We start from the raw sequence: 144,179 nt of genomic DNA, 5'->3' as shown, positions 1-144,179 counted from the left end.
AACACACTGTGATTGAGTGAGGAGGAGATACTAGTATATCAAACACACTGTGATTGAGTGAGGAGGAGATACTAGTATATCAAACACACTGTGATTGAGTGAGGAGGAGATACTAGTATATCAAACACACTGTGATTGAGTGAGGAGGAGATACTAGTATATCAAACACACTGTGATTGAGTGAGGAGGAGATACTAGTATATCAAACACACTGTGATTGAGTGAGGAGGAGATACTAGTATATCAAACACACTGTGATTGAGTGAGGAGGAGATACTAGTATATCAAACACACTGTGATTGAGTGAGGAGGAGATACTAGTATATCAAACACACTGTGATTGAGTGAGGAGGAGATACTAGTATCCCAAACACACTGTGATTGAGTGAGGAGGAGATACTAGTATATCAAACACACTGTGATTGAGTGAGGAGGAGATACTAGTATATCAAACACACTGTGATTGAGTGAGGAGGAGATACTAGTATATCAAACACACTGTGATTGAGTGAGGAGGAGATACTAGTATATCAAACACACTGTGATTGAGTGAGGAGGAGATACTAGTATATCAAACACACTGTGATTGAGTGAGGAGGAGATACTAGTATATCAAACACACTGTGATTGAGTGAGGAGGAGATACTAGTATATCAAACACACTGTGATTGAGTGAGGAGGAGATACTAGTATATCAAACACACTGTGATTGAGTGAGGAGGAGATACTAGTATATCAAACACACTGTGATTGAGTGAGGAGGAGATACTAGTATCCCAAACACACTGTGATTGAGTGAGGAGGAGATACTAGTATATCAAACACACTGTGATTGAGTGAGGAGGAGATACTAGTATACCAAACACACTGTGATTGAGTGAGGAGGAGATACTAGTATTGAGTGAGGAGGAGATACTAATATCACACACTGTGATTGAGTGAGGAGGAGATACTAGTATCCCAAACACACTGTGATTGAGTGAGGAGGAGATACTAGTATATCAAACACACTGTGATTGAGTGAGGAGGAGATACTAGTATCCCAAACACACTGTTGAGTGAGGAGGAGATACTAGTATATCAAACACACTGTGATTGAGTGAGGAGGAGATACTAGTATATCAAACACACTGTGATTGAGTGAGGAGGAGATACTAGTATATCAAACACACTGTGATTGAGTGAGGAGGAGATACTAGTATATCAAACACACTGTGATTGAGTGAGGAGGAGATACTAGTATATCAAACACACTGTGATTGAGTGAGGAGGAGATACTAGTATATCAAACACACTGTGATTGAGTGAGGAGGAGATACTAGTATCCCAAACACACTGTGATTGAGTGAGGAGGAGATACTAGTATCCCAAACACACTGTGATTGAGTGAGGAGGAGATACTAGTATATCAAACACACTGTGATTGAGTGAGGAGGAGATACTAGTATATCAAACACACTGTGATTGAGTGAGGAGGAGATACTAGTATATCAAACACACTGTGATTGAGTGAGGAGGAGATACTAGTATATCAAACACACTGTGATTGAGTGAGGAGGAGATACTAGTATATCAAACACACTGTGATTGAGTGAGGAGGAGATACTAGTATATCAAACACACTGTGATTGAGTGAGGAGGAGATACTAGTATATCAAACACACTGTGATTGAGTGAGGAGGAGATACTAGTATATCAAACACACTGTGATTGAGTGAGGAGGAGATACTAGTATATCAAACACACTGTGATTGAGTGAGGAGGAGATACTAGTATCCCAAACACACTGTGATTGAGTGAGGAGGAGATACTAGTATATCAAACACACTGTGATTGAGTGAGGAGGAGATACTAGTATATCAAACACACTGTGATTGAGTGAGGAGGAGATACTAGTATATCAAACACACTGTGATTGAGTGAGGAGGAGATACTAGTATATCAAACACACTGTGATTGAGTGAGGAGGAGATACTAGTATATCAAACACACTGTGATTGAGTGAGGAGGAGATACTAGTATATCAAACACACTGTGATTGAGTGAGGAGGAGATACTAGTATCCCAAACACACTGTGATTGAGTGAGGAGGAGATACTAGTATATCAAACACACTGTGATTGAGTGAGGAGGAGATACTAGTATATCAAACACACTGTGATTGAGTGAGGAGGAGATACTAGTATATCAAACACACTGTGATTGAGTGAGGAGGAGATACTAGTATATCAAACACACTGTGATTGAGTGAGGAGGAGATACTAGTATCTCAAACACACTGTGATTGAGTGAGGAGGAGATACTAGTATATCAAACACACTGTGATTGAGTGAGGAGGAGATACTAGTATATCAAACACACTGTGATTGAGTGAGGAGGAGATACTAGTATATCAAACACACTGTGATTGAGTGAGGAGGAGATACTAGTATATCAAACACACTGTGATTGAGTGAGGAGGAGATACTAGTATATCAAACACACTGTGATTGAGTGAGGAGGAGATACTAGTATCCCAAACACACTGTGATTGAGTGAGGAGGAGATACTAGTATATCAAACACACTGTGATTGAGTGAGGAGGAGATACTAGTATCCCAAACACACTGTGATTGAGTGAGGAGGAGATACTAGTATATCAAACACACTGTGATTGAGTGAGGAGGAGATACTAGTATATCAAACACACTGTGATTGAGTGAGGAGGAGATACTAGTATATCAAACACACTGTGATTGAGTGAGGAGGAGATACTAGTATATCAAACACACTGTGATTGAGTGAGGAGGAGATACTAGTATATCAAACACACTGTGATTGAGTGAGGAGGAGATACTAGTATATCAAACACACTGTGATTGAGTGAGGAGGAGATACTAGTATATCAAACACGGTGATTGATACTAGTATATCAAACACACTGTGATTGAGTGAGGAGGAGATACTAGTATACCAAACACACTGTGATTGAGTGAGGAGGAGATACTAGTATATCAAACACACTGTGATTGAGTGAGGAGGAGATACTAGTATATCAAACACACTGTGATTGAGTGAGGAGGAGATACTAGTATATCAAACACACTGTGATTGAGTGAGGAGGAGATACTAGTATCCCAAACACACTGTGATTGAGTGAGGAGGAGATACTAGTATATCAAACACACTGTGATTGAGTGAGGAGGAGATACTAGTATATCAAACACACTGTGATTGAGTGAGGAGGAGATACTAGTATATCAAACACACTGTGATTGAGTGAGGAGGAGATACTAGTATATCAAACACACTGTGATTGAGTGAGGAGGAGATACTAGTATATCAAACACACTGTGATTGAGTGAGGAGGAGATACTAGTATCCCAAACACACTGTGATTGAGTGAGGAGGAGATACTAGTATATCAAACACACTGTGATTGAGTGAGGAGGAGATACTAGTATATCAAACACACTGTGATTGAGTGAGGAGGAGATACTAGTATATCAAACACACTGTGATTGAGTGAGGAGGAGATACTAGTATATCAAACACACTGTGATTGAGTGAGGAGGAGATACTAGTATATCAAACACACTGTGATTGAGTGAGGAGGAGATACTAGTATATCAAACACACTGTGATTGAGTGAGGAGGAGATACTAGTATATCAAACACACTGTGATTGAGTGAGGAGGAGATACTAGTATATCAAACACACTGTGATTGAGTGAGGAGGAGATACTAGTATATCAAACACACTGTGATTGAGTGAGGAGGAGATACTAGTATATCAAACACACTGTGATTGAGTGAGGAGGAGATACTAGTATATCAAACACACTGTGATTGAGTGAGGAGGAGATACTAGTATATCAAACACACTGTGATTGAGTGAGGAGGAGATACTAGTATACCAAACACACTGTGATTGAGTGAGGAGGAGATACTAGTATATCAAACACACTGTGATTGAGTGAGGAGGAGATACTAGTATCCCAAACACACTGTGATTGAGTGAGGAGGAGATACTAGTATATCAAACACACTGTGATTGAGTGAGGAGGAGATACTAGTATCCCAAACACACTGTGATTGAGTGAGGAGGAGATACTAGTATATCAAACACACTGTGATTGAGTGAGGAGGAGATACTAGTATCCCAAACACACTGTGATTGAGTGAGGAGGAGATACTAGTATACCAAACACACTGTGATTGAGTGAGGAGGAGATACTAGTATATCAAACACACTGTGATTGAGTGAGGAGGAGATACTAGTATATCAAACACACTGTGATTGAGTGAGGAGGAGATACTAGTATATCAAACACACTGTGATTGAGTGAGGAGGAGATACTAGTATACCAAACACACTGTGATTGAGTGAGGAGGAGATACTAGTATATCAAACACACTGTGATTGAGTGAGGAGGAGATACTAGTATATCAAACACACTGTGATTGAGTGAGGAGGAGATACTAGTATATCAAACACACTGTGATTGAGTGAGGAGGAGATACTAGTATATCAAACACACTGTGATTGAGTGAGGAGGAGATACTAGTATATCAAACACACTGTGATTGAGTGAGGAGGAGATACTAGTATATCAAACACACTGTGATTGAGTGAGGAGGAGATACTAGTATATCAAACACACTGTGATTGAGTGAGGAGGAGATACTAGTATATCAAACACACTGTGATTGAGTGAGGAGGAGATACTAGTATATCAAACACACTGTGATTGAGTGAGGAGGAGATACTAGTATATCAAACACACTGTGATTGAGTGAGGAGGAGATACTAGTATATCAAACACACTGTGATTGAGTGAGGAGGAGATACTAGTATATCAAACACACTGTGATTGAGTGAGGAGGAGATACTAGTATATCAAACACACTGTGATTGAGTGAGGAGGAGATACTAGTATCCCAAACACACTGTGATTGAGTGAGGAGGAGATACTAGTATATCAAACACACTGTGATTGAGTGAGGAGGAGATACTAGTATCCCAAACACACTGTGATTGAGTGAGGAGGAGATACTAGTATATCAAACACACTGTGATTGAGTGAGGAGGAGATACTAGTATCCCAAACACACTGTGATTGAGTGAGGAGGAGATACTAGTATCCCAAACACACTGTGATTGAGTGAGGAGGAGATACTAGTATACCAAACACACTGTGATTGAGTGAGGAGGAGATACTAGTATCCCAAACACACTGTGATTGAGTGAGGAGGAGATACTAGTATATCAAACACACTGTGATTGAGTGAGGAGGAGATACTAGTATATCAAACACACTGTGATTGAGTGAGGAGGAGATACTAGTATCTCAAACACACTGTGATTGAGTGAGGAGGAGATACTAGTATATCAAACACACTGTGATTGAGTGAGGAGGAGATACTAGTATCTCAAACACACTGTGATTGAGTGAGGAGGAGATACTAGTATATCAAACACACTGTGATTGAGTGAGGAGGAGATACTAGTATATCAAACACACTGTGATTGAGTGAGGAGGAGATACTAGTATATCAAACACACTGTGATTGAGTGAGGAGGAGATACTAGTATCCCAAACACACTGTGATTGAGTGAGGAGGAGATACTAGTATATCAAACACACTGTGATTGAGTGAGGAGGAGATACTAGTATATCAAACACACTGTGATTGAGTGAGGAGGAGATACTAGTATATCAAACACACTGTGATTGAGTGAGGAGGAGATACTAGTATATCAAACACACTGTGATTGAGTGAGGAGGAGATACTAGTATATCAAACACACTGTGATTGAGTGAGGAGGAGATACTAGTATCCCAAACACACTGTGATTGAGTGAGGAGGAGATACTAGTATATCAAACACACTGTGATTGAGTGAGGAGGAGATACTAGTATCCCAAACACACTGTGATTGAGTGAGGAGGAGATACTAGTATATCAAACACACTGTGATTGAGTGAGGAGGAGATACTAGTATATCAAACACACTGTGATTGAGTGAGGAGGAGATACTAGTATATCAAACACACTGTGATTGAGTGAGGAGGAGATACTAGTATATCAAACACACTGTGATTGAGTGAGGAGGAGATACTAGTATATCAAACACACTGTGATTGAGTGAGGAGGAGATACTAGTATATCAAACACACTGTGATTGAGTGAGGAGGAGATACTAGTATATCAAACACACTGTGATTGAGTGAGGAGGAGATACTAGTATATCAAACACACTGTGATTGAGTGAGGAGGAGATACTAGTATATCAAACACACTGTGATTGAGTGAGGAGGAGATACTAGTATCCCAAACACACTGTGATTGAGTGAGGAGGAGATACTAGTATATCAAACACACTGTGATTGAGTGAGGAGGAGATACTAGTATATCAAACACACTGTGATTGAGTGAGGAGGAGATACTAGTATACCAAACACACTGTGATTGAGTGAGGAGGAGATACTAGTATATCAAACACACTGTGATTGAGTGAGGAGGAGACACTAGTATATCAAACGCACTGTGATTGAGTGAGGAGGAGATACTAGTATATCAAACACACTGTGATTGAGTGAGGAGGAGATACTAGTATATCAAACACACTGTGATTGAGTGAGGAGGAGATACTAGTATATCAAACACACTGTGATTGAGTGAGGAGGAGATACTAGTATACCAAACACACTGTGATTGAGTGAGGAGGAGATACTAGTATACCAAACACACTGTGATTGAGTGAGGAGGAGATACTAGTATATCAAACACACTGTGATTGAGTGAGGAGGAGATACTAGTATCCCAAACACACTGTGATTGAGTGAGGAGGAGATACTAGTATAAACACACTCAAACACACTGTGATTGAGTGAGGAGGAGATACTAGTATATCAAACACACTGTGATTGAGTGAGGAGGAGATACTAGTATATCAAACACACTGTGATTGAGTGAGGAGGAGATACTAGTATATCAAACACGCTGTGATTGAGTGAGGAGGAGATACTAGTATATCAAACACACTGTGATTGAGTGAGGAGGAGATACTAGTATATCAAACACGCTGTGATTGAGTGAGGAGGAGATACTAGTATATCAAACACACTGTGATTGAGTGAGGAGGAGATACTAGTATATCAAACACACTGTGATTGAGTGAGGAGGAGATACTAGTATCCCAAACACACTGTGATTGAGTGAGGAGGAGATACTAGTATATCAAACACACTGTGATTGAGTGAGGAGGAGATACTAGTATATCAAACACACTGTGATTGAGTGAGGAGGAGATACTAGTATATCAAACACACTGTGATTGAGTGAGGAGGAGATACTAGTATCTCAAACACACTGTGATTGAGTGAGGAGGAGATACTAGTATATCAAACACACTGTGATTGAGTGAGGAGGAGATACTAGTATATCAAACACACTGTGATTGAGTGAGGAGGAGATACTAGTATATCAAACACACTGTGATTGAGTGAGGAGGAGATACTAGTATATCAAACACACTGTGATTGAGTGAGGAGGAGATACTAGTATATCAAACACACTGTGATTGAGTGAGGAGGAGATACTAGTATACCAAACACACTGTGATTGAGTGAGGAGGAGATACTAGTATATCAAACACACTGTGATTGAGTGAGGAGGAGATACTAGTATATCAAACACACTGTGATTGAGTGAGGAGGAGATACTAGTATATCAAACACACTGTGATTGAGTGAGGAGGAGATACTAGTATATCAAACACACTGTGATTGAGTGAGGAGGAGATACTAGTATATCAAACACACTGTGATTGAGTGAGGAGGAGATACTAGTATCCCAAACACACTGTGATTGAGTGAGGAGGAGATACTAGTATACCAAACACACTGTGATTGAGTGAGGAGGAGATACTAGTATATCAAACACACTGTGATTGAGTGAGGAGGAGATACTAGTATATCAAACACACTGTGATTGAGTGAGGAGGAGATACTAGTATACAAAACACACTGTGATTGAGTGAGGAGGAGATACTAGTATATCAAACACACTGTGATTGAGTGAGGAGGAGATACTAGTATATCAAACACACTGTGATTGAGTGAGGAGGAGATACTAGTATATCAAACACACTGTGATTGAGTGAGGAGGAGATACTAGTATCCCAAACACGCTGTGATTGAGTGAGGAGGAGATACTAGTATATCAAACACACTGTGATTGAGTGAGGAGGAGATACTAGTATCTCAAACACACTGTGATTGAGTGAGGAGGAGATACTAGTATATCAAACACACTGTGATTGAGTGAGGAGGAGATACTAGTATATCAAACACACTGTGATTGAGTGAGGAGGAGATACTAGTATATCAAACACACTGTGATTGAGTGAGGAGGAGATACTAGTATATCAAACACACTGTGATTGAGTGAGGAGGAGATACTAGTATATCAAACACACTGTGATTGAGTGAGGAGGAGATACTAGTATATCAAACACACTGTGATTGAGTGAGGAGGAGATACTAGTATATCAAACACACTGTGATTGAGTGAGGAGGAGATACTAGTATCTCAAACACACTGTGATTGAGTGAGGAGGAGATACTAGTATACCAAACACACTGTGATTGAGTGAGGAGGAGATACTAGTATATCAAACGCACTGTGATTGAGTGAGGAGGAGATACTAGTATAGCAAACACACTGTGATTGAGTGAGGAGGAAATACTAGTATCCCAAACACACTGTGATTGAGTGAGGAGGAGATACTAGTATATCAAACACACTGTGATTGAGTGAGGAGGAGATACTAGTATATCAAACACACTGTGATTGAGTGAGGAGGAGATACTAGTATCCCAAACACACTGTGATTGAGTGAGGAGGAGATACTAGTATATCAAACACACTGTGATTGAGTGAGGAGGAGATACTAGTATCTCAAACACACTGTGATTGAGTGAGGAGGAGATACTAGTATATCAAACACGCTGTGATTGAGTGAGGAGGAGATACTAGTATATCAAACACGCTGTGATTGAGTGAGGAGGAGATACTAGTATATCAAACACACTGTGATTGAGTGAGGAGGAGATACTAGTATATCAAACACACTGTGATTGAGTGAGGAGGAGATACTAGTATATCAAACACACTGTGATTGAGTGAGGAGGAGATACTAGTATATCAAACACACTGTGATTGAGTGAGGAGGAGATACTAGTATATCAAACACGCTGTGATTGAGTGAGGAGGAGATACTAGTATATCAAACACACTGTGATTGAGTGAGGAGGAGATACTAGTATATCAAACACACTGTGATTGAGTGAGGAGGAGATACTAGTATCTCAAACACACTGTGATTGAGTGAGGAGGAGATACTAGTATATCAAACACACTGTGATTGAGTGAGGAGGAGATACTAGTATATCAAACACACTGTGATTGAGTGAGGAGGAGATACTAGTATATCAAACACACTGTGATTGAGTGAGGAGGAGATACTAGTATATCAAACACACTGTGATTGAGTGAGGAGGAGATACTAGTATAGCAAACACACTGTGATTGAGTGAGGAGGAGATACTAGTATCCCAAACACACTGTGATTGAGTGAGGAGGAGATACTAGTATATCAAACACACTGTGATTGAGTGAGGAGGAGATACTAGTATACCAAACACACTGTGATTGAGTGAGGAGGAGATACTAGTATATCAAACACACTGTGATTGAGTGAGGAGGAGATACTAGTATATCAAACACACTGTGATTGAGTGAGGAGGAGATACTAGTATATCAAACGCACTGTGATTGAGTGAGGAGGAGATACTAGTATCCCAAACGCTCTGTGATTGAGTGAGGAGGAGATACTAGTATCCCAAACGCTCTGTGATTGAGTGAGGAGGAGATACTAGTATATCAAACACACTGTGATTGAGTGAGGAGGAGATACTAGTATATCAAACACACTGTGATTGAGTGAGGAGGAGATACTAGTATCCCAAACACACTGTGATTGAGTGAGGAGGAGATACTAGTATCCCAAACACACTGTGATTGAGTGAGGAGGAGATACTAGTATCTCAAACACACTGTGATTGAGTGAGGAGGAGATACTAGTATATCAAACACACTGTGATTGAGTGAGGAGGAGATACTAGTATCCCAAACACACTGTGATTGAGTGAGGAGGAGATACTAGTATATCAAACACACTGTGATTGAGTGAGGAGGAGATACTAGTATATCAAACACACTGTGATTGAGTGAGGAGGAGATACTAGTATATCAAACACACTGTGATTGAGTGAGGAGGAGATACTAGTATATCAAACACACTGTGATTGAGTGAGGAGGAGATACTAGTATATCAAACACGCTGTGATTGAGTGAGGAGGAGATACTAGTATATCAAACACGCTGTGATTGAGTGAGGAGGAGATACTAGTATATCAAACACGCTGTGATTGAGTGAGGAGGAGATACTAGTATATCAAACACGCTGTGATTGAGGGGGGGGGGGGTGAGGAGGAGATACTAGTATATCAAACACACTGTGATTGAGTGAGGAGGAGATACTAGTATACCAAACACACTGTGATTGAGTGAGGAGGAGATACTAGTATCCCAAACACACTGTGATTGAGTGAGGAGGAGATACTAGTATCCCAAACACGCTGTGATTGAGTGAGGAGGAGATACTAGTATATCAAACACGCTGTGATTGAGTGAGGAGGAGATACTAGTATATCAAACACACTGTGATTGAGTGAGGAGGAGATACTAGTATCCCAAACACACTGTGATTGAGTGAGGAGGAGATACTAGTATAGCAAACACACTGTGATTGAGTGAGGAGGAGATGCTAGTATATCAAACACGCTGTGATTGAGTGAGGAGGAGATACTAGTATATCAAACACACTGTGATTGAGTGAGGAGGAGATACTAGTATATCAAACACGCTGTGATTGAGTGAGGAGGAGATACTAGTATCCCAAACACACTGTGATTGAGTGAGGAGGAGATACTAGTATATCAAACACGCTGTGATTGAGTGAGGAGGAGATACTAGTATATCAAACACACTGTGATTGAGTGAGGAGGAGATACTAGTATATCAAACACACTGTGATTGAGTGAGGAGGAGATACTAGTATATCAAACACACTGTGATTGAGTGAGGAGGAGATACTAGTATATCAAACACACTGTGATTGAGTGAGGAGGAGATACTAGTATATCAAACACACTGTGATTGAGTGAGGAGGAGATACTAGTATATCAAACACACTGTGATTGAGTGAGGAGGAGATACTAGTATATCAAACACACTGTGATTGAGTGAGGAGGAGATACTAGTATATCAAACACACTGTGATTGAGTGAGGAGGAGATACTAGTATATCAAACACACTGTGATTGAGTGAGGAGGAGATACTAGTATATCAAACGCACTGTGATGGAGTGAGGAGGAGATACTAGTATATCAAACACACTGTGATTGAGTGAGGAGGAGATACTAGTATTCCAAACACACTGTGATTGAGTGAGGAGGAGATACTAGTATCCCAAACACACTGTGATTGAGTGAGGAGGAGATACTAGTATATCAAACACACTGTGATTGAGTGAGGAGGAGATACTAGTATCCCAAACACACTGTGATTGAGTGAGGAGGAGATACTAGTATATCAAACACACTGTGATTGAGTGAGGAGGAGATACTAGTATATCAAACACACTGTGATTGAGTGAGGAGGAGATACTAGTATATCAAACACACTGTGATTGAGTAAGGAGGAGATACTAGTATCCAAACACACTGTGATTGAGTGAGGAGGAGATACTAGTATATCAAACACACTGTGATTGAGTGAGGAGGAGATACTAGTATATCAAACACACTGTGATTGAGTGAGGAGGAGATACTAGTATATCAAACACACTGTGATTGAGTGAGGAGGAGATACTAGTATCCCAAACACACTGTGATTGAGTGAGGAGGAGATACTAGTATATCAAACACACTGTGATTGAGTGAGGAGGAGATACTAGTATATCAAACACACTGTGATTGAGTGAGGAGGAGATACTAGTATATCAAACACACTGTGATTGAGTGAGGAGGAGATACTAGTATATCAAACACACTGTGATTGAGTGAGGAGGAGATACTAGTATATCAAACACACTGTGATTGAGTGAGGAGGAGATACTAGTATATCAAACACACTGTGATTGAGTGAGGAGGAGATACTAGTATATCAAACACACTGTGATTGAGTGAGGAGGAGATACTAGTATATCAAACACACTGTGATTGAGTGAGGAGGAGATACTAGTATATCAAACACACTGTGATTGAGTGAGGAGGAGATACTAGTATATCAAACACACTGTGATTGAGTGAGGAGGAGATACTAGTATATCAAACACACTGTGATTGAGTGAGGAGGAGATACTAGTATATCAAACACACTGTGATTGAGTGAGGAGGAGATACTAGTATATCAAACACACTGTGATTGAGTGAGGAGGAGATACTAGTATATCAAACACACTGTGATTGAGTGAGGAGGAGATACTAGTATATCAAACACACTGTGATTGAGTGAGGAGGAGATACTAGTATATCAAACACACTGTGATTGAGTGAGGAGGAGATACTAGTATATCAAACACACTGTGATTGAGTGAGGAGGAGATACTAGTATATCAAACACACTGTGATTGAGTGAGGAGGAGATACTAGTATATCAAACACACTGTGATTGAGTGAGGAGGAGATACTAGTATATCAAACACACTGTGATTGAGTGAGGAGGAGATACTAGTATATCAAACACACTGTGATTGAGTGAGGAGGAGATACTAGTATATCAAACACACTGTGATTGAGTGAGGAGGAGATACTAGTATATCAAACACACTGTGATTGAGTGAGGAGGAGATACTAGTATATCAAACACACTGTGATTGAGTGAGGAGGAGATACTAGTATATCAAACACACTGTGATTGAGTGAGGAGGAGATACTAGTATATCAAACACACTGTGATTGAGTGAGGAGGAGATACTAGTATATCAAACACACTGTGATTGAGTGAGGAGGAGATACTAGTATATCAAACACACTGTGATTGAGTGAGGAGGAGATACTAGTATATCAAACACACTGTGATTGAGTGAGGAGGAGATACTAGTATATCAAACACACTGTGATTGAGTGAGGAGGAGATACTAGTATATCAAACACACTGTGATTGAGTGAGGAGGAGATACTAGTATATCAAACACACTGTGATTGAGTGAGGAGGAGATACTAGTATATCAAACACACTGTGATTGAGTGAGGAGGAGATACTAGTATATCAAACACACTGTGATTGAGTGAGGAGGAGATACTAGTATATCAAACACACTGTGATTGAGTGAGGAGGAGATACTAGTATATCAAACACACTGTGATTGAGTGAGGAGGAGATACTAGTATATCAAACACACTGTGATTGAGTGAGGAGGAGATACTAGTATCCCAAACACACTGTGATTGAGTGAGGAGGAGATACTAGTATATCAAACACACTGTGATTGAGTGAGGAGGAGATACTAGTATATCAAACACACTGTGATTGAGTGAGGAGGAGATACTAGTATATCAAACACACTGTGATTGAGTGAGGAGGAGATACTAGTATATCAAACACACTGTGATTGAGTGAGGAGGAGATACTAGTATATCAAACACACTGTGATTGAGTGAGGAGGAGATACTAGTATATCAAACACACTGTGATTGAGTGAGGAGGAGATACTAGTATATCAAACACACTGTGATTGAGTGAGGAGGAGATACTAGTATATCAAACACACTGTGATTGAGTGAGGAGGAGATACTAGTATATCAAACACACTGTGATTGAGTGAGGAGGAGATACTAGTATATCAAACACACTGTGATTGAGTGAGGAGGAGATACTAGTATATCAAACACACTGTGATTGAGTGAGGAGGAGATACTAGTATATCAAACACACTGTGATTGAGTGAGGAGGAGATACTAGTGACTGTGATTGAGTGAGGAGGAGATACTAGTATATCAAACACACTGTGATTGAGTGAGGAGGAGATACTAGTATATCAAACACACTGTGATTGAGTGAGGAGGAGATACTAGTATATCAAACACACTGTGATTGAGTGAGGAGGAGATACTAGTATATCAAACACACTGTGATTGAGTGAGGAGGAGATACTAGTATATCAAACACACTGTGATTGAGTGAGGAGGAGATACTAGTATATCAAACACACTGTGATTGAGTGAGGAGGAGATACTAGTATATCAAACACACTGTGATTGAGTGAGGAGGAGATACTAGTATATCAAACACACTGTGATTGAGTGAGGAGGAGATACTAGTATATCAAACACACTGTGATTGAGTGAGGAGGAGATACTAGTGAGGAGGAGATACTAGTATATCAAACACACTGTGATTGAGTGAGGAGGAGATACTAGTATATCAAACACACTGTGATTGAGTGAGGAGGAGATACTAGTATATCAAACACACTGTGATTGAGTGAGGAGGAGATACTAGTATATCAAACACACTGTGATTGAGTGAGGAGGAGATACTAGTATCCCAAACACACTGTGATTGAGTGAGGAGGAGATACTAGTATATCAAACACACTGTGATTGAGTGAGGAGGAGATACTAGTATATCAAACACACTGTGATTGAGTGAGGAGGAGATACTAGTATATCAAACACACTGTGATTGAGTGAGGAGGAGATACTAGTATATCAAACACACTGTGATTGAGTGAGGAGGAGATACTAGTATATCAAACACACTGTGATTGAGTGAGGAGGAGATACTAGTATATCAAACACACTGTGATTGAGTGAGGAGGAGATACTAGTATATCAAACACACTGTGATTGAGTGAGGAGGAGATACTAGTATATCAAACACACTGTGATTGAGTGAGGAGGAGATACTAGTATATCAAACACACTGTGATTGAGTGAGGAGGAGATACTAGTATATCAAACACACTGTGATTGAGTGAGGAGGAGATACTAGTATATCAAACACACTGTGATTGAGTGAGGAGGAGATACTAGTATATCAAACACACTGTGATTGAGTGAGGAGGAGATACTAGTATATCAAACACACTGTGATTGAGTGAGGAGGAGATACTAGTATATCAAACACACTGTGATTGAGTGAGGAGGAGATACTAGTATATCAAACACACTGTGATTGAGTGAGGAGGAGATACTAGTATATCAAACACACTGTGATTGAGTGAGGAGGAGATACTAGTATATCAAACACACTGTGATTGAGTGAGGAGGAGATACTAGTATATCAAACACACTGTGATTGAGTGAGGAGGAGATACTAGTATATCAAACACACTGTGATTGAGTGAGGAGGAGATACTAGTATATCAAACACACTGTGATTGAGTGAGGAGGAGATACTAGTATATCAAACACACTGTGATTGAGTGAGGAGGAGATACTAGTATATCAAACACACTGTGATTGAGTGAGGAGGAGATACTAGTATATCAAACACACTGTGATTGAGTGAGGAGGAGATACTAGTATATCAAACACACTGTGATTGAGTGAGGAGGAGATACTAGTATATCAAACACACTGTGATTGAGTGAGGAGGAGATACTAGTATATCAAACACACTGTGATTGAGTGAGGAGGAGATACTAGTATATCAAACACACTGTGATTGAGTGAGGAGGAGATACTAGTATATCAAACACACTGTGATTGAGTGAGGAGGAGATACTAGTATATCAAACACACTGTGATTGAGTGAGGAGGAGATACTAGTATATCAAACACACTGTGATTGAGTGAGGAGGAGATACTAGTATATCAAACACACTGTGATTGAGTGAGGAGGAGATACTAGTATATCAAACACACTGTGATTGAGTGAGGAGGAGATACTAGTATCCCAAACACACTGTGATTGAGTGAGGAGGAGATACTAGTATATCAAACACACTGTGATTGAGTGAGGAGGAGATACTAGTATATCAAACACACTGTGATTGAGTGAGGAGGAGATACTAGTATATCAAACACACTGTGATTGAGTGAGGAGGAGATACTAGTATATCAAACACACTGTGATTGAGTGAGGAGGAGATACTAGTATATCAAACACACTGTGATTGAGTGAGGAGGAGATACTAGTATATCAAACACACTGTGATTGAGTGAGGAGGAGATACTAGTATATCAAACACACTGTGATTGAGTGAGGAGGAGATACTAGTATATCAAACACACTGTGATTGAGTGAGGAGGAGATACTAGTATATCAAACACACTGTGATTGAGTGAGGAGGAGATACTAGTATATCAAACACACTGTGATTGAGTGAGGAGGAGATACTAGTATATCAAACACACTGTGATTGAGTGAGGAGGAGATACTAGTATATCAAACACACTGTGATTGAGTGAGGAGGAGATACTAGTATATCAAACACACTGTGATTGAGTGAGGAGGAGATACTAGTATATCAAACACACTGTGATTGAGTGAGGAGGAGATACTAGTATATCAAACACACTGTGATTGAGTGAGGAGGAGATACTAGTATATCAAACACACTGTGATTGAGTGAGGAGGAGATACTAGTATATCAAACACACTGTGATTGAGTGAGGAGGAGATACTAGTATATCAAACACACTGTGATTGAGTGAGGAGGAGATACTAGTATATCAAACACACTGTGATTGAGTGAGGAGGAGATACTAGTATATCAAACACACTGTGATTGAGTGAGGAGGAGATACTAGTATATCAAACACACTGTGATTGAGTGAGGAGGAGATACTAGTATATCAAACACACTGTGATTGAGTGAGGAGGAGATACTAGTATATCAAACACACTGTGATTGAGTGAGGAGGAGATACTAGTATATCAAACACACTGTGATTGAGTGAGGAGGAGATACTAGTATATCAAACACACTGTGATTGAGTGAGGAGGAGATACTAGTATATCAAACACACTGTGATTGAGTGAGGAGGAGATACTAGTATATCAAACACACTGTGATTGAGTGAGGAGGAGATACTAGTATATCAAACACACTGTGATTGAGTGAGGAGGAGATACTAGTATATCAAACACACTGTGATTGAGTGAGGAGGAGATACTAGTATGATTGAGTGAGTGAGGAGGAGATACTAGTATATCAAACACACTGTGATTGAGTGAGGAGGAGATACTAGTATATCAAACACACTGTGATTGAGTGAGGAGGAGATACTAGTATATCAAACACACTGTGATTGAGTGAGGAGGAGATACTAGTATATCAAACACACTGTGATTGAGTGAGGAGGAGATACTAGTATCCCAAACACACTGTGATTGAGTGAGGAGGAGATACTAGTATATCAAACACACTGTGATTGAGTGAGGAGGAGATACTAGTATATCAAACACACTGTGATTGAGTGAGGAGGAGATACTAGTATATCAAACACACTGTGATTGAGTGAGGAGGAGATACTAGTATATCAAACACACTGTGATTGAGTGAGGAGGAGATACTAGTATATCAAACACACTGTGATTGAGTGAGGAGGAGATACTAGTATATCAAACACACTGTGATTGAGTGAGGAGGAGATACTAGTATATCAAACACACTGTGATTGAGTGAGGAGGAGATACTAGTATATCAAACACACTGTGATTGAGTGAGGAGGAGATACTAGTATATCAAACACACTGTGATTGAGTGAGGAGGAGATACTAGTATATCAAACACACTGTGATTGAGTGAGGAGGAGATACTAGTATATCAAACACACTGTGATTGAGTGAGGAGGAGATACTAGTATCCCAAACACACTGTGATTGAGTGAGGAGGAGATACTAGTATATCAAACACACTGTGATTGAGTGAGGAGGAGATACTAGTATATCAAACACACTGTAGGAGATACTAGTATATCAAACACACTGTGATTGAGTGAGGAGGAGATACTAGTATATCAAACACACTGTGATTGAGTGAGGAGGAGATACTAGTATATCAAACACACTGTGATTGAGTGAGGAGGAGATACTAGTATCCCAAACACACTGTGATTGAGTGAGGAGGAGATACTAGTATATCAAACACACTGTGATTGAGTGAGGAGGAGATACTAGTATATCAAACACACTGTGATTGAGTGAGGAGGAGATACTAGTATATCAAACACACTGTGATTGAGTGAGGAGGAGATACTAGTATATCAAACACACTGTGATTGAGTGAGGAGGAGATACTAGTATATCAAACACACTGTGATTGAGTGAGGAGGAGATACTAGTATATCAAACACACTGTGATTGAGTGAGGAGGAGATACTAGTATATCAAACACACTGTGATTGAGTGAGGAGGAGATACTAGTATATCAAACACACTGTGATTGAGTGAGGAGGAGATACTAGTATATCAAACACACTGTGATTGAGTGAGGAGGAGATACTAGTATATCAAACACACTGTGATTGAGTGAGGAGGAGATACTAGTATATCAAACACACTGTGATTGAGTGAGGAGGAGATACTAGTATATCAAACACACTGTGATTGAGTGAGGAGGAGATACTAGTATATCAAACACACTGTGATTGAGTGAGGAGGAGATACTAGTATATCAAACACACTGTGATTGAGTGAGGAGGAGATACTAGTATATCAAACACACTGTGATTGAGTGAGGAGGAGATACTAGTATATCAAACACACTGTGATTGAGTGAGGAGGAGATACTAGTATATCAAACACACTGTGATTGAGTGAGGAGGAGATACTAGTATCCCAAACACACTGTGATTGAGTGAGGAGGAGATACTAGTATATCAAACACACTGTGATTGAGTGAGGAGGAGATACTAGTATATCAAACACACTGTGATTGAGTGAGGAGGAGATACTAGTATATCAAACACACTGTGATTGAGTGAGGAGGAGATACTAGTATATCAAACACACTGTGATTGAGTGAGGAGGAGATACTAGTATATCAAACACACTGTGATTGAGTGAGGAGGAGATACTAGTATATCAAACACACTGTGATTGAGTGAGGAGGAGATACTAGTATATCAAACACACTGTGATTGAGTGAGGAGGAGATACTAGTATATCAAACACACTGTGATTGAGTGAGGAGGAGATACTAGTATATCAAACACACTGTGATTGAGTGAGGAGGAGATACTAGTATATCAAACACACTGTGATTGAGTGAGGAGGAGATACTAGTATATCAAACACACTGTGATTGAGTGAGGAGGAGATACTAGTATCCCAAACACACTGTGATTGAGTGAGGAGGAGATACTAGTATATCAAACACACTGTGATTGAGTGAGGAGGAGATACTAGTATATCAAACACACTGTGATTGAGTGAGGAGGAGATACTAGTATATCAAACACACTGTGATTGAGTGAGGAGGAGATACTAGTATATCAAACACACTGTGATTGAGTGAGGAGGAGATACTAGTATATCAAACACACTGTGATTGAGTGAGGAGGAGATACTAGTATATCAAACACACTGTGATTGAGTGAGGAGGAGATACTAGTATATCAAACACACTGTGATTGAGTGAGGAGGAGATACTAGTATATCAAACACACTGTGATTGAGTGAGGAGGAGATACTAGTATCCCAAACACACTGTGATTGAGTGAGGAGGAGATACTAGTATATCAAACACACTGTGATTGAGTGAGGAGGAGATACTAGTATATCAAACACACTGTGATTGAGTGAGGAGGAGATACTAGTATATCAAACACACTGTGATTGAGTGAGGAGGAGATACTAGTATATCAAACACACTGTGATTGAGTGAGGAGGAGATACTAGTATATCAAACACACTGTGATTGAGTGAGGAGGAGATACTAGTATATCAAACACACTGTGATTGAGTGAGGAGGAGATACTAGTATATCAAACACACTGTGATTGAGTGAGGAGGAGATACTAGTATATCAAACACACTGTGATTGAGTGAGGAGGAGATACTAGTATATCAAACACACTGTGATTGAGTGAGGAGGAGATACTAGTATATCAAACACACTGTGATTGAGTGAGGAGGAGATACTAGTATATCAAACACACTGTGATTGAGTGAGGAGGAGATACTAGTATATCAAACACACTGTGATTGAGTGAGGAGGAGATACTAGTATATCAAACACACTGTGATTGAGTGAGGAGGAGATACTAGTATATCAAACACACTGTGATTGAGTGAGGAGGAGATACTAGTATATCAAACACACTGTGATTGAGTGAGGAGGAGATACTAGTATATCAAACACACTGTGATTGAGTGAGGAGGAGATACTAGTATATCAAACACACTGTGATTGAGTGAGGAGGAGATACTAGTATATCAAACACACTGTGATTGAGTGAGGGGAGATACTAGTATATCAAACACACTGTGATTGAGTGAGGAGGAGATACTAGTATATCAAACACACTGTGATTGAGTGAGGAGGAGATACTAGTATATCAAACACACTGTGATTGAGTGAGGAGGAGATACTAGTATATCAAACACACTGTGATTGAGTGAGGAGGAGATACTAGTATCCCAAACACACTGTGATTGAGTGAGGAGGAGATACTAGTATATCAAACACACTGAGTGAGGAGGAGATACTAGTATATCAAACACACTGTGATTGAGTGAGGAGGAGATACTAGTATATCAAACACACTGTGATTGAGTGAGGAGGAGATACTAGTATATCAAACACACTGTGATTGAGTGAGGAGGAGATACTAGTATATCAAACACACTGTGATTGAGTGAGGAGGAGATACTAGTATATCAAACACACTGTGATTGAGTGAGGAGGAGATACTAGTATATCAAACACACTGTGATTGAGTGAGGAGGAGATACTAGTATATCAAACACACTGTGATTGAGTGAGGAGGAGATACTAGTATATCAAACACACTGTGATTGAGTGAGGAGGAGATACTAGTATATCAAACACACTGTGATTGAGTGAGGAGGAGATACTAGTATATCAAACACACTGTGATTGAGTGAGGAGGAGATACTAGTATATCAAACACACTGTGATTGAGTGAGGAGGAGATACTAGTATATCAAACACACTGTGATTGAGTGAGGAGGAGATACTAGTATATCAAACACACTGTGATTGAGTGAGGAGGAGATACTAGTATATCAAACACACTGTGATTGAGTGAGGAGGAGATACTAGTATATCAAACACACTGTGATTGAGTGAGGAGGAGATACTAGTATATCAAACACACTGTGATTGAGTGAGGAGGAGATACTAGTATATCAAACACACTGTGATTGAGTGAGGAGGAGATACTAGTATATCAAACACACTGTGATTGAGTGAGGAGGAGATACTAGTATATCAAACACACTGTGATTGAGTGAGGAGGAGATACTAGTATATCAAACACACTGTGATTGAGTGAGGAGGAGATACTAGTATATCAAACACACTGTGATTGAGTGAGGAGGAGATACTAGTATATCAAACACACTGTGATTGAGTGAGGAGGAGATACTAGTATATCAAACACACTGTGATTGAGTGAGGAGGAGATACTAGTATATCAAACACACTGTGATTGAGTGAGGAGGAGATACTAGTATATCAAACACACTGTGATTGAGTGAGGAGGAGATACTAGTATATCAAACACACTGTGATTGAGTGAGGAGGAGATACTAGTATATCAAACACACTGTGATTGAGTGAGGAGGAGATACTAGTATATCAAACACACTGTGATTGAGTGAGGAGGAGATACTAGTATATCAAACACACTGTGATTGAGTGAGGAGGAGATACTAGTATATCAAACACACTGTGATTGAGTGAGGAGGAGATACTAGTATATCAAACACACTGTGATTGAGTGAGGAGGAGATACTAGTATATCAAACACACTGTGATTGAGTGAGGAGGAGATACTAGTATATCAAACAACTGTGATTGAGTGAGGAGGAGATACTAGTATATCAAACACACTGTGATTGAGTGAGGAGGAGATACTAGTATATCAAACACACTGTGATTGAGTGAGGAGGAGATACTAGTATATCAAACACACTGTGATTGAGTGAGGAGGAGATACTAGTATATCAAACACACTGTGATTGAGTGAGGAGGAGATACTAGTATATCAAACACACTGTGATTGAGTGAGGAGGAGATACTAGTATATCAAACACACTGTGATTGAGTGAGGAGGAGATACTAGTATATCAAACACACTGTGATTGAGTGAGGAGGAGATACTAGTATATCAAACACACTGTGATTGAGTGAGGAGGAGATACTAGTATATACTGTGATTGAGTGAGGAGGAGATACTAGTATATCAAACACACTGTGATTGAGTGAGGAGGAGATACTAGTATATCAAACACACTGTGATTGAGTGAGGAGGAGATACTAGTATATCAAACACACTGTGATTGAGTGAGGAGGAGATACTAGTATATCAAACACACTGTGATTGAGTGAGGAGGAGATACTAGTATATCAAACACACTGTGATTGAGTGAGGAGGAGATACTAGTATATCAAACACACTGTGATTGAGTGAGGAGGAGATACTAGTATATCAAACACACTGTGATTGAGTGAGGAGGAGATACTAGTATATCAAACACACTGTGATTGAGTGAGGAGGAGATACTAGTATATCAAACACACTGTGATTGAGTGAGGAGGAGATACTAGTATATCAAACACACTGTGATTGAGTGAGGAGGAGATACTAGTATATCAAACACACTGTGATTGAGTGAGGAGGAGATACTAGTATATCAAACACACTGTGATTGAGTGAGGAGGAGATACTAGTATATCAAACACACTGTGATTGAGTGAGGAGGAGATACTAGTATATCAAACACACTGTGATTGAGTGAGGAGGAGATACTAGTATATCAAACACACTGTGATTGAGTGAGGAGGAGATACTAGTATATCAAACACACTGTGATTGAGTGAGGAGGAGATACTAGTATATCAAACACACTGTGATTGAGTGAGGAGGAGATACTAGTATATCAAACACACTGTGATTGAGTGAGGAGGAGATACTAGTATATCAAACACACTGTGATTGAGTGAGGAGGAGATACTAGTATATCAAACACACTGTGATTGAGTGAGGAGGAGATACTAGTATATCAAACACACTGTGATTGAGTGAGGAGGAGATACTAGTATATCAAACACACTGTGATTGAGTGAGGAGGAGATACTAGTATATCAAACACACTGTGATTGAGTGAGGAGGAGATACTAGTATATCAAACACACTGTGATTGAGTGAGGAGGAGATACTAGTATATCAAACACACTGTGATTGAGTGAGGAGGAGATACTAGTATATCAAACACACTGTGATTGAGTGAGGAGGAGATACTAGTATATCAAACACACTGTGATTGAGTGAGGAGGAGATACTAGTATATCAAACACACTGTGATTGAGTGAGGAGGAGATACTAGTATATCAAACACACTGTGATTGAGTGAGGAGGAGATACTAGTATATCAAACACACTGTGATTGAGTGAGGAGGAGATACTAGTATATCAAACACACTGTGATTGAGTGAGGAGGAGATACTAGTATATCAAACACACTGTGATTGAGTGAGGAGGAGATACTAGTATATCAAACACACTGTGATTGAGTGAGGAGGAGATACTAGTATATCAAACACACTGTGATTGAGTGAGGAGGAGATACTAGTATATCAAACACACTGTGATTGAGTGAGGAGGAGATACTAGTATATCAAACACACTGTGATTGAGTGAGGAGGAGATACTAGTATCCCAAACACACTGTGATTGAGTGAGGAGGAGATACTAGTATATCAAACACACTGTGATTGAGTGAGGAGGAGATACTAGTATATCAAACACACTGTGATTGAGTGAGGAGGAGATACTAGTATATCAAACACACTGTGATTGAGTGAGGAGGAGATACTAGTATATCAAACACACTGTGATTGAGTGAGGAGGAGATACTAGTATATCAAACACAAACACACTGTGATTGAGTGAGGAGGAGATACTAGTATATCAAACACACTGTGATTGAGTGAGGAGGAGATACTAGTATATCAAACACACTGTGATTGAGTGAGGAGGAGATACTAGTATATCAAACACACTGTGATTGAGTGAGGAGGAGATACTAGTATATCAAACACACTGTGATTGAGTGAGGAGGAGATACTAGTATATCAAACACACTGTGATTGAGTGAGGAGGAGATACTAGTATATCAAACACACTGTGATTGAGTGAGGAGGAGATACTAGTATATCAAACACACTGTGATTGAGTGAGGAGGAGATACTAGTATATCAAACACACTGTGATTGAGTGAGGAGGAGATACTAGTATATCAAACACACTGTGATTGAGTGAGGAGGAGATACTAGTATATCAAACACACTGTGATTGAGTGAGGAGGAGATACTAGTATATCAAACACACTGTGATTGAGTGAGGAGGAGATACTAGTATATCAAACACACTGTGATTGAGTGAGGAGGAGATACTAGTATATCAAACACACTGTGATTGAGTGAGGAGGAGATACTAGTATATCAAACACACTGTGATTGAGTGAGGAGGAGATACTAGTATATCAAACACACTGTGATTGAGTGAGGAGGAGATACTAGTATATCAAACACACTGTGATTGAGTGAGGAGGAGATACTAGTATATCAAACACACTGTGATTGAGTGAGGAGGAGATACTAGTATATCAAACACACTGTGATTGAGTGAGGAGGAGATACTAGTATATCAAACACACTGTGATTGAGTGAGGAGGAGATACTAGTATCCCAAACACACTGTGATTGAGTGAGGAGGAGATACTAGTATATCAAACACACTGTGATTGAGTGAGGAGGAGATACTAGTATATCAAACACACTGTGATTGAGTGAGGAGGAGATACTAGTATATCAAACACACTGTGATTGAGTGAGGAGGAGATACTAGTATATCAAACACACTGTGATTGAGTGAGGAGGAGATACTAGTATATCAAACACACTGTGATTGAGTGAGGAGGAGATACTAGTATATCAAACACACTGTGATTGAGTGAGGAGGAGATACTAGTATATCAAACACACTGTGATTGAGTGAGGAGGAGATACTAGTATATCAAACACACTGTGATTGAGTGAGGAGGAGATACTAGTATATCAAACACACTGTGATTGAGTGAGGAGGAGATACTAGTATATCAAACACACTGTGATTGAGTGAGGAGGAGATACTAGTATATCAAACACACTGTGATTGAGTGAGGAGGAGATACTAGTATATCAAACACACTGTGATTGAGTGAGGAGGAGATACTAGTATATCAAACACACTGTGATTGAGTGAGGAGGAGATACTAGTATATCAAACACACTGTGATTGAGTGAGGAGGAGATACTAGTATATCAAACACACTGTGATTGAGTGAGGAGGAGATACTAGTATATCAAACACACTGTGATTGAGTGAGGAGGAGATACTAGTATCCCAAACACACTGTGATTGAGTGAGGAGGAGATACTAGTATATCAAACACACTGTGATTGAGTGAGGAGGAGATACTAGTATATCAAACACACTGTGATTGAGTGAGGAGGAGATACTAGTATATCAAACACACTGTGATTGAGTGAGGAGGAGATACTAGTATATCAAACACACTGTGATTGAGTGAGGAGGAGATACTAGTATATCAAACACACTGTGATTGAGTGAGGAGGAGATACTAGTATATCAAACACACTGTGATTGAGTGAGGAGGAGATACTAGTATCCCAAACACACTGTGATTGAGTGAGGAGGAGATACTAGTATCCCAAACACACTGTGATTGAGTGAGGAGGAGATACTAGTATATCAAACACACTGTGATTGAGTGAGGAGGAGATACTAGTATATCAAACACACTGTGATTGAGTGAGGAGGAGATACTAGTATATCAAACACACTGTGATTGAGTGAGGAGGAGATACTAGTATATCAAACACACTGTGATTGAGTGAGGAGGAGATACTAGTATATCAAACACACTGTGATTGAGTGAGGAGGAGATACTAGTATATCAAACACACTGTGATTGAGTGAGGAGGAGATACTAGTATATCAAACACACTGTGATTGAGTGAGGAGGAGATACTAGTATATCAAACACACTGTGATTGAGTGAGGAGGAGATACTAGTATATCAAACACACTGTGATTGAGTGAGGAGGAGATACTAGTATATCAAACACACTGTGATTGAGTGAGGAGGAGATACTAGTATATCAAACACACTGTGATTGAGTGAGGAGGAGATACTAGTATATCAAACACACTGTGATTGAGTGAGGAGGAGATACTAGTATATCAAACACACTGTGATTGAGTGAGGAGGAGATACTAGTATATCAAACACACTGTGATTGAGTGAGGAGGAGATACTAGTATCCCAAACACACTGTGATTGAGTGAGGAGGAGATACTAGTATATCAAACACACTGTGATTGAGTGAGGAGGAGATACTAGTATATCAAACACACTGTGATTGAGTGAGGAGGAGATACTAGTATATCAAACACACTGTGATTGAGTGAGGAGGAGATACTAGTATATCAAACACACTGTGATTGAGTGAGGAGGAGATACTAGTATATCAAACACACTGTGATTGAGTGAGGAGGAGATACTAGTATCCCAAACACACTGTGATTGAGTGAGGAGGAGATACTAGTATATCAAACACACTGTGATTGAGTGAGGAGGAGATACTAGTATATCAAACACACTGTGATTGAGTGAGGAGGAGATACTAGTATATCAAACACACTGTGATTGAGTGAGGAGGAGATATCTACTGTGATTATATCAAACACACTGTGATTGAGTGAGGAGGAGATACTAGTATATCAAACACACTGTGATTGAGTGAGGAGGAGATACTAGTATATCAAACACACTGTGATTGAGTGAGGAGGAGATACTAGTATATCAAACACACTGTGATTGAGTGAGGAGGAGATACTAGTATATCAAACACACTGTGATTGAGTGAGGAGGAGATACTAGTATATCAAACACACTGTGATTGAGTGAGGAGGAGATACTAGTATATCAAACACACTGTGATTGAGTGAGGAGGAGATACTAGTATATCAAACACACTGTGATTGAGTGAGGAGGAGATACTAGTATATCAAACACACTGTGATTGAGTGAGGAGGAGATACTAGTATATCAAACACACTGTGATTGAGTGAGGAGGAGATACTAGATCAAACACACTGTGATTGAGTGAGGAGGAGATACTAGTATATCAAACACACTGTGATTGAGTGAGGAGGAGATACTAGTATATCAAACACACTGTGATTGAGTGAGGAGGAGATACTAGTATATCAAACACACTGTGATTGAGTGAGGAGGAGATACTAGTATATCAAACACACTGTGATTGAGTGAGGAGGAGATACTAGTATCAAACACACTGTGATTGAGTGAGGAGGAGATACTAGTATATCAAACACACTGTGATTGAGTGAGGAGGAGATACTAGTATATCAAACACACTGTGATTGAGTGAGGAGGAGATACTAGTATATCAAACACACTGTGATTGAGTGAGGAGGAGATACTAGTATATCAAACACACTGTGATTGAGTGAGGAGGAGATACTAGTATATCAAACACACTGTGATTGAGTGAGGAGGAGATACTAGTATATCAAACACACTGTGATTGAGTGAGGAGGAGATACTAGTATATCAAACACACTGTGATTGAGTGAGGAGGAGATACTAGTATATCAAACAACTGTGATTGAGTGAGGAGGAGATACTAGTATATCAAACACACTGTGATTGAGTGAGGAGGAGATACTAGTATATCAAACACACTGTGATTGAGTGAGGAGGAGATACTAGTATATCAAACACACTGTGATTGAGTGAGGAGGAGATACTAGTATATCAAACACACTGTGATTGAGTGAGGAGGAGATACTAGTATATCAAACACACTGTGATTGAGTGAGGAGGAGATACTAGTATATCAAACACACTGTGATTGAGTGAGGAGGAGATACTAGTATATCAAACACACTGTGATTGAGTGAGGAGGAGATACTAGTATATCAAACACACTGTGATTGAGTGAGGAGGAGATACTAGTATATCAAACACACTGTGATTGAGTGAGGAGGAGATACTAGTATATCAAACACACTGTGATTGAGTGAGGAGGAGATACTAGTATATCAAACACACTGTGATTGAGTGAGGAGGAGATACTAGTATATCAAACACACTGTGATTGAGTGAGGAGGAGATACTAGTATATCAAACACACTGTGATTGAGTGAGGAGGAGATACTAGTATATCAAACACACTGTGATTGAGTGAGGAGGAGATACTAGTATCCCAAACACACTGTGATTGAGTGAGGAGGAGATACTAGTATCCCAAACACACTGTGATTGAGTGAGGAGGAGATACTAGTATATCAAACACACTGTGATTGAGTGAGGAGGAGATACTAGTATATCAAACACACTGTGATTGAGTGAGGAGGAGATACTAGTATATCAAACACACTGTGATTGAGTGAGGAGGAGATACTAGTATATCAAACACACTGTGATTGAGTGAGGAGGAGATACTAGTATATCAAACACACTGTGATTGAGTGAGGAGGAGATACTAGTATATCAAACACACTGTCATTGAGTGAGGAGGAGATACTAGTATATCAAACACACTGTGATTGAGTGAGGAGGAGATACTAGTATATCAAACACACTGTGATTGAGTGAGGAGGAGATACTAGTATATCAAACACACTGTGATTGAGTGAGGAGGAGATACTAGTATCCCAAGCACACTGTGATTGAGTGAGGAGGAGATTCTAGTATTTCATACACACTGTGATTGAGTGAGGATGAGATACTAGTATATTAAACACACTGTGATTGAGCGAGGAGGAGATACTAGTATATCAAACACACTGTGATTGAGTGAGGAGGAGATACTAGTATATCAAACACACTGTGATTGAGTGAGGAGGAGATACTAGTATATCAAACACACTGTGATTGAGTGAGGAGGAGATACTAGTATATCAAACACACTGTGATTGAGTGAGGAGGAGATACTAGTATATCAAACACACTGTGATTGAGTGAGGAGGAGATACTAGTATATCAAACACACTGTGATTGAGTGAGGAGGAGATACTAGTATATCAAACACACTGTGATTAAATGAGGAGGAGATACTAATATCCCAAACACACTGTATTTGAGTGAGGAGGAGATACTAGTATATCAAACGCACTGTGATTTAGTGAGGAGGAGATATTTGTATTCCAAGTCAACACTAGCAAAGAGGCAGGTCAGGCACTGCATGATTGACACCTGTTTTGTTTGCTGTAATTTTCCTTAGCTATTAAATCTCTGCCCTAGACCTATTTGGTCAGCTGCTGATGAAAAGAAAGAATACACTGAAAATGATGGCATTAAATAACAAAGCCCCTGGAACCTGTTGCACAATTAATACCAGGTTCCATGATGTAAATTGTGGATAAATATTTTACTCTAAAAGATGATTTTTGTTTTGGTAAATAAACATTGAAAAGGAGCAAGTTGAAAAAGAGGAACAAAAACAAAACATATCTGGTAGCATCATCTAAGTTGCCATATTGAATGGTTTATACAGTAGGTTTACAAATTCATACTAATTATGGGACTTGTGTTACAGTACTGACATCACTCTCAGGGTTGCAACATTGCAGCTCCTCCATCCAGGCAGACAGTTTATAATTTCCTATTTCCTCAGTTCAAGATGTGTTCCAGTATATTAAAGCGTCCATATAAATATAGAGAGATAGTAAGCAGGGCTTTTTGAAATTCAGAAGAGTAAGAGCTGCCACAGGGGTGTTTTACAATTCAGTTTTACAGTCACTGGCATGTATGATGGCTGAAACTGATACAGTCCTATGTGCCACAAATAACAGAAATGCAAGCCTCAGACAGGGTGATATTACATGCAACACAGGAAATGAAGTGTAACAGGGTGATGTGTTGCATGTGTTGGTCGTCACGGAATAACACTGAGGCAGACACAGATCATTGGTGTTGACTAGGGCTGGGACAATAGTGTTTCTTTTGCTATCGATGCACTGTTTTCATCAAGACTCGTTGCATCATTTTTTCATAAAGCAAAAGAAACATATAAACAATAAGTACATACATTTTCATCAAATCTAATCACAAAAAGGTAAACGTTACTCCAGTTGAACTTAAGTTAAAATTACACATTTCTAATTATTTATGTCTAGTTACACTGTCGTGAGGTTCCCCACAAAAAGTTAATAAAACTACAAATATTATTGTTTTAACTGTCTTGACAGCAAGCGGATTACAGGGAAAACAACTTTAACGGGGAACACAAGAATAACTATTAACAAGTCCGGTGTAACAAATTCTGTGCTCTCTCCAAAGCTTCATTTCTGTTTTTATTCAGAATTATTATGGCATCCACATTCTCCCGTTTCAAAGAAGAAGTTTTTTCACAAGCATCCCTGCTTTGCTGAACACACGCTCGCTCGTGACCGATGTTGCAGGGATACTAAACGTGCTCTTTGCCAAGGCTGCTAGGTTGGGAAAGGGTGTCTGGTTATTTTTCCACCAAATCAGGGGATCTTCGCTGATGTTTAATGGAGTTTCAGAAGCATAAATCGTCATTTCTTGTTGGATTAAGGTTTCCTTGAAGGAGTTGGTGTTTGTTGTCATCCACAAAGTAACAATTCCATTGCTTGTTCGATCTTCGTTTTCTTTTTAACAGGCAAGTCCTCTGTGCTGCACTCACTTGTACAGGCACGATTTCCGTCATTTTCGAGGTTGTCCTCCACCAGCCTCATTAGTTTGGAAGACAGTGCTTCAGACACACGGCCTTTGGCTTGTTCGGATATGAAAACCAAATGGTGAAATCGTGAGGTCAAGAAATGCCATAAAAAGCAGTGGCATAACCTCATTACTTGGGTCATTCAGCTGATGTAAACAAAATCTCTAAGACAAATTATGCACTAGCTTATCTCTCAAACTCTGTGTAACCGGAATTAGCAAATCAGTTGAATTTGAAGAAGACGATGTCTCCTGTTCATCAGGAACTTTAGTCAGTCTGTGTTTTATCCCTGTTGCAAGTGGGTAAAAAGAACTAGCCGTGATGTTTTTCTCTGCACTCAAAAGTACTGTAACCAGTTTGAATGGCTATAGTAGAGGTAGTATCTCAGCCATTAGCTTCCACTGCTCAGTCGTGAAATCTAAAATAGATGCGTCAGACTTTTTGGTCAAATCTAGGTTTGACAAAACAGCAATAACTGGCCATTTTAATTCAAGGCGGCGTTCAAAGCAATGGTAAAAACAAAAGTTAAAACAAAGCTAAAAATAAAAGTTTGCCACACAAAATGACGAGCACTAGTCCCACTAAAAGGAAAGCCCCAACTACCCTACGGTAACTCTACGGTAACCATCTCTATACTGTTTTGGGATCAACATCTCCTAAACTGACCTACTACTGTGGCTCCCAAAGTCCCAGCCTCCCAGCGTCATTGGGTCATTCTGAAGGACCTGGCTTGGCCCCGTATTCCAATCGAACGGTTCCAAGCAGTAATTCCTGCAGAGCAGACGCTCCCCTCCTTGATGTAAACAAACACATGCTTCCGCTTAGTGCCGTCTGTGTGCAATGGCCTTGCAGTAGTCTCAAACTGTGGCACAAACACTTTTTTAAAATCCGCGCAGGTTCCCTGGGTGGCCCCCCAGCCCATCCGGACCTTCTAATCCACTCAGCGCTGGTGAGCCTCACTACCCACTCAGTTGCCCAGTAATGTATCTCAGCTGCACACACTTGCGCAGGAACCAGCGACAGAGCTCCCTGTCACATGAAGTTATAGTGTTTGTGGCTGTAGCAACATGAAAATGAGGGGCTTGCATTTTTCAACACCTCGGTTATTTTAACATTTACCGTTTCACCTTTTAGATGTCAAGACACTTCTTTTTTAGAAGCTATTGGATTACAGACTACTGCAAAGTTACAACCGAATGTTCCACACATGTAGGATATACAGCAATGACTCCCAAGTGCTGATTGGAGAGCCAGTCACTTCCAGGATCTTTCATTCTTTTGTCAGATTCTCAGTAAGTTCCAACAAGATACATATATTTCAGAAACTATTCCTGTGTTTAGTTTATAACTGGCATTACCACAGAATCCGTTTGACTGGTGTGGCCTCTATACTCTTTAGAAGAAAACATGGCTTCCCACATGTGACAACCAAGCACACAAAGGAGCCAGGCCTGTTTGCACCAGCACTAGAGATTTTAACCTCATATGGCAAAAATGGCTACATTTGCAACAAACAGGGGTTGTATGCTTTGATTTTAGCACAATTTTTCCTGAAAACAATCTGTTTGACCTTGTAACAGTAACTCTGCACAACCAAAAGGCAGTTGCACTGTCCTCCCTAAGGAGATATTATTGGCCCTATTTAACATTATCAAATAAGTCAGCAGAGGTGTCAGTTTCAGACAGCAAAGTGACAGACAGCAAATGCAGGGATGGCAGAGGAATCAGTTTCACGAACAATCAGTTTACTGTTGTGAACAATAATATCAACAAATGCAAAAATGACAAAACAAAATACAAATGGGAATAGAACAAAAAACGAAAGGAGAATGAAGAAATGTAGAAAACTAATTTCAATAATGATAAAAAATAAATAGATAACTGTAGAGAGCAGGTAAGTGTGTTCAGAGGGTCTCCCATAAACCCACACTCACAAACACAATACACATACACACACAGAGAAAGTCAAAGGATAATTAAACAATTCTAGATGAAAAACAATGACTTATGAAACAATTACATTAACAGTCTCTATGGCAATGGTGGGAGAATGACAGGTAGGCCCAACAAGTCCAGTAGTTGCAGTGTAATTGAAATCCATACAAAGTAACAAAATAACAAAATCAAAAATACTGGAAACCAAATTAGCAAATAAACGTAGAAAAATCCAATAATCTCCCTGAATGATGATTCCCGAAATGAGTCAAGTAGACAAAACAGCGATGTTGAATGTAGAAGGTTAAGGAAAAAATTGGGATAGTTGAAAATGGTGAGCCGGTCAAGTTGTGATGGGCAGAATGGTATAACAATTAGTTAGAAAAAAATTGTGAGACTTAGAGAACTGCAGACTGTCACACATAAAAACAGCAAATATTAAACAGAACTTAAACAAGCAACAGTGAACAAAAGAAAAGAGTTTAGACAAAGTGCAAAAAAAAAAAAACATGCACCAGTTAAAAAGTTAAAGTACACTGAAATTAAGTTTGAAAAGATTTTTCTGTGACTAAGGGAGTCTCCCTCCAGCTCTAACTAACCAGCCTTTGAATAGGTGCTAGCTTCTTTTTCTTCTTCTTCTTCTTCTTCTGGTTAATCTATAGTGCGCATTCCATCAATTATTTAGATGATTAGCGCTCTCTATCTTTAATTTTTTTTTCACATAGACTTCCATTTCCTGCGACCCCAGCGGAATCACCAAATCAATCTCCTCTCTTTTAAACCCATTTTTTGCTGCAAAATCTACCATCTCATAGGTGCTAGCTTCTTAGGAGCTCTGAGATTTGAGAAGTGGATATTTGAATGGGCCACTGTGGAGAGAGAGTGAACAGAGGAGGTTTGCAAGAAACTATGGCGATTGAAGTTTTAACCTGGCCAGGGTGCTGACCCTACTTAAAGGGACAGGTGGGTGAGTTTGTCCACCCACATTATATAGCATTGGGCTTGATACAACCTTGTCCTTTTTTATTAAGACAAGGGTCTACAACAAACTTCAGTGTCAGGCCAATGTCATTTTATGGTAATTAAGGAGGGGCTATGCTAATATATGCTATTAATTAAACACAATGCCTAAAAAGGGTGTTAACAACAGCTTTGGAAGAGTCTTAGACTGATATTACAGAAATGTTCCTAATTTGCTTATCTAATCATTGCCATTTGGGTTTACAGTAGATATAACTGGAGCATCACCTCTGCTTTTATCTATGGGGATGGTTAAATGTAATTATTTGTTAAACGTTTCCATTAAGATTCCCGCAAAGCACAAAAGAGAGTGTTAATGTGTTAGACTAAAGTTGTGCCATTGCTATTAATTCCAGTCAAGTTTAGTTTTTGAACTGTGATCTATTCAGAGGATGACTCTTCAATTTGTTCCTTGAATCTGATGCATTTTAACCCATGGATAGATGTTAATTGTGCTAAACTGACAACAGCCAGCCCCTGCCAGGCATTCCATGCTTGGAACACGCATTTCCAAAATCTAGAAAACTAGAGTACGATGACAGTATGATGACATCAAAATTCTGGAAAAAGTATGAAAAAGTATGTTCTGGGTGTCAGAAGGTGTTGTAAACAATGTTGTGGTTTAAATAACGTATTTTAGTTAACATTTTAACCAACATTTCATGGGCCATGAGTTGGGGGTAGGGATAGGGCAGAAGAAGCAGAAGGGAGCGATAAGTAGGACAGAGTGCCGGCTAGAAAGGACTGGGCCTAGGATAGAAGAGCATGTGAGGCCCACTCTAGTAGCAGACCAGCAAAGCTGGACATGGAAGCTAGGATAGAAGGTGATCACTGACAGAGGGCAGCGATGGCGACACAACCCAGGGGCGAAGGACCCAGTAACTGAAACCGGATAGAAGGATGGTCACTGATTGAGGGCTGCAATGCTGAAACGAGCCCAGGGGTGAAGGACCCAGCAACCGAAGACAGGATACAGAAAGTGGTCACTGACTGAAGGCGGCGATGCCGACACGACCCAGGCCGAAGGACACAGCAACCGAAAACACATATGAGGGTTATGACTCCGGGAGCCGCCCCTCAGAGGAAGACGGTCCCGGAAGACCGGGACACGAACGGATATAGAGAGGGAGAGGTACCCAGAGTCTGAGACTTCTGTAAAGGGGCACTCGTTAGACCCCCAATTGGCCGAGACTTCACAGTGCCTGGGACCTTAAATAAGAACAAGGAATAGAGGTTAGTATGGGACTCGAGCATGAGTAGCCACGTCCCGAACTGAAACATAGTATAGAACAGAGCCTTGAGTAAGGCAAGATAAGCGCAGGAGCTGCAAAAGAACAGAGTGTGGCCGGGGGGTCCGGTTTGACTCACATGGTGAGAACCCCCCTGAAGGTCAAGAGAGTCGAGGAGAGAGGCCTGCTCTGGAGGTGAGGGTGGAGAGGAGGGAGGCCTGCTCAGAGGCAAGGGTGGAGAGGAGGGAGGTCTGCTCGGAGGCGAGGGTGGAGTCGAGGAGTGAGGCCTGCTCGGAAGCGAGGGTGGAGAGGAGGGAGCCATGCGAGGAGGCGAGGAGGGAGGCCTGCTCTGGAAGAGAGGGTGGAGGAATGGAGGGAGGTCTGCTCGAAGGCGAGGCGAGTGATGATAGGAGTGAGAGGAACAGATGGTCTGAGGAGGTGGGGGGGGGGGGGGTTCCTGCTGTGGAGATACCTTGAAAAGGGAGAAGGGGACTTGATACTTGATGGGTGAGTGGACCGACCGTGCTGAATTGATCCGTCTTGAGGTATGCAGCCAAGTGATGGAGTAAGCATGGAAGGTGGTCGAGAGGCAGCTGATCTCCATGGATAAATCATTGTAGGAGGAGAAGCGGCTTTTCTGAAGAGTGGAAATTAGCAAATAGAGAATATATGTTGATATAGACAGACAGGAAGGTGAGGCAGGGGGAAAGCTCTTAAGAATCCCACAGAGGGTCAGGCGGAATGCTGATATGGAGAGACTGGAGGGAGTTGGAGAGATTCCCTAGCACGGACCATGAGAGCCAGGTTTTGATTGAAGGGCTATGATTATTCGAATCTGGGCGCAGAGGATTGAAGACACTGAGCAGGCTATAGAATAGGAGCTCTTGAGCAAGGTGGAAGGCTGCAGACAGGTAATGCTGAGCAGATTGAAGGAGGTTACTGAGAGTAGCATTCAGTCAAATAGCATCTGGAGAAGCTGAGGATTCTGGATGGGGGTTGTGGAAGCAAATGGGACCAACTGACTGAACTTGGATACCGAAAGTACAGGCAGAAGGAGAGCTGGAACTGAGGGCTGAGGTGGCAGCTGGACTGAACGAACATGAATCGGCTATTGGGGAAGCATGGCACCTTTGTGTCCCATATTCTAGAAATGAGGGCAGAGATGAGATTTTCATAGATCTTTATATGTGTTAGTTAATACAGGATCTATCAGCGGTTTGCTACTATCATGTCTGCTTGAAATGGAAAAGGTAAACTCACATTGAGAGATTTGGGTTTCGCAACGCCAGTTATTCTCTTAATAGTGGAAATTCTTAGCTCATAATCAAGACAGATTTCCAGTCTTGTACCACGTCTCAAACCAAGTATTAGTGCTGTAACATTTGGGAGGATGAGTGGAGATATGAATAGGATTGCTGAGGAAGTGCCCTGTATTTTGATTAGATGGGGATTAGCTTAAGCCTTGATTGTGGGAATGCTGCCACGATCTGTGTACTGGAGGTAGGCTGGAGCTTTGTAGGCTCTGGAGAAGCTGCAGATTTAAACAGTAAACTAGAGCGACTTTTGCAGCTGCAGTAGTGAGCTGATCTGAAGAGGGAGTGGAGATCTGCTGTAGTGAGGAGCGATTAACAGTAGCGGGCGGGATCTGCTGAACAGAGCAGAGGTCTGAGGAATAAAACAATGGAGTGCTGTCAGTAGTGTGCAGAGGCCCAGCTGTGAGAGCAGAGATAGAGATAGAGAGAGATCTGCAATAGAGAATGGAGGACTACCATCGGTAGAGTGCGGTGGTCTGCTGCAGAGAGTTGGGATCTGCTGAATGCAGTAGATAATGGTCTTTCAGTGTTAAGGCAGATTTAGATGGAGCCAGAGATGGGGCTTCTTTTGGGCAGAGATGAAGATTGCAGAGATCTGAGACCACTGCAGAACCAGAGACGATGAAGAATGTGTTGCTCCGAGATGTCTGCAAAACCTATTGATTGGTCAGGAGCAGTTTATTGTCTATTGGGGATAGAAGGACATTGACTGGAACGTTGATAAATCGTAGGACATGGTTCCATGACTGACTAGCGGCTCGTGTTGATGAAATGATGACTTTGATGAAGTAGGTCGGATTGGAGGAGCAGCACCAGATGAGGAAACATGAATCTGGGAACAGGAATAAGGCACAGGAATGGATGCATGATGCAGGGAAACAGGACTATACTATGATGGTAGACACTGAACATCTCAAAAACAACTGAGTAAGGTTGCTTCATGACCAGGTCCTTGAAGAGGGGAAGAGTTGAAATTGGAGAATGTCAGTTGCTACAAAAGGTTGAGGAGGAGGGGGACTCCTGCGAATCCCTCGGAGTGACAACAAACTGCAGGAATGTATAGAAAAGCTGGAGCATGCGAGCTTCACAGTGATAGCAAACCAGCAGAGACTGTATAAAATGTGTGGTGTTATACTGCCACCTAGTGGTTATGATTAGAATTAACCATTGGCTTGAGTGAAGCCGGGTAGAATATATTTGGTTATTGTGATTAAAATCCTTGTCAGTGTAAAACAACAATTGCGTATTCTTTTAGATTTGAATATCTTCGTTACATGCTTTAGGACAGTTAGTCGTGTATATAAATACGTTAACACAGTATTTAGATGTCATAATTCGACGAGTTGAACGAGCCCTCACAGATTGTGAAAGCGCAGTAGCAGTAAGCCAGAAGATTGCAGTACTGAGACACGGAGCTTGCAGTGCCGGATGAAGCTGACTGGTCACCATGTCAACTTACCACTCCCTGCAGTCGCTTAGTGAGGGCGTTGCCGTGGTAGCCCGGGACTGAGAGGCGCCGGTGGAAAAGTTGCAGAACAGCAGTGTTGTTGGAGCATGTTATGACCAGTCGAAAGCACAAACCGCCACACGTTGAAATGGAGTATGAAATTGAATGGATAGGTCTTTAAAACATTGAAAGTAGCTAATAGAAATCCAGGGCAGGATCTTATGAAGGAACGATAAATTGTGCTGGCTCTGGGAGTGGAGGAGGGACGCTTGATTGCAAGCGAAGAGTAAAGGAATGTTCAGCTGACAGATCTTTGTGGTGGATTAAAAAGAGGAATTATGGCAAGGCAAACGCTGCCGACGGGAATGTCGCTGTCCTGTTGAAGGAGCTCTAGAGGTTTTAGTGGAGGGCCAGTCTGTCTAATAAAGACGCGGACGAGTTGAGAAATGAAGTTGCAGCTTGGACGGTGCTGTTGCTCGGCTGGAGGCTGGAAAGAGCAGGAAAGACTAACACTGGAGCTCCTTTAGCTGAATGGAGAAGCTGAATGATGAGAAGCAGCACTGGAACAGGTAGGAAAATATTTGATAATATCTTGGGAGAGCTGAGCAGAGAATTGACCTCTAGTGAAAAGCAACAAAGTGAAGCACGAAAAGACGGCGTCTGAGCGTTTACTACAAAAACGAAGCGCTAGACAGTGAAGGTGCAAATGATCAGGGCTTAAATAGAGAATAGGTATTAATTGACAGGAAATCGGAAGCCCCCTGCTGCACGCCCCCTGAACTACGCATGCTAACATTTATATATGTGTTGCCATTATTATCACATTGCCTCACTATATGTAAATATAATTTTTCATAATTTGTTGAAAGAGAAGGAACAATTCAGAGTATCAAGTTTATTATTATTAATATAGTCACTCTTAACTTGGCCTTAATTTACAATGGTTAAGCATGTTTAGTAAATGTCACTACTGTGGAGCAAAAAAGTAGTATTTCACTTCAATTAATTGTTTATGCTGTGATCCATGAGGCTGATTTGTCTTTTTCCTGACGCTGTGTAAATCCCCTTATCAGGAATATTGTGAGAGTTTTATGGCCTTCTCCAGACTCGATGGAGTCCCAGTGGTTATTTAATCAATTTGAATGTGTCCTCTGTGTAACCTTTATGTAATTATTATATGATTTGCATATGATACTCAATATCAGCTATTAGAATAAGAGGAGACATGAAAAGAAGCAGTTTTTACTGTTCTGCACAATCTGGATGAATAAAGTTTAACTGAATGATTTAAACAACTGTACACCTTTGGAAAGGTGGTTAAGAAGGGACATAATAATAATAATAATAATAATAATAATAATAATAATAATAATAATAATAATAATGAATTTCTGCATTGCCACAGAATTATCAAACAATATTGTATATAAATCAAACCAGAAGCTGCTGTTGAAATCTTAGAGCACAAAATATAGTAACGGTTTCTTTATTATTTCATTTAACTGGGTAAATGAGTCACAGGCAGCAGCGAAATGTTTTTTTTTTTTTTGTATTTGTTAAAACTGCCAGTTATGTGCAGATGTAGGAAAACTTGACAGCTGAATGAATAGAATCTGGCCAATGCTTACAGTAACCTGTCAGGGGCACTGTGTCTAATATCCACATGCACCAAGAGACTTATTACAAGAGATTTCTTAGAAGAATACAAAACTTAAAATGTATTTCAATTAAAATTCACATTCCTTCACTGAAATATATTCACATTTCCACATGACTGGCAATTGCACATGATGTGTGTGTGTTTTGGACCTACTTTTTTTAAGGGATCAAGCTGAATGATATAAACCCTGGTCTGTTTCTCACAAGTGAAACAAGACAAAGACTTCAACGCTAGTGAAAGATATGCTAAAGGAACATTGTTCTGGAACGCCTGTCCGTATCAATGTTACCAAAAGCATTTTCTTGCAAGTGTCACAAAAGATGAAGTGTGGTAAGGAGTGTGACAGGGCAGAAGCTGTGTGTTGTGTTGAGTTGGAAGGGAAGGAATTAATCTCTCCCTGCCAACGCCACATGTGAATGTGGCTGAATTGATGGGGCCTCTGTCCTGTCACAGGTAGTTAAAAAAGAATGTTGTCCTTTCCTTGCCAAACCTGTGTTCTGGCACAGAGCTGTGCCTCTGTTGCGCCTCTGCTCTTCTAATTTATGTCTAATGAAGTTACATCGTTAAACCTGTTTGTCATGAGAAACCTCGTGAAAAACATACAGGAGGAAAGGAAGAAATAAAACTGTCTTTCAAAAGTGCATGACTTGTTTTTATGTCCTCTGTTTTTCTGTTTAAGCCATTATCAGCAAGATCATGCATGCAAACAGTACTTCAAGCTTTTAATTTGTATTTACTCAAGGTTCAAGCATTACAGATACTATTACAATAGCCTTCAACCAGTGCTCTAGTTTTATAATTATAAACTGCATATTCTATCTTCCTACAGTGCCTAGATATGTTAATTAGATACACTATTGAGGGCTGATTCAAATAAACCACAAAGAGTTGTATTCCTTCAAAAAAGAGCAGAAAATGAAAATATGGATTCTGTGTAGCCTTGAAGAAATTGTTTGTTAAAGTACATAACAAACACCTGGCCAATGACTTCCTCAGATGTCCTTGTTGCTAGGTAGGAATCGGAGGTCCCATGATCACATGACTCATAGAAGTCCCAAAAGTTGCTGTAAGGTATGGACCTGTTTCTTTCCGAAGAAGTGAGGTTTATTCCATAACCAGGAATTTGAGACAAGCAAAGTGAATAGAATTGTGCTTGAGTTTAATACCTTTCAAAATTAATTATCTATTTCTTCAAGAAGTATTTTTCTGGTAACACTTTACATTCTGTCTGTATTTGTGTACTTACACATAGTTACAATGTTATCACAATATGCTTAACATGTATGACTTTTTTTTTAGCATGATATATGTAAGTACACAATTGTATCAGAAAACTGGCTAGGGTTAGGGTTAGATTTAAAGTTAGGGACAGTGGGTTAGGGTTAGGTTTAGAGTTATGATTAGGGTTAGGGTTGGTGTTAAGATTTTGTTATAGCATGCAAAAAAACTACACATTAAGTACAGTGCTGAGAAAAAGTTTGTAAACCCCAATCATAATTATGGAAATTCCATTGTTTTAATATGATATCCTTCTTGAATCAAAATTAAGTCTTTTCTTAAATCTCCAATAGGGTTTCTATTAACCAAATCCATATCTTTTGAAACTAAATGATGTATAAACAAGTCAAAAGTAGAGCTTTTTGGCCTCAATGAGAAACTTTGTTTGATGAAAACCAAACACTGCATTCAAACAGAAGAACCTCATCCCAACCATGTGATGGTTTTGGGCTGCTTTTTTTGCCTCAGAACCTAGCACCACTCTTAATGGTTACAAACATAAAAAGACCAGGAAAAAGTGCAACAAATTACATTGGAATCAACTTCAATGAGGAACAGCTTTACTACCCAGTAATTGTTGTTTAAAAACCATCCCCTGCTGTCCTCACTCAAATCGCAGTCTCTACGAGCTCGCTGCACACTGTAGCTTCTCCCCCTAAACCACTGAGCAGAAAGGGATACATTTCTGTGGCATGTAGACCACAGCATGCCGCTTCCTTACTTCAATCCCTCTAATGGAATACGAAACAAAGGTCTGCCAATCTTCTGTTTGTTAGGCTGACATTTTAATATGTTCCTGCTGTCATGGCAGCAGAAATGCTCCCCTGTAGCCTGTGGTCATATTGTTGAGTTCCTGCTGTAATTGGGGAAAAAGAAAAAGAAATTGCTGAAGATATTTGAATCAATTATTTAATCCAAAAAACATTAAAGTAACTATGAAAAGCACAGCTCCACACTAATGTCTAAACAGCCTGTACCTCTTGCAGAAAGCATTAGCTGTAGTTTTATAGATGGATGTAGTGCTGTGCAGTTCATATACAAATCACAAACTTGCATCACAATCTGTCATCCTTTTGATCTAACAGGACAACTAGTGTGACTTTTAAATGCAAACATGTGTTAAGGGACACTTGACAGTTGTGTAAATGGAATAATACATTACTAATGGACTGTTATGAAAGCTTTCATTTGCTGATATTAGTATGAGTCATTCTGCTTTGACAACTGTGGCTGAACAAACACCCAGAGATAGCAACACTAAATATGTTGTATTATACCTTCAGTGTTTCATTGTTTATAAAATACTCACTGCATACATCCTGGAAATAGTCACATTATTTATCAAAGTAAAAATTGATATTAAATCAGAAGGTGTAACGAGGGATTTCTTACATGTGTGTGGGTCGTCAATGCATAACAATCAGGTGCACAGATTTAATTAACACAAGTGTTGACACACTAATAAAGAAAAGAAAAGAAAAGAAAACAAAATAAAGCTCAAAATAAAAGTTTGCCACACAAGACGAGCGCTAGCCCCACTAAAAGGAATGTCCCGCTCCAGGAACCTACTACACTATGCACACACTCTGTACTGTTTGGGATCAACAGCCCCTAAACTGACCTACTTCTGTTCTTAATTAATTAATTGTAATTTCAGTCTAAAAGAAAACTGTATATCCTGATTATGTTACAAAGGTGAAAGTTATCAGCTTATGAAGTCTGGAGACTGTAAAAAACTGCAAAGCAATATAAGTTGCTAACAGTTTTTACTCAGTCATTCACCTTGGATGATGTTTGAAATTTCATGACACATATTTTTCAAAACAAATCTCCATGAAAAAAAAAAAAAAAACACCAACCCAAAATTAAACTATTCACACTTTGATAAATATGTGACATTAAACTTATAAATATGAATAATTAGAAGGGTTTATACCTTCATTGAGAGACATGGGTTTGGTTCACTGCTACTGAAGTTAATGCTGAGACTGGTGGCACTGACACTACAGCTGCAATTGGTATGGCTGGTGCTGCCACTGGTAAGACTAGTGCTGCCACTGCTGACACTGGTAAGACTGGTGCTGACACTGCTGAACTGGTAAGACTGGTGCTGACACTGCTGGACTGGTAAGACTGGTGCTGGCACTGCTGGGACTGGTAAGACTGGTGCTGACACTGCTGGGACTGGTAAGACTGATGTTGGCACTGCTGGGACTGGTAAGATTTCTGATACTAGTGCTAAGTGATCGGACTGCTGAGACTGTATGATGCCATGCTTACAAGCACTGATTTAAAAGGCTTTACTTTAAATACTGTATAGAGTTTGCCAATCCTTCTATGGCCTGGTCTATTGAAATGCTGTAACACTTCCTCCTGGGAAACTTTCTTGTCTCTGTGGACATATAGCAGGGCAAGGCCATTCAATCTATTTTCACCCACACTGCTGTGAGAGCAATCAAACATATCGAAACGATGCGCTCAGTTCAACTCTTTCTATGTCATGAACGTCTTTCTACGTCAGGAATCCGTTTCCTGCAGAAAAAACACTTCCGTATGGAGAATCTGCAATGTGGGTGATTTAAGTTGCAATTGCTGACAAATTAATCATGAATTATGAACTTGGCCGGAGACCTTGTCCCTGGGTGCTCAATGGCTAGCGAATACACAACAATATCATGCAATCCAGTGCCACGGATAGGAAGTGGCTCATAGGACACCTCCCCCAAAAAGACAAAGCCGCCAAACCATGAACCCAAAGTAGGAAAAGATGAATGAAAAGTAAGCAGCTGAGACAAGGGCCAGCCCCCTAGAGCATTAAATACACCGAGGTAGAACCCAGCTTCTCCAGCCTGCCATGCACCCTGCAGAAACTAAACACGAACTGTTAAAAAAAAAACGCTACTCGCTGGTAAGAGGAAACCTTAGAGAATCCATGGCTGAGGGAAGCCCTTCACGACACAAAAATAGGAGGCATGGCAAACACCTTTGCATCAGCAAAGGTCATTCAAAATGATCTAGGCAGCATTCAGCATTGTACTGCATGCAGGCAATAAAAAATGCTCATTATAAATACCATATGGGAGATTATGAAGAAGGAATCTATGAAAAAGATTTAGGAGTTTATGCTGACTCAGAAATGTCTTCATTAGACAGTTTTGGCTAGCTATTAAAAAAAAGGTCAGCAAAATGCTCAGATACTGTATATAGTGAAAAGTGTTGAATTTAAATCAAGGGAAGTAATGTTAAAACTGTACAATGCATTAGTAAGACCTCATCTAGAATATTATGCTCAGTTCTGGTCACCTTGCTACAAAAAGGATATTGTTGCTCTAGAAAGAGTGCAAAGAAAAGCGACTAGAATTATTCAGGGTTTAAAAGTCATGTCATATGCAGACAGGCTAAAAGAACTGAATCTATTCAGTCTTGAACAAAGAAGATTGCGTGGCGATCAAATGGCCTCCTTACATTTATAACCTTTCTTATGTTCTTATGTTCTTAATTGTCCGGGTCGTTACAATATATTTTTTAAATTTGAAAATAAAAATATATGAATGCATGACGACCTTTATGTACAAAAATCTTCACTAATATACAACTGAACATGAACTGTTGAGTATTTATTTTCATTTCATACAGTATTAAATGGCAGTGTTTATATCTGATAGTGAAAAAGAAATAAATAAATAAAGATAGATAAATTTGAATCAGCATAGATAATTCTCTGAAATTAAGGTTCCTTTTTGTCCAGTGGGGACCACAAATAGCATTACTCTCTTCAACCAGTATTGAGAGGAACCGCACTTCCTTGCGCCAGTAGGGACCACAATGAGCGTTACACTGACAGGAAACCAAAAAAATTCAGAGCTCGAGATCAGACTCTCATAATGATGATGATAATGATGAAGATGAATAATGATTCAAAAAATCTCCCATGTGCCGAGAATTCTCAGCTGCCTGACTTCATCTTTCAAAATACTGCTTGTTTGTGCAACCAATCATGTAGCACAGATAGTAACATAACACAATTGCAAACTGAAGGTTAAAGTTTCAAATTCCATGCATTGCAGGCATTTTTTATTTTAAAACAGAAATAATTCATTTAATACAAATTATATAGACGTCACAATAAGTGCATTCCCTAGTATATTTCCATGTTGACAAAACAAGTTAATTGTCATTAAACTCGGATGTCTCGTAATAGACATATGCAAGAATAAACGTGCCTGGGGTCTGCAAAAAAACAGATTTGGAGAAAAAGGAGGAGGAAATGTTTACCTTCCTTTGGCAACTTATTTCTCTTACTGTATGACAGGTATTGACTTGTTTGTTTTCAACATTTCACCCAGGAGTGTTGGGAACTACAAATTAAACATGAAATAGTGCTTTTGGCTGATTTATACTTTTGTTGCTCCAATACCCTGAAAACACGTACGCTATCCTTGCTGTATAATGTCTGGCAGTTCTCGCACTTGGCTGATAACTTGGCACCCTGAACGACCGTTCCTCTCAATGTCATGAATCAGTGAAGTTATCGTGACCCAAAACCAGCTGTCAATGACGCATCACAACCTGTAGTTTAAGAAGAAAATTATTCAAAGATTTCTTCACGCTTCCATTTTAAAACAACTCTGGGGCCAATCCTTGACCCTTGGAATCATTTATTTGTCCATATGGAGTTTTATGAGATCATCTAGTATTTTTTAAAAATATTTTAAAGTCGATGGAAGGCCTAGCACTGTTTGAAAAAAAAAAAAAGTATCCTCAGCTGGAAAAGATGTGTAGAAGCAATTACTGGCAGGCAGCATTACCCATGTATAATACAAGCCTTTACTGTTCCAGGAGGAAGGATGTAATAAAAACATACTGCCAACCCCTGTCACCAGCAACATATATCAAGACATTACATAAACACTGTGGAACTGGAGGGCATGCTCCCAGCACATCACTGTGGAACTGGAGACATGCTCCCAGCACATTACTGTGGAACTGGAGACATGCTCCCAGCACATTACTGTGGAACTGGAGACATGCTCCCAGCACATTACTGTTGAACTGGAGGGCATGCTCCCAGCACATCACTGTGGAACTGGAGACATGCTCCCAGCACATCACTGTGGAACTGGAGACATGCTCCCAGCACATTACTGTTGAACTGGAGGGCATGCTCCCAGCACATCACTGTGGAACTGGAGACATGCTCCCAGCACATTATTGTTGAACTGGAGGGCATGCTCCCAGCACATTACTGTTGAACTGGAGACATGCTCCCAGCACATTACTGTTGAACTGGAGACATGCTCCCAGCACATCACTGTGGAACTGGAGACATGCTCCCAGCACATCACTGTGGAACTGGAGGGCATGTTCCCAGCACATCACTGTTGAACTGGAGGGCATTTTCCCAGCACATCACTGTGGAACTGGGGGACATGCTCCCAGCACATCACTGTGGAACTGGAGGACATGCTCCCAGCACATCACTGTGGAACTGGAGACATGCTCCCAGCACATCACTGTGGAACTGGAGGGCATGTTCCCAGCACATCACTGTTGAACTGGAGGGCATTTTCCCAGCACATCACTGTGGAACTGGAGGACATGCTCCCAGCACATCACTGTGGAACTGGAGGACATGCTCCCAGCACATCACTGTGGAACTGGAGGGCATGCTCCCAGCACATTGTCATCTCACCACACATCCTGCACTCTGTGTGTTGTGAACAGAACCTTTCCTCCTTTGTGGTGAAAATGCCACATGTGAATGGAGCTGTGAGTTATTTGTTTCTTTCAAGCTGACCATCTGCCAAACTGCTTTGCTCAGCCACAAGGACTGCTGCAGAGTTAGATTAAGACCACATTGAGTTGTACGCTCCGTGCAAATTGATATGGTGCTATTGAGTACTGGTCCCCTGAGTAGCTAGGTGGAGCAACCACTCACTCTTAATTCTGCTTTGCCAGGAAGGGATACTGAATGCTAGTGAATGTTAAGTTTCTAAATTGTGTTAAGAATGATTCCACAAATCAAGCTTCTTATTGTTTATCAAAACAGTACTGTTACTAAGAATGTACATTATAAATCTCAATTATGACTCTGAGGGACCACAGGGTATTTTCCACATGTATACACAACTTAGATTAGTTGCATAGTTCCAACATTAAGCTGCACAATTTTCTATGATTATTAATCCTGTTGATAAAAATTAGTTGAGGTAGTCTTTGTCAAATACATTAACAAAGCCAGTCGATAAGTTTGAAATGGGAAAGATAATGTTTTGCAGCTTCTTTGAAAATCATGCTGCATGCTTTGACATGCTTGACTATAACAATGTGTACCAGTCCTTGAGCGCTTGGCATTTCTTCACCCAGGTGAATGTTGTTTAATTAAGTTAATTAATGAACATAATGAACAAGAAGTAAATTGGTGCTGCAGCCAGTGAACACAAAAAACAATAAAGCTAAAGGTTCTGCTGAAAACTCATTGTATCCTGTGTGGTATTAATAGAGCCATGCTGCTCTTAATGTCTCAGGACCAAATTAAATATTCCTCTACTGCAGAGTTATGTTACTCACTTAGAATGTTATAAATGGAATTGGCTCTAGATGGGAAAATAATGACTGCTCACTAAGAAAGGAAATGAGTCAGTGTACAGGTATACCCAGAGCAGATAGGGCTCCTACCAAGTCCAGTTAAAATGTTTTCCCATCAATCCGATGAGACGATGAGATGTTAAGTGTCTCTCAATCATTGTTCCTCAGAGTATTTATTTTATAAACTTGTCTCTGCTGAGTCAGCCCATGCCTGGAAGCCATTTCAAAGTTGTCCAGATCCAATGTTGCATGTTTAACCACTACATTTCTGCCAGTTTCTGCTTTCATTGAAGTGGAATATGTCAGCAGCCTTACACTGTTCTTACAGTTTTATAAGAATGAGACTTCCTGCAAGAGAAGGACTTTTGAATCTTCCTACAGGGCAGATTATTTATTTTAAGTGACTCATAGAACACAGCATGTCTTCTAATAAATAAAGTAGATCTTCGTGTTCATTAAAAGCAGAATATTTCAATCAATAGTAGGGTCAGTCTTCAAAGACATGCTAAACACAAAGAGAAGCTTTTTCATCTCCCGCTTCCGTTAGGGCAGTTCACTCAATTAAGCAGAGCTACTGATGTAGCTGGGCTTTCAGACTCCAGGCTTAATCAACCCACAGATATATAAGTAATGGGGTGCAGTGCTTTTATCTTTCCTCCCACAAAGTGCAAGAAGCATGATTCACTGTAAAAGATTCCCAAGAGTTGTGTGATAAAGTGGTTAACTGTTTTAACTGCTGTGCTCCTTCCCCCCAGCTCATGGTAACCTTGCTTCCCCTTGTCACCCCCCTCCCCCCAGCTCGTGGTAACCTTGCTTCCCCTTGTCGCCCCTCTCCCTCCAGCTCATGGTAACCTTGCTTCCCCTTGTCGCCCCCCTCCCTCCAGCTCATGGTAACCTTGCTTCCCCTTGTCGCCCCCCTCCCTCCAGCTCATGGTAACCTTGCTTCACCTTGTCTCTGTGACCCCGCAGTGTAATCTATACCATGCTGTTACAGGTGGTGCCCCATGAGGGTGAGGAAAGGTTACACATGTCCTATGCCCATAATGCACAGGAGCCGCACGCTTCTTTCTGTTCAGTGGTTAAGAAGCTTGTGGATGGTGTTGGTTCACACTAAGCATGTGACTGTTACTCTGGATGTGTTATACAACAAAGGCAGCATAAAAATTTCAGTTCAGTCATAAAGCTCATAAGCAGTTGTTATTGATACAAAGTTGTCTCCAAGACTATCTATTCCCATCTTACAACAGTGCAAGCCAATCTGTTATTATCTGTGAAACAGTAAAACAAAAACACATACTCAGGCAGCCAAGTCACTGGAATATAGCTCCATGAATTTGTTCCCACAAAATCTCAGCAAGTATGAACTATTCGTATCTTTACACAGTCATTTATAAATCTTAGCAAGTATAAACTATTAGTATCTTTACACATTCCTTGAGCCCCTCCATGTGGTACGTAGTTGTATAGCTTGCTTCATGGCCTGTTCTCAATTAAAGTGTCTTAATGAAATGCAACTGAAGTACATGAGCTACCAAAACAACTACAGTTAATCTGACCTACAGTAATGCACATTTGAAATGTTTGTCCTGCAGTAATACACATTTGAAAGGTTTTTTTTTTTTTTCAAAGCCAATAATAATCAAAGTGAGTCCTCAGTGAGCAATATCCAGCTCCAGTCTTCCTAGAGTCATAATATAAAGTCCCTTTATTGTGCTGCTGCCTTAGATTTTTTGTGTTTTAGAATGTATTTCCAGGTGAAGGGGAAGTTTTCCTGTGCTAATAGTTAGTGGGGTTCCTTAACCAGCTTACCCATTAACTTCTTTGCTGTTCAGTGAGGTCAGGTGAATACTACAATCTGTAACACAGGAGGTTAATGCAGCTGGTGCAGCTTCTCTAATCACTATTCTCAAATAACCCTGCTGTGATTGATCACGTGATCATCTGTAGAGCTACTGCACCAGTACAGCTTCTCTAATCACTATTCTCAAATAACCCTGCTGTGATTGATCACATGATCATCTGTAGAGCTACTGCACCAGTGCAGCTTCTCTAATCACTATTCTCAAATAACCCTGTTATGATTGACCACATGATCATCTGTAGAGCTACTGCACCAGTGCAGCTTCTCTAATCACTATTCTCAAATAACCCTGTTGTGATTGATCACATGATCATCTGTAGAGCTATTGCACCAGTGCAGCTTCTCTAATCATTATTCTCAAATAACCCTGCTGTGATTGATCATGTGATCTGCTTTCAGTAGTTCTTTCACAGTGCTCTTCAGAACTCTCATATTATCATTATTAATACTTTTGTGACATGTTTTGCTCTAAACCCAATGTTTTGAATACTGTGCTGAGAAATATGAAAGATTATGACAGATGCTATAATAATTAATTGTCAATCATCTCCTGGCCACATGGTATAAAAGGAATGAAGAAATGTTTGTTTTTTGCAAGCGTGTCGGAGAGAAGGTGGCGTGGAGGAGTGTGGCATGGAGGGGTGTGGATTGGAGGAGTGTGGAGTATGCAGTGGAGGAGTGTGGAGTGGAGGAGTGTAGAAGTGTGGGGCGTGGAGTTGTGGAGTGTGGGGTGGAGAAAAAGAGAAATCAAGAGAAAGAAGGTCAGTTGCTGTAGCTTGGGTGTTTTGGGGTTTGTTTATTATATATATATATATATATATATATATATATATATATATATATATATATATATATATATATATATATATATATATATATATATATATATATGTGTGTGTGTGTGTGTGTGTGTGTGTGTGTGTGTGTGTGTATCTATATGTCATAGTTTATGTCTCCAAACTAAATATTCTTTGGAACATTTCTTGACCAGTACCAGTACAGTGGCATATATACAGTATGTGACAACTATTTTCTGCAATTCCTTTTTTATTGACTGTGACAGGACTGGAACGAGTCCCTGTCGTAATTTGCCCTCCTGATCACCGGCAGCGCTGTGTAGGGTTGACCGTGATTGGATCAGGAGGCTGAACTCTGACTATGCAGGAAGTTCCAGGCCAGGCAGCCATCTTGGCCCAAGGTAGAACCATGCGGCCGTCGGGTCCCATCATTGCAATCAGCTGTGCTGTTCTCGTTGATTTGCTGACGTGGGGCAGCGTGCTGATTGCGGGGGTGGGACTTGGCAGTATTTAAGCAGTATGGTTTTGCCATTCGCGCTCCCTGGGCTGAACTGAAAACACATGCTGTGCTTGTTGTGTTGCTTTCATTCACTGCTGTTATTCACAGAAGCTTGAAAACCTTGGACACTGTTGGATTACTGGAGTGAGGAACAAAGGACTGGCCATTAATCTGTAAAAGGGAGCTAAGAAGAGGTGAGAAGAAACCCACCACAGTACCACAATGAAACCCAGTGCTTCCTTTGTTGCTATTTATTTTGTAACCGTGACATTTTTGTTTACTCTTTTTATTTCAAACCTGAGTTTACCATTGCTGGTATTCCAGGTGGTTTTCTTGTTTATTTTTTGCAATACTGGACTGTTCTATTTTTATTGTTTTTGTAAAATAAAACCCTGCCCTGATACCATTGATGGTACAGGGCTCTAAGGACTAATCTCCATTTCTGGCTCCTGTGTGCTGTCATTTCTGGTCCTTCCTAAAATCTCCACCCACTACCCTCCCACATGACTTACAAATCCGGTCATGTAAGAATACTGTAGTAGGGCAGATCTGCTCCTGTTAATTCTTGTTCCCTTGAAGATGTCTTAAGCTTAACATTAAAAAGAAGGGTAGACTATTACCCAAAGATCTATATTCACTTTGTGATGTGACATTGATGGAAGCAGAAACTAAAGAACAATCAATGCTTTTTTCAACCCGTGTTCCTGCTTACATTTGAAGTTTAGTTTAGTGTTTTTGAAAGCTTCTTACTCTAAGTCCCCTACTGTTTATTTTAATGCATTTCTGTTTTTTTTTTTTTTTTTGTTTGTTTTTTTAATTAAGTGTAGCTGAATCAAAGCTAGTCAGAATTAAACAGGATTGCAATCTTGTGACTGTTTTGCGTTATCTCACTGCTACAGTCTCATGACATGGAAGAGCTGGCTTTGGCTATTACTGTATGTATCAGGATTTATCTTAGACATTACTGTCTTTATTATTAAAATCTAAAGCTTTTTCCTGGTGTTTCACACTGAACACTTACTGTACAAATTAAGAAATGTAATCCAAGTTTTATTTTTCAAGAGCATTACCTAGCAACACAATTACCATCCCTGGCATGAGTGCCTCTTGAATACGCAGTGACAAACGTAAAGGGGAGAATGTAAATTATGAAATTTTCAAAGATATTGACTCCATCATTAGCTCAAAAGGAAAAATGCATTAACAACTGAAAACAAATAATAAACAACGTCACACTACTCCCATATCATAAAATCAAATGCCTGTTTTTTTTTTTTTTTTAATCTGGTTTGATAACTATAGAGTTTATACTATGAACAATATCCATATTGATGGGTATTTACAGTAAATAGCTTTAAAAATCTACCCCATTATGTCTTAACTATAAGAGGGGCTTGGCAGCTTTTGCAATTGCAGTCTATTTTATTGCAAGACTTTATACCAACCAGGCAGACTAAGATCTGAGGATAATTAACAAGCTTAGTCAAATTTGCAGTTGACACAAAGGATATCCAAAAACATTTAGACAGTATACCAAACTGGGCAGAAATTTGACAAATTAAATACAATACCAACCAATGTAAAGTGTTACAGGCTGGTCACAAAAATGTAAGATCTAAACACTAAATGGGGTGCATAGAACTAAAATAGGCTTCGAGTACTGTGTCTGATTGGGGTTGCTCCAAAGGGACCATGTGGCCCTGGCAGAGTATAACAAAGAGCAACTCCACTGATCCCAGGGCTTAAAGGACTGAACTACAAGAGATAGACAGAAAGAACAGAATCGATTAGCCTACAACAAGGAAGAATTTGTCCTAATGAGAAGAGACGCCATGCATATAGGAGGACACACAGCGATTGGAAGGGAGTTCCAAAGGGTTCTGGGAAACCTATAGAAAACATTACAATACATAAGGAACAAATAATAATTTCGCCAGAAAACTACAAAGCAACATCTGTACAGTGTCTTCAACAGATCAGTGTGCAGAGTTATTTGAAGACTTGCTGTGTAACAGAAGTTACACTTAATTGAGAATAACTCTGCTTCAACCATGACAGCTGGAAACATTCACATTTCAAAGTGATGGACGTTGCTCTGGCTGACTGAAAGCACAGATGTCTTTAAAATAAATGTTTGCCTACTTTACTTGCCTCATTGTGGTATAAGAATGAACAAAAAACAGCTGCTGGATGCTGCAATGATATGGAAGCTTCTATTGTTACAAAATACATTTAGTTCAAAAGGAATTTAAATATTTGAGCAGAAGCTAGGAAACATGAATACAAGTAATATTAACCTGCACGTATCAGCCCTCATTTACAGGCTGTTAATTAATCTCATTGTTGTGCGTCAAAATGTCAATGGTAAATGGTAAAGAGTGATGATGCGATTTTTAAAATGTTATTTTATTTCCATTAAAATTATGACAGTTCCAGATTTGCCCAGTGGCAAATATTCAGGCTCCTGCAACTTCTCAATCAAGCAGACCTGTGTGGAAGGAAGGGAGGGAGGGAGAGAGGTGCAGATGAGCTGTTCTGACTTGACTGCTGTTACTTCACTGAGATCATGAATGATCCTGAATCAGTGTCTGTGGGTCTCCTGGAGGCAGGGGTGTTACTATAGGTATTGTGAATCACCAACTTGCTTTACACAGTCTGCAGTAACAGTGGAAAATACAAATACATCTCTGCCCTGGTAATAAACTAATACAAGTGCACTTCAGCTAGAGCTACTAATTCCCAAGTGTTCAAATACAGATTTCATACATTGTTATGATGAATTCCTGTTCTTGACCTGACCAGTCAACCACAGAGCAGAATTATTATTCCATATATAATCAGTCACAAGGATGGTTCAATTATTAAATTACATTATCTTCTATGCATGCTTTTTCTTTAAATCAGCGCATCAACCTGATAATTTCCATTTCAAGTTGGCAACCTTGCCTTTAGTATAAGAGCTGCGGCTAAGTGGTTCAATATACTGTATGAACCACTATTTTTAAATTAAGTCTTGTGCCGTTAAATTAATTCTCGTGCCGGGAAACAAAGAACCAATTAGCTTGCCCTTCAGAGGCAAAGGCCAACTCAAAAAATAAACCCCATATTTTCATGGCACGGCCTCTGTTTATTTTGAACATGTTTTTGCAGTGGAGGGTTTTTTTATCGAAACTTCAGTAAAATCTGTTAATCTAGATTTAGTGGATAAGAACAGAAGAAACTGGAAAGCGCGGCCCTTCAAAGCTCATTCAGTTTCTAGTAGGTTATGTAGCAATACAGTCTTTCCATCATTTTCAAAGCCACCTCCACAGGCTATTTTTGTAAAGTTGTGACAGTAAGGTGGGTCTAAAATGGGTTTCAATGAAAACAGCACTGTGTATGTAATACTGAAAGGGGTTTGTTTTAAACTGTACATTCATTTTGTGTTTAATCAAAAAATTACATAAACAGACTACACCAGGCTTCATTTTAAAAGTTCAGGATCATTTTTATTTGTACCCTACACTATTTTTTTAAGTTATCAGCCATCATTTTTAAATGTAAAAATACAACAATGTTTATGTTTTGCATTAAAAAAAAAAAAGTTTACATACCCAATTTCAACCTGTCTAAAATTGCAAACAGACATTGCCTATAGAAGTAAAATAGTCTTGTATTACAAAAAAAAAAAATACATTATTGTTAATCATTTTCACATAAACCTCATTCTAAAAAACAAATGTTCAAGTTTAAAACTGACAGCCCTCACCAAAGAAATCAGTAAAATGGTATTTTAGATGGCTCATTGTTCTTATTTATCAAGAGATGAGATGATTCCCTTTCCTAGTAATTTACAGACTTGGCTCATCCTGTAAACTGAGTTGTCTGATGATTATATCCAATATACAAATGGTGTCTTATTGGCTAAAATCTATTATACTAAATGTGTTCAATTAAAAACAAAACAAGCCCAAGTGAATTAAGAAACCTGCAAATATACTGGTGACGATACCAGTGTGATGTATGGGAACCGCTGAAGAATCAGCTGTGGTGACATTATCACTCTTTACAGTCGACCTGCACAGATTACAGTCCTTTCCACAGAAATCACATGAAGATATGCTCTGCATTACTTCAGAGCGGTAAGTGCTGACAGCCATCCTGCCTATAAAAACACAAACAGGAACGTTATACACAAATCAAGCATGCAGTCTGTTTTAGTTGAAGCTTTTGGATGTCATTGTGTAAGGTGCAGTGCATTGCTACTTGAGACTCTACTCTTGATAAGCCTCATGAAAAGGATAGTCTCCTATCATATTTGCTTTGTGTCTAGAAAGCAAACAATTGCATGGCAAATAAATCAATACTACTAGTAACAAAGTGATTGAAATGAACTGCAGCCAAGCCTTAGTCAAGCATTGCAATGCAATTCCAACCAACACACAAGTACCTATCTCAATACATAGTCCAGTTTAATCCCTTGGCTGCCGATGGAAATGAAAGGAACATATTTATACTTACTAGGCTCGTAGTAATCATATATCAGCACCACAGCATCTTGGGCATTGGAGATTTTAGAGTCTCTTATAGTTGGGATATCAAGACAAACCTGGGATGTATTCAGCTGTGAACAAATACAGGAACATATTGTATGATTCACACATATACATATACATATACAGTACATATACATATACATATTAGAGGCCGGCATGGGCAGGAAATCCGGAAGCAGGTATCACCGTGAACAATACCCAGGTACCCAGATCTTTTTCAGGTAATGATTTAAAAAAAAAAAATCACATATATTAATGTTTTAAGTGCATGATATTTAAATACTATACAGTACACGTACATTTAGACCCTTCAGATCTGTAGACTTGTGTACCCATTTGCAGTACTGGAAACATCAAAATAACAAAAGCAATAATAATAATAATAATAATAATAATTAGTGGGAAATGTGTGTCTGTGTTTGGTTATAACAATAAAGTGCCTTTCCTGATCATTAAATTCTGTCTTGTGAATACATAACAAAGGCATCCAAGCAAAGCTTGTGTAAAATACTGTATAAAAGATTATTACAGTATATTGTGTAAACTACTGTATAAAGGATTATTGCAGTATCTTGTATAAAATACTGTACAAATGATTATTACAGTATATTGTGTTAATACTATATAACCAGATTGTTACAGTTTTTGTGTGCAAGAGTAGATGGAAGACAAGTCAACGTTTCTAAATAAACAGCTGCATTCTAAATGTAAACTTACGGAATCCAAGTACAGGAACACTTTTCCAGAACCAGATTCTACTTTTTTGATCATTTGATTTGTTGCAATTCCCTCTTCTACAAGAATAAAACCACTTAGCAAGCCCACTTCCATTAAAACCATTCCACTTTGTGACATATTCTGATTTTCCAAGAGTCTTAAAAAGAAAGAAAATTTGCCACTTTCAGCACATTTCTTCATGTAACAAGGACTGATGCTTTGATACTGTAAAAATTAGACATCAACATATAGATCATAGGAAGTTTAGAAAAGGACACACATACACATGCTTGCATTGCTGTAACCTTGGCTTACCTTGTGCATATGTGCAAAGACACATGATTGAGGTCATTCACGTTGTCAATAACGGCAACACTCAAATCAAACCCTTCATGATTTCCTGCATCTCTGCGTCTCCTTGAAAATGTATTCTTCACGTTGTAGAACACATTAAGCTATTAGAAAGAGATAGAGAGCTTTTTAGAGATATATTTTATATATATATATATATATATATATAGAGAGAGAGAGAGAGAGAGAGAGAGAGAGAGAGAGAGAGAGAGAGAGAGAGAGAGAGAGAGAGAGAGAGAGAGAGAGAGGTGGCAGGGGGAGGGTCAGATTCCTCCCTACCTAAAAATATGTGAAAATGCACTTTTTGTTTGATTTTATTGCTTTTGTTTAATTTGTTTGTTTTGTATTATTTGTTAATTGTTTAATTATCACCTGCGTCTGGCAATTATTAAAAATTAGAGCCAGGTGCAGGATATAAAAGGGAAGCAGTTAGCCTGCTCGAGGCTGCTGCAGCTGTGGAGTAAAGAGTCCGGCTGGAAGGCGTAAGGTCTGTGTAAAACCAATGTTTGGTTTTGTAAAATCTGTATCAGTGTTTTGTTGTCGTGTTTATATGTCAGGTAAACAGCTTAGATGTCCTGCGCGTTAGTCAGAGACCTGCATATGTTTAATGGATGCTCCGAGGGAGCTAGGTGTTTGTTTGTTTTTGTTTGATTGATTTATTATTTTAATAAAAGTGCGCGAAAGCGCTTTAAAATCAAAGTTTTTATTTCTGGGTCCCATTTAAAGGGGCACGAACCCAAATAACTATATATAATTATATATAATTTTAGTAATATCTTCCCTGCCAAAAACATGTGCAAATGCATGTTTTGTTTATTTAATTTGTTTAATTATCACCCGCACCTGGGGATTATTGTAAATTAGGACCGGGTGCAGGGTATAAATAGTCAGCAGTCAGTCTACTCGGGGGCTGCTGAGCAGGTGGTGTGCTCTGTTCCCAAGCAGTCAGAACGTAAGTGCTGTGTTTAACCTGTGTGGTTATTTGTTTATTTGTTTTTTTTGCCAGGTAAACGGCATAGCCATCCTGCGTGTTAGTCGAGGACCTGGTCAAAGTGTAGTTAGTGCTCGAAACGGGCTAGGTTCTAATCAAAAGATAAGAATTGATATCTAGTACCTGAAATATGGCAAATCCATTTCCTACTGCCTTCACATTAACTGACATTGATTGCTGTACTTGAATCTGAAAAAAAAACACACACAAGTGCAGTATTTAAAAACACATGTTGTGACATGGTAGCCCGAGACACACACGAGGTAATTCCAATAAACCAATAATTAATCAATTAACAGTTCATTCACATTCACATGCACACTTTCTCTCGCTCACACACAAACACAAACACACACATATATTACCTGCTGCTCCTGAAGCAGTAAAAGGTTTGTTGAATCAATGTGGAATACGGTTGGAAGTGTAAGGCTCACTCCACTGACTGTAACCGTAAGCCCCACATCTTGTGAGCTAGAGAGAGCTGCAAATCCCGACAACGCCTGTAGAGCTACTACTGTGTCCTGAAGATAGAAATAAGGTTAATAAAGTGGCAGGCAGCTAGTGCTGTCCATGAAGAATAACCCCACTCAACACAGCTAGTGCTGTCCATGAAGAATAATCCCACTCAACACAGCTAGTGCTGTCCATGAAGAATAACCCCACTCAACACAGCTAGTGCTGTCCATGAAGAATAACCCCACTCAACACAGCTAGTGCTGTCCATGAAGAATAACCCCACTCAACACAGCTAGTGCTGTCCATGAAGAATAACCCCACTCAACACAGCTAGTGCTGTCCATGAAGAATAACCCCACTCAACACAGCTAGTGCTGTCCATGAAGAATAACCCCACTCAACACAGCTAGTGCTGTCCATGAAGAATAACCCCACTCAACACAGCTAGTGCTGTCCATGAAGAATAACCCTACTCACACAGCTAGTGCTGTCCATGAAGAATAACCCCACTCAACACAGCTAGTGCTGTCCATGAAGAATAGTCCCACTCAACACAGCTAGTGCTGTCCATGAAGAATAACCCCACTCAACATAGCTAGTGCTGTCCATGAAGAATAACCTCACTCAACACAGCACACCACTTCACCGGCCACACTCTTGGCTACGTTCGTATGTTTCTCTTTTTTTTTTTTTTTTCTATGACTTATTTCCGCATGAGACACAAAAAAACTATTTAATAGTTCAAGTGAAACCATTTCACTGGTCATTAGTTAGCAACTTCATGAAATTAAACATGTAACTATTTCAGCATTGGTTCTTTTTGTTTGGTTTTTTTAACAAAAGGGTTTTAGGAATGAATTTGATCCATGTGGAAGTGACCAAGGCTGTACTTGTAGGGCTATGGCCAAGAGATTTGCATCACTTATACATTTTAGGACTAAGACATAATTAAAAAAATATAACTATGAACATAATTCAGATCTTTTATTTAACACTACAAAATGATATTGCAAAAGTCTACCGGAACAGTAGTACAGTATTTCATGTTAGATTTCAAAATGCCACATATTTTTTCATTTGTCAGTTTTTCATGAAGTAATATTGAAAACTACAAAGCGGCATGTAAATGAACATGTTAAAGTAACATTATTCATCAGGTTTCATGAGTTAATTCTGTAGGCCAGAGATGTGTGTCAAACCTGAGTAGACGAGTATCCTCCTAAGTGGTTCCTCTGCTGGCTCAGCCATTTCATGACAGGGATTCCCTCGGCAAGCCGCTTCTGTTCCATATGAGACAGCAGTGCATAGGAAGCCAGCTCTATATCTGTGGAGCGAGGCTGCCACCAGCTGGATCCACCCACCTTGGGACTGGACCAGAACATCAAGCCACCTGTTCAGAAAGGGAGATGAAGAAACACCTGATGTTACCTTTTGTATTAGCTTGACTCAGGGGTTCAGGTATCCCAGCTGAATATCAGAATATAATTCAAAACGCAATGTGTTACAGCTCTTTATTCATTCTACTTCTAGTCCCACCTGACTGTCTTTCTTATAATAGTCATAGTCAGAGCTCTGTGTATTGGCACCCCAACACAGTACCTCCTGCTTAGGGGTGTGCCGATACATCAGTACACCACAATACACCACGATAAATCACGATACACCGACATACACCGCGATACACCTCAATATATCATGATACACCACGATACACATCGATACATCACGATACACCACAATGCTTTTCTTGACGATACGATTTATTTTTATTTAGAATTTTTTATATGCATATAAACTTGATATAACAACGTTTGTGCGTTAATTCTTGTGAACTCTGATAATATTATTTATTCATATGTATCCTAGCAGCCTCACATACCAAATGTGTAGCTAATGATGTTACGTCAAGCACACGGCAAGTTGAGTGCAGGCGGTTAATAATGTTCCCTAATCATCTCATCAAGCTGTAGAGAGTGACAGCGAAATTCAACCTGCGGCAGTCTGTTTCAAAGTGTGGATTCATTTTGGTTTTAGCTGCGTCAAGGACTTGTCTCAAGTTCTTGATAAGACTCTAGCTGTGTGTAAAATATGCAAGGCTCGAATCAGGTATTCAGGGAACACAACAAGACAACAACATCAGATTGACGGCACACCATAACCCTCATAGTTACACACACAGCCACTGCAAAGGAAGTGTGACCACTCGTTATGCACAACCTACAATAGAAAACTTTAGTAGTTCAAAATTATCTGGAACATCAGTGCAAGCTAAAAATATAACCCAGTCTTTGGGGAATTTTATTCGCAAGGATTTGCGTCTCTACTGAACTGTGGAAAACGAAGGATTTTGAAAAATGATAAATACTTTGGAGCCAAGGTACACTGTTCCTACCTCTCGTTATATTACTGAAACTGCTGTTCCTGATTTATACCAGCATGTTAAACGACAGATCATACAAGGGCAGAGAGGGTAGAGCACACTGGACTAGACAAGAACCCTGCAATAGTGACTGGTAATGCTTCCAATATGGTTATTGCTGCTCGTGAAGCTATTATGACACACATTAAGTGTTTTGCTCATACTTTGAATTTCAAGTAGAATTATATTTGTTTTAATAAGAATCTGCATATAGAAATTACTTTTTATTTTATATCAGGTTCAGAACTTTAAGAAAAAACTTTTGTTTTCAAGAACTGTGCAAAATGATTTACTGATTTATTGATGATTTATTATGATTTACAGTATTTGTATTCTTTTTAAATAAATATATTTTAAGGCATAAACATTGAACAGCAGGCTGTGAAGATTTTTTGACCATTGTTATTATTGTTAACACTTGCACAAACAAATGGGACAACAGTTGCATGATTTTTTTTTTTTTTTTTTTTTTTGATGTTTCATGCTTAATTTACTGTATCATGATATGTCTCGTATCGTGACCCTTGTATTGTGATACGTATTGTATCGTGAAGACAGTGCTGATACCCAGCCCTACTCCTGGTCCTTCCATTGTTCACTACCTTAGGGAACATGACTTGGGGCACAGTTATAACTTCTGCTTTCTTCTAGAAGGCACATTTTAGATGCATGCAGCTGCATTTGCTGCCCATGTCGATTGGCTCACTGTGTAGCTTTGCAAGCCCAATTGGGAAGAGCAACAACTTAGACCATTGGCTCCCATGCCAGTAATCTATGCATGTATAAACACTCATGTGTTGGGTTCCCTTAGTGAATTAGTGACTGCCTCTTTTAACAATGTTTTTGTCTTTTGTGCCCTGTGACACGGATGGTCCGTGTGGGGACGTCAGACCAGGAAGGAAGTCACAACAAGACTGTGAGTAAATGCGCCAGTTTATTATAAATTAGCGAAATAAAAAGGTTTAAATCACAAAACACTTGAACAAAACAAAGACGGCATGTTGGCCAAAACAAACATACACTAAACAAACATGATGAGACAAACCCAAAAAAGTAGCGTGCTAATTTAGTTCAACATGAGTAACAATTGTAATTCATATATAATTCTCCTTCTGACTCTCGTTCTCTCCTCACTGAACACATTAAACCGGAGTGAGTGATTTGTGCCTCTAGAAATACAGCTGTGCCGGGATTCAATTACTAATTAATCATTCACTTGAATCTCAGCACGTGAAATAATTTGTGCAACCCCATGCCCACATACTAAAAGACATTTCATCTGCACAGGGAGTGATTGTGCACTCCCAGTGCCTAAATACAAACATACATTTTAAATTACTTGTGCTACATAGCCCACACTATACCCCGTGCACCAATACATACACACCAACAATTACACACCACATACAACATAAAACACAGGAATACGCACAGGGGTGGGGCCCTTTGCCACATGCCCTCATGTTTATTTCAGTGAATAAGTGCTTACTGTATGTCAAAGAGCTGCCATGTGAGGGATTGTGAATGATGTGTACTTATTTTTGCCTGGATTCATTTAGTAATTTGAAAGCACCTTTAGGACAAACGTTAATTAACATTAATAACTTGGTTATTTTTATACATATCATCTCTCTATGGCTAATTAGTTCATAGATATATACTTAATCTTAACAGTATCACACTTCAGGCTGCTTTCACAGTCCTTACCTTATTGTATGGTAGTACAAATTAAGGTAGTAACACATTCAAGGCATCACACAATTAATTTATGGGATAATATTTTATGATTTACATATTTCAGACAAAGAATTAAAAAAAAAAAACAGCACAGTATCTTTACCATCCTTTTCTGCTCTCCTGTTCAGCTCATCCAGGGCAGTCTTTGCAAGAGTACTGTTTGCCAGAGACAAAGCATACGTCACCAGAGACAGAGTGTAGTTCTTGGAGATTCCCTCTGCAAGCCTATTCTCCAAGAATGACACAGCTCTTAACACTGCACTCTGATAATAGCTCTATAAAAAAAAAACACAGCATGAAAAAATAACATATCATATCACTGTATTCCAGCATAACACTTGCAATAATGATAATACCTCTATAAAAAAAAATACAACATGAAAAAAACATGTTTACCAGAAATGTCAATCACTTTATTCTAGCATAAAACTTGCAAGTTAGATCGCCAGTGTACCTTGTATGTCTCATCTTCTAAGAGCGCCATTAATACATAAGCAGTAAGAGACAGTGGACCGTTCTGTCCTCCCTGCAGCTCAGAGTGAATGACCCTCCCTGGCTCTCTGAACTCCCCAGTAGGATTCTGCTGGGGTACAATCCACATTATTGTTCTGGATAGCACTGTTGGGTCAATATAGATGAACTGACGGGCTTGCAGGAAGCATCTGAGCACAAAGGCAGACAACCTTCAAGAACACAAAGAACAAAATGTTTACATATATTTGTAGTCCTTAAGAAATACACCTCACTGTGCAATTTATTAGCCAAGCAAAGTGGAACTACATACCAAGTACTTCCAGAAGAATCATCATCACCAAAAGCACTAAAAGAGCCATCCTTTCTCTGGTAGGTCAGTTCTCGTTGATATCCTGAAATAAAATCCCGCATGATTAAACAAAACGTGCACAACACTACATGTCTGTAAGCAATACAATCTCCAGGGAGTCACTGCCATACTGATCCCTGTAGCCAGTGAACCACAACGCTTCCCTGTAAGATCAACAAACCAGATCCTCTGGTGATTAAAAAGACTGACATTACAAGCCCATTACTCCAGTGTAATTCAGTGTTTTAGACACAGTAACTATGTCATGTAATTAATGTAACTGATCCTGCCTGCACCCAAGTGGGGTTCTTGCTTGAGCAATATTAAAACATCCACATTGCTATTCACCTGTTAGATGAAACAGAAACTTTTCTTTTTCAGAACAATAATTGCAACCAGTGCTTCCACTGCTATGGTATGAACACAATTCTTTGTACCTTCAGTCATAAAGGATATGGCTTTGGTCTTAATATCCTCCTTTATTTGTTTTGTCTTAATTAAATACTGAAGAATATAAATATCAGGAGCAAAGTAGATCATGTTCTGTTCTCCACATCCACAGGGCAGCTTGATAAGTGACTCAAGACCAGAGACAGATGGACCCATGAGATCCCCTGTTTAAAACAAAAGAAGAAGAAACTTAGGGGCAAATATTCAAAGGTCTTGCAAATTTTCTCATCGTTCTCGCAACTCTGCTTGCATTGCAAATGTTCTGAGTAAAATCGCAAGTTAGTGAAATCTAAAAGAGTTGTGGAGAAACTGCAATTATCGCAGCACTACGGAAATTAATAAATTAACATGAATTAACAAAGGACCTCGAGGTAAGTAACCATCGCAACTTTTTGCAAAATGAAGACAATTTATTTGGTCTTGACGAGGCATAGCCCCAGCACATCTTCAGCTATGTAAGTTAAAAATGTCATTAAATGTTTTACTCTCAAATGCGTTTTCTTACAACTCTCAACAGTTTTATCTATTCAGCAAGCTAAACAGAGACAATCCATTGCCAGGGACATTTAATTACTCTACCACTTACATGCCATAAAGATGGCACTGGTTGTGAAAGATGGACCGCGACTCTATTGTTGTTTGTTATACACAAATTAAATGCGCTTACTTGATTTGAAAAACGTCTTGAATGATACAAGCAAATTCCTACACTACTTGGTTTGATTGAATGAGTAGTACAGAACAAGCTTCAATATGAAAGCTGAACATTAATTTCAATAAATAACTAGTTTTTAATGAAAACAAGTATTGTAGCCTACTTCACTAAAGTGAAAACTAGCTTCTGTTATTTTCTGTCTTTCTTTACAAATTAAGCACTGGTAATTAGTATTGTTTAAAATAAACCACAAACAAATTAAATGTTTGAGTTGGAAATAAACCAAAATGTTATTATGTTTAATCAAAGTATAAATCGACTAAGGACTTCTACAGTAGACAAGTCAAGGAATGTTATACGTTGTCTATATATTCTGCCCATTGTCTATATATTTCCTCTTTTTCTGTTGCTCTCCTATCATTTGCAAATATAACTGTCTGAAAACCATGTTCACTGTTTTACTAGAACAAGAGATTGTCCTGAAATACTTCCTGCAAAATAATTAAGCAGAGTGTAACCAGTCTTAAGTGATTTCCATGCAACACAGTGATTTGCAAGCAAATTAACTTTTGAATTTAGCTCGGGTGGTGAACTTGAGGGACTATTCATGACACCTCCCAGTAATCTGAGGGAAAAGAACTTATGAGAGAACAACTCGCAAACCCATTCTTTGCAAGCATCCATTTTGAATCCCATTCAAAAGCGCAGCTTTTTTTCACAAAAAAGACTTCTGCAACTCCTTTTGAGACACACACAACTAGGAAAAGCATGGGTGGATCAGTCATGAATAACATACACATATTACAATTTAAAAAAATATTTCCATTGGAATAAACTAGAAGGAAAAATTGTAAAAAAAAAAAAAAAAAAAAAAAAAAGAAAAAAAAGGTGCTACCATATCCAGTCATCACTTTCCTTTATATTCCTACTGTAATCACTTTCCCATTAAAACACTTGTTGTTCTTAAGCTTCCTGTATACAATAATATCACTTACCAACAAGAGTTACATAAGCTCTTTCACTGCCATTCACTACACCTGCAGGGAAAGTAAAGTTTACATCTTTGGACACAGTTTGCTGCCCATTTCCAACTAGATCCAAAAGCAAAGACTGAGAAAAGGACTGTTCAATTCCTTCGGCCTGTAAGTAAAGAACATTAGCGATGTTAGTATGTGTCAGTTTATCTTTTCAGTGTTGACAGACATTCTGTGAAAAAATTCCTAGCTCATGTACCATGAGCTGGTGCCTGGAGTCTCAGGATTCGTAGATGAACGTTCTGAGGTCTTTGATGTCATTTATATCACCTTAATCAGTTAAATGATGAATGAACATCTATTACAAACTTACAAAGCACTTCATTATTGACCTGCATTCCTTCCACAAATAAAAGTTACATGTTTAATAAACAGAATATGGACAAGGTACCTTCACTAAAACTGTCTGATTGACTGCATGAGAAGCAGCAGGTGACGTGGCGGTCACAGTGATTGTAATCACTCCAAGCTGCTTGGGTTTAATGGGGACGAGAACTGTGGTGCCATCTTGACTGGGCACAGACACGTTCCGCTTGTGCTCCACTGTATTAGTGCTGTTCCCAGAAACAATGAACTCAAAGTCATCACTTTTGTTGACGGTCACCATTGCCTGTTAAGTAATTAAATAATGAAATTCACACACATATATTACACCCTGGGAAAACTCCCAACTGTCATCAGCACACAATTGCATAACCAATATGAGAAGGAGCAGCACCAAACCTATATATGCCTGAACCAACATGTTTATGTAAAAAAAAAGTTCAGTAACTTGCAAGGCCAATGCTATGATAATTGCAAAAGTCTCCTCAACTAGTTTGAAACAGGTCAACAGGTACGCATCACAAAATGCTGTGTGATTCCTGCCTGCCATTCAAGAACTTAAATCAAAGCATCATGATTATACAACTTACCATATCTTGCAAATTCCACACAGACAGACAACTTACCATATCTTGCAAATTCCACACAGACAGACTCCTAGGCCAGGATTGAACCCAAGACCCTGATGCTGTGAGGCAGCAGCACTAACCACAATGCCACTGTGCCGGATGATATTTGTTATTTTGCATTAAGCTGGGTTCCTATTTCAACCAACACTAAGGGAGAAATAGGCACACTAGTCATATGACTGTCTGGCGATCCATGGGAGACTGTTTGCCATAATATATTTCTCAACTATAAAAACTTGAACCCAGGTTGGACCTCAGCTGCCCCTGCTGCTGCGTTTCCATATTCATTTAGCCAACCCGCATTGACTGCCAATTCAAATGGCCCCTGATTTTTTTTCGGACCCTTTCCCAAATCGAGCCAAAGCTGGATGTGTGGAAGTACATCACTACCCTGACCAATCACACTGACATCTGGGGTGAGAAATAAGAATATCTTATATTACCTCAAGAGCTTGGTTCAGGTAGTTAACGATGGTTACTTCCAGGACAAACTGTTCTCCTCTGATAACTGAGTATGGAAGATTCAGAGTCAAGAACAAGGGCTGAAAAACCTTCAGCTATAAGACAAGCACACACAATAGCGTTTCCAATCACAATTTGATCTCAGGCAATATTACAAGTTGTTCATGGAGAAAAAGCAAGCTATAAACAGTGACAATACCTCTGCAGGAGAGCTGGTCAATCCCAGCCCAAGACCCTCGGAGATGACAAAAGCACTGGCAACCCAGGACGTGACGCTATCAGGCACAATCACGTTAAGAGTTGCATTCGTTGAGGCGCTGTGAAGCACAAGCAATACAACTTATTAAAAACAAAACCACCCACATGCCTCTGGACAAAGCCACCCACGTGCCTCTGGACAAAGCCACCCACGTGCCTCTGGACAAAGCCACCCACGTGCCTCTGGACAAAGCCACCCACGTGCCTCTGGACAAAGCCACCCACGTGCCTCTGGACAAAGCCACCCACGTGCCTCTGGACAAAGCCACCCATGTGCCTCTGGACAAAGCCATCCTCGTGCCTCTGGACAAAGCCACCCACATGCCTCTGGACAAAGCCATCCACGTGCCTTTGGACAAAGCCACCCACGTGCCTCTGGACAAAGCCACCCACGTGCCTCTGGACAAAGTTACCCACGTGCCGCTGAACAAAGTCACTCACATGCCTCTGGACAAAGTCACCCACATGCCTCTGGACAAAGCCACCCACGTGCCTCTGGACCAAGCCCCACATATGCCTCTGGACAAAGCCATCCACGTGTCTCTGGTCTTTTTTTTTTTTTTTTTTAAAGCCATAGGGCTCTATGTATCATTGCTTTTTCTTTTGTATCTTTACTTTTCTTTGTAGACCTTCCAGTTATCTAATAAAGTCATTTTCACTCCTGTAACTTAGTTTCATCCCATATGTAGTGCATAGACAACTGAAATACACTGAAAAATATTTACTTGCATAGCCTACTGTATGTACTGTACTTTATTCCTTTACACAACCAAAATATGCATAGACTCAAACAAGTTTTCTGTGATATTCTTAAATGAACATGCTTTTGCAATATTAATTTGTTAGGTGTGTTAATAGAACTATGTTTTCGCTTATGAGTTGTAGCAAATGCATTGTACTGTGGGCTAGGTTTTGAGATATGCATGCTTTTTATACATACATCGATATAAATACTGGATAATCGATTCAATAATTACATTTTTATAACGCGCATAGTTATAATTACATTATTTAAGTTTATCAACAAAACTGCATGAACCCTTGCTAATTCCAGTATTTCTGCCACAGACAAGCAGTGGGCGTGCTCTTCTTCTCCTGCTCGTGTTAACCAGCATCTGATTTGCTGGTCACATCCTACCAGCGAATCAGTTTTGAAAATACTTTGTAAGTATGCCCCTCTGTGTATTGATTGTATAAACAAACAAACAAACAAACAAAAATGAAATGCGACACCTTGTGTCCAGAGCAGGACGACAGGCTTGTCTTCCTGGCAAACAGCCTGTAAATAAATTGTGCACACTGAAGAAACAAACAATAGTGTTTTGGAGTAAGAATCAGCTACTGAGTATGGATGTTGTGTTAAGTTAATCAATGTATATTATTATTATTATTATTATTATTATTATTATTATTATTATTATTATTATTATGTTTTAGGCAGGGATTTCTGCATTGTGTGTTCCACAGATAGTGAAGGTTATGTTGTGCAGTATTAACAAATGCAATGCAAGGTGCTGCAATTATCACTGAATAAAACAGTTTTCATAAACTCTCGTCTTGTTTATATAGATTACATTCCAAAGTACTCTAATCTGTTTGAAATAGATTTTTTAGTAACACCCCTGCAGTATGGTAAACTTGCTTTAGGCTTGTTGCGAATGTTGTGGGTTTTTTTTCTTTCTTTTTATCCTAACACTACCCAGGCATAATTACCACTCGCATTCAATTGTTGTGCACAAGCTTTTACTTAACTGTAATAATATTAAAATAATATCGTTGCAGGAAGAGGAACTCACTGAAAATGTGTGGTACAATCATCAATATTTACTCGAACAATTATATTTTATGTGCCATTTAATCGACTGCTATTTTGAGGCTTAACTGACAGCCCTATAGTGTATACATGGTACATGTCTTAGCACATTACTATCCAATAACATACTGTACACTTCGCCGGAGGCAAGAAATGAAGAAGACATGCTGCCTTCATTTTAATTGTTTTTTATTAATCTCTGCATCCACCCAGAGACCACTGCTCTGTCCACTTCGCTGTATGTTAGGAACCCCCTTTATAGTTATCGCACCGCCGGGGGTGTCCCCAGTAGTACTGGCTACAGTCCGACGAGTGCGAGCCGGGTTACCTGCATCACACTTCTAACACCAATGTAACAATCTTGGTTCCCGCAGGCAGGCGACTCACACAGGGTGAGGCAATCCACACACAGACGGAGGGCGGGCATGAACCATGAATCTCTTGCACTAAAGCATAGCACTGATGCTGCTGTACAAGAACCAGCTCCTTTGCAAGGAGCATATATCGGGTTTATGTCTTCGTGTGTGAATACGTCGCCTACCAGCCCTGCTGCTGCCTTCCCCCGTGCACGCTACATATATATATATATATATATATATATATATATATATATATATATATATATAATATATATATATATATATATATATTTCCAAGGTGCTTTATTTTAAATGAACTAAAAGCCTGATAACGCTTAAACAGGAAATTTCACATACGAACAGCTAGTTGAATCTATGCCAGTAAGAGCCAAAGCAAACAAAGAGTCATAACTAAACTGCTACGGCAGAGATGAAACTGAGTTACAGGAGTGGAAATGACTTTAGTACATTGCGGGTAGGTCTACGAAGTCACAAAAACTACGAAAAGTCAAGATACGAAAGTTAAAGATCCATATGGCCTGGAGTGTGTAAGCAATGTTTTGTGTATCGCAAACATTTGTAAACGTGTGTTAAAGGTCAATTATTAAGAGATTTCGGCACCAGAGGTTTTGAGTACAGAGACCCGTTACTTGATTAATGTCTTGTAAGAATATGTTTTGTTGAGGATTCAGATTTTGCTGCCGATGTGTTTATTTTCAAAAGGTTTTCTTTAGGTTGGTTAGCACTCCAGGTTTTTTCTTTTCTTTTTTTTGGGAGGGGTGACTTCACAACGAATCCTAGCGCCGGCACTGGTCTCACTGAATTTATTTTGTTAGTTATTTCTTTCCATTTTTCATTTCTTAATGTTTTTGGCCCTGCAAAGTGTTAAACAATATTTCCTGATTTGTGCCATAGTTGCATCAGGGTTGGAGTCTGCAGAAGCCATCACTCGATCCTATTATATTTGCTACTACTTCTTTTATTCGCTATACCGCTCATTTATCTTTGCCAGAAGGAAGTCCTAAATCTTGACTTTGATGTTGTGAAACTATTTATAATGAGATGCAAATTCTGATCTCTCCTGTATAATAAGCAGTTAGACTCTATTTTACTGCTGGCCTAACAGTACTTTGATCTGCATTGAGTTTCCTATCTTTAATACATATTGTTCATGCACACACAGGCAAACACTGTAGGAGTGCAGTTAATGCCTTCTTGGAAGGAGGTGTGTCCCATTAGATTGTACCTTGTATTGGTGTCCAACCAGATCCAGGTCTTTGAAAAGTAGGTTCTGACTTGTGGCTTACTTGATCTGTCTGGTTCTATTACACGTTTTTCTTCATCTGTAAAATAATGTAGGAGAATCCTATAATAAGAGGCTCTGCTGTATTTGATCAGCATTATCTTACTCATCTCAACAAACATGTGCAGTCTTCATCACCTACAGTGTTCCAGACCCGACCTCGGTGTCCATTTCTTTTTTTTTTTTTTTTCAGGTTGTCACTTAGGTTGCTTCATGTTATAATGTTTGTCAATTGGGAATGAAAAACATTCTCTTGAGAACAGTACAGACAAAATTATCCCTTGTCATCCCTTGTTATACAGCCTCCCCCCTGTAAAATTACCTTCCATTCCATCAGTTCTGAGTTCTGAACCTGTGCACCAATACAACCCAATGTTACACATGTGCACGCATTATACCATCACCCTCAACATAAATGCAGCCTCCTTCACGTTAATGCCAGCAAGATACTCATAAGTAAAGATACGAGTTTATCACAACTTTCATGGAAGCCGTGACTTCTAACATTTGTTTCCACTCAGCGTGACCACAGGAAGTGAGCACTACTGAACTGTTACAATGAAAGGCAAGCATTACTGGACTGCGCTACTCATTAGCAACGCTCAGGCTTCTACACCTCTAGATGTACACACAAAGAAAACACTGATCAATAACATGTTTTTTTAATGCCTCTTGTCATGTTGCCCTACGTACAGTATTTCAGTATATGACCAGTTTGGCCCTTGTCCCATACTCAGTATAAAGGAGAAATGGACTCAAAATTGTGTCACACTTGCACTTGAACTGGTCAAGTCATGTTTCATGTTTTATTGTAACAGCAATACATAAATAATAACTAATACACAAAGTCAATATGTATTGTACAAGCTTAACAGCATTCACATGGAATGGTTTTTATTTAAAAATAAGAAGAATTAGTTATTTACTTACACCATTGGGGTAGATAATTTTGAATTTCAGCATCTGTCATCACCAACAGGTCACATTTCTGTGGATATGAAAGGGTCAATAAATCTATTGCGTACCAACAGGCAACTCAAAGCACAACTTTGCAATGTGGCTAAACTGCTTTCTTGTGAAAGACGGTACTTAACAATGTGGTACTTCCTCACAGTTAACTATCTGCCAGTAATATATTTGACTATTTACGGTAGTGAATTATTAACATTGGCCTCTGAAGGTTCACAAGGGTGGTTTTGACATAGGTCTTTGTGGATGTAGGCCACATAACAAATGCACCACGCAGTTCAGCAGTCTTTTCTTGAGGAAGAATCAGGGCTCGATGTCAAACAATGGACTGAAGTGCACTCTCAGAATCATGAGAAGAAGTTCTCAGGCAGACACTGCTAATTAAGCCAATATATTTAAAACGTGGAAACCCATGATAAAATTATGTTTATAATACAATACTGCAAGTACCTGAAAAACAGACAGAGGATCTGATGGAAGTTGATAGAAATAGATGTTACCCTCAGTATATCTAGCTTGTTCTTTGGTCACCTGAAACTTTAAGACAAATCTACATTACATTTATTTCACAAAGACTAAAGCACACTCCAATATATCAATTTTTAAAAAGCATTTTACATGGATATATTGTCATTGCATAGAACTGTATTACTTTTACAACAAACAGTTCCCAAGACAGACAATGCTATTTCTGCTGGTGACACCATGTTTTAACATAAAACATACATAAACACAATGCTGTACAATGTAATTTGTGTTCACCATGAGTGTTAATCACTCAAGTATGCTGACTGCTGCTTAAGATTCAGAACTTCATGGTTACTTACCATATCCCCTGTGATGTCATTTCCATTTTGAAGAAGCTGTGCACTTTTCTCAACAACTAAAATCCCAACTAAAGACATGGGCTCTGTTACAGTAACCCCAAGAGAGACAGACTCAGAGGGCTTGACTTGAGTTTTACTCCAAGAGAGTGAGACCTGTCAATAAACATGGTAAACAGATTTGCATCTTCTGTAACATATTACATTATAAAACTCTTTACAGATCATTCATAGAACAAATAAAACAATGCCGCATCAATAAGGCAAAATAAAAAAACTGTGTACTTATCTTGAACAGAGTGAACTTCCTTGTGTAATGATGACATTACAAAACTCAACAATAATATTTGCACTAGGACCACACTATAAAGAGATGTTTTCTGATTGATCACCACTCTAGAAAACAGCAACAGCTGCGTTTGAAGTAAGAACTGCACTAAAAAAAACTTTGCTTATTGCATTGCGAAAACACTCCTCAAGTTTAGTAATGGTTTGGAATGATTTTATTGTTGTATTGTTATTTCCTGAGTATAGTCTACTTAGGTCTCTCTCTATATTAGTGCTGCACTATTGAGATGTACCTGTGCTGGTACTGCAGGCACAATGCGAATAAACCAAACTAAATACCATGGAATGTCCCAACCAGATTTTGTCGTACCTTGTTTTTAAAGACGTTACTAATGGATAACTCTAGGAAGTCATTGACCACCTCCCCATCATCTCGAACGTAGTACACTACCATGCAGGCAGCAGGAGACCAGGACTCTGTGGGAGTTACCAGAAACGAAGCCGAGACCTCTTTCCCCACCGCGACCAGTTGTCCTCTAGACACGACCTATTCAATCAGTAAGAATACATTCTTAATTCACTGCAAATAAGTCTACACATGGCAATCTAAGGAATCATACAGTTTTTTTTTCCACTGGTATCACTGACCATTTCATAAAACTAAAGGATAACCCTTATAAAAATCATGTTTGTGAATGTAATACTGGGTGTTATCATCTCCTAATAGGATGGTAACCAAGATGATGTGTCAGACCAGTTCTCAATGCCTTACACAGTAAAGTAAGCTTGTACCTGGCTGATGCACTGCTAAAAAGATGCTTCAACATATTACCAATGTGCTGAAAACCATGAATTTGCAAGGAACAAATGTGCAGTTTGTATATGATACAATCACTGAATATCACAGCGGGCAGCTAATGAATAAACTGAAGTCGTCAAAGGGTTTGAAACATGTAGCAAGCTTGGAAGTGGAGAAATGGTTTATGAAAATCAGGATGAAAACATGAATATTTCAATTGAAAACGGTCAAAAGAAAAGTAATGAAAACATACCATATAATATAGCTCCTTTATCAGTTCATTGCTTTCCACTGTAAGCTGAAAAGGAGTTCCAACCTAAGAATAGAGAATAATACAGGCATAAAAGCAAATAATAAAAATCACAAAATTCAAATCACAAACTTTCCAACACACGTTTGCCCTTTACAAATACTGAGCTCATCCTCATTACGGTAATATTTTTTTATTTCTATTTGTGCTCACATTACTTGCCAATATTGACATTATTATAATATTTCAGGTTGACAGTAACCAGAAAACAAAGTCATAAAATGACTTCAATACGTGTTTAGTGATGCATAGCTATATGTAAAAGATTATTAGTACATTTCAAGTGTTTATTTAGCAGAACAGGACCCAGGTACAGAAACATAGCATTTAAAGAGGTCTTCAATAGTATACATTAAAAATAAAACCATAAATGTCATTGTACTTTGGTAAATTGCATCTACAATTTAGAACACTGCAGGGGTGTCCAACCCTGGTCTGGAGGGCCACTCCACTCCAGGTTTAACAGGGAAAATGATATAATTCACTACTTCAGGGTCTGGATGGAGGTTTAATTGGTTGAATTAAACAATTTAGAACAGTGTTGGAAAAAAAGCCAGGAGTGGAAGGAACAACTTTGTGCCCCACCCTGACAAACAGGCTTTAGGAATACACCACTAACAATAACTCAAGTTAAAAAGCCCTACAAAAGTATTGACATTAATCTCATATTCCATTGTCTGCCCAGTTACACAGCAGATACAGTCCTTTTGAATTTACCTTATTGCATTGTGTGTGCCTTGCATCCCCAATTACCTCACATAGACCCTGTACAGTAATGTTTTAATCAGTGAAAATAAGAGTTACCTTAGGGGTTGAACTGGGCTTCTGTATCTGGATATAAGATTTGCTAGGAGAGTAAAATGCACTGACATACAAATACTGCGTGTAGCCCATGAATTCTGCCTAATTACAAAATAAAAACACACGATAAACATTAAACAAGACCCCCACCTGAAACAGTGACATTTACATTGGAAAATGTCTGACAGATTCACTGTTTCAAGGGAGGCAATAAAACACTAGTGCATTCCTAGTGGTGATTTTTATACTGGCCCGATTACAGAAATTCCGTATCCCTGCTTGTTGAGAAACAGTGTGTGAGTGCAGGAACAGTAATAAAAGAGAATTGTAACATATTACACAAAATAATAAACAGATACAAATATTATGCACATTCAGAGGTTATTAATTAATCATTTACAGGTAATACATTTTTAGATTAAAATGTTTTATTGCTGCCTGTTATTGCTTGTTATGGTGGCTCATTGAGGCCATCAAAGAAAAAAAAAAAGGATAATTTATCTCAGGATCTCGACATTACTATTCCGTTATCTCTCCATCCCCATCTCCATCTCTATCTCTATCTCTATCTCTAATTCTAACTATCTCTAATGCTAACTCTAAATCTAGCTTAATCTCCATCTCCATCTCTAACTCCATCTCTAACTCTATCTCTATGCTAACTCTAACTCTAGCTCCATCTCTATCTCTATCTCTAACTCTAACTCTATCTCTATCTCTAATTCTAACTATCTCTAATGCTAACTCTAACTCTATCTAACTCTATCTCTACCTCTTTCACTAGCTCTATCTCTAACTCTATCTCTAACGCTAACTCTATCTCTAACTCCATCTCCATCTCCATCTCCATCTCCATCTCCATCTCTAACTCTAACTCTAACTCTAACTCCATCTCTATCTCTATCTCTAATTCTAACTATCTCTAATGCTAACTCTAAATCTAGCTTAATCTCCATCTCCATCTCTAACTCCATCTCTAACTCTATCTCTATGCTAACTCTAACTCTAGCTCCATCTCTATCTCTATCTCTAACTCTAACTCTATCTCTATCTCTAATTCTAACTATCTCTAATGCTAACTCTAACTCTATCTAACTCTATCTCTAACTCTTTCACTAGCTCTATCTCTAACTCTATCTCTAACGCTAACTCTATCTCTAACTCCATCTCCATCTCCATCTCCATCTCCATCTCCATCTCTATCTCTATCTCCAACTCTAACTCTAACTTTAACTCTAACTCTAACTCTAACTCTATCTCTAACTCTATCTCTAACTCTATCACTAACTCTATCTCCATCTCTATCTCTAACGCTAACTCTAACGCTAATTCTAACGCTAATTCTAACTATCTCTAACTCTGTCACTACTATCACTAGCTTTATCTCTATCTCTACCACTAACAATAACTCTATCTCTATCACTTACTCTTTCACTAACTCTATCACTATCTCTAACTCTAACTCTGTCGCTAATTCTAGCTCTATCGCTAACTCTTTCACTAACTCTAACTCTAACTTTTAAACCAATATTGCAGACTGTGTTGAAAACCTTACCTTAATGTTGAAATATGTTGCTTTGCTCATAATAGGGAGGTCTACCATTATAATCCCATTTTCTGGAATGGTGTAACTGATGATAATGGATTCATGGTCCACTATTGGCAAACTAGAATTGTCCACATCAGAGTACCGGATTAAATAAGAAGTTTGTACAGAAACAGTCACATTATTCCTTCTTTCTTCTGTGGTCAGTGTCTTATTGTCATATGAAGATATTTTAAGCTGCAAAAATAAGATAATAGTTATATTATATTAATATGTGGTATTTATTGTAAAAAAATATATATATTTTGTGACCACATTATTCCTGGAGTATAAAACAAACTGAATATAAAAGCTGTACTCACGTAGGCAGCAAAGTTTAATAATGGCCTCAGTGCTGATGGATTTCCATAAAATTGCAGATTATATTTAGAGAAGACTATAAACGTCTATACTATAAATCGTGTTTCATGTTCTGTACTGAATGTTGTTTTACATGTTAATCCTGTAAAAAAAAAAAAAAAATCCTTATATTATATATATATATATAATATATATATATATATATATATATATATTATATATATATATATATAGGATAAGTCCTACATAAGCATACATGCTGTTTCCAAGATGTGTAGTTTATTGCATGTTACATCCGTGTAAAATCTGCATGGCCCAAAGAAATGTCTACATTTGCCACAGTGTATCTGTGAAAACATTTTGAGGCTGCTTTATAAAAGACTTTATAAAAAGAGTACATTCTTTCAAAAGGAGAAAATCTGCTGCTAAAGTTACAAAACTAAAAATAAACAGAGCAGGCAGCATGGTGTGGGCTGCCTCTCCCTTTCTTTTACATTATTACAGTGCTTTTAATTCTAGTGCTTTCACATGTGGGTAGCTGGAGTGGAGGAAACCTGGCAATATACTATTTGAGTATTGTTTTACAGGTTGCTACAAATGTGTTATTCCTTGACCTTGGTTCTCGGATACCACAACTGATGAACTGCCTTGTGGGTTCATGACCCTGTTATGTGTGCCACTAACTCATTATTTTAGATCTCTTCTTCTACCATGGATCTACTACAGAGGGAGGTCATGCTACACAATGTTTTTATCTGTAGTTTGAGATTTCGTGTATAGATAGATACAACTGTTCAGAACTGAAGTACCTGTTAGGGACTCCGTCACAGCTGCTGCAACTGAGAAAACTGGATGGAAATATGCAGCATAGTTTTCAAACTCTTTGTAAGAGAACGTAAAATCAGCTGACCCGTTTATCTGTAAAAAAAAAAAAAAAAAGACCAAAAATAATATGAAATACCAAAAATGAGAGGGTAGAAGCAATAAATGAAAATGGGGGGGGGGGGGGGGGCACTTACTGGCATTGTTTTAATCATTTTAATATCCATTTTTGAAACGTAGGTGTTTAATGATAACGTCAGAGTTCCATTTACAGGCTTCCCATAGGCGTATCTATGAAGGAAACCATGCACATGTCAACATTTAGCACTTCAGTTGGCAGCCTCTCCTTGTTAAATACTGGAGTGAAGACAAACCAATACTTTCCCTGATGAATTCATACCTGAATTCAGCATTGTTCCTTAACCCAGCTGTTCCATCCACTCAACAATCTAGCCATGTACCAGCTGCTGTTAGAAAGCGTTTCCAGTTTATTGTTTTATGGACTTTTGGACAGAATGGGACATATTTTGAAACAAATGTAAAAGCAAGGCTATGTTTTCCTGAGAGGATTAACTCAATTGTAATCTAATCTAAAAATTCTTGCTAGTTTTAAACTGTTACATTTATTGTACTCTTCTCTGAACATTTGCTATTGCACTTGTTTAAAAATAGGGCCAATGTTGTTTATGTACACAGGCCTGGTTTGGATAGCATACCAAATGAACAGAGTGTGGAAGACAGAGAGCTCACTAAACCTGTCAAGACTCCATAGATGAATGCTAAGAACATCACAGGACACCACACCTGCACAAGTACTGTATAGGAAGGCTCTGTGGTCAAGAGGAAAGTGTTATTAACTCATCAGCCACTAGGAGGAGATCAATTGCACTGGCAACAAGAAACCTTCTAGAATCTGTTGGGAACGTTTATTGCCCAGTGTTGCTTTTAAGAAACAGATGTAACAGCACAGGAATTGGGTTCTATATAGTGACACAAGGAAGCAAGTTCAATCAGACATGTTTAATGCCAGTTTAACAAGACTAATATCAAGTATTGATACACCCAGTCCCTGGCTATGAGCACTACACTTACTTTGCTGTGACAGTGCCAGTTATAGCCTTCCTGTCTGGAACATAGTAAACAGACTGGGTCCTCATCTCTACTTCAAATTTAGGCAGCACTGAAGGTAAAAACACATAAAGAGTCATGTTAATTAGCACAGTGATGGAGGGCAGGTCGTTCAGTCCATCTCATTGCACATCATTTATCACAGGACAGTATCTGAAGATATTTAAAAGACAAAATCATAAAAGTAAAAGTTTCAGCAACTTCCTGGTACAGAATCACGACCTGTGCTGAAGCTCAGTCTCAAGGCAAAGAAAGAAATAAGAGACACCAGGAGGATTTCATTTATCTACAGCATGAAAAAAAAAAAAAAAAAAAAAAAAAAAAACATTTGTTTTCAACAAATTTTAGATCCACAGTCACAACTGATTGCATGCACCACAATAGTACAATGTTCTGTTGCAATAGCTTTTACATACACACCTCATTCCATAATAAATGGGCATGTGCTTTTTGTATGTTATTATTATGAATATACCGGTCCATCTCTGCATTGTAACAAATGACTTTAATACCTTGGGCAAAAGCAGTACCCCTATTAAATAATTTCTGGTTGGAGGACACCATAAAAGCTGCAAGTACTCTATTCATTTAAACAAGGTTTACAATATTCAAATATGCTTACCATATTGAGCTATGATGAATAGACTGCTACTTATCACTCCCTAAATGAGAAACAGTGCATTGATTACATGTTTCTGTGAAAAGGAAAGACTTTAAAAAGTGTGCAGATTGAGTTCCAACTGCCTGGCCACAATGAGTACAGTCTGTTCAATTGAAGCTGCATCACACAAGAAAACCCCACAAGGGTGTGTAATCAGTGGGCCATTTCTAAATGCAATTACCTACCCTTATTGTAGCCCTTGATATGAAAAGTGAACTGTCATTCCTGTGCTGATAAAACTTTCAACCTCAAGAAAAAATATCAGAGCAATCAGGATTATGTTAAAATGTGTATTACTTTAATCCAGACAACACAGGGTAAGTCATTCTAAAGCGCTGTAAAGCACTTTGTGATGGTGGTTCACTATGAAAGGTATTATTTTATTTATTATTATTTATTCTGTTATCATAGATGCATTAAATAACTACACCAAGTGTTTAGGTTACCATCAAGCCTCAGTCCCTTACTGTAATTACTCTAATTTGTAATTACTGATTACTGTAATTACTCTAATTTCATTGTCAGGGATGTTGATTCGCATTGTAGTAATACAGTCATTTACAATGCGTCCCAGTTAAATAAGGGTTAGGCTTACGTCTACTGTAGCTTCAATGGTCCAGCTTCCAAGAGGAGGGTTGTCAGATAACAGAAACTCTTTTGATACAACACCCAGATGACTGTCTATCGATAGCCACTGCTCTATAGAATTACCCTGAGGGTCCTGCCGGGAAAAAACAAAACATCCCATAATTAGCAGGCAGTGTCAGGAGTACAATTACATGAGATAATACCTTACTACTCCCAGTACATGTTGCACAAGCCAGACAACACTGGGGGTTTGTTCTCTCATTTTTGTTTAACCAACTTAGCTGGGGTTGTATGTAACAAAATAATTTCATAAATCTTATCTGTGGTGTATATCCATTATCTAGGTAGTGTAGATGTAAAATGTGGAGTTTTCAAAGACGCACTTACTATAGCAAACAGGTAATTCACCTCAGCTGTGTCTTTGGGGTCAAAAAACATGTCCCTGACCACAAAGCATGACAGTCATATCTCAAAGTGTTATGCCTCTATCATCCAGAAATTAAAGACTGTACGAATCACTGCTGTATTAACCCTGTTAACTGTTTTTAAAACTGAATGGTGCACTAGACGTGTTGGCCCATTGGGGTTTTCCAGAAATATTTCTTTGCAACTAGGGCTATGGTTGGTTTGTTTTGAATACCTTCCCTTAACCCTTAAACCCTAGGCAATGTTTTGTCCTTTCTTGTCATGTGGCAACACCTACCTTTATGACAATGTTGACTTGGGCGTTGTAGGGTTTCAGGTCAGAGTAAAGTGATATAACTCGGATCTTCACACCTTGCCTGGGTTGGTATTGAGACTTGTCTGTCTGGATAAAGGTAGAGAATCCTTTCGAATAAAATGACAGTAATGTGCTGTTAGAGAACACCTGCTTCGCACCATCATAGCCATTCACTACCAGAGTATACTGGGATTCACCAGCAGTGGACTTCTTAGGAATCTGGAGGACAGGGACAGGAAAAAAATGCAAGCAAAATAGTACAATTAGTGTGCAAAATAGTTAATTATAGAGTGAATATATTGTGTTTTGTGTTTCAGTATGATTTTATTTTTCAAGTTTACTAAAAATCACAGATAATATAATAATAATAATAATAATAATAATAATAATAATAATAATAATAATAATAATAATAATAATAATGTTTTAGTTTTTTGATCATTCTAACACATGTTTATGAGTTTGGTATGATGGATGTGACATGCCAGAGTTATCTTTTTTTTTTATTTAGAGTGCCCAATTAGAATGTCCAATTTCAAATGTTCAATTTAGAATGTCCAATTTTTTTTTCCCCTGACCACAGCAGCGCCCCACACAGCTCAGGAGAACTGAAGTGGGCGACCTACAGTCCCACAACCGAGCCAGCGTCCACTTCTACACCCAGGAACTTGAGAGCGGATGTTAGCAAGTTACTGACCTCCTAACCAGAGTGAACTAAAGTATTCTTGTTGTTCACTTTGTATGAGTTGTCAGATAATGGTGACGTTTTCAAACTCAAAAGTTTAAAGCACCCCATGTGGACCTAGGTTAATGGTTACTCTTTGCTAGTGTACCAGATGTACCAAGGGCTAATTCAGGCTATACGACAATTCAAGATCAACAAGAACATGGCTTGGGATAACTGTGATATTTCATACCCATAGTAAATAGGAGCTACATTATGAACATCAAAAAACTCATAGGATGTGAAAAATAAAATCTGAAGATTTGAAAAAAGAAAATACTTACTGGTGGAAGTACAAGCAATCCAGTGGAGCCTATATTTTAAAAAGAGAAAGTGACATGTTGGGATGAATTTATACAAGATAGACGTTGGATAATACAACATGTATTGACGACATTTTTTTAAAAAGCAAAAAAAAAAAAGTATTTTGTTATAACACTAAATACATTGGAAAAAATAAAAAAGCAACAGTAAGCAACAGCTAATATTCTTTTATTATTTATTTCAGAAATAAACTGGTTAAAATTGTACAAATCTTACCTGTTGTGCATTTTTATCTGACCTTAAACGCTAACCCTAAATATGCAGTTTAAAGGAAACACAGGTTATATCAAAGGCATGGTTTACATTTTAAAGACATAATCTCTGGTGCTACACTGGGTTCAAGAAAGTTTAAAGTTCACTTGATTTCCTTTTGGGATTGTTTCAAACTATAACCAACATGGTTTACCAGAACTGTACATTGTTGCTTTGAAAACTGAACGTAAAATATCAAACAGTTTCATTTCCTTACAATTTTGTAAACATACCCACGGAGCTGTTCAAGGCAAACTCAAAATAACCAAAAATCTTTTTACACTTTCAACTGAACTTTTTCTTTTTTTTTTTTTTTTAAAACAGCAAACATGGTTTTAAAATCGATAAAAGTCCTTAAAATCAGAAAAACTTCCTTCCAACTTATTAACAATGAAAAAAATTTTATAAATTGGAGGCAATTTCAAAATAGCACTCTTCTTTTTTTGGTGTGCCTGTCTTTAATTATCATCAGTGTCCTGATCAGCCTCATTTATATTTACTCCATCCAAGGCTTTCACACCCAACACAACAGAGTACCTGCTTGTAAAAACCTTCAATGCGGACCCTTGGAATGTAGCCATATAGTGTCTTTAGCTTTTGCTGAAAGTATTTTCCTGGTTCTTGTGTGTTTTTGGGTCAAGAGTATAGGAACCATATATCAGCCATATATCTCTGTCTTCCTTTCTTTGAAAGATTGACTGTAAACCAGTTCTATACTGTTGTATACTACTTCATTTAAATTATACAATGGCAAGGCTTTCCCTCTGATTCATTTTAATAACCGCCATGGTTCAGAACTAAAGCCTTATCACAGGTAAACAAACATACTTACTTTTTGTCTTTTTTTCATTCAGAATGAATTCGTAGTCATTGTATGACAACAATATGGAACTTCAGGGTATGTGCTGTCGTGGCATATCACCACATCCTGGGTGGTTGACAGCACACCTGAGGCGTGGCAATATCTTACTAGAGCACACACCCTGCAGTGGCATATGGCTGAGGAGTCAACTATAAAACATGCACAGTATTAAGCAGTCTTACAAAATTAATTGGGGGAAAAAAATGCACAAAATTGTAATTGGAAAATCTCAAAAAGCCATACAAATAAAATATGAAATGGAACTTGTGTAAAATGCCCTTAAAAACACTTAGAGCTCCTAAATGGGACTGTCAATCAAAAAGTATGTTTAGAAATATGCAATGTTTTTGTACAGTTCAACGCACTTCATGTGTTGATAAGTCGCTTGGTTCCTCTTCAGGTTGATCGGTATAGTCGGATCTTTCACCTGGTCTTCTTCGGATTCAGAAAAGTTACTTTGTGTATTATAATTGTCCTTTTTTTCATCAAAATGAATGTTAAAGCACAAAGTGACTCAATTTTGAAATTGTGGGTTATCAATTTTTTCTCCGTTCAGTAACTCATGAAAAATGAAGTGGTTTATCAAGTTTGCGGTGCTGCCATCTAGTGGAAAATACTGGAATGAAAACTATTTAAAGCTGATTATGATTTTTTATAAAGCCAGGATAGGGTTATACTAAAAAAGAAAAAGGAAAATGTGGGTATCAGGTTTTTCCAGGACACCCCTCAATTTTACTCTACAGGTGAAATTATCAAAGCAGTGAAAGACTAGCTGAAAGTAAAGCTTTCTTTAACTGTGTAATAGAAGAGCTCAGGGTTTACAAGTAAACACATGCTTGCTATAACAGCTATGAGGGCCACAATAATTACAGTTGCAAAAAATGTAAATGTGAGCACCATCTGATGAATAAATACAGAAATACACTGTGCACGTACCATGCACTTGATACACAGGCCTATACATAGTTACTCAACTGTTCTGGAACCGCCAGAAACTTCTCTAATAAATACTTGAGAACATTTACAGGTTTGCACAACATGGATAGGTTGGTAGCAATTGGATTGCTTTAAGAACCATCTGGGTATTTTTGTACTATAAACAAAACAATGCATTTCAGACTCATTTCAGTTTTATTTCGATCACTTGGGTTCTGATGAGATCAGCTAAAGGTTCTTCTCAATCAATGTGTCTTTAACAGGTTATACAACTAAGTATTTGCACTGATGACATTTATCAAACAGTTTCCAAGAATCTAACTTTAATAATAATATTATTATTATTATTATTATTATTATTATTATTATTATTTATTATTATTATTATTAAGTCATTTAGCAGACAGTTGTATGCAAAGCGACTTACAGAAACTTGAAAGTGAACTATGCATCACAACTGCTGCTGCAATAGGACAGTTTTAGTTTCATCTGATGGACGAGTTGTTTATATATCCCACACACCAGAACCTGCTAACCCGCTCTGAGCAGCTAAAATATGCATTTGAAGACAGAACTATTCAGGAGTACCAAGATATTTAGTACTATAGGGTGTCTATAAAAATCGGGGTAAAAGCAGCAATGAAATTTCACCCCCATTGCTTCTGCCTTTTTAGAAAACGGATAACATATTGTAACCCCCATCAGGACCCTTACTTGCGTGAACGCTACACTACTGAGGACCACTATCTCCTCTTGAAATCTATTGCAGATGGAGAAAAGCAAACCCTTTGTACATGTAAAGAAGTTTCCTCTTACTTTCTGAAGATGCATGGTAGTCAACTCACCTTGCTGCAAAGTGTCTTCACCAGAAACCACAAGGATTTTTCCATAAAAAATTTCTGCCGTCACTCTGACCTGAGATGGACTGTCCTTCAGAAGCGAGACAGCTACAGAATGTCTGACTCCAGGACTGATGACTTTTGGCGTTGTGACCAAATATGTCCTACGAAATTAATTAAAAAGAAGCGTGAGACTTATAGAAGGTACATCGTTATAAACGGGAAAGTAATAGCAGTGAATGTTATCTAGCTATTAATAAAATCCACCTGTCAGTCTCTTGTGTCAGTAAATTACCCACCACCCTTCCACAGATACATTTTAGACTAATTTTATTTTATTTTGAGCTTTGTTTTGTACTACTGGTCTTTGTTAGCTAAATTACACATTCAAAACTGTGCTTTGAATTCACGATCAAAACACTCCCTTTCAAGACCAAAACACTATAGCTACGTATGCCTAAACACTCCCCTGTAACACAATCAAATCAATAAACATTGTAATATGGGGTGCCAAACAGGCAATATATAAACTTTGATATATATATATATATATATATATATATATATATATATATATATATATATATATATATATATATATATAAGCTCAGTGAGGTCCTGATACTTACCTCTGTAATACATGTAGTCTAACATTCATTTTAACCAAAATGTTATTCAAATTGTATTTTTTTAGATGAACAAATAATAAATAATTAATATATACCAGTGTATTATTTTGAATTAGGCTTCCCGTTGGACTACTAAGTGGTTTTCGACCTAATCTGTAATGAATAATAGGAGTGTTGCGTACAGTATTTGTGAACCACTGCATAGCGTCAAAAACAAAAACCAACAAAATAAACAAAACAAAACAAAACAAAACAAAAAAACAGTAAAGGTTGTAGTTAGGGGGGCACCTGACTCCAGAATTACTGGACGCTTTGAGACAGAAACCAAAAGGCTATGTGCAGTTTAATCCTGGGGACCAAAGCCCTCCTGGTGGTTCACGTACACAACCACTGACATGTTGTCCATGCTGACAAGGACATGTTTGTTGTGGAGCACAGGGAGAAAATGTTGTAGACTCCACTAGCATAGTGCATTCAAGCACAGACGAGCCGACAGCTAGGATGACAGGTAGGCTTGCACTGTAAGGGAATCCAGCCGGAGAACCAAATAGACCCTACTCTGCACTGGTGTTAATTGGCTTTTTGCATCGTTGAGGGTGAGACCCAGCCTTGACAGATGCTCCGTCACAATCGCTATGTGAGCTAGTCCGGGTTACCGTGGTAACTGCCGGACGCCATCACCTCTCCCTACCCTGTGCCGAGGCGTGGGAGGGGAGCATCGCTACCACCTTTCTGGACGCCTCTCGCTCTCTGTGAGATCATTGCAGGATCTCCTCTACCACCTTTCTGGATGCCTCTCGCTCTCCGTGAGAGCGTTGTAGGATCTCCTCTACCGCTGGTCCAAAAGTATAGGCTTGTCCAATAAGGCGGACTTTTCCACATCCGGAACCCTCGCCTGAGACAGCTACAACTGTTCGCGCACCACCACTAAGTCTGCCACGTTTCTGCTGAGGGCTTGCCCTTGGAACCCTGATATTTGAAATAAGTGCCAGAGACGGCGTATAGCTCTGAAGCTAGCAGCTCAGGAAGGGTAACAGAGCTAAGCATGCCATCCAGGTAGGCTGTCAAGAGGTAAGCCTTTTTTTAGGTAGTCCTCTGTGATCCTGCATTTTGTAGGGTCGCTTAATGAAGCTCAGAGACGATCAGAGACAATCGATCACACCGATCGTTGCATCAGAGGTTTATTGCAGTGGTTTTCAAACAACAGAGCGCGCCGGAGAACAACAGTAACTTCATCAGTAACTAGTATATTCTGCCGGAGTTTTACATGTACATGGGTTATATAGTTTTTACATAGCATCCCTCACCCCTGTCAGAAGCCAGCACGCAACAAACAATTCATTAGTAACTACCTCCTAAATTATCTCTTTAACCTTCGTCAATCAATCAGTAAAGGCTTTGGGGCTCAATTGTCCCCTCCATGTGCGTTTGTTATGTCCATTTCAGAAACTAGTTAATACTGTTTTTTATGATTAAGTAAGCATTGCACATTCTTATTGTAACTTCCCTTTCCCCCGGACATTTAGCCCAGCCTGTTTGTGTGCTGGAACATTCAGTTCCTTCTTGCGTGGACCTCGGCTAACATTGCTTCATGATGGATTTCAGTTAAGGCTGCAGTGATTTTCTTAATAGTTTGGTATAAGGGTATGTGGTCTATTGTGTGTAGGAACGCTTGAGCTTGCTGGTCCTGGTTTTTAATCAGATGAGGGGGTAAGGGGTGGACTACATGGCTGCCTACAGTTACAGTATGATTTACATATAAGCAGTAGCTGGTGTTAGTGGCACAGAGGCAGGTACCCATTGATAGGTGACGCCGATCGAATGTCACGCACCAATGAGTTTGGTTTAGTTGCACGATTTGCTCAAACCCCCACAGTGGTAGCACCGTCGCCAGGTTAGTTAAATTCATTTGAGTATTGCAGGTACAAACAACCGTAGCTTTTATCTGAGTGCAACATTCATTACTAAGTATGCTTCCATTACCCACCCATCCTACATTAGTAAGGGTATAGACATGGTTCCCCTCTGGGATCCCCAACGTTTGTACCCGTCTTAACGCCTGGCATTGGACAGGTGTCCTGGATGCGATCATTATTTGGTAAGTAACATTGGATGCACGTCTGGGGCCTCGGGTTGGGCGGGTGAGTACAGAGTCCCATACGTCCGCCGCCCATTCAATCCCAAGGCCGCCTTTTTTACTGTTTAAAGATAACCTGTGCGAAATAGGGAGCTGTGGCAAAGTGGTGAATACGTGCAGGTGAGTGCAGTGCAGAGTGGATAAATGACACAGACGATGATGTACAGGTCCAAGGGTGTTTATTAAATTAATTCAATGTCCAGAGCCTTATAGCAAACCTGCAAGTAATAATAATGTTGGAAGTGGTACAGCGGCGTGTATCACTTCTGATTATAATCCCACGGGTTTGACCCATAACCCAAAGTCCAGTCCTTTCACCCACACAAAACACAAAACACAAAACACAGACACAATTCCGACAGTACGTGATTTTAGTGCTTGTGGTGCAAAAGACAGTTCCTGTAGTGGAAACGGTGAGTGGTGATATCCGGGTTTTACGCTGGCCTGCGGTTGCAGCTCCGGATCGTGCTCAGTATTCTTGGTGAGAAACGACACACAAGACAAACAGTGTTAATACACAGACAAGCAGAACACTCACGGTTTTTCGTATAAACAAGACGGGCTCCTTCTTGGTTATTTGGCTTAACCATATGCAAAGGAACAGATCACAGAGCCACGCCCCCCTATTTATACCCTCGCCCATGACCCCTAGGTTAACGAGTGCATCTCCTCCTCCAATCCTCAGATGCCACGCCGTTTACCGTCCGGGTCAGTGAGCTTGGGTGCCGTAGCTCCGCCCCTTTCCTAAATGGCCGACTTCCACCTACCCTTCGGAATAAATTGTCTCGCCATTTGTTTAAGGTTACTCTGTTCCTTCTTTCTAGTGCCCTCACCGGTCGGGAAGGAGATCTAACACCAAGCGTCATTCGATCACTGTCATAGGAGCCTATTGCTTAACAGATCAGTTATATTGCGATTAACATGTGCCATCATGAGGGTTCCCATTCTATAACACCTTTCTTCATTCTGAGTAATATTTACATCTCATTATGGCGGTAATTAGATCCCTGAGAGATCTCACTACCAGTTTGATGGCTACCATATTATGATGAACTCTCGTAGCCGAGTTGATGGAGCATTGCGCATTAAACCAGTTTGTCCCATCATTTTGCCATTTCTGGAATTCGGCATTCACATTGTTCGTAGTGGACTGAGCCATCCCAAACCACCCTGCTGCTTCAGACAGGATTTCCCGCTTACGCCTTTTTGGGGCGTCGTCGTACTGGGGGGTGGTAGATTGCACGTATCACGTGAGGGCATCCTTCATTTGATCTAGGAATACTTTAGTTAGAGACGGGAAACCAGAGCAGTTGGTCTGGAACAGTTTCAGCGAGTAATCACAATGCACTGTGACTCGATGCCAGACCACGTCCTCAATGAGCCCTAATGGTTCCCCCACTTCTATGAGCCCATGTGGTGAGGGGGCGAAGGTCTGGGGACCTATACACAACTATATACAACTATATTGTTGTGCCTTTCGTCTATACTACAATCATGCCACTGATGGGCTTTGACTTTTAAGACTGCAGTGGTCAGGCCTTTTTCTTGTCTAGCCTTCACTTGTTTCCAAATGGCTTCAATGAGCTGCTGGTGTTTCAGTTGCCCACCTGTCGTGGTAATGAAGCCTCGTCTGGCCCAGGTGACCATGTAGTCATGGGCCACCCTGAATACTTAGCGGCTGTCCGTATATATACTAAGATCCAGATCGTCATGTTACATGAGAGCCATGAGGAGAGCTACCATTTCTGCCTCTTGGGCTGTGCAGCCCCCTTCTAGCTTCCCTTTTAGGATAACGCCCTGATCACCTTCTTCAGATGACCAGGTTGCCCACCCAGTGACGAACTCCCCCAAGATCTCCGGCAGCGAAACTGCTGCGGGGGAAGGTGGTCTTCTGACCTCTCCCCCCTATATAGCCCCCGCAGCTCCCTCTGGGGGGACTCCAGCCCCCAGAACTCCTGCAGCGAAACTGATGCGGGGGAAGGTTGTCTCCTGACCTCTCTCCCCTTTATAGCCGGCAGCTCTCTCTGGTGGGACTCCAGACCCCAGAACTCCTGCAGCGAAATTGCTGCGGAGAAGGGTGGTCTCCTGACCTCTACCCCCTCCTCTGCTCGTGATGGTGGGGGAAGTGATACCAGCAGGCATTCATCCTCTGCTGGTGGAGGAAGTGAAACCAGCAGGCATTCATCCACTGCTGGTGGAAAGGGACCCAGCAGGCATTCACCCTCTGCTGGTAGTGGAAGTGATACCAACAGGCATTCATCCTCTGCTGGTGGGGGAAATGATACCAGCAGGCATTCATCCTCTGGTGGTGGAAAGGGGCCCAGTAGGCATTCACCCTCTGCTGGTGGATGTGGCGGAGGCAGAGGCAGCTCCTGCTGCTCTGCTCCTGCCGATGGAGGTGGCAGAGCCATTTAGTCTCCTGCAGGTGAAGGTGGCAGAGTCCGAGTTGGAGGTGTGTAGTCTCCTGGCGGCGGAGGTGGGAGCAGTGTGTAGTCTGCCCTTGTTACAGGGGACTGGTGCGGCTCTCCCTCCTGCTCTGGAGACAGCGATGGAACCTCTCCCTCTGGCTCTGGAGATAGCAGCAACAGCTCCTCTCCCTCTGGCTCATGAGGCAAAGCCAGCAGGCATTCTTCCTCTGCTGGTGGAGACTTGAGCTGTGGACACTCTGTCTTCCTCTCCCCCTTTCCCCTTCTCTGCCTCCTCCTCACCTTTCTCTCCTGGGCCAGTTCCTCCTCTCCCTCTTGGTAGGGGCAGCGCATCACCGGGTGCCCGAACTCCCCACAGGCAAGGCACCAGCCTTGGTCCTCTAGACCACCGAGGAGGTCCTCCAGATCCTGGCAGCCATCTCTCCAGCTCCAGCCTTCCATTTCTTTATTATTTTCTTTGTTGTTGTTTTTGTTTTTGAACCAGAAACTGCGGTCGGAGGAAGCAGAGGCAGCTCCTAGCAGTGGGCTGGTCTAGTGGCCTTCAGGCGAAGCCACTCCTCCGCATCCTCCACTTTTTCCTGATCGAGGGCCTTCAAAAAGAGAGGGTCTTCATAGGGGCAAACTTCCCGGAGGTGCCCATACTCCAAGCAGGAGGCACACCATGGAGCCCCTCCTTTCTTCAACTCCTCCTGGCAATTACTCCATGGCTGCCTTTCTTCCTCCCATCCCATCCCATTATTTTTTTTCTTTTTTTAATGAATTTTCCACCCGCAGTATCCCTGATCTGACGCTTGGAGGCGCTGTTGTCTCGGTTCTGACATCACGTGTTACAAAGAAGGCCGGAGTGGGTGGTGTCAGCCAGGAAATAAACAATGAGAGAGGTGGAGTTTGGTGGAGCTGAGCAAATGGTTTCACTCAGAATTTAATAAATAAACAGAACAGAAAATAAACAGAAAAGAAAATAAAAAGGTTGTAACAAATAAAAATACAGGACACGGCACATTCGCCAAAACAAAAGAGACAAACAAAACGGACTATACAGACAAACACGGTGAACTGATTTAACGATTATTATTATTATTATAATTATTACTATTACCTCCGTCTCCAATCCTGTTCTCCACTCACCGAACACACAACCCCGAGTAAGTGAAAACATGCTGCTTTTATGTTCTGTACCGAGACTCGACTGCTAATCAATCATTCATTTGGAGTCGCGGTACAACTGCATGTGAATTAATAAAGTGCAATTCCCTGTGCTCACATATTATTACATTTTACTTGCACGTGAAGTGCTGTGCAATCCTCGTGCCTAAATACAAATATACATTTTAAACACTCGTGTTACACAGACACGTTTATATCCCATGTACCAATGACTATACACCAACATTTAACACACAACACATAACACAAAATATAACACAGGGGCGGGCACTTTGCCAATTCCAATTCACTGTAATGTCCTTGCAGTTCTTCTGCCGTTTCAAACTTTCCTGTAGCCACTGCCACTTTCCAACAAATCATCTTTAAGTATCAATACGGCCACAATTAGAGCATTGTTTAAAATCGTATTCATTCTAAAACTTGGTGTGATTTTGCAGCTGTGAGCTGTGCCTTCAACATCTACTATTAACACTTCTCTGCTGCTGGACAACTGCCCAGGCACCTTATCTGCATATTGCCTGCTCTCTGGCAACACGCCCAGAATCTTATCTTACACTGCTTCTTTGAGCTAAACTTCTAGCTTCCAGTCCTATTGCATCGCCATTGCGATCCATATTTTATTTTAATCCACTCTCTTATATCAACTCCTGAACTGAAGCTTTCTATTCTCAAACTGGGACAGATCCTGTCCCTTTTCACAGTCTGAGCTGCACTCTGCTATTTCGTGAACACAGTTAACGTGTTCCCACTCATACTTATGTAAAGGTCACATAGCGTTAAACACCTGCCTTTTCTAAAATGTTGCTTTATCTTTTGCTTAAACAAAACCAATCTAACCCATAATAATAAAATTATCATTCTAAACTGACTTTTTACCAATATAATTTTCCAATTTGACAAGTTACTCTACTTTGTGGATTTTGTTAATGGTTTGTTTTCCTTTGCACTTAAATTTACACATTGTTGGTGTGCTCATGAACTTTAACTAGGGTTTTATGCCAATACCTTCATCCGCACCACTTCGTGACGATTTGTGTAACAGATTTTTCCTATTAACAGGTTGTCCTAACTCACAAATAGGTCAACATGTAATAGCCAACAGACAAACATATATTACATACATATGTAACACCCAGTTCAGAGACTCCACATTATGCTCAACTGTTGCTACTTGAAATATGATTATAGTCTTACGTGTATGGTATAATCTTCACAACCATACAGCTTGCTAGCATGGTCGGCCACAAACACAATACAACAAAAACACAATACAACTGTCCTTTACAACACTCACACGAATATCTGTCTCGAAAATATTTTTAATGTTCTTGTCTAGAGCCTTTATTTTGTTTCAGGTTTAGTCCCTGACTTAACTATCATTGCTTTATACGTGATTTATTAATGTCTCAGTTACCACATTAATCTAGTTATCATCACCTCTCCTGCTAGAAGTGCCGTAAAAACTTAATTGTGACCAACATAAACAAAACATCTCGTATATGTGCAAATAAAACCAGTTAATACTAGTAACTTTGATGATTCATTAACCCAAGTGTTCTCCATTCAAAGAAAATGCTATCTCCCTGTTTAGTTCAACACAAATTAAACAATCATCAAGATGCAGGCTCTTGAAAATAAAACTTTGATTTAATTCTGCATTTTAGAAACCACTCAGTTTGCCTGTGGTTGGGGGTGTCTGGTTGCCAGCCTTTCTTTAATGCTTTCTTTTTACTATCTGCCCACTATGCAGTTAGGTACTCTCATACTCCCGGCTGTGGCTTTGGTGTTGCCATCTTAATTACTTTCCCGTGGCTGATGAGACCACCTCTAAGCTATATCATCTGCAGGAATGCTTCTTAGATATACTCCGTGGATTAATACCACCTTACTGTACCAGAACACACAACTACTTATGTAATGGGGACGCCATCCCACTACTAGAGTGGCTCTACTTACAGCCAACTATGTAGTGATGATGCCCAATGGACACTCGCCCCCTACCTAGTCACAACAAGATGTACACACTCAAGTCCTTTTACTCATTAATCTCATATAACTTCACAACCCACAGGTTAAGGATTCCTGTTCACCCACTATGCACATTTAAAAAAGTATCACTTATCCCAGACCTCTAGTCCCGAGCCCGCACACCAACAGTAGCACAACGAACAGCAGGGAATCTTGCCGACACCGCCAATTTGTAGGGTCACTTAATGAAGCTCAGAGACGATCAGAGACAATCAATCACACCGATCGTTGCATCAAAGGTTTATTGCAGTGGTTTTCAAACAACAGAGCGCGCCGGAGAACAACAGTAACTTCATCAGTAACTAGTATATTCTGCCGGAGTTTTACATGTACATGGGTTATATAGTTTTTACATAGCATCCCTCACCCCTGTCAGAAGCCAGCACGCAACAAACAATTCATTAGTAACTACCTCCTAAATTATCTCTTTAACCTTCGTCAATCAATCAGTAAAGGCTTTGGGGCTCAATTGTCCCCTCCATGTGCGTTTGTTATGTCCATTTCAGAAACTAGTTAATACTGTTTTTTATGATTAAGTAAGCATTGCACATTCTTATTGTAACTTCCCTTTCCCCCGGACATTTAGCCCAGCCTGTTTGTGTGCTGGAACATTCAGTTCTTTCACCTTAGTCGTAATCTTCAAGAATATTAGTTGCTGAATCATCTTGTTCCTTTTGTGGTTCCTTCATTTGGCAGTTAGGGCATACAGGATCCTTGAACAGACGTACTACTGGTTGGCTCACACTAGGGCCGCTATGGTGGCTGAGACCGGGTGTTGCCAAGAGGATTTGACCTCCTCCGAGAAGTCCAGGAACGCTGGAAAGGGCTGGAGTGTCAAAGTCTGTGCTAGTCTGAAAACAAACCTGCACTGCTCGAAACTTGGCTTCCAGGGTACCTTGAGGATGTTGGTGGCCCTTTCCATCAGTGCCCGAACCAGTAAATTATATATATATATATATATATATATACACACACACACACACACACACACACACACACACACACACACTCACAAAATCAGCAAATCAAATAATTGTTTTTATTACATGTTCAAAATGAAACATGTATGTTTTCTTCAATAATAAAAACGAGGGGTTTAAATGGGTTGGGTCTTGAGAGAGCACTACCGTAAATAAAATACAAAAAAACAGAGTCGTGTCCAAGAAAAGGGGCATCACAAAGATCAGAAAAAAGACCAGAACCAAATAAACCTCTCGTTTTATCTACCGTTTGATGGAGATATGAATATGATCAACGGCAATCTATAGTATTTTGGTTAGCAATGTTTAGTTTTAGAGAAAGTGAGTATTTATTTGAGTACACACTAGCTACATTATATATTTTTTGAAGATGCAATCCCACTTTTTTGTTTAAAACAATAAATTAACAAGCGCTGTATGTATGTGAAGATCACAACCGAGAGTTTACAGTAATGTGTGATCTGTGTTCATTTACATGCTCGCTCAGCTACAAAATACAAATCTCATTCGCTGACCTACATAGCTACACGTAAATGCTGCGTTCATACACGACCAAACTATTTACAGATGCTCGCAGATTTGTATTTTCAGTGCATGGCATACTGCATTTTTAAAGGAAATAAAGGAAGCACCTAATTAAATGTGTTTTTACATCCATTTACAAGACTCCACTGACTTTTGTTCAAATTTGCGATTTTCACAATTCCTGTGACCTCCGTGGAATCTGTGACAAAATCATATCCTTAATTATGATGCACTTTACAAGGATACTGCATATTTAAACTACCTTTAATAAAGCACTGTAAAGTCCATCAAATGATTATGAAATTAAATACAATATTTGGTTAAATAAAATCATTCCATTCTGTATATATACAGTGTATATATATATATATATATATATATATATATATATATATATATATATATATATATATATATACACAAATCAAATACAGATACAGCTAAATATGTAGTATGTATTTGTTTACCTTGCAGAAGAATAGTGTGGTGCAGTACTGATCAACAGAATGCAGAAAACAGCCAGCGCTCGAAACCAACTCATTCTCAGATACCTGTCTGAAATGACTTCTGATAACCCAATGCAATGCAATACAATTCAAAGGTGCTTTATTGGCATGCCAAAGAAAGCAATTACCTCACTGTTTAAAATGCACAAAGTCTCATGAACATGCTTATTTATTTCCTCCTGTTGCTAAAGCTCCACCTACACAGTCACTGTCTCAGGGTAACATGATGCATCGTCCTGTTGCTAAAGCTCCACCTGCATGAGTCACTGGGTAACCTGTTGCACCCTCTAAATCTGTTGGAATTTCTAAAGTTGTGTACACTGTTATTTAAAGATGTCGTGTTATTTTACTGTTAATACAAATGTACAGTATGTTTCTACGTACAGTAAAAGTGGTTATCTTTGTTAAAAATAATAGTATTCTACACATTTTAGGTGATATAAGCAAACTGGAAAGATAATAATGACTGTATTTAGATGAAGCAGATTGCACAGAGCGCTAAACTATGGAATAATACAGTAAACATTCTTATCTTATTTAAGTGTAAAACTGAATTTGATTAGAGGACTCTACAGCTGCAGCTATGGTTTATTTAGATTTTGACAGGCCATATCACATACCCAGCTTGTTTATTACCGACCCCTTATTAAATTGCTAGCTGTTAAAAAAAATTGTGTGCGTGTTTCAGACTTTAGTTTCAATCAGTCATAGCTACTTATTTTAACATTCCAAAATTCAGTCAAATTAAAGTCTTTGATGTGATTTTGGAGACAGCACAAGAAACAAGTCTCTAGAACCAGGTGCACAGCGGGAGGAATAATGTTTATATACCACACAATGCTTAGTGGCAGTTATACTCCTTGTATACTTTTACTTTGTGATGTTTATTCAAAATAAAAGTGCATTCTCAAAATAATATTTTCATTTATTCCTGAGAACTGTTGCAACCCCATCAATGAACTGATTGTACTAATGTCATGGAAGGCAATACCCAACATAGCACTTCAGAGTGTAAGACTGGAAACATTTTGCATAATAAAAGTACAATATACAGAGGGTCTGACATGGCCTGATTAGCACTAATCTTGGACTACCTAATATTACCTTAGGACAGGTATTCCAGCATATGGATCTGTAGATCTGCAGGGACAATGCTTCACTGATCAGTCATGTTACCTACTGTGTGCTTGGTGACTGATACAGTGTTGTTTGACCCAATTGGCTAACACTGCAAGTGCTGTTCTAATGAGGATGTGTGTTATTTCTACTGTATGTGTGTTGCATTTCATGTGTGTTGTAGTTAGGGGGGCACCTGACTCCAGAATTACTGGACGCTTTGAGACAGAAACCAAAAGGCTATGTGCAGTTTAATCCTGGGGACCAAAGCCCTCCTGGTGGTTCACGTACACAACCACTGACATGTTGTCCATGCTGACAAGGACATGTTTGTTGTGGAGCACAGGGAGAAAATGTTGTAGACTCCACTAGCATAGTGCATTCAAGCACAGACGAGCCGACAGCTAGGATGACAGGTAGGCTTGCACTGTAAGGGAATCCAGCCGGAGAACCAAATAGACCCTACTCTGCACTGGTGTTAATTGGCTTTTTGCATCGTTGAGGGTGAGACCCAGCCTTGACAGATGCTCCGTCACAATCGCTATGTGAGCTAGTCCGGGTTACCGTGGTAACTGCCGGACGCCATCACCTCTCCCTACCCTGTGCCGAGGCGTGGGAGGGGAGCATCGCTACCACCTTTCTGGACGCCTCTCGCTCTCTGTGAGATCATTGCAGGATCTCCTCTACCACCTTTCTGGATGCCTCTCGCTCTCCGTGAGAGCGTTGTAGGATCTCCTCTACCGCTGGTCCAAAAGTATAGGCTTGTCCAATAAGGCGGACTTTTCCACATCCGGAACCCTCGCCTGAGACAGCTACAACTGTTCGCGCACCACCACTAAGTCTGCCACGTTTCTGCTGAGGGCTTGCCCTTGGAACCCTGATATTTGAAATAAGTGCCAGAGACGGCGTATAGCTCTGAAGCTAGCAGCTCAGGAAGGGTAACAGAGCTAAGCATGCCATCCAGGTAGGCTGTCAAGAGGTAAGCCTTTTTTTAGGTAGTCCTCTGTGATCCTGCATTTTGTAGGGTCGCTTAATGAAGCTCAGAGACGATCAGAGACAATAAATCTCACCGATCGTTGCATCAAAGGTTTATTGCAGTGGTTTTCAAACAACAGAGCGCGCCGGAGAACAACAGTAACTTCATCAGTAACTAGTATATTCTGCCGGAGTATTACATGTACATGGGTTATATAGTTTTTACATAGCATCCCTCACCCCTGTCAGAAGCCAGCACGCAACAAACAATTCATTAGTAACTACCTCCTAAATTATCTCTTTAACCTTCGTCAATCAATCAGTAAAGGCTTTGGGGCTCAATTGTCCCCTCCATGTGCGTTTGTTATGTCCATTTCAGAAACTAGTTAATACTGTTTTTTATGATTAAGTAAGCATTGCACATTCTTATTGTAACTTCCCTTTCCCCCGGACATTTAGCCCAGCCTGTTTGTGTGCTGGAACATTCAGTTCCTTCTTGCGTGGACCTCGGCTAACATTGCTTCATGATGGATTTCAGTTAAGGCTGCAGTGATTTTCTTAATAGTTTGGTATAAGGGTATGTGGTCTATTGTGTGTAGGAACGCTTGAGCTTGCTGGTCCTGGTTTTTAATCAGATGAGGGGGTAAGGGATGAACTACATGGCTGCCTACAGTTACAGTATGATTTACATATAAGCAGTAGCTGGTGTTAGTGGCACAGAGGCAGGTACCCATTGATAGGTGACGCCGATCGAATGTCACGCACCAATGAGTTTGGTTTAGTTGCACGATTTGCTCAAACCCCCACAGTGGTAGCACCGTCGCCAGGTTAGTTAAATTCATTTGAGTATTGCAGGTACAAACAACCGTAGCTTTTATCTGAGTGCAACATTCATTACTAAGTATGCTTCCATTACCCACCCATCCTACATTAGTAAGGGTATAGACATGGTTCCCCTCTGGGATCCCCAACGTTTGTACCCGTCTTAACGCGAAACTGCTGCGGGGGAAGGTTGTCTCCTGACCTCTCTCCCCTTTATAGCCGGCAGCTCTCTCTGGTGGGACTCCAGACCCCAGAACTCCTGCAGCGAAATTGCTGCGGAGAAGGGTGGTCTCCTGACCTCTACCCCCTCCTCTGCTCGTGATGGTGGGGGAAGTGATACCAGCAGGCATTCATCCTCTGCTGGTGGAGGAAGTGAAACCAGCAGGCATTCATCCACTGCTGGTGGAAAGGGACCCAGCAGGCATTCACCCTCTGCTGGTGGGGAGGTGATACCAGCAGGCATTCATCCTCTGCTGGTGGGGGAAATGATACCAGCAGGCATTCATCCTCTGCTGGTGGAAAGGGACCCAGCAGGCATTCACCCTCTGCTGGTGGAGGTGGCGGAGGAGGCAGAGGCAGCTCCTGCTGCTCTGCTCCTGCCGATGGAGGTGGCAGAGCCATTTAGTCTCCTGCAGGTGAAGGTGGCAGAGTCCGAGTTGGAGGTGTGTAGTCTCCTGGCGGCGGAGGTGGGAGCAGTGTGTAGTCTGCCCTTGTTACAGGGGACTGGTGCGGCTCTCCCTCACTTGCAGGGGACTGGTGCGGCTCTCCCTCCTGCTCTGGAGACAGCGATGGGACCTCTCCCTCTGGCTCTGGAGATAGCAGCAACAGCTCCTCTCCCTCTGGCTCATGAGGCAAAACCAGCAGGCATTCTTCCTCTGCTGGTGGAGACTTGGGCTGTGGACACTCTGTCTTCCTCTCCCCCTTTCCCCTTCTCTGCCTCCTCCTCACCTTTCTCTCCTGGGCCAGTTCCTCCTCTCCCTCTTGGTAGGGGCAGCGCATCACCGGGTGCCCGAACTCCCCACAGGCAAGGCACCAGCCTTGGTCCTCTAGACCACCGAGGAGGTCCTCCAGATCCTGGCAGCCATCTCTCCAGCTCCAGCCTTCCATTTCTTTATTATTTTCTTTGTTGTTGTTTTTGTTTTTGAACCAGAAACTGCGGTCGGAGGAAGCAGAGGCAGCTCCTAGCAGTGGGCTGGTCTAGTGGCCTTCAGGCGAAGCCACTCCTCCGCATCCTCCACTTTTTCCTGATCGAGGGCCTTCAAAAAGAGAGGGTCTTCATAGGGGCAAACTTCCCGGAGGTGCCCATACTCCAAGCAGGAGGCACACCATGGAGCCCCTCCTTTCTTCAACTCCTCCTGGCAATTACTCCATGGCTGCCTTTCTTCCTCCCATCCCATCCCATTATTTTTTTTCTTTTTTTAATGAATTTTCCACCCGCAGTATCCCTGATCTGACGCTTGGAGGCGCTGTTGTCTCGGTTCTGACATCACGTGTTACAAAGAAGGCCGGAGTGGGTGGTGTCAGCCAGGAAATAAACAATGAGAGAGGTGGAGTTTGGTGGAGCTGAGCAAATGGTTTCACTCAGAATTTAATAAATAAACAGAACAGAAAATAAACAGAAAAGAAAATAAAAAGGTTGTAACAAATAAAAATACAGGACACGGCACATTCGCCAAAACAAAAGAGACAAACAAAACGGACTATACAGACAAACACGGTGAACTGATTTAACGATTATTATTATTATTATAATTATTACTATTACCTCCGTCTCCAATCCTGTTCTCCACTCACCGAACACACAACCCCGAGTAAGTGAAAACATGCTGCTTTTATGTTCTGTACCGAGACTCGACTGCTAATCAATCATTCATTTGGAGTCGCGGTACAACTGCATGTGAATTAATAAAGTGCAATTCCCTGTGCTCACATATTATTACTTTTTACAAGCAAGTGAAGTCCTGTGCAATCCTCGTGCCTAAATACAAATATACATTTTAAACACTCGTGTTACACAGACACGTTTATATCCCATGTACCAATGACTATACACCAACATTTAACACACAACACATAACACAAAATATAACACAGGGGCGGGCACTTTGCCAATTCCAATTCACTGTAATGTCCTTGCAGTTCTTCTGCCGTTTCAAACTTTCCTGTAGCCACTGCCACTTTCCAACAAATCATCTTTAAGTATCAATACGGCCACAATTAGAGCATTGTTTAAAATCGTATTCATTCTAAAACTTGGTCTGTTTTTGCAGCTGTGAGCTGTGCTTTCAACATCTACTATTAACACTTCTCTGCTGCTGGACAACTGCCCAGGCACCTTATCTGCATATTGCCTGCTCTCTGGCAACACGCCCAGAATCTTATCTTACACTGCTTCTTTGAGCTAAACTTCTAGCTTCCAGTTCTATTGCATCACCATTGCAATCCATTTTTTATTTTAATCCACTCTATTATATCAACTCCTGAACTGAAGCTTTCTATTCTCAAACTGGGACAGATCCTGTCCCTTTTCACAGTCTGAGCTGCACTCTGCTATTTCGTGAACACAGTTAACGTGTTCCCACTCATACTTATGTAAAGGTCACATAGCGTTAAACACCTGCCTTTTCTAAAATGTTGCTTTATCTTTTGCTTAAACAAAACCAATCTAACCCATAATAATAAAATTATCATTCTAAACTGACTTTTTACCAATATAATTTTCCAATTTGACAAGTTACTCTACTTTGTGGATTTTGTTAATGGTTTGTTTTCCTTTGCACTTAAATTTACACATTGTTGGTGTGCTCATGAACTTTAACTAGGGTTTTATGCCAATACCTTCATCCGCACCACTTCGTGACGATTTGTGTAACAGATTTTTCCTATTAACAGGTTGTCCTAACTCACAAATAGGTCAACATGTAATAGCCAACAGACAAACATATATTACATACATATGTAACACCCAGTTCAGAGACTCCACATTATGCTCAACTGTTGCTACTTGAAATATGATTATAGTCTTACGTGTATGGTATAATCTTCACAACCATACAGCTTGCTAGCATGGTCGGCCACAAACACAATACAACAAAAACACAATACAACTGTCCTTTACAACACTCACACGAATATCTGTCTCGAAAATATTTTTAATGTTCTTGTCTAGAGCCTTTATTTTGTTTCAGGTTTAGTCCATGACTTACACTATCATTGCTTTATACATGATTTATTAATGTCTCAGTTACCACATTAATCTAGTTATCATCACCTCTCCTGCTAGAAGTGCCGTAAAAACTTAATTGTGACCAACATAAACAAAACATCTCGTATATGTGCAAATAAAACCAGTTAATACTAGTAACTTTGATGATTCATTAACCCAAGTGTTCTCCATTCAAAGAAAATGCTATCTCCCTGTTTAGTTCAACACAAATTAAACAATCATCAAGATGCAGGCTCTTGAAAATAAAACTTTGATTTAATTCTGCATTTTAGAAACCACTCAGTTTGCCTGTGGTTGGGGGTGTCTGGTTGCCAGCCTTTCTTTAATGCTTTCTTTTTACTATCTGCCCACTATGCAGTTAGGTACTCTCATACTCCCGGCTGTGGCTTTGGTGTTGCCATCTTAATTACTTTCCCGTGGCTGATGAGACCACCTCTAAGCTATATCATCTGCAGGAATGCTTCTTAGATATACTCCGTGGATTAATACCACCTTACTGTACCAGAACACACAACTACTTATGTAATGGGGACGCCATCCCACTACTAGAGTGGCTCTACTTACAGCCAACTATGTAGTGATGATGCCCAATGGACACTCGCCCCCTACCTAGTCACAACAAGATGTACACACTCAAGTCCTTTTACTCATTAATCTCATATAACTTCACAACCCACAGGTTAAGGATTCCTGTTCACCCACTATGCACATTTAAAAAAGTATCACTTATCCCAGACCTCTAGTCCCGAGCCCGCACACCAACAGTAGCACAACGAACAGCAGGGAATCTTGCCGACACCGCCAATTTGTAGGGTCACTTAATGAAGCTCAGAGACGATCAGAGACAATCAATCACACCGATCGTTGCATCAAAGGTTTATTGCAGTGGTCATCAAACAACAGAGCGCGCCGGAGAACAACAGTAACTTCATCAGTAACTAGTATATTCTGCCGGAGTATTACATGTACATGGGTTATATAGTTTTTACATAGCATCCCTCACCCCTATCAGAAGCCAGCACGCAGCAAACAATTCATTAGTAACTACCTCCTAAATTATCTCTTTAACCTTCGTCAATCAATCAGTAAAGGCTTTGGGGCTCAATTGTCCCCTCCATGTGCGTTTGTTATGTCCATTTCAGAAACTAGTTAATACTGTTTTTTATGATTAAGTAAGCATTGCACATTCTTATTGTAACTTCCCTTTCCCCCGGACATTTAGCCCAGCCTGTTTGTGTGCTGGAACATTCAGTTCTTTCACCTTAGTCGTAATCTTCAAGAATATTAGTTGCTGAATCATCTTGTTCCTTTTGTGGTTCCTTCATTTGGCAGTTAGGGCATACAGGATCCTTGAACAGACGTACTACTGGTTGGCTCACACTAGGGCCGCTATGGTGGCTGAGACCGGGTGTTGCCAAGAGGATTTGACCTCCTCCGAGAAGTCCAGGAACGCTGGAAAGGGCTGGAGTGTCAAAGTCTGTGCTAGTCTGAAAACAAACCTGCACTGCTCGAAACTTGGCTTCCAGGGTACCTTGAGGATGTTGGTGGCCCTTTCCATCAGTGCCCGAACCAGTAAATTATATATATATATATATATATATATATATACACACACACACACACACACACACACACACACACTCACAAAATCAGCAAATCAAATAATTGTTTTTATTACATGTTCAAAATGAAACATGTATGTTTTCTTCAATAATAAAAACGAGGGGTTTAAATGGGTTGGGTCTTGAGAGAGCACTACCGTAAATAAAATACAAAAAAACAGAGTCGTGTCCAAGAAAAGGGGCATCACAAAGATCAGAAAAAAGACCAGAACCAAATAAACCTCTCGTTTTATCTACCGTTTGATGGAGATATGAATATGATCAACGGCAATCTATAGTATTTTGGTTAGCAATGTTTAGTTTTAGAGAAAGTGAGTATTTATTTGAGTACACACTAGCTACATTATATATTTTTTGAAGATGCAATCCCACTTTTTTGTTTAAAACAATAAATTAACAAGCGCTGTATGTATGTGAAGATCACAACTGGAAGTTTACAGTAATGTACTGTCTGTGTTCATTGAGATGCTCGCTCAACTACAAAACACAAATCTCATTCACTGACCTACATAGCTACACGTAAATGCTGCGTTCATACACGACCAAACTATTTACAGATGCTCGCAGATTTGTATTTTCAGTGCATGGCATACTGCATTTTTAAAGGAAATAAAGGAAGCACCTAATTAAATGTGTTTTTACATCCATTTACAAGACTCCACTGACTTTTGTTCAAATTTGCGATTTTCACAATTCCTGTGACCTCCGTGGAATCTGTGACAAAATCATATCCTTAATTATGATGCACTTTACAAGGATACTGCATATTTAAACTACCTTTAATAAAGCACTGTAAAGTCCATCAAATGATTATGAAATTAAATACAATATTTGGTTAAATAAAATCATTCCATTCTGTATATATACAGTATATATATATATATATATATATATATATATATATATATATATATATATATATATATATATATATATATATATATATATATATATATATATATATATATATATATATATATATATTGTCACCTTTTTGCTTGCCACACAGGCTCTCACGGGTTCTTCTCCCTTCTGAATCACGACCCAACACACAGGATTCTACTGAAACAGCGCTCACGCGCACTTTTAATAAACACAAAATGAAATAAACACAAAACAAACACCTAGCTCCTGTTTGGAGCACTCACTAAACATAAACAGGAACCTAACTATCACGCAGGACGGCTAAACCGTTTACCTGCCACAAACATTCAAAAACACACCCTTACACAATACCTCAATACGACTGCTCACTCACACAGTCGGGCTCTTCTCTCAGCAGCAGCCTGGAACAGACTGGCTGCCTCTCTTAAATACCCTGCACCTGGCTCTAATTTACAATTACCACCAGGTGCAGGGGATTACTAAACAATAAAACAATTACACAATTAAACCCCATAACACCCAAATGTGCATTCTCACAAGGTTTTTAGCAGGGAAGGATTTTAACCCCCTCCCTGCTATCTCCCACATCCTCCCCCCCAAGTGTGAAACACTGATAGGCCATACCAAGGCCACCCCCTCCCCTAAAACACAACCACCCACCCTCAAGTCCAGAAATGTCCATTTCCGCCCTCTTCCACGGGCGGGCTTGAGGGTGGGTCGAACCTTCCGGCACCTCCGGGAAGGGAGCTTGAACCGGCGACAAGGGACCCCACCGGGATGACATGGCCGACCGAAGCGATGACCGGGGAACAGGAGGATGCAGCAGTGGACAGAGATCTTCCACTGGGGACCAGCGCAGCGATGTCCGATCACCCAGGGGAAGCGAAGCAGCGAACAGGGGGAGCACCAGCGACGTCTGGCAGCAGCCCAGCGACGTCTGGGTGCTCGGGAAGAGCGGAGCAGGGAACCAGGGGAAAAGCTGTGGCCAATGCTGCAGATTCCTGGGCTCCAGGTCCAGCGCAGGAAGGTCTAGGAAGACCGGCAGGGTGTCCAGGAGCAAGGGGCAAGGAACCGCACCTAGCAGTGCCGGACTGGTTCGCTGGGGTGATGGAGGTGGGCACCTCACTTCCTCCTCCTCCCCTCTGGGCTCTGGGAGCGGCACCTCCTCCCCTCTGGGCTCTGGGAGCGGCACCTCCTCCCCTCTGGGCTCTGGGAGCGGCACCTCCTCCCCTCTGGGCTCTGGGGGAGCGGCACCTCCTCCCCTCTGGGCTCTGGGAGCGGCGGCTCCAGTGTTGAGCTCACCCACCTCTTAAACATTGACACCAGCGCCATTGGTTCCGGCTCTGGAAGTCCCAGTTCCACTTCCCACTTCTTATTTTGCTCAATTAGAGCAGCAGTGTTTCTCTTTATTTGAGCTATGAGCTCCTGCAAATCCATTGTTGCGTGTTGAGTCAGAAGGGCACTTCTGGTACCATATGTCACCTTTTTGCTTGCCACACAGGCTCTCACGGGTTCTTCTCCCTTCTGAATCACGACCCAACACACAGGATTCTACTGAAACAGCGCTCACGCGCACTTTTAATAAACACAAAATGAAATAAACACAAAACAAACACCTAGCTCCTGTTTGGAGCACTCACTAAACATAAACAGGAACCTAACTATCACGCAGGACGGCTAAACCGTTTACCTGCCACAAACATTCAAAAACACACCCTTACACAATACCTCAATACGACTGCTCACTCACACAGTCGGGCTCTTCTCTCAGCAGCAGCCTGGAACAGACTGGCTGCCTCTCTTAAATACCCTGCACCTGGCTCTAATTTACAATTACCACCAGGTGCAGGGGATTACTAAACAATAAAACAATTACCCAATTAAACCCCATAACACCCAAATGTGCATTCTCACAAGGTTTTTAGCAGGGAAGGATTTTAACCCCCTCCCTGCTATCTCACAATATATATATATATATATATATATATATATATATATATATATATATATATATATATATACACAAATCAAATACAGATACAGCTAAATATGTAGTATGTATTTGTTTACCTTGCAGAAGAATAGTGTGGTGCAGTACTGCTCCATAGGACAAAACGATTAGCGGTGCTGTCCACCTACACAGTCAGTACTGTCTCAGGGTAACATGATGCATCGTCCTGTTGCTAAAGCTCCACCTGCATGAGTCACTGGGTAACCTGTTGCACCCTCTAAATCTGTTGGAATTTCTAAAGTTGTGTACACTGTTATTTAAAGATGTCGTGTTATTTTACTGTTAATACAAATGTACAGTATGTTTCTACGTACAGTAAAAGTGGTTATCTTTGTTAAAAATAATAGTATTCTACACATTTTAGGTGATATAAGCAAACTGGAAAGATAATAATGACTGTATTTAGATGAAGCAGATTGCACAGAGCGCTAAACTATGGAATAATACAGTAAACATTCTTATCTTATTTAAGTGTAAAACTGAATTTGATTAGAGGACTCTACAGCTGCAGCTATGGTTTATTTAGATTTTGACAGGCCATATCACATACCCAGCTTGTTTATTACCGACCCCTTATTAAATTGCTAGCTGTTAAAAAAAATTGTGTGCGTGTTTCAGACTTTAGTTTCAATCAGTCATAGCTACTTATTTTAACATTCCAAAATTCAGTCAAATTAAAGTCTTTGATGTGATTTTGGAGACAGCACAAGAAACAAGTCTCTAGAACCAGGTGCACAGCGGGAGGAATAATGTTTATATACCACACAATGCTTAGTGGCAGTTATACTCCTTGTATACTTTTACTTTGTGATGTTTATTCAAAATAAAAGTGCATTCTCAAAATAATATTTTCATTTATTCCTGAGAACTGTTGCAACCCCATCAATGAACTGATTGTACTAATGTCATGGAAGGCAATACCCAACATAGCACTTCAGAGTGTAAGACTGGAAACATTTTGCATAATAAAAGTACAATATACAGAGGGTCTGACATGGCCTGATTAGCACTAATCTTGGACTACCTAATATTACCTTAGGACAGGTATTCCAGCATATGGATCTGTAGATCTGCAGGGACAATGCTTCACTGATCAGTCATGTTACCTACTGTGTGCTTGGTGACTGATACAGTGTTGTTTGACCCAATTGGCTAACACTGCAAGTGCTGTTCTAATGAGGATGTGTGTTATTTCTACTGTATGTGTGTTGCATTTCATGTTGTGTCATTCCAATTATTTTTTTGCAGTGACTGCTTCACGTGATACCCAACTTAACAGACATTACACCGTGTAACAATTTTTTATTTTTTTTTTGTTCCTGGGTAGTAAGTGTTATTTCCTAATTGCTTATGCCTCAGAAGTATAGAACATGGCTATTATTCCCCACAAACTTTTCTTTTGTGACCAGGACAGTGATATTTTGAAATTTACCTATTTCCAATGAGAAAACAGGCGAATTTGTATCTTTTCGTTCACATAAAGTCAGAAAAAAACAACATATGAATCCAAATTAACATGCATTTATACTAAAGTAATACAAAAATGACTACAAAAGATTTAGAAGTGAGTAGTTTTTCGAGATTTACGATTATACTGTAAATCACTTTCACGAATCAGCCCCCAAATGTAGTCTCCCATCATGTTCTCATTATACTCTCCTTGGTAGCGGAGTTCAAAGTCCAGTATATCCTGGTGGAAGCGCTCACCTTGCTCCTCCGAGTACGTTCCCATGTTCTCCTTGAATTTATCAAGATGAACATCAAGGATATGGACTTTGAGGGACATCCTACAGCCCATTGTGCCGTAGTTCTTCACCAGAGTCTCAACCAGCTCCACATACTTTTCAGCCTTGTCATTGCCCAGGAAGCCCTGAACCACTGCAACAAAGCTGTTCCAAGCCGCTTTCTCCTTACTAGTGAGCTTCTTGGGGAATTCATTGCACTCCAGGATCTTCTTTATCTGTGGTCCGACGAAGACACCGGCTTTGACCTTTGCCTCAGACAGCTTAGGGAAGAAGTCTTGAAGGTACTTGAAGGCTGCCGACTCCTTATCTAGAGCTCTGACAAATTGTTTCATAAGTTCCAATTTGATGTGCAGTGGTGGCATCAGCACCTTCCGGGGGTTCACCAGTGGCTCCCACTTGACGTTGTTCCTCCCCACAGAGAACTCGGTCCATTGTGGCCAGTCCCGCCTGTGGTAGTGCTCCTTGGTGTCCCTGCTGTCCCAAAGGCAAAGATAGCAGGGAAACTTGGTAAAACTGCCTTGGAGACCCATCAGGAATGCCACCATTTTGAACTCTCCTATGACCTCCCAGCCTTACTCATCATACTTCAAGGCGTCCAGCAAGGTCTTGATGCTGTTGTAATCCTCTTTGAGGTGCACCGAGTGAGCCGGGGGAAGAAACAGGTACTTGTTACCATTATGGAGCAGCACGGTTTTGAGGCTCCTGGATGAGCTGTCAGTGAAGAAGCTCCACTCATTCTGGTTACAGGCGATTCCGATTGCCTCGAACAGACTGGTCACATTGTGGCAGAAGCAGAGCCCATCTTGACGGGTGAAGAAGCTGGAAAAAGGTTGGTGACGCTTCCTCTGATCTGCGACTTGCACACTTTCATCCAACAAGTTCCACTGCTTGAGCCTAGACTTCAAAAGCTCGGCATTGGACTTGGTAAGACCAAGACCTCTAATCAAGTAGTTGAGGTCTTTTTGGTTGGGGTAGTATGGGTTTCTCTCCTAAGAGGCCAATGGTAACTTTACAAGAGCTACAGGCTTTTATGGCCAAGATTGGTCAAGGTGTGCATGTGACAACAATATCTAAGCACTCCACAAATCTGGCCTGTATGGTAGGGTGGCAAGAAGGAAGCTATTACTCAAGAAAGCCCACCTTGAATTCCGTTTGAAGTATGCAAAAAAAAAAAACACTCAGGAGATTCTGTAGCCACATGGCAAAAAGTTTTGTGGTCTAACGAAACTAAAATGGAACTTTTTGGCCTAAATGCAAAGCGTTATGTTTGGTGCAAACCCAAAGAACACCATCTCTACCGTGAAGCATGGTGGTGGCAGCATCATGTTATGGGGATGTTTCTCAACGGCAGGGACTGGGGCACTTGTCAGGACAGAAGGGAAAACGAATGGAGCAAAGTACAGAGAAGTCCTTGAGGAAAACCTGCTGCCCTCTGCAAGAAAGCTGAAACTGGGATGGAAGTTCACCTTTCAGCATGACAACGACCCAAAGCACACAGCCAAAGCTACACTGGAGTGGCTAAGGAACAAAAAAGTAAATGTCCTTGAGTGGCCCAGTCAGAACCCCGACCTAAATCCAATTGAAAATTTGTGGCATAACTTGAAGATTGCTGTTTATCCCCGCTCCCCAAGGATCTTGACAGAGCTTGAACAGTTTTGTAAAGAAGAATGGTCAAATATTGTCAAATCTAGGTGTGCAAAGTTGGTAGAGCCCTATCCCAACAGACTCACAGCTGTAATTGCTGCCAAAGGTGCTTCCACCAAGTATTAACTCAGGGAGGTGGAGACTTATCCAATTATGATCTTTCAATTTTGTATTTTTAATATATCATTTTTTTTCTCAATAAAAACTTTTATGTGTAGTATGGTGTGTAGATAAGTGGAAAAAAATCCTCATTTAAATGTATGAAACTCTGAGGCACTGACACAACAAAATGTGAAAAAAGTTTAAGGGGGTGGAGACTTTCTATAGGCACTGTATATGATTCAATTCAGTAACTGAGAACTCAGGTGGAACAAAAACCAGACAATCCTGCAGCTCTAGGACTAGAGCTGGCCACCGCTTCTCTAAAGGCTGAAGACTGACACTGTGTTTGTTGCAATTGAGAACATCTTAAAACCTGACCTGCAGACTCATTAGATGCACTCGATTTGTTGCAGTAGAAACTATCCTGCAGTCTCTCATTAGTATTGTTCCCTGTACTTACCACATGACCATCCCTAGATAGTTCATAGCAATTGAAACTATCCTGCAGTCTCTCATTAGTACTGTCCCCTTTACTAACCATAGGATCACCTCAAGCTAGTTTATAGCAATTTAAACTGTCCTGCAGTCTCTCATTGGTACTGTCCCCTGCACTGACCACAGGATCATCCCCATGTAATTCATTGCAATTGAAACTATCCTGCAGATTCTCATTAGTACTGTGCCCTGTACTAACCACATCATCATCCCCAGTTAAGTACACTGCTGTTAGTTCAATCTGAAACAAAAACACATTGGAAATGTGAAAAAACATCAAGTTATCAAAAGTGCCTAGCCATTTAAACTGGAGATATCAAAAACATAAGCCACGTTTCAAGAAACCACTGGGGCAACCTTGCCCAGCAACAAAGCGAATAAGCACAACTGTAAAACCGATGGGGGCCAAGGTTACCCCAATTTTCTTCTAACTTGTATCAAAAACACAAGCTAAGTTAGAAGAAACAATTGAGGCAACCTTGGCCAGCACCAAGCAAATAGGCACAGTGTAAAAACTTATTTTTTCACTTATAACATACACACACATTGCGGGAATAGCAAAATTGTTCAACCTATATTGAGGCAATGTATTGCTGTTTGGATAGGGTAAATGTAAATAGTAGCCTATTCTGACAACCCACATTCCCCACTCATTCACTCACTCCCCCTTCCCCTGCTATGTAACCGTGTGCCCTGTTCCCCTTACAATACATGTAACATAAAAAACAGACAAGACAAACTGAACATATATATATATTTTTTTTTTATTTGAAAGTAAAAATATATAAAAGCATGATGTCCTTTGTGTACAAAAATCTTCGCTAATGTACAATTGAACAAGAACTGTTGAGTATGTTTTTTCGTTTCATACAGTATTAAATGGCAGTATTGATATGATAGTGAAACAGAAATAAATATCAAGATAAAGAAAGTTATTGATTTATGTATTCACTTATTTCAATATGTATTAATGTTTTACTTTTGCCAAATACCAGGCTATCCTTTAGCATAGGTAATACATTTCTTTTTGTCCAGTGGGGACACAAACAGCGTTATTCTCAACCAGTATCGAGAGGAACCGTACGTCCTTGCGCCAATAGGGACCACAATAAGCGTTACACTGACAAGAAACCAAAATCTTTCAGAGCTCAAGATCAGAATCTCAGAATGATGATGACGATGATGATGAATGATTAAAAAAATCTCCAAAATATAAGTCCTGAGAATTCTCAGCTGGCTTACTTCCTCTTTCAAAATACTGCTTGTTTCCTCAGCTAATTGTGTAACACCAATGACAGTAACACAACACACTTGCAAACTGAAGTTTAGTTTCAAATCCCACGCATGCTAGACCTTTTTATATATTTAAAAAATATATTTTTTGCATGCAAATATTCAATTTAAAAACAGAAATAATACATTTAATATAAATAACGTATACATCACAATAAGTGCGTTCCCTAGTATAATTCCATGTTGACAAAACAAGTGAATTGTCATTAAACTCGGACGTCTTGTAATAGACATATTCACGGATAAAAGTGCCTGGGATCTGCAAACAAATACATTAGGAGAAAAAGGAGATTACATTTTTACCTTCCTTTGGCAACTCATTTCTCTTACTGTATGACCGGTATTGACTGTTTCTACATTTCACCTAAGAGTGTTGGGAGCTACAAATTAAAAGTGAAATGGTGCTTTTGGTACTTCTGCTGCGGCAATACCCTGAAATCACATAAACTATCCTTGCTGTAAGAGTGTGACAGTTCTTACGCTTCGTTGATATCTTGGCATGAAGAACTACCGTTCTTCTCAATTAATAACAATCATTGTTAGTCATGGTTACTTATGTGTATAAAGTGTTATGAAATAAGCGAATCCACCCAATCCCTCATTACCAGAAAATCATAGACTTAGCTGAACAGTCATTGGGCACTCCTAGGTGTGTTTCAATATCTACTGTCCAAGCGTATTAAGTAAATGAAAAGGAGCACCTAGATGATGTCTACAAAAGTTGTTGAGCTGAATTTTGAAACTTCAATAAAACCCATAACTGAAAGTCATAATTACATGAGGGAAGTACCAGGGTTTGTAGATTGGCATGTTTTACAACATTACACAGGCTCTAACCTGCTCATTTGACTCAGAGGGTTACTCAGCAAACTACGTCAGTATTACTAAGATTATTTATAAGGCAGCTGTTGCCCATCCAGTAATCCCTAGTCATGTGCATGAAGTAAAGTGCAGGTGAATTAACAGGCGTAGTTGTGAATATAATGCTTTTCTATAGGAAAAAACTGCATTGGAGGGGAAACTTTCTCCACAGGGGGGCTGTTTAAAAACAAACAGTGGTCCCAAGTAGTACAGTTCAATATAATTATCAGGGTTATGGATATTTTTAGGCCAACAAGTCTGCCCTTTAGTGGCAAATATTACCACTTAACATCGTTTTGCAGTGTATGTAAAGGCATTTCATTATTTAAAATCCTTTATTATAAACATGCAATTTGTTTCTGGGTAATTTTACGCCACTGGGGTATCCAAAATACTACAGTATCCAATTACTTTTTGTTTTCTGTGATATCCTACATTTGCAGAATTTTAGTTTTATGAAGCGTTCCCATACTCAGCTTTATACATAAGCATTGACACCATGCTGTTTCAGATACACAAGCAGCCACTTAGCTGCCACAATATACTGTTATTTTAAACTGTGTTAATACACTTGATAAAAATAAACATGAATTGCATGCCACTCAGGGGCACAGTATTGAAAGGAATAAGGGGAATGCTGTATATAACAACCACCCGTTTCACAAGAAAATAAGTCCAGTTGAGAGACTGCAACACCTGTAGAGCTACAACACTGCAAAGTCCACTTCTCTCACTGGATTGTGCATACCCCACAAGCTCACAAACTGCAGTCTTCGTGTTTGATGAAGACTTGATGCTGCAGTGTAACTGTCTCCTCTCTTTCTGCACTTCGCGTTTCATCTGTGTCCTGCTGGGGTTCTTTCATCCTCAGTACTTTGTTCACACAAATGAGCTCACCCACTGTATCTGGATCCAGCGATGCTCAGAGTTTAGTGAGCGTGTCCCCAACAGTAGAGAAAACCCTTTCAGAAGGTACAGATGTTGCTGGATTGCATGGGAATTATCTGGCCACCTTTGCAACTGCTGGAAAACTTGGGGAATTTTCCTTCCACCAGACTATGGGATTAACAGTAGTCGGCACAGCCTTGCTTAAAACATACTGTCCGACTTCTTCTTCTGGTGTAGGAGAGGAGTCGCAGTCATCCCCATCCTGATAGTATTCTCCCAGAAGGAACGCCATGTCTGACTGGAAGTGATCAGACTTCAGCCGTTTTGCTGATGATCGCAGGCTTCTGCTTTGATCAGGGGGACCATCTGACTGCATGTAAGACACAACCTGTGCCCGGACGGCTTCACGCTAGCTGGGCTTGAGAAACAACAGGGACTTGTATCGTGGGTCTAGGAAAGTGCAGATAAGTGCTGGGTCCTGGCATAAGACCTCATCGGTAGTGTTGTAGCACATTTCTAAAACAGACACCACTATTCTCTTTAAGTCTGCGACTTTTTACTGCAATAGCAGAATTAAATAAATAAATACATACATACATACATAAACTATTAGGGTAATCCCATTTTACAAAATGCAAATCCAATATTGCACACAAATCTCGTGTGTGTATATATATATATATATATATATATATATATATATATATATATATATATATATATATTTATATTTTTTTTTTTTTTTTTTTTTTTTTTGGGGTTCCCTATTTTATTACGTAATGCATTCGGGAAAATGTTCAAAAACGAAAACACGTTTCGAGTCCCTATACCCTCACTAGCTCAGACAAGCTCCAATACAAGGGAAGTTTCAACTCCTTTCTGTTAGAGTTGAAAGGTCATCGTTTCACTTCCGTAAGGCAGAGACAGTCAAAATGACAACGCTGAGAGCTTTTACATGCGACGATCTCTTTATATTTAATAACATGTGAGTAGGTTGAATATATATGTGTGTGTGTATATATATATCAGACGGGTTTTGAAATATATATATAAAATATTCGACGGGTTACCTGCCGTAGCATCGTTTGCGCAAAGTATATATATATATATATATAATATATATATATATATATATATATATATATTAAGGCTAGTAATTTGATATGTTTTTAATTGATATGTTTGCATACTTGTGTTCTCATGAAACACGGCAAGAATCTAAATAACAGTAACCAGCAACCGGTAACTAAAAAGAGAGAGAGTGTTGTTGCTTGCCATTGTTGTGTGCAGCGATGCGCTGAAAAAAATTAAATAAATAAATAAATAAATAAATACTACCTTTTTTACACTACATTTTCTTGGACCCCAGAAAAAAAGGTGTTTGTTTAATTGCCAGAACAATGTAGTGTTTATTCGAAATGCTTGCACGACCCCTCGTTTCTGTGCTGTACTATTTAAAGTATCCCGAGAGTGTTTATTTTATTATGGAAGGTTACTTACAACAGACTGCAGAAAATGCATGTAAAGCAGCCATGTTGTAAATAAATAAAAACACAACGACAACAACACTACACTGTTTTTGATTGGTTACCTGTTGTACAGCACGTTGCAATGTATGACATCCTTCAAATTGCTTAAGAATATTTTCTCTTTTTCGACAGCACTATTTTAAGTTGGTATACTGTATTTCCCACCCTATTTACAATAAAAATGTTGTATTTTGAATGTGCAGTATACAGAAAGTATAAACAAGTCAGTTTTATCAATCAAGTCAACAAGACGGATTCAAATGCTCCCAATATGTTTATTTTTATGTTATATAAATAAGTTAGTGTGGATGCATTTTTTTATGGATGAAAAATCACCTGACTAAATGTGTTCACATGCTCACTTTTTTCTTTTCTTCCTGAAGCAATCTGGATCCCCTCACAGAGACGGTATCCTTTGCATTTAGTTTCCAGTAGTGCTTCACATTTTTGTATTAATTAGTTATAACTGCTGCAAATATATACTTACCGAACAAGGTGAAAGTAGCACAGGAGACCCTGGACGTTATTTGAATATTCAGTTTCTGGGCAGCAGGTATTAGGGTTAGGCTTCTTTAATGAATACAGGACTACAGGGTGTCCAGTGGAATCGTCATACCCACTGCTCTGGGTGTGAATCTACAGTGTTGTGTTAGGATCAGTGGGCTTCAGTTCGCATTCTATGGAAGAATGTAGCCACTTGAAGTAACGTTGTTAATGTTTTTTTTGTTTTTTTTTACAGCTTTATTCCCCCCTTGACTCTTTATTTAAATAGAAAAAGACCCAGATTTTTGAGGAGGTGGCAAAGCAATCCCATACTCTTGTATGCAGTTCTAAGTCTTCTTGGACTGATCCTGTTGGTAGACCTTTAATGATACATATACCAAATGTGTATCCAGACTTCTGTCTCTTTGACTAGACTGTTTCTTTAACTAACACTGCAGTATGGGATCCCTTTTTACTTACAGTATCTCGCTCACTGGCCGGAGTACTTTATTGTAGCAGAGGCACCAGGGGGAGAACTAATGGGGTACAGTAAGTACAGTTTGTTGTATTAGACATGAGATGGTGATGTCACTTTTAAAGTGTGGAAGGTGTGCTATTATGAGTTGCTCTACTGGTGTATTGCTGCAGTGCTCTGTACAGTGTATTTCTCTCCCTGCACAGTAATGGGTAAAGCTGAAGGATCAGTGGCCCGTGAAGAATGGCACGGGCATGTCACAGCTCTCTCTGTAGCCCCCGAGTTCAGACGGCTTGGTCTGGCAGCTAAACTCATGGAACTGTTGGAAGAGATCTCAGAAAGGTACAACTGCTCGTTTTTCTCTTGGAGGTCTGTTGGTGTTATATTATAACATATACAGTCAACCCCTTTTAACACAATAAGTTGATTCTTTATGTTTCACCCATAACATGGTCAAATAAAACTTACAACATGTATGGCTTTCACTGCCAGCCTCCACATACAGCACTATGCACTATTGAATGGTTTAAAATACTTTTCATGAAATATATATATATATATATATATATATATATATATATATATATATCACAAGACGGCTGCTGTGGGTGACGTCAGACCAGAAACAGGAACCGACTCAGAACACGGGAGGGGAGTTAGCCATCAACCACATTTTCACCTCTATAACTTTTGATGCGTTCACCTGATCAGTCTAAAAATGTCAGTTTGAGCTTGTTTGCCTGAAGCAACCCTAAAAAACTAATTTGGTGTAGATCAGAGATGGTAGGGTTTAAAATCCAACTTTTTTAGGGTGATTTGTCACAGAATTACCCAGCATTGAGAAGGAAAACCAACAGAACGGACAGTTATCTGGTATTCTGCTTACTAGGTTTGCTGTAAAAAAACAAAAAACAAAAAAAAAAACATCCATTTAGATAATCATAGTCTAGAGTTTATATCTGAAGCTCTCTCTTCACACAGATGGAACATGGGTTCATGTGAAATGCCCTAGGACAATGCTTATGGCAGTGGTGTGGTGTACATGTTTTGTGGTTTGTTTTACATCCTTTTTTTTTCCCCCCTCTTAAGGAAAGGAGGGTTTTTCGTGGATCTTTTTGTGCGAGTTTCCAATCAGGTGGCAGTGAACATGTATAAGCAGCTGGGATACAGCGTGTACAGGACAGTGATAGAGTACTATTCCGCCAGTAACGGGGAGCCTGATGAAGATGCCTATGGTAAGACAAGAGAGTTACAGCTGCCAGTGGTAATAGAGAGAAAGAAACAACGCATACAAACATTGCAGGTATTGCAAGAATTTTTAGTGTAGTGTCCTGTACATCTTATACAGTGGCTCTCAAAAGTATTCACCCCCCCTTGGACTTTTCCACATTTTATTGTGTTACAACATGGAATCAAAATGGATTTAATTAGGAGTTTTTCCCACTGATCAACACAATAAAGTCCATAATGTCAAAGTGAAAAATAAAATCTACAAATTGTTCTAAATTAATTAGAAATATTAAACAGAAAATAATTGATTGCATAAATATTCACTCCCTTGAGTCAATATTTGGTAGAGGCACCTTTGGCAGTAATTACAAGCATGAGTCTATTTGGATAAGTCTCTACCAGCTTTGCATGTCTGGACACTGCAATTTTTGCCCATTCTTCTTTGCAAAATTGCTCAAGCTCTGTCAAATTATATGGGGACCTTTGGTGAACAGCAATTTTATTTTAAGCCACTCCAGTGTGGCTTTGGCTGTATGTTTGGGGTCATTGTCCCACTGGAAAATGAATCTTCTCCCAAGTCCCAGGTCTCTTGCAGACTTCAGCAGGTTTTCCTCCAGGATTTCTCTGTACTTTGCTGCATCCATTTTGCCCTCTATCTTCATGTGCTTTCCAGGCCCTGACGCAGAGAAGCATCCCCATAGCATGATGCTGCCACCACCATGCTTCACGGTAGGGATGGTGTTGTCAGGCTGATGTGCGGTGTTAGGCTTGCGCCAAACATAGCGCTTAGCGTTGAGGCCAAAAAGCTCTATTTTGGTCTCATCAGACCGTAGAATCTTCTTGGTCTCAGAGTCTCCCACATGCCTTCTGACAAACTCTAGTGGAGATTTGATGCAAGTGTTTTTCAACAATGGCTTTCTTTTTGCAACTTTTCCATAAAGGCCAGTTTTATGAAGCACCCAGGCTATTGTTGCCGTATGCACAGTGTCTTCCAGCTCAGCCGTGGAAGACTGTAACACCTTTAATGTTGCCATAGGCCTCTTGGTGGCCTCCCTGACTGGTGCCCTTCTCGCCCGGATACTCAGTTTTTGAGGACGGCCTGTTCTAGACAGATTCACAGTTGTGCCATATTCTCTCCATTTCTTAATAATGGACTTTACTGTGCTCCGGGGGATATTCAATGCCTTGGAAATGTTCTTATACCCTACCCCTGACTGGTGCTTTTGAAAAACCTTATTCCGAATTTACTTTGAATGTTCCTTTGTTTTTGTTAGGAAATGTACTAATCAACTATGGGACCTCCCAGAGACAGGTGTATTTAACCTGAAATCATGTGAAACACCTTAATTGCACACAGGTAGACTCCATTCAACTAATTATGTGACTTCGGTTGCACCAGATGTTATTTAGGTGTGTCATAGCAAAGGGGGTGAGTACTTATGCAATCAGTTATTTTCTGTTTTATATTTGTAATTAATTTAGAACAATTTGTAGGTTTTATTTTTCACTTTGACATTATGGACTTTTTTGTGTTGATCAGTGGCAAAAACTCCTAATTAAATCCATTTTGATTCCATGTTGTAACACAATAAAATGTGGAAAAGTCCAAGGGGGGTGAATAGTTTTGAGAGCCACTGTAAATATGGGATTCTGCCGAGTCAGTGCCCTGGGGGCGTGTGAGGGAGCACCCTCACTGGGGCATGATGTTTACAATGAGTCGTGTTGCACTATGTTATATGTAACTGACTGTGGGGTGGTGTTTTTATTGTTGCAGTATGAAGCCATGTTAGTGCAGCTTAGCCACAGTGTTTTATATCATAACGGTATATTGCATAATAACAGTAAATAAAACCCTAAATATTAACGTCGAGAAAATAAATTAAATGCTTGCATGTTTGTAGGTACTATTATGCATTGTTAAAAATATTGTGTGCGCGAGTGCACAGTATAAAGAATCAAATTACTTTAAGGTTTTATACATGTAACTATTTAAAGATATAGATTACAATTACAAAGTACAAAATGCAAGAATTGTAAGTGGCTGTAAACAGGTCCGTTCCCAAAGTTCTTCACTGTGTGATTGTTTTTGTTTGTTATCCAGGTGTGACAGCCCTGTCCAGTGCTATACCTCTCCCATTTGTTGCGTGTGTTTTAATACATTTCAATAATTTCTTCCAAACAGATATGAGGAAAGCCCTATCCAGGGACACAGAGAAAAAGTCGATTATACCGCTGCCGCACCCTGTGAGACCAGAAGACATTGATTAACTATAGGCTGTGGTTCCCAGGCAGTCCAGTCCACATTCGCATGTCCCTGGAGCAGATCAATAAGTAGTAATTAAAACAAAACCAATCCAGTTCTATTCCAAAGAATGTGGTAGTTTTTATGAAGCAGAGTTCAGAGAAGGCTAGCTCTATATACTGCACTTTGTAGAATCTGTGACTCATCATCTGTGCAGTGTTGCAATAGGTTTATATTAGGCAAGTCTAAAAGGTTAGAGCAATATAGCCCATCACTCTGTGAAGTGCTTGAGCATGTTTTTTAAAAGACATCTGTTTAGGACTGCTGTAGTGGTGGTGATGATACTGTCTGAGAACCACAGTTTAACTCTTGAGGGCGATTTATTGTGCTTTTGTACACTTTTTTTTAATTGTAATATGTAAATCAGGTTTTGATTAAAAGCAGTTTTGAATAATCAGTTTAGTATTCTCATGTAAGCTGTTTTTGTGATACACTGCAGGAGATTGGCTAATACCAGCACTATTAAACTGGAATCGTTTATCTAATTGAATCGCGCAATCTAGCGTCATGTAAATAAAAAATAGAAAGTGTATTCTTTGAGGGGTCAAAGAACGCTATCAACTTTAGCACTGTGTGCAACAGGTACTGATAAGTATCGTTATCCCACAAAATTTTCACTGAACCTCTACCAATATTGAAATATTGAGAAATGAAAATGTACAAATTTCTTACTGTCAATCTGCTAAATTATTCCTCCTATCTCTTTCACTAATTAACCCTGCATTACCACACCACTCGTTACAAAACAACTATGAAGTGTGTGTATATGTATGCAATAAGGCCCCACAGGATGTCCATACACAAAGCCTCAAACTCCCAAGAAGTCTGTATATTTGATGTATATTGACATCTTGAAGGGCCTTACTGCATTTATAATCCAGGTCAAAAAAAAAAAAAAGCATAAATCATATTTAGGAAACAATGATTTGTTTTTAGTTTTTATTTAATATCCTTACACCAAGAAAGTAGTTCCATTTATAACTGTTAAGATGAGTAAATTAATTTAATTGAAACATGCAAAAAAAGTTAGTACTTTTTGATATTGTGTACATATTGAAAAGATACACCAGGGGGCGGAGTTGAGACGGCACTGAGTTGTTGTTTTTTTTCCCCCCGTCAGTGCAGACACTGTTTGAGCAGAACAGATGGGAGGAATAAAAATAAATTCAACGACTTCTCGGATTTCAGTCATTTTTCAAGGTCTGTGTCGGAGTGTCTTTTTGTGGTTTTGTATAGCGTTTACAAACTGCTAAAAAGACATTATTTTAAGTGACAAAGCCAGGGTGAGTACAAAGACAGCAATTTTTTTTGTTTGTTTGTTTTTCTATCTTCCAGTTCATTTAATTGTTCATCCAAATTGCCATAATTACTACTTTGGGATATTTTTTTTGTTGGTAAGTGGTCACTTAGTATTATAGCTAAATACTGATGAATAACAAAATGGCAACTGGTACTTTACATTACATAAGGCAGTGCAGCGAGTTCAAATGTATGACAAGGCTCCAGCTGTTCGTATCCATCCAATATACAGAAAATGTATATATTGAACTTGTAGTATGTATTTTATTGCACAACTGTAACATGGATGTTTGAAATCTCCCAAAACATACACCCAGGTATAATTTAACTTTATAAAAAAACTTATTCAGATTTTTTCATCATTTTACACCTGAAACCAGAAACAAACAACAAAAAGTATGTTTCTGAATTAACACTATGTTCCATTATAGTGTTCCATTTGAGACACACTTAGTTGTAACAAACTTCTGATTTTAGCACATAATTCTGAACCAAGTTGAATACTAGCTAGTACAGTACTATCAGCAGATCATCTCAAGCATTTAGTACCAAATGCAACGAATAAAGCCAAGGAACAAAATTCAGGATCAGTTGCTCTCCAACTTTAGTAGTCTTCAGGGTTAGACTGATCATTGCTATTGTGTGTATGGGACAACAGAGTGAGAGGAGTGCTGCATTCTTGTACAGGATATTTTTATTCTATATTTGTTTATTATAATATACTGCATGTTAATTTACATGCAGTTTTCAAATAAAATATATTAAGTTACCCTTTCACCACTGAAGAAACAGATACAGATAAGGTGTCAACTGAATTTCTGTAAACTGCAATGCAAGATATTCAGTACCTAAAGTTAAAAAGAATAGTTATCACAAATTTAGATTAATACTCCTAAATGTAGCCCAAACATTGGTCTAATTTTAGAATGGTTTCTTTTTGATAACTAGTTAATGAAATCCAGCGGATAAGCGTTTTGCAAAAATGTTCAGAATGATCTAAATGACTCAGAGACAGGAAACAGTGGATCAAGAGCACTGTGGCAAGAGCATTCAGGCCTTTAGAAGAAGTGCAATCAGTCCTTCAAATAAGTGGTAATGAAATACCAAGTCATTAAATAAGGCAAAAATCCAAAACAATCTGTTTTATTCTTGTAAAAAAAAAAGGGGAGGGGAGGGGGGCATATAGAAAACTCCTCTCAATGTAAGTTAATGTACAAGGCAGGGTCACAATCAGTGTGGTGGTATAAAAAGTTCTGCAAAATCCTTACAAACAGCATGTTAAGATTCATTTTCCTTTTTCAGCGCCATCAGTGTCCTGCTCAGTTGGGGCTTCTGCTTCCTTCTGCTCTTCCTCATGTTCTGGTACGTCCACCTTTTCTGACTCAGACTCTTCCGTCTCTTCTGACTCACCCAAGTCGTCTGGTTCTTCGGGTTCTTCCTCCTGCTGTTTTTGTTTCTTCCACATTTTGGCCATAGCAAGCAGTTTAAGATTGGGTTGGTTGGCAGAATCCTCAGGAAAGATGTAATCATAGTACTCCTCCCAGCCAGCATCTGACTATAAAGGGAAACAAAGAACAGTGTCAACTTAATTAATTTATACAAGTTACATTTTACCTATATATTATTAAAACATTTTAAAATTGCAAATAACTTCACAAAACTGGATAATATGATCAGATATTTCCATGACCATGTGACAACAGTTTCAAACACAATATACACTTTCAAAAACAAAGTGAATTTGTATTTAGCCCTTACCCCATCTTCGGCCTGGAGCTTTCTCCTTTTCTTGACTTTCTCTGGAAGGAGTTTGCGCACTCTGTCCCGTGTGACGTCTGTGCCGAACTCAGCCTCCAAGTCCCTCCAGGACTCCAGTAACATGAGTCTCTCCTCCTTCTCTTCACAATTCCGCATGGCCTTGTTGGCCTCCTCGTAGATCTGCTGGCATTTGGCGAGCCTCGTCTCGCTTTCCAAAGACAGCTCAAACTGTGCATAACTGATCCATACCTACAAACATATTCACATTCATGAGCAGGCACTGTGCAAAATTAACCCCCAAGAAGCAATAAATACTTGTACATAATGTGGTAAAACAGTGTTCATTTAAATCTATAAATAGTTATTGTAAATTATTAAAAATTATATAAAATTAGATCTTCAAACATTTGAGTCCAGCTGGATTTCAAACCTGTTAAGTACGAATTTGTACTGAACAGGAGGGAAAGTAGTAATAGTGCAGCTAACCTTCACATGTTGAGTGCGCTGCAGCAACCGCCTATAAAGCTCTCTTGTCTTCTCATATTCTTCTTGTTCAATTTCAAAATCAATGTATGATTTCCAAAGTACCTGCAAATAAAATTAACAAAATATTTACATTTTCTTTTGTGTAAAAATTTTTAAAAGCAAAGTTTTTACAGGGATTACAATAAATCACCAGTGGTTACAAGCATTACCTCTGGCATGTCTAGCCTGGGTTGACCTATCGCCAGTTCATATATTGCACGTGCTCGATCCATATCTCCCAAGATAGTCTCCAGTTCAGCAAATTTAATCCAAGTGGTACAGTTCTCGGGGCCAAATTCCAGGTATTTTTCATACAGCTTCCTGCAGCGGTCAAACTCTCTCAACTGCAGCTCCAGTTCAATGTACCCTTTAAAAAGTTTGTTCTTTGGACATTTGCCAATACCTGTGCCCTGATTTAAAAAAAAAAACAGAAGTAAAACATATAATGAATGCAAACGGTAGGGGCTAGTAGGGGTTAAATTGAGGGTGAAGATTGACTTGCTTCTGCGATATGTAGCTTTTTTTTATTATTATTATTATTTATTTTTTTTTTTTATTGATTTTCCACTGAATGACAGTTTAGCTCCCACATGGGCTACAATTACATCCTTTTATAGAGGATGGTTAAACAAGGACCCAGGTGAGGCAGACTGTCAAGGGGCCATTTCATTTCAAGTTATTTGTAACTTTGAACCATGTGATACAGCAAACATTGTGTAGGTTGCGTTTAATTCTCTTAAAAATAAATCCATAGTAAAGTCAGTTTCCTACTTGGCAATAAACGTCCACTACAGACCGCTGACACTAGATGAAGAGTCACTACCAGCACAGGTGTTCTGGGGATTTATTTTTTGTTGCAGTTTAAAAAAATGCCACATTTAACCCAGTGATCTTAAATGTATAAATGTATCTCTACTCTGTGGACATAGGATCTCAGTATCCATGTCTGAAGATTTGATTCTGTTTATTAGTATAACTAGGATATAGAATCACTAGCTTTCAAATCTCTTCACCAGGTGCAAGCAGACAGTAAATTAAAAGGGTGCTATTGTGTACATTTGCATATCAGATGACTTGTGCAGATCACGTATTCACTTACCAAACTCTTCCTGGCGAAAGGGAGGTTCTTCTGTCTGATTTCAAACTGCCCATATAACAACCACATTTTAGCAAAGGTAAACTGGAAAAAGAGAAGAATGAAGACATTTAGAAAGAGGGTAATCGGTTATCTTCCAGGACTTGCTTTGACTTACACAGCCCATATATTTTTCAACATATGTTTTGATATTTTTAGTTACATTTTATGAGTCACGTATAACTGGAATAACATTTCTCAACTTTTGCTAGGAAAAAGAAATGTTGGTGCTGAGATTGAAAGAAACAAGCATTGTGGCAGAAGGATATTAAATGTGAATTGAAAGAAACAATCACGATTTAAAAAAAAAAAAAAGCATCACTGCAATATGGTAAACGCAGGAGAGAAGAGTGGTAAATCAGAGTTCTGTAGCACTATAAAACTAAGCTCCACATCAATGCTAATGTATGCAATTAACTTGCTCAGTAGAACTGATGTTCATTAGTTTTATTTCCCATAGATTAAAATAATAGATTCACAAATGATTCTAGAGTTAGAAAAGTAACAGAGAATATACAATTCTGGAGCAAGGGACCCCATAGGGTGCACAGCCAGTTGTGTCATTTGCAGAGTAATCCCACAAAAAGTGCAATCACCCATTATGCCATTAGATAAATACCTTTTTGTGTGGAATGAGTTCCAGACACGCTTGGTACACCTGTCTTGTCCTCTCTGGATCCTGTCAACAGACAATAATAACATTAACATCTGCATAGAACATCTGTTATAACAGTTTGTTAATTGGTATGATTGATTTAATAACCTTGTAACACAGGCTGCATGCAGTTTCTGTCTTTCTTACTTATTTAAAACATTGCACATTAGGAATGTGCTTCCACAAGATAAAATCCGGTCTCCTTTCCATAGTCATGCTCAATATACAGTCGTACACAAAAGTACAATCTATTCAAGTGTTCTATTCTTAAACTGCTTAAGGTTTGTGAGGTTGAATTTCTATAGAAGACTAAGCAGGCAATCCTAGTAATGTATTGATATGAGATGGCTATAAATAGGTACAACTGAAGCTCACAACTAAAGAACATCCTTTGTGGGCTCAGGGACCAGACTGCCTTGGAAACAGGATTTACATCCCCAGAGCAATTATATAAGTTCCTGCACCTTATTAAGAACTATGGGTGATACAAAACAGCTTTTTAACAAACACTACTTTCACAACATTGTTTTGTTTTTTTGTTTTTTAACATGCCAGTAGAAACAGTGCATGATGACTCCTTGCTTTTACAAAACATTTGGCAGTTTAACTGGGAAGGATTTGAAAACAAAAAAATAAAAATGAAAGAAACTGAACCCTGGCTTCCAATTCCTCATATAATGCATAGTTAATCCAGAGGTAAATGTATCTCCTCCAGTGCCTTTTTTCTTGGATGGGTGGCACATTTGCAATGGCCCTCTCGTACACATCCCGAACAGGGTCTGGATCTGCGTCACTTTCCACCAGCCTCAAGTAGTCAAACCACGCATCATAGTTGTGAGGGTTAGCCTGAAGGAAGAATTATAAATAAAAAAATATATATTAAAAATCTGCATGTAAGGTACCGTATAAACTAACATGATCAGTTGTAACACTAAAATGTTTTCTGTACATGTGTACTACCCCCCCCACCCCAGATATCCATTGAAGCGAATACAAAAGTGCTCACCTTCACGTCTTCATACCAAAAGCACCCACCTTCACTTCCTCTTCATATTGAAAGCGCCTCTTGCTGACGATGACATCTTCAATTCCTCTTCTATCTCCAAACCGCTTCTCGAAGACAGTGTAGGTTTTGAAGAGCTCCTGGGCTTGCTGTTTCGGGATCCTGTCTAAAGCGTATTTGTAGATCACCCTCACTCTTTCGAACTATAAAACAGGAAAATCAAGGCTTCCTTACAGAACAATCTTGCACCTTTTAATTTAGTAAAGATATTGCTGGTAAGAGAAGTGTAAATCTGAAAGAGAACCTACTGGTGTAAATAATACATTGATTTTAATAAAACTGTCAGGTTTCATATGAATTTTATACCACAATCAGGCATTTACCTTTTCGGTTTTTATTTGTTAATTCCTTATTTTCGTCTTCTTTATATTCTAAACATCCAATAAACATTAGAAAACACAATATCATTGGCTGAACACATACAGCACGTAGAATTGCTGAAAATAGAGCGGTGTATTCTAGTAACTCGATTGCCAATCAAAAACGTGCTGGCCATTAGTGTCACACAGTCCATTTTTATTGTCAATTTGAGCTGACAAGAAAGAATTGCTTATGTATCCGGTCTTATAAGCCATATGTGAAAAGTTATAGCACATTACCTCTTTTTGTTTCTCTTCAAACTTTGCAAAGGCCACAAAGAGCTGTTCATCCATGATGTCCTCTCCATAGAACTCCACTGCCCTCTCAAACACCCTCCTGCCATGAGCAATGTAGCCATGTTTTTCTTCAAACCGAGCATACTTAATCCAGTTCTTTACGTCTGGGTGGACTATAACAAGTGTGCAGGAGTGAAGGAACGCAACTGCGCCAAATGGGGCTGCACGACAAACACAGACTCCAAAGAAACAGATTGTTACCTCAAAGCAAGAACATTTCTTTTTTTGTCCAATACCATGGAACAAGCATGCTGAGACAATGCGAGCTGGGAAAGGAAATGGGGCGAATTCTACGTGCCTCTTTCTCCATCTTTTTACATGCACAATATGGAGGTGGAAGGACATGGTAGTATTTATCAACGTCATGCTGCAAAGGAGGTTATCACCATGAAGCTGGTACTTCAGTAAAATAGAAGTACAGACAATATGATGCAAAGTATTTTGAAATCAGGTTTACACAGCTTGGAAACCGCAATGATCCCTGCCCTCAGTGTACTTTGTGCAGAAGTGCGACCTTACAAGCTCTGCAATTTCTCACGTTTCTTTGAGGCTCGCTATCACAAAGTTTGAGAACCTGTTTCAAATAACTAAAGTCTACAATTAAGTCTTGAATCTTAAACCAATCACCTATCTGTTTATAATTTTTCTTACAACAGGACAGCAGGATTCCTACTCTTCGCGTGAAAGGATATATCTCTCGTAGATGGCACGTGCTTTTTCCACCTCTTTGTAGCGCAGTTCAAAATTGATGTAGGAATGCCACGCCTGCTCCTCTGGCTGCCATTCCATCCAGCGCTCAAACACCAGTCGGCAGCCAGCAATATTCCCCAGCATCTCCTCCATGTACGTGTACTTGTACCTTAGCAAAGGGAAACAAAATACAGTGCAAAGTTACTTACGCAACTCTGCCCAGTCTAGGGACTTTGGAATATATATATATATATATATATATATATATATATATATATATAGTTATATATATAACCCACAACAGGGTGTGCGCTAAGACAATTCTTGTTGTGAGGAATGTGGCCTCGTGCCTTCAACCAACCAGGAAGTGTGGTAAAAATGGTCTTGCCGCACACCCTGGAGTGGGTTATTTCGCTTATAAAATGGCCAAAAAAAATTATTTGAAAATAATTACACAAACTGGCTTTAAGGAACAAATAAGAAATATACTGTGTATCCTTCCACTGAGAAAAAATAGTTCCTGAAGTTCCTGTTTGATTGTAACATATTTTGTACTTTTTTTTTTTTTTTTTTTTATTTGCAATAAACATTACATTGAACACTGCCATTTATAGTAACATTTTTCAAGATGAAATGACATTTGTGAATTGAAAGCAGACCGATTTCCCACTTCTGAGGGAGGATTCAAGGAACAGCCAAACACTGGGTTGCACTGGCACTCGAGGGAGGGGCTTCCGAGTGTTTGTTTTGTTGTTTTAAGAAATGATCCTATTCAGGCTTTGCAGTCAAGAGAAGCTGCCGATGCCAGTAACCAGCATAATTTCCCTAGATTGTAAACCAGCATTAAATGATATGTGGACTAAACAACCTCTGTGTCAGTTTGCACAGTCCTTCTCTTGTTTAAAAGCCCAACGGTTGTGTCAGCAGAGAGCAGGAGAGATTTTAGTTTTGTTTAAATATGTTTCTGAAATCGGAGGGTAGTGGTGAGATGTATCTGTTGTCGAGTTTAAATATTGGATACTCGCTAGTCAGTTTTATAAGGCGCTGTATTACATGCCGAGTGAGACTTGCGTGGTGATTATTCAAAAGCCATCTGAGAAAAGTGTTACAGCTACTGCTTGCCCCAGAGTTTTCTTTGTTCTGTTCTCTGACTAAATAAATACCACAGATATATTTGCCACTTTCTGTAATTCTTAGTAACAGAGATGAAAAAAACAGATTGTTGAGTGATTTAAATGCTGCTTCAGTTGTCATTTTTACTTACAGAAACACTGTTTAGATAATTGTTACAATTAAGGCTTAGTAATATTAATAGATCAGGTAAGTATTTATCGTTCACCCAGAAACTATATCCTCGGTATCGGTCTAAATGCTGCGCAGATGCTGTAACCATGACTTCTGGTTAGCCTGTTACCACACTGCGTATTATAGACAAGTCAGTCATAGTGTCGTATAAGTAAATATAGTTAATCACTTCTCTCACTTCATTTATCCAAGCCCAAAAAATGGTTCTTATATCTTAATATATATATATATATATATATAATATATATATTATATATATTAATATATATACTTGCGCAAGGTCATTTGAACCAGTAAACTTCTGGTTACAACCCTGGACCACACTGCCTCGACACTGCCTCTCCTATAGTATGTGTGTGTGTGTATATATATATATGTGTGTATATATATATAATCCAGTTTGTTTTTTCCACTTTTTACTTAACTTTTTTACTTGCTCTCTTTTTCTCTCTCTCTCTCTCTCAAATACCAAAAAACAGGTTGCTTGACTTTTCTGTTTTTATTTTTTTCACAACAGTTCAGTGATCTCTCTCTCTCTCTCTCTCTCTCTCTCTCTCTCTCTCTCTCTCTCCTCTCTCCTCTCTCCTCTCTCTCTCTCTCTCTCTCTCTCTCTCTCTCTCTCTCTCTCCTCTATATATATATATATATATATATATATAATTACAGCATGTCATACCTAGATTTTGTTTACTACTGATTTTAGACAACCCATTAAAACAAACTCCCTGCACCTTGCACTATAACATGTGTACCCTATGTGCTTAAGTGTTCGTGCACTGCACCTCACCAGAACTGGTTGACCCGGGGGAGGATGGTGATGGCTCGGTCCCAGATATTGCGAGCATGGTTCACCTGCCGGTTCTTCATCTCCATCTCGGCATACTTTAGCCACAGCGCGATGTTCCTGTGATCCACATCGAGAGCGCGCTCGTATATGGAACGTGCTCTGCAGGAAACATCATAAAAAAAAAACAAAGAAATGACACTGGAGGCACTTTGAAATCTCTATGTGACACTTTATTAAATGCATATCAAATATCTGCTGTTTGAGAAGTGAAATATCACTGTACAGGTAATGCATTTTATTCTACAAAAATAACAACAACAAAAAAAGTATGTCACCTAAAGACAGAAAGGAATGGTAAAAGAAACTCTGCAATTTCTCTTTTGTACTCACCGCTGTACTTCCTTTAAGCTCTCCTCCCATTGTGCATACTTTATCCAGTTGCTGATAACTGTTCTGTTTTTTCGGATGTTGTCCTCAAATCCCTTTCAATGAACAAAAAGGAAATGAAACACATTTGTACATATCATTACATTGTAAAAATAAATGACAGTCTAACAACTGAGGGGTGGACATGCTAAGAGAGGCCAGTCACGTTGCAAACATACCGCAATTTACATGTTTGTTGCGACAACTCGCAAAGTATACACTTTGGCATACGTACGAAGAGAAAATATGTTAATGAAGACAGCCGCAATATACTAACTTAAATATCTGCTGAATCCTCTTAGCGAGATCTCTAGCATTGCCAGAGTAGTGCAACTTTTTTTCAAATAAATAATGAAAGGCAGTTTAATCCCATCAGATTCTATAGTGGAGCCCCCACCGTCACCCCCAAATAAATGCGTTTCTGTCAAAAAACGGCAAAAAGTTTTCATAATCAAAAGTTTAGTGTAACGGGGAACGATTTGGGCCGTACAAACCAATTTTAGTTTATTATTAAACGTGTGTGTATGTAACTGTATCACGATGTTACATAAATTTTCTATTCATAACTCCACTGTATTGTGGTTTTGTTTTACACATTACATTATGTAAAAATATGAATCTGTACAGTAGGCCTATACAGTACAGTAGTAAAACCAAACGAACACCTAGCACACCTTACTTTAGTCTGTAGGCTACCGGTGACACAAAATAAATTATGCTGCTGCATTGTGCTGAACATCTGGTCACCACAGATGAATAAAAGACTTACTTTAATTGAAATTAATTATTTTTGATTTGTTATTATTTTATTAATTATTATTATTATTATTATTATTATTATTATTATTATTTTATTGGATTGAAATAGTATATAGGATATAGTAGAAATTATTATCTTGGCCTACTTAGTAGCCTAGACAGTTAACACAAAATAGAATATTGCGCCGCACTGACAAGTTATGAAACAGGACAGTCAATTCTCGTTAATACAAATTTCAAAAGACCAGCAACACATTTTGCATTATACCACTAATTTGTATTACCATGAGTAGCCTATAAGCCAAATGTATACTGTCAGTTTGTATTTTAGTTAGTCAGGGGTGCAGTGTTAAATTGTGCACAATTACAAACCACCTGCACATTAATAGAATAGGTGTGTTTCTTATTCCTATACAGATGTTCAGAATTAGCTGGAGGGGTTAGTGGCACATGTGTGCATTGTATTGCTTCCAGCACATTGGGGAAACCAGAAACGTCATAGAAATGTGTTTTCAAGGCTTAAAAATGGGTATTTGGTTGATTGCCTCAAATTCATTGAGCACGACTGGCTACTCACAAAATAATAAAAAAAACACAAACTAGGAAATGCCAGTAACAGCTGTCACAGTCCCCTGAAAGGACCCAGAGGTAAGATAATGCAGGGTGGACAATAGTTTGATCCCTGCAGGGACAGCACTTCTCTGAGTGACAGGATCCAGGTCATCTTTTAAATCAGACAGCAGCTCTACAATGAGGTGGCTGCCGAGCCTGTACCTGTGCTTAATTTGGTCTTCATTTAAATCGACGAAGGTAATGCGGGTACAAAATACCCTGTCTCTTCTCATCCTACACATTACTCGTTCTTGCTGAAGACAATATCTCCTTACTGCAATCACTGCCTTTTAAAGGTTTGCTAATTGCGACTATTTCAAATGTGCATTCAAAAAGTATTTAACAAATTCATGCAACTGAAAGTGTAGCAATTGCTGGCAGCTTTAGTGCATCTCATTATAATATTTGAAAACCCTCATTTGCACTATCTCCACTATTTTTGCGAATTTATGCAGAAACGCTTATAATGACATATTTATCCAAGGCTGAGCCGCAAACAAAAACTGCTGCAGCAAAACATTCCCTAAGAAGTCGCTAACAGCATTCACTGCGCTTGTTTAGTACACTCCCCCCTAGACCTCCGACTCCTTGTACCTGGTCTGTGACTATTGAGACAGGTGCAACACTTTAGTGCATCTACTCCGGAGTGGCACCAAATACTTTTTTTTTTTTTGCCAAATATTTCTTTTTTTCCCCAAAGTTGCTTTATTATTGCTAACAGAAACATGAGATGTTTTTGGGGAATCCTAAGCTGTCCGGAACGGGATGACTGATAAGTGAAACAGGGTGAAATTTAGCATTGCAAAATAGGGATTCTATGCAATCAATTACACCCCCCTCCCATGTTTGTGATGGTGCGGAACTTACTTTTCTTTTCTTTAGTTTGTAGTCGTTCAGCTCTTCTTCGTCTGTGATCTTCTGCTTTGGCGGTGGGGGGAGAAGCTCAAGCTCTCTCTCTTTAGCTTCTCTCAGTAGCTGCTCCGCAGTGATCTGCACCTCGGCGGGAGCTTTGTTTTTCACCTGGGAGGAAAGCAAAACAACACTCAAGTCAACTTGCCTCATATGTACTACCGTAACAACCATCTTTTTATATCCGCTTATATTCAACATAACTGGACGTGGAAATATTTTGCAGTTGCTGTACAAGTAAACCTCACACCCTTAGCAGAACCTATTGCTTTTTTACCATTGGGGTAAATATTAAAAAAAGGTCATTCTGTGCATTGTAACACACGAATATACCCCTACCAACTCTCTACACATGGGAGAGGAGGGACAGATAGTCAACTGGGAAGCCAAAGGCTACTTGCTTAAGAAACTTCTACTAGTCCTACTGATGAGACGCAAAACTGAGGTCCCAAGTGACTCCGCGGCTGTAAATCGCTTCGGATAAAAACCTGTAAGAGTCTGCTAAACTACTAATAACAACCGTTCTTAATGGTCGGATCTCACTTGACAATCTGCTTCAAATAAGTGAAGGACCGTGTGTGTGTTAGTGGTATGCAAATAAAAACGGTAGTGTGACTTTAAAAACAGAGACGTGATTATCAGGGCAGGGAAAACTATGCTTCCCTTTATATTCCATGCATAGATATCTGCTAGTTACAGCATATCTCCCCAAATGATGTCCCAGTTTAATCAACAAAACCATAACAAACCCCACGCCACCTCTAAATGACAGGGCCTGCCTGGTAAAACGAAGTCGTTACCTTGGCTACTTTAGGGATCCTTTGTTTTCCAGCCGCCGTTGACGCCATTTGATTTTATTTGTTGCTTCGGGTTAAATAAAACAGAACAAATATTACTATTGCTTGTCTCGGTTTCTATTGTGAAATATTCTAGTTCCCATATAACGAATTGCCATTACACACTTCCCAACGAGCTTAGCCTCTCACATTTCACCCCTGAACCCTTGACGTCAGACGTACTAGGTCATTGTCATGGAGACTGCAGTAGCGTTGCGTAGCTATGACGACTGTGTTCTATTGCTTTATTTCCGACACGTCTTGTCTGCACTGGGCTAGTGCTGGGGAAATACATCTATATGTGATCGTTAAATTACAAAAAAAAAATAAAAACGCTATTAACATGACAAGAGGGGAGAGTTTCATGAGTTTCTTTTACAATAGGGCTTGACGTTCAGAGAATTTTTATTTTTTAATGCAGTAGCAACGGTTTGTTTCTACCATTGTACAACAATTTACAAGTCTATCCAGTTGCACAGAATTTGTTAATATTTTAAACACCTGCATCAATAAAAAGTTACTAATGCGAATTTTGGATAATTTCTTGCAAGTACCACACTTCATGTCTAGACGGCGTGCTGTGCAACACTCCTTGCGCCCCAAAAATGTACATTGAATTGCGCATGATTTGACTGGGTTAATGGGCGCGGGCTAATCTGGGTTTGCCTGTAAATGTGATCAGGGTTTAAACATGGATATCCATGTGAACAAACGAAAATAAACACACAAATAAATAAGAAAATACAGTGCAGGAAATAATATCGAGTTCCAATATATAATATATAATATAATATATATATATATATATATATATATATAATATATATATATAGAGAGGAGAGAGGAGAGAGAGAGAGAGAGAGAGAGAGAGAGAGAGAGAGAGAGAGAGAGAGAGAGAGAGAGAGATCAGCTGTGTTGAAAGAAAATATTAAACAAAAAAATGTATCTTAAAATTGTTTTGTATTTATGTGTGTTTTGTCCAAGAAGAAAACATGAAGACAATCACTTCTTCAGGTGGTGGAGCTGAAGTCACAAATGCAAGAACAGAATCTCTTGATGTGCAAGAGATTATCAATCTGAGCCATCCTTTAACAAGACTTGTATTTGGCAGAGTTAATTTAATTTACCTGCTGTGAGTATATTGTATTTCTCTCCATGTTTTGCTTCCTATAGAATTGCATACCAAAAATACCATCTCAGAGACTTCAATCACCCTCCTGTAGGCATTGCAGAGACTTTAATCACCCTCCTTTCACCATCTCTGCTATCATCATATCAGAGACTTCAATCACCCTCCTGTCCCATTTCAGAGACTTCAACCACCCTCCTATCACCATCTCAGAGACTTCAACCACCCTCCTATCACCGTCTCAGAGACTTCAATCACCCTGCTATCACCATCTCTGCTATCAACATCTATAGAGTGGATGTCAGTCTGCTGTGTGGATCTGACTGAATGAGTTTGTATGAGGAATGTGTGAAAGGTGCTGCAGCTGATGAGGTGCGAACTGCCCAATGAACTGCAGCGCCTGTAAAAAAGGGAGTGTTTGTGAAAGTGAGAAGACCTGTGTGAGAGTCCGAGTGGTTTATTGGTATATTTTGTGTTTAGAATTTGTTGTTAATAGTATTTTGTGTGTGTTCTTTTTATTTGGCCATTGTGCCTTTTGTTTTGTGTATTTTGTTTAATTAAAGTCCTTTAATTTCCCTGCACTTACTGACTCTGAGTCTCCTTACCCCGACCGGCCTGTCACAGTTGGTGTTCAGAAGTGAAACAGCGCCACTGGAGACTAGGAGCAGGAGGAGCAGGATTTTTTTTTGTTTGTTTTGTTTAAAAAAAAAAAAAAAAAAAAAAAAATGAAAATGGAACTGGCCCAAGAGGACGCAGATGACAGCTGGGAATTTTTTTTAAAGAGGCTCACGACAGAGTTGTGCTCCGGCTGTGGGGCATAAGGGCACTTGGTGGCCATCTGCCCCACGCAGTATGAAAGGGAGGAGCCGTCGTTGCCGTCCGAAGAGCTGGAAGAGGAGGAGCCATCGCTGCCATCCTAAGAGCAGGAAGGGGAGGAGCTACAATCCTGTGAGCTGGAGGGGGAGGAGCGGGAGACCCAACCCCCAGATTTTTTTGGGGGGACGAGGGCATGAAGCTGGTGCTCCACAGCAGTCTCTTTATTTTCTGTTGAAGGGAGCCCTGTGGAGATGCTGACCACCAGACCCAGCCCCGCTGTGGGAGGAGCAGGTAGCTCCATCTGCTCTACCCCTGCAATCGAAGGAACCGACAGGAACCCCACCTCTGTTGTCGGAAGAACCGGCAGCGTCACCAGACCTAACCCTGCTGTTGGAGGAGCCGGCAGCAACCCCAGCCCCAGCCCTGCTGCTAGAGGGAAACTGGTTTTTATACCCACCTCCACCACCAAAGGAGCTGGAGCTGCCTCCACCGGCTGACAGTGAGAAGGAACTCCGGCCACTGCCACCCTGGCCCGATCGTTCCTGCACTGTTGGTCACACCCGCTCCGCCCAAGGATGCCTGCCTCGCTCCGCCCAAGGATGACTGCCTCGCTCCGCATCGAGGCTGCCGGTGTCTCCCTTGACTCCCACAGCTGAAAAATGTCCTGTTTCGCCCCGGGTTGCCTGCTGCTCCGCATTGCGCCCGGGGTTGCCTGCCTGCTCCGCATCGCCTGGGGTTGCCTGCCTGCTCCGCATTGCCTGGGGTTGCCTGCTGCTCCGCATTGCCTGGGGTTGCCTGCTGCTCCGCATTGCCTGGGGTTGCCTGCTGCTCCGCATTGCCTGGGGTTGCCTGCTGCTCCGCATTGCCTGGGGTTGCCTGCTGCTCCGCATTGCCTGGGGTTGCCTGCTGCTCCGCATTGCCTGGGGTTGCCTGCTGCTCCGCATTGCCTGGGGTTGCCTGCTGCTCCGCATTGCCTGGGGTTGCCTGCTGCTCCGCATTGCCTGGGGTTGCCTGCTGCTCCGCATTGCCTGGGGTTGCCTGCTGCTCCGCATTGCCTGGGGTTGCCTGCTGCTCCGCATTGCCTGGGGTTTTCTGCTGCTCTGTAGCACCTGGGGAGCCACCGGTTACAGAGTACAAGGGAGAAGTGGTCCGTTGCTGCCGTCGCTTCCCGAGGGTACGCTGCTGCCGTCGCCCGGGGATGCTGCCTGCCTGCCGTCGCCCATTGATGATGCCTGCCTGTTGTCGCCAGCTAATGTCGCTGAGTTGGGCCAAGTGAAGTCTCTGTTCTTCTCCCTGGATTTTAAGAAGAAACATTGGGTATTTAGGGGGAGGTGGCTGTTTAGGCCATGTTGTGCTGCGCAGATGGGAGGAGGTGTGTGACAGGGTTCAGCTTGTTTTTGTGGTGTTTAGAGTGGATGTGAGTTAATGAGTTTGTGTGAAAAGTGCTGCAGCTGATGAGATGTGAATTGCAGCACCGGTATCAAAGGGAGTGGTTGGTGAGTGTTTGTGACAGTGAGAAGACCTGTGTGAGAGAGAGAGAGTGGTTTATTAGTGTGTATTTTGTGTTTAGAATTTGTTGTTAATAGTGTTTTGTGTTTGTTCTTTTTATTTGGCCATCGTGCCTTTTGTTTTGTGTATTTTGTTTAATTAAAGTCCTGACCGGCCTGTCACGCACCTTCCTATCATCATCTCAGAGACTTCAATCATCCTCCTATCATCGTCTCAGAGACTTCAATCACCCTCCTATCATCATCTCAGAGACTTCAATCACCCTCCTATCACCATCTCTGTAATCACCATCTGAGAGACTTCAATCATCCTCCTGTCACCATGTCAGAGACTTCAAACACCCTCCTATCGCCATCTCTGGTCTCACCATCTCAGACTTCAATCGCCCTCCTATCACCATCTCAGAGACCTTTAGTTTTTCTATAGGATGGAAGGTGCCCATTTGAAGACCCCTGAGATGTACCCTACTTAGCTCAATTCAAACGGTTGTCATGCTGATGCTCTGGGGAGACTGCACTGTGGTTGATCCCCGGAGCCAGCATCGCAGCCGTTGTGTGTGCTGATGTGCTGGGGAGGCAAAATAAGCTGATCCCTGGAGCCAGCATTACACTACAGACATCAACACCAGGCAGAAGGATATCTATAACATCAGATGGAAAGAAATGCAAATGGATAGTGATGCAGATGGATCACATTAGTTTACTGTGAAGCTACATCTTAGTTGGTGCTTGTCTTGGCGAGAGCCGAGTTCAAATCAGCATGGAGTTTTAACATCTACTCTCATGTAATGGAAATAATGTTTAAAATGACTAATTGCTATTACAATTATAAATAATAGTGTAATATATAAATATTCTGATTATATTATTCTTTATGTGATTAATAGAGTATTTTGTTTATTAATAAAAAAATAAGAAAAAAAATTATAACAAAAATATAATGTTATATGTTAGAGGATCAATCATATTTTATATCAAAGGAAAGCAACTGCTACTAATAATCTATTTTAATATCCAGAGTGAACAATAAATCAGAGGACAAATGCGGCAGGTGAAATACAGCATTGTCACTGAGGACCACCTGACTCAAGCAGTCTGTATATCACTGCAATACAAAGGTCCATCTAGATAATGCTACAACAGCATGCTAGCCACTCACTGTCTCTCCCGACACACAGGGTTCCGTTGAGCCTGAGAATGTCCGGTTTCTTCCTCCCCATTAAATGGTGTTCCTTCATTGCACATGTGGTAGAGGAAGCTGAATGTTCAACCAATACCATCCTAACATATAGTGAATTGCAGTAACTATGGAGAGCCCATATATAACTGAAGGAAACAATGCATCATACAAGTGTACACAGTTGAACAATATTTTTAATAAAGTGAAGTTATTGGGGAGACGCATAAGATTTATAAAAATTAAAAAATCTCCCAAATAAGATTTTTATGTTACAGTAGAGTAGCTATTGCAGAATGACCTGTCAGTAAAATGTTAAATTTTTTACATTTTTTAAAAGTTTTGATTTTAACTTGAGTATAAACCATTTTTGTGTAGTTCCCCCAAACCTTTACTTCTGTATGTGGTTTATTACACAGCCAGATATTTTAGCAGACTGTTAATGATGAGTTTTGATAACAAACAAATTAGATTACAGTTTGTGGCTTATTCTCAAGGCAACCCTGCAGCTGACAAGTTGTTCCAGCTAGACATCTGCACGCAACTGTTTTTAGCTGGGTTAAACTGCTAAAAAATAAATAAATAAATAAATAAATACTGTTCTGCGTTTATAGTCCGTGTGCCAGAGAACTGCAACTGTACGTTTAGGGGGGTTCGGGTTTGATACTCTTATGGCATTGTTGAATTTGAGCTCCTAAGAGGTTATTATATGTGTTTGTGTTCCTGCTTCTCAAGCTGGATGGGACTGCAGTGGGGTTTATGAGAATGTGCAGTGACAGTTCGTGCAGTGCCAGTTCGTGCAGTGCCAGTTTGTGCAGTGGCAGTTTGTGCAGTGGCAGTTCGTGCAGTGCCAGTTCGTGCAGTGCCAGTTCGTGCAGTGCCAGTTTGTGCAGTGACAGTTCGTGCAGTGCCAGTTTGTGCAGTGGCAGTTTGTGCAGTGACAGTTTGTGCAGTGGCAGTTTGTGCAGTGGCAGTTTGTGCAGTGGCAGTTTGTGCAGTGGCAGTTTGTGCAGTGGCAGTTTGTGCAGTGGCAGTTCGTGCAGTGACAGTTTGTGCAGTGGCAGTTTGTGCAGTGGCAGTTTGTGCAGTGCCAGTTCGTGCAGTGGCAGTTTGTGCAGTGCCAGTTTGTGCAGTGGCAGTTTGTGCAGTGGCAGTTTGTGCAGTGGCAGTTCGTGCAGTGGCAGTTCGTGCAGTGGCAGTTTGTGCAGTGACAGTTTGTGTAGTGACAGTTTGTGCAGTGGCAGTTTGTGCAGTGACAGTTTGTGCAGTGGCAGTTTGTGCAGTGACATCAGTATTAAACTGCTGAATGAATGTTTTGAGCTGGGGCCGTTTCATGGCCTTTGTAAGCCACACCCTGAAGATAACCTAGATCCATTCACTGAATTGCAGGATGAACCAGGTACAAGTAAAACACTGCAAGCATACATAAATAAATTATACAGGAAGAGTTGGGGTTTTTGGCGTTGCAGTTTTAATTAAGAGTTTGTATAGAGTGGACTCTAATCAGTCTTCTTAAATGATTTATTATAATTTTGGGGTGTTAAAAAGCTTCCTTTTCAAATGAGTTTATTTCCCCTTCTTACAAGCATTAATATAGATTATGGGTCCTCTTTGGCATTTTTGAGCTGAAGATTATTTCACATATGGTACCATACTGCAGTTTAGAAAGTTTAAAGCTCTGCTACCTGATACCTAACACTATCCCTTCCTGTGCTAATGCTATGATTTAAATGCAAAGATAACAAGAGAACCAGTAATAATGTTGCTAAAACTAACAATAGCTAAAGAAATATATTTATACTCTTTTTTATGGAAGACATCACGTCAGGAATATTGATTTGAATTGTTAACCATGGTTTTAACCATGCTTTTCCACTGGCACATCTGACCAGTGAGGGCTCATTACGGTACTGATACGGGTGCTTCTCCACTGGCTATTTGCTGAGCCGAGCAAGACCCAAACCGTTAAACTCCGGCCTCACAAGACAACAAACATGGCTTGCAGTGACTGTGATGAGAGAACAGTACAGCCTTGGGATGCTGAGGAGGTGCAGACTCTAGCTTCTCAGTGGGCAGATAAAACTGTTTAGGAAGATCTGGATTTATGCCTGAATTTCTGACGATTTGAAGCAAATGGACATAAACCGCGGGTACAGTATACTTAACAACACACTCAAAAACACAAAATTCTGCCAAATTTCTCATCCCTTCACCTTTATTATGTTAATATAAAGAAATAAAAAAGCAAAAATAAAACAATTCTAAACTTATTTACAAAAATATAGCCAAACAAAATATTGTCCAGCTGTACCATGTGTACATCTACAGCTCTAGTTATGCTCATGTAGTTTCCTTTTCTTAAGCACCCAAACAAAAAAACAACAATCCTTAAGCGGGATATCTTTGGCAAATCATATTTTTAAAACCTTATTTTTTCCTCTTCAACAGAACTAGTTTAACTTTTGAGGTCGATATAATCAGTAAAATTTGTGGATTATAAAGGCATTGTACCATTGGTCTATTTAGTTTTTGAACACCATTTGTTTGTGTGAAGTCAGTAGCACGGCTCGGTTCTGCAGTGGAAAAACAACCCATTCTCCCCTTAACCGCACAGTGAGGGCTCGGTACGGACCCGGCACAGCTCGACTGTACAGAGGAAAGGAGACCTGTTAGACCAGCCAGGCTGATATAAAGGTATGACAAAGGGTAGGAATTCATTGTTTATGGTTCGAGTCCTAGGTGCATTGGCACTGGCGCTCCTGTGGGTTAGGGAGGCAAAACCCACAAGGACTGTTTCTCCTCCTCGTGCTGCAGCGAACCCTGCTGGCCAGCCGCCCAGTGAGTTCAAATTGGACACCTGCAGGGCTGACCTTTGTCCTGTAGAGGCCGGTGGCTCGTTGACATCCACTCTTGAGTTCCTTCAGATCTTTTTCAGGAAGAGAAAGCTCACTGTCTGATGTGTCAGGTGAGAGGACCCTGTTAATTGCTTATCTGTTATCTCTTCTCAAAGCACTTATCAAACAATGGATAACAGGCTAAACATCTGCAATACTTTGTATACATTAAAATGAAGAGAGGATTGGAAAAAAAGTTAGGGATACATATTTACCATGAGAAAGTAAAGGGTGGGTATTATAAAATTCAAATTGTAATGTGGACTAAAATAGTTTCTAAATCACAAACACACCAGGGTGTCCAGTGATATCCAGTCACTCAAAAAGACCAAACTCCTCAGCAACTAGATTGGGATTACACAGCTTGACACTCCATTTGCATGTTCTGTTACCCTTACCTTACCCTTTTATGATATTGGTAATCATTCTGACAATAATGTGTCTCTATAGCTTGCCAGTCCATGGCCTCCTTAGTCTCTGCAGTAATTTTAAGTATGTAGCTTCAAATGTCAGAATTCTGGCACAATGGTGTGTAAAGTAAAAGGTGTTTACTGATTTGCAGCAAGATTATACCATTTTCATATTAGATAGATGATGGGGTTCCCAGCATGAAACCTTGCTCTCTCACATCTAGCAATTTGCCCATGCCACCATGCTGATGAGAAGATTTACAGACTGGTCACATTCACACATAAGCAATTCTGTCTTACCATCGGCTCATGATGTATCTTTTATTCTCTTCACATTTCAGTCAACCACTGCAGAAGCTCCAGTTGGCACTGACACAAATTAAAAAAAAAAAAAAAAAAAAAAACGTGCATAGGGGAAGCTTAGAAAAAAAAGCAGAAAGACTGTCAACACTCCAGTCTACAAAGGAGCTCTGAATGCTTCTTCTATTCAGTTGTTTGCAATGGATGAGAAGTATGAGAAGTATGAAATGAGGCAAGTCAAAATATAATATTAAACACATGCTACATCTTGTTATATGATATTTGATAAGTGTCCCAACTTACACCACAGATAAAGAATAACAAGGCAACTTTATATATATATATATATATATAGTGATGGATTATCTGTTCCTAACTGGAATTTCTAAGGTTTAGGATCATTGAATTGAGGAAGAAGTATGAGAAATGGTGGTTTTCTACAGGGGAAACAGGACCAGCTTGTCCCCGTTTAGATAGACTTATTATTGTATCAGCTACAACCATTAAGGACAATTATTATTATTATTATTATTATTATTATTATTATTATTATTATTATTATTATTAGCAGATGCCCTTATCCAGGCCGACTTACATTTGTTACAAAATATCACATTGCAGAATATCATAATGCAGATAAGAGCAGTTATGAAAGTACGATAAGATCAAATTTAAGAGCAAAATAAAGAATACAGTAAGGTATAAGTAAGAGCGAGTTTGACTCAGAGCAGTTAAAACTGATAGTAACCATTTGCTTATGTGAGTAAGGTCCAGTAAGAGTATGTAGTCAGTATGATAAATGGATGAGAATGATTTCAAATAAGAGCAAATACTAAAAACATGAGTACGGTTACCTATAAGAGTAAAATCAGATACAAGGTACAGTATCATGTGGTATCACCATAGTGGAAGCTACTTGATATTATATATATAATATATATATATATAGATATATATATATATAGATAATATATATATATTATATATATTAAACAAGACCTGTGAAATATAATATAAATCCTTGTTGCATAGCCTTTGAATTAATAAAAAATATTACTCACAAGCCTCATCATCGCACTGTGTCTTTGTTTTTTTTACAGATCGTTGGATTTCTTGCTTTATGTGTTCAAACTTTATACAGTAAGTGCAAGATCCAATTGTACTGTTGCTAGAACTCTTAGTATCATAAGCAATCCAATTGTGAATCGTACTATAAATTGACTATTATACAAACGTTGCTATTTTAAACTACAGGTTATTTTAATAATACTATAACACATTTTAGATAACAAAGCATACTGAAACATATAGCTTCCCAAATATTAAGCATTTAAGGAATATTCTGTAGGCAAAGTATGCGCAAGGCTCTGAGTTTAATAACTGTGTTAACCATCAAGTTTTTGATATAATAGGAATACTGTAGGTCTTTTTGCAGTATTTGCCTTGTATTTATACACTGTAATAATTTCACTTTAGGACAGAGACCTGTGCATTATCACAGTACCCCACCTGGTTCCAGAGTTCCCCCTCCTTCAGAGATGTGTCAGTGCCATTCCTTTTCACTCCAGCACCCTGTCACAAGAGCTTCATATTTTCCATCGCTTCAGCCTGCTCAAGTAATCCTTTTTTGTTTAAATAGTCTTTGCAGTTATGCCATAGTAAAGATAGTAAATTTTGAGTGTTTTAAAATATGTTAAAGATGATTCCAACCATTCATTTCAATGTTAGTTTTAACAGTAAAATGAAATATAAATGCCAGTTTTTCAGTAGTATGTAGTAAGTTGTGAACTGGTTATGTTTTTGTTAATGGTTAGAATTTATTGTGTAAGAAAATCAAACCCTTACAGCACACTAACACTTTGAAAGCTTGTGCAGGCTTTATGGAAGAAAATGCTTTAATTATGAAGGTAAGAAACATTAATAAACAATAATTCTCTTAATGCTTTGCTATGTATGCAAGAACACAATTTAATGACTTTCCCATATGGTTAATATTGCATTTAGGATAAATATTGATGGGTTCTGCAAATCTTCAACATATTGATCCAGTATTTGTGGGCAGAATGTCAAGATAATCATATGAGTAATTATATATGTAGAAACAGTATTAAGATTTTATTATGTCATTATCCTGGTCTTTCTTTTTTTGTTTTCCTAGTCCTTTTACTGTAAGACAGGAGAAGTCCAGCAACAAACCAGGTGTTGAGTCTCTAATTAAAGAGCTTGACATGCATGATACTATATTAGTGGATTTTGAGGTTTTTAACCAGTCTTGCAGAGATCCAGTAAGTTCTGATACTGTTGTACTAACATTTGGCATATAACTTGCTTAGGGAGTGTCTGAAGATGGGTGAACTGGACATGAACTTGTCTTAATATGAGACACCCTACACAAGGCACATTTAACTTATTATAAAACACAGTTCATACTCAGGAATGAATTCTTTGTGAATAGAGCACAATGTCTTAAGAATAGCTACTGAAGACTCAGAAAGCACCAGGCTGCTTTACACTAGAGTCACAGACAATAATGAAATCAGTTAACTGTAATAAAAACAGAATCATTCTAATGTTATTTTCATTTGATAATGATGTACTGACCTTTTGTTATCATATGGTACCCCCAGAGCCAGACTGTCGCTCGATATAATATGTCAGTTTGACTCAGGGTGGGAGGTTCAGTCAAGTAGGCTTAATATCACAACATTCAAACGTCACAGCCAGAGTATAGAGGAAGTCAATGGGGACAGGCGCCTAATAAAACCACATTGGTTATAATTGCACTCAGGCTGATCACTCCCATTCAACTGTCACACAACTGAATTCCACACAAGTTAATATCACTTTGCTAATAAAAAACATTAGATTAGAAATTGCTGCACAAAATGTTAATGTTCTGAATAAATAAATAAATAAATAAATAAATAAGAACACAACAAAATTCACTATCAGTATAGGAAACTACCAGGTGTATGCTTGCAGCTTTCTTTCGTTTTCTAATAAAATGTGTTATACAGGTGCAGTATACTGTAGTTGATTATATATTTTAAAAATCTGTAATACCTAGTATTATTTTTATAGCATTTCAAAGTAAAACAGGTTTATTACTGGTAAACTCCTTATAAAGTCAGCTCTGCTTATTGTTACTGAACCATTGTGAAGTGATGCTAATAAAATATGTATAGTATATAAATGAAACAATATTCAAGTACATTGGAGAATGACAAATGCAACCAGTGGTTAATGAAGAGATATTCTTGATGATTACCATATTTGATATTTTTGAAAATATTTATCAATGCATTTATTTGACTCACCGGGTAGTATAAGTTTTGCACCAGGTTGCTGCAATAGCAATAACTAGAAATGAAGAGGTAACATTTTATTGAGTCTATGGGAATGTACAGATATGCAAAACCTGTCCAACAGGATTTGGGAATTATACTCCTTATTTCAAGATCTCTATCTGCTTAGCAACAAAGCATATTTAGAACAATACGATCCGACCAGTCATTTGACCGAATGCATGAAAGATTTTTAAATGGAATTTTATGAAAAGCAGTTAACATGAAAAAAAGTTATTCATCGATAGACCTTTCAACACATGTTGTGTAAATATATACATACATAGATAGAGGAGATACCATGAACGCTTAGAGTACTGTAATTATTCCTTGAATGGGGAGAGCCACATAACCCACAAGCAAAGCCACCCGAAGGGTGCTTGATGGCTATCCTCATGAGGGACTTTGTGAATGTAACGGGACTGTTTATATCACAAGTACAATATCAGAGAAGCACCTTTCTTAGATCGTGCTCCACATCTTCTTAGCAACGGGGTGTAATTGGGAACATGGCGATTCATCCGATCTTTCTGTCGCTGCATTTAGTGAATGCAAGATAGATTCCAAGCTTAGACCTGGAAAAAAAAATATTCACTCATATGAAAAAATGTCAATGCTAGATATCTTAACACTTATTGCAGAAGACAAAAGTTATTCAATGCTGGATATACAGTTTCACAAGTGTATATATATAATATATATATATATATATAATATATGATATATATAATATGTATACTATACACTTGATAAATGCATAAATATATACATACATGCAGAACAAACATGACAGGAACTTTTTTGGTTTCTCCCTTGCTTCCTTTTAGGCCTCTACATGCATTTGCTCACACTACAACGTTGAAGATATCCTCAGGGGAAATCCTTGTTCTGTGGAGTAGCTGTGTGATGCAAGATGATGTAACTATGTTCCTGACACTGTCTTCTATCATTATGGATTTTGGAATGTCGGTCCTAGAAGTTAAAGATGTAATAGTGGAGCATTTGTCACAGCTTTGCATGCAATTCAGAGTATATTTTCCCAAAAGTGAAGCAAAAGAATTGCATGAATTTGCCTGGGTTCGAAATCCGTTTTCAGAGAACTTTGTAGCAAAGGTCAAGATTTCTGTGAGTCTAAAAGAACATTTAATTGTGTGACGGAGTGTCCCGACCCGTTTGTGTTTATTAGTGTTTTATGTTGTATGTAGTGTGTTAATGTTGGTGTTTATGTATAAAATACACAGGATATAAATATGGGTTAGGAGCACAAGTGTTATAAAGTGTAACTTGTATTTAG

The 144,179-nt window shown here is 39.6% G+C and overlaps 3 protein-coding genes across 3 annotated transcripts; 1 reads left to right on the top strand and 2 right to left on the bottom strand.

The window, feature by feature from the left end:
* Positions 1–54,276: 54,276 nt before the first annotated feature.
* Positions 54,277–94,340, bottom strand: LOC121315350 (CD109 antigen-like). The gene is made up of 34 exons (XM_041249376.1): positions 94,150–94,340; positions 83,797–83,954; positions 80,862–80,890; positions 79,836–80,072; positions 79,140–79,265; positions 78,506–78,545; positions 77,848–77,935; positions 76,953–77,046; positions 76,743–76,851; positions 76,052–76,075; positions 75,936–76,021; positions 75,583–75,810; positions 74,031–74,129; positions 73,170–73,232; positions 72,488–72,664; positions 71,833–71,985; positions 71,456–71,542; positions 70,967–71,024; positions 69,980–70,076; positions 66,503–66,620; positions 66,285–66,398; positions 65,280–65,498; positions 64,850–64,994; positions 63,187–63,363; positions 62,711–62,792; positions 62,381–62,609; positions 62,030–62,201; positions 58,970–59,160; positions 57,680–57,835; positions 57,438–57,503; positions 56,288–56,427; positions 55,973–56,129; positions 55,221–55,323; positions 54,277–54,864 (listed from the first exon to the last, which is right to left on the bottom strand). The coding sequence occupies exons 1-34, from the start codon at positions 94,221–94,223 to the stop codon at positions 54,653–54,655; spliced, it is 4,308 nt and encodes a 1,435-aa protein (XP_041105310.1). The 5' UTR covers positions 94,224–94,340; the 3' UTR covers positions 54,277–54,652.
* Positions 94,341–112,761: 18,421 nt separating this feature from the next.
* On the top strand, positions 112,762–117,952 carry LOC121315420 (N-alpha-acetyltransferase 20). Its single transcript, XM_041249478.1, has 6 exons — positions 112,762–112,858; positions 113,786–113,810; positions 114,344–114,434; positions 114,567–114,702; positions 115,450–115,595; positions 117,773–117,952. Exons 1-6 carry the CDS (start codon positions 112,806–112,808, stop codon positions 117,856–117,858), a joined length of 537 nt encoding a protein of 178 aa, XP_041105412.1. The 5' UTR covers positions 112,762–112,805; the 3' UTR covers positions 117,859–117,952.
* A 2,364-nt stretch (positions 117,953–120,316) lies between these two features.
* Positions 120,317–131,479, bottom strand: LOC121315419 (crooked neck-like protein 1). The gene is made up of 14 exons (XM_041249477.1): positions 131,272–131,479; positions 130,430–130,582; positions 128,156–128,247; positions 127,766–127,924; positions 125,676–125,842; positions 124,927–125,105; positions 124,300–124,470; positions 123,919–124,110; positions 123,229–123,288; positions 122,574–122,654; positions 121,645–121,884; positions 121,436–121,537; positions 120,950–121,198; positions 120,317–120,746 (listed from the first exon to the last, which is right to left on the bottom strand). Exons 1-14 carry the CDS (start codon positions 131,317–131,319, stop codon positions 120,477–120,479), a joined length of 2,163 nt encoding a protein of 720 aa, XP_041105411.1. The 5' UTR covers positions 131,320–131,479; the 3' UTR covers positions 120,317–120,476.
* Between the last annotated feature and the right edge of the window lie 12,700 nt (positions 131,480–144,179).

Source organism: Polyodon spathula, chromosome 5, assembly GCF_017654505.1.
Source record: "Polyodon spathula isolate WHYD16114869_AA chromosome 5, ASM1765450v1, whole genome shotgun sequence".
NCBI lineage: Eukaryota > Metazoa > Chordata > Actinopteri > Acipenseriformes > Polyodontidae > Polyodon > Polyodon spathula.
The sequence above is the reverse complement of the archived record's forward strand: the minus strand, read 5'-3'. Positions and strand labels throughout refer to the sequence as shown.

Excerpts from the sequence above, each read along its gene's own strand:
- LOC121315350 (XM_041249376.1), bottom strand. The coding sequence starts at position 94,223 with ATGAGTTGGTTTCGAGCGCTGGCTGTTTTCTGCATTCTGTTGATCAGT. Across the intron at positions 72,665-73,169 it reads TAAAGGAGCTATATTATATG|GTCGTGTCTAGAGGACAACT; the intron begins GTATGTTTTCAT and ends CTGATTGAATAG. Across the intron at positions 63,364-64,849 it reads AGCTTATGTAACTCTTGTTG|GGGATCTCATGGGTCCATCT; the intron begins GTAAGTGATATT and ends TGTTTTAAACAG.
- LOC121315420 (XM_041249478.1), top strand. The coding sequence starts at position 112,806 with ATGACAACGCTGAGAGCTTTTACATGCGACGATCTCTTTATATTTAAT. Across the intron at positions 113,811-114,343 it reads TGGATCCCCTCACAGAGACG|TATGGGATCCCTTTTTACTT; the intron begins GTATCCTTTGCA and ends CTAACACTGCAG. Across the intron at positions 114,435-114,566 it reads GGGAGAACTAATGGGGTACA|TAATGGGTAAAGCTGAAGGA; the intron begins GTAAGTACAGTT and ends CTCCCTGCACAG.
- LOC121315419 (XM_041249477.1), bottom strand. The coding sequence starts at position 131,319 with ATGGCGTCAACGGCGGCTGGAAAACAAAGGATCCCTAAAGTAGCCAAG. Across the intron at positions 121,538-121,644 it reads CCAGGCTAGACATGCCAGAG|GTACTTTGGAAATCATACAT; the intron begins GTAATGCTTGTA and ends TTTTATTTGCAG. Across the intron at positions 121,199-121,435 it reads AGCGCACTCAACATGTGAAG|GTATGGATCAGTTATGCACA; the intron begins GTTAGCTGCACT and ends ATATGTTTGTAG.